Consider the following 144179-nt stretch of genomic DNA (forward strand, 5'->3'; position numbering starts at 1 on the left):
ATATGTAAAGACTGAGTCAGATGGAATGTTCTGAAATTGTAGTATGTGTGTTTTCTATATTCATTTGTACAAAGATCTTCTCAGAAACAGTCATTAAAGGTTTAATATTGTTGATAGATGATATTTTGGCCTTGTTAGTCAGTTTACTAGGATACAATGTTAAGTCCAGTTCTACAGCACTTTATTCACCAGTGTCTCCCAGCTGATGAACCTCTGTGTTATTTAAGTAACTTAATGGTTTGATTGTTGTTGAAGATATTGATCCTTGTGGGTGCAGCTGTACATGTGTCTGGTAGTCCCACTGAGTGGGACTACCAGACACATCTTGAGCTTCACCACAAATGTTTACATGAGCTCAGCGGTCACAAACATTTCTCAGTATCACGCTAAAAGAAAGCTAATGTCATCATGCAAGAACCACAAATAAAATACATCTTCAGTTACTTGATACATGAAATAGTTCCTCACCTTTCACTGACAGATTCCTTTTTTTGAGGAAAATGAAGTTACCTGCCTCTTCACAATAGACAAGCTCTTTCAACTTATGGTTCTAGGTGGAAGGTGCCAAAGGGAAATATGCAGTTTATTTCATAAGTGTCTGAATGGGTCTCTTGCTGCATTTCTGCACATGAAATGAAAAACGTCAGATGTATCATTTTCATAGGCTCATCTCTCTAACAGGCTAAGCTACCGTTGTCCATCTGCATGTATTAAACTACATTTCTGTCTTTTTTGGCCACTTTGCAGGAAGTGACAGCTGAGAGAATGTGTGTGGGTGGGTGCTGAATTGCTGGAGGCCTATATCCACTTACATGTTCACTTATGTCTTTTCAGTGGCTGAAGAATAGCAATATTATGCTCTACTTTTGTCTCCAGCAATACTACCAATCACATGACTACTTCTAGATGCCAAACACAGTGCATTTAAACTGTAAACCATAATTATTGTCTGTCTTAACACAGTCTTAGCTGCTGTCATCAGTGTGTAGCCCAGTAAAAGCCATTTTTAAGCTTTCAACTGCCAAACTCAGACTGATATTGCATCAGCAAAGCTAAGATCAAAAGCTAAGCAGAACCTGACAGCTTTTTCTTTCTCCTCAATGTCTTTGAAATGCTGTATTTGTGCACCCTCTGCTGGGTCATGTGTGTATGCCAACATAACGTTAAAATAAGTTTTACTCACAGAATTTATTTTTGTGGTAGAATAGGGGTTGGTATAGCAGATGAAAAAAAAAGCAAAAAACAAATCCAATATCAGCACATAAAACTGGGCTGACTAACAAATCCAAATTATTCCTTAATCTCTTATTTTTTGTTTTTGTTTTTTAAATTCATGTTTTAAAAAACTAGGCTAGTTTAGAAAGAGAGAAAGAAAGTGCTACACTGCTGTTCAAATGTTAACTGTATGATGACTCATGGATGAGCTAAATATGAAAACTCTGTTTACCATGAGGCAACTTCCGTCTGTCCCGGCTTTCATTGTTATGACGTAGGACGTAATATACGTACGGCGTAACGCACGTTTTGTCCAGGAGCGCCATTAGAACTTTGAGAAAGGTATATCTTTATGTGTTGATATGGAATCGAAAACTAATATTTCACCTACAGTCGTTGAGTAGCACATAATGTTTCTGCAGGGCGCACACACTCAACCAAATCACGGTTTACCCGCGCTTCGCTGACTCAGAATTGTTTTTGCTCTGTCTTAACTGTAGCAACAAAGCTAGCGTTACTAGCAGCGCTGCTAAGCTGAAGTTCCATTCATTTTCTGTTGCTGCTCACAACATCAGTATCATCACAGCGAACGCTGTGTGTTTGAAACTCATGTTGAAGCGGATAATAACTATGGCTACATCGACGTCTTGAGATACTTAGATAACGTTATAGCCGTTAACACACTTAGACGATTAATTGTTGACATAGTGTCTTTTGTTACAGCGGCTAAGTTGTCAGTATTGACGGTCCGGTTCTGGTCACATTGACCCAACATGTATCGTCCCAAACCAACTCTGAAGGACCGACAGCACCTGTACAAGCTCATCATAAGCCAGCTGCTCTACGATGGATACACCAACATCGCTAACAGTCTCATCAGTGAGGTCAAACCGCAGAGCGTAGTGTCCCCATCTGAGCAGCTGATGCAGCTGGCAAAGATAGGTAAGTGTTGTTTCCTCCACGGCTTCATGTTTGTGCTTGTGTGTCTGGCTTTAAGTGGTTCTGAGTGCAAATTTTCCAAACTCTTGCAGGGATGGAGAATGATGACAGTGCAGTTCAGTATGCCATCGGGCGCTCAGATACAGTGGCACCCGGAGTGGGTATTGATCTGGAGTTTGATGCTGATGTCCAGACCATGTCTCCAGAGGCATCAGAGTATGAGACTTGCTATGTTACGTCTCATAAGGGTCCGTGCCGTGTCGCCACATACAGTCGTGATGGCCAGCTGATTGCCACTGGCTCTGCTGATGCCTCCATCAAGATCTTAGATACAGAGCGCATGTTGGCCAAGAGTGCTATGCCCATTGAGGTGAGGCAGGTTGGAGAATACAGTTACACTGGATGTTTAAACGTGAGCAGGCTCATGTTTACTTCTCTTTTTGTTTCTGCATATATCAGGTGATGATGAATGAGACGGCACAGCAAAACATGGAGAACCACCCTGTGATCCGGACACTGTACGACCACGTTGATGAAGTCACCTGTCTTGCCTTCCATCCGACTGAACAGATTCTAGCTTCTGGCTCCAGAGATTACACCCTCAAACTGTTTGACTACTCAAAGCCCTCAGCAAAAAGAGCATTTAAATATATACAGGTCCGAATTTGGCGACTTTATCATTTGTCATATGTTTTGCCAAAGAGAAAATGTTATGATGAATGTAGAGATGCCCTCTTGCATAGACGTTGCTCAGCAAATGTAAACATGGCTGAAAATTAAAACTTCTTAACCAGCAATCTCCAACAATTCTGGCAAATTGATTTTGCTTGTTGCATTCAACACATTTCTTTGCTTTTATAGGAATCATGTCTCAGTCTATTCCTGTCTTCATTTCCCCGGTAGGAAGCAGAAATGTTGCGTTCAATCTCCTTCCACCCGTCGGGTGACTTCCTGCTGGTGGGAACACAGCACCCGACCCTCCGCCTCTATGATGTCAACACCTTCCAGTGCTTCGTGTCCTGCAACCCGCTGGACCAGCACACAGACACCATTAGCGGCGTCGGCTACAATCCCACTGCCAACAGCTATGTCACCTGCAGCAAGGACGGCAACATCAAGTTGTGGGATGGTGTCTCCAACCGCTGTGTAACCACCTTCGAGAAAGCCCACGATGGGGCAGAGGTCTGCTCTGCCGTCTTCTCCAAGAACTCCAAATACATTCTGTCCAGTGGCAAAGACTCCGTGGTGAAACTGTGGGAGATCTCTACAGGACGGACACTGGTCAAGTACACAGGTAAAGATGACTTTTGCTTTATAAGAACCATAGTGTGTTTTCAGACAGGGGGGTTAAAGAGTTGTTATTTTGTTAGAATTGACCTTTACTGATCATGAAGATCAAGTAGTTTATATTAAACTTGCACTATAGCCTGATTTTGAAAACTCAGTGTTTTTGGGACACAGCTCAAAGCACTGGTATCAGACCCAACATAAATCCCAAAATAATCATTTTAACATTTTTTTTCAATGAAAGTGAAATGCAGAAATATATATAATGTCTGTCAAAATAATCACAATATGATATTTTTTGCATGTCATCCAGCCCTAAATCTATCAGATGATTCTATTAGTTACGATTCAGGATGTGTTGGAACATTGTTCATGAGCCAGTACAATTACAATTACTCTGATCCAAAACCAGTTTTATACGATCCAGTCAGTCTTGTTCCATGCAACTTTGATTCACTTTGCACAGCAATTAAATACAATGACATATTATTTTAATATATTCATATTTCTTAATTTGTTTCAAGAACTGAATAGCAAGTAGCCAGAAACGTATTCTGGCTACTTGGGTAACTTCTTAAAGACACATTTTTCAGAACACAGAACAAGTTGGAGGTGTAAATTATAAATGACAAATCAATACATGAATGGAAGTTCGGGGCATCGATTACAATGTTATAGATTATGAGCAATTAAACAAAACTATTGAATGGTGTATCTAAAAAAAAGAGACTGTACAGGAGAAGGTAGGGCAGGGGTCAGCAAGTAAGTTTGGCTTCAGGCCAATTTTTTCCTAACCCCTTACATGTTGGCCAGAACATAATTAAAGGCTAATTTGAAGAAACTTACTGATAAAAATGCAACTTAAATTTACTTTATTGTGTGGCCACAGTCACATATATACATTTGACTGATTCACTGAACTGGTATTATTTTTTCTTATCACATCATATGTCATACGCTATTTCAGAGGTCTATCAAGCAAGCGACAGAACCTTTAGAACTTCCTGTCAGAACTTTTCATAATAAAAGCTAAAGGCTTGTTTGAACTATAGAATTGCAGAAAAACAAGCATTCTTGCGCTTTTATTTTGCAGACAAAATCACTAAAAAGGAAGTGACTCTGTGGGTAACTGTTACTGCTATGACAGATCTACTGTAGAACCAGGCCCTGTGTGCTACTCCTGATGTGACAGGTTGTGTCTGTCATTCACTCTCAACCTGGATAAAAGTATAATAAGCATCTTCATGTGGGAGGAGATTCTCTGTTTAGACATCAGCTAGGTCTTAATGTGAGACTGTCAGTTTGCTATTGTAAAATAAAAAAAATCTGAATATCAAAGTAATCTGGCGGGCCAGATTTGGCCTGCGGGCCGCCAGTTGCCAACCACTGAGGTAGGGTATGTTAGCTGCTAATGCTGTCATTATTTGTCTTGGTCAGACTGCTCCTGCCTTTAACAAGAAAAAACATTTGTTTTTGTGTAAAACTGATTAAAAATAAGAAACCTTATTCATGAAATGAACTGTACACTGAGTTTACAAACTGAGGCATGAACAACAGAAAAGGCACTAAAGGCTATATACACTAAACATAAATGGTAATTACACTGTGTTGATACAAGAATAACCATGTAAGTATGTAAAAGCCTATTAATAACAAGTTAGTAAGAATTGTACTCAACATAATGAAAAGCACAAGTTGACCTTTTGACTTCAAATCTTTTTTGTTCAACTTAATATTTTGACTAGTTTCCATTGTACTGACCAGTCCTCGCCAAACTGACGAGTTGACCAGGGGCATTTGAGGGTGGATGCTGAGGACGTTCAGTGTCCTGTAAAGACAGTGCTGGACAGCAGTGCCCCCCGGCCAGTTAGTGAGGAAGTGCATTTATCTTAACCCTTGTGAAGCAGTGAAGAGTTTGGTCAGAACTGATTTGTGTAGTAAGATGGGATTAAAATAGGGCTATTCTTTAGCTAGAAATTCTGCTTCGATATTATACGGTAAGTGAATATTGTACATTACAGGAATTGTTTTCAGTAACACTGCTGCATCACCAGCCAGTGTCACATATTTCGTGTTAAACACCAGCCTGAACAGGACTAAAATCTACAGCACAGTAAAAGTGTTAATTTTCAAATTGGTTTTAGTTTTCAGCTTTCTTGATAACAAGCCAGTCTTAATGCAGAAATGCGGTGCTTTCCCATTTGAAAAATACTGCTCATTTTACCCCGCATTACAAAGTAACAGGTCTGTAACACTGACCACATTAGTGTTGCAGCTTCAGTCTTGTGAGTGAGGTTTGTCGTCATCTCCTTCAGTGTCTGCAGTCGTTTCTTGCAGTGACAGAGAGACACTCCTTCAGTATGTAGGTACAAGACAATGACATCACGTTGAACTTGGTCTTATTTATTACTATAAGAATCATAAGAAAAGCAGCAGAAGCTGCAACACCCTTAATGCAACAGTGGTCAGAGTGATGTACCTGTTACGTTGTAACTTGGAGCAACTTTTCTTTGCTCGTAGAATTTCTCAAGAACTATTGGTCAGGCTTTGATCAGTTACTGTGGAAACTGCCATGTCATTTCATCATCTTGCATTGGACACTTTGGAGCTCACAGTTGCTTAGTTGCATCACACAGTAATAGTTGACAATAGCTAGCAGTGGAGGCTAGTGCCACATTTCTGTTGTGTTGGCTCCTCACTCCAGAATCTTGACTCTGTAATTTAACAGGTTACACACACATCAGATGAACAGCGATCAGAATCAGAAAATGGATAGGAAGTGATTATTAGAAGAATGTCTGTTTCATATTTGAAACTATATTAAAACAACAACATGTAGCTTAAAATGGTCGTGGGTGTCGGCTACTGGATGAAAAATCCTGATCACAATTATTTTTGATCAGTATTGAGATTGTCTGACACGATTATCCCTTTTTTTCTTCCTTCACTGGATCTTTCTGGAATAAAATTCAGTAGATCTGAGCTGACCACACAGACTCTGAGGACTTTCATTAGAATTTCTGATGAAACGAGCAGATACCAAAATAAACTCAGACTAGATTCCTGTTGTCTTCACACCTGCCTGCCTGCGCACGGTGTGAGAAGAGCATCATAGGAATAAATAAGATAACAGATTTGTGGTTATTTTTAACTTTGCTGTCATGGTCTGAAGAGCTCGCTGCTGCTCTGTCTGTCTGTCCGTGCGCTGTCGGTGTCTTATCACGCAACGACCGTAAACTTACCCCCGAGCAGAAAGATTTCACCGAGTGTCAAATGGTGCTTTTCCTGCTATTAGTAACTGTATAAACTGCTCATATACTATCAGGTTTTCCGTGAGATTTAAAAATTTTTAAAAAAAAGTGTGATATGATGATATGATATTAATAGAGACGGAGCTCAGCTCCAACAGGCTCCGGCCTAATTTAACTCTTGTGACCCACTGATGGAGTGAGGCAGGCAGACGAGACGTATGACTAATGTCAAGGTTAAGAAATGGTACGGTCCATTTTAGGAGAGTCTGAACCGTATTACAAGATCTTCCATCAATATGGGAAACTTTATTGGATTGTCCTGTACCTACCATTACACTTAGGTAGGATATATGTATGTTAATAGATTCAGACCCCTGGATATATTATGGATTATAGCCCCCCCAGTTTACAGTTTAATGTCTGGGCTGCTGAAACCTTCCACCCTGTCCACCTGACCCGCTTGAATGTGATTCAGAGTATCAGAATAGAAATGGGAGCCCTTTAAATACACATGGCCCAGGTTTGAGGCACCAGAAATAACTGGACGCAGTAACCTGATCTTATATTGTTTATATTTTCTTGTGAATATTCTCCTGCACTGGCTGAAGTCCCTTATTTACTGACATCAGCAGACACTTGGTCCCCTGGTCAGACATGGACAGCAGCTATTGTCTCGTACATTTAACTTCAGTATCGTCCAACCCATTGAAACACAGAGTCAAGACCAATCCCACGTTAAAGACAACTGAACAAAGTCTGACCCTTCTGTACTGAATGTGTTTTGTCCACCCCTGGCTCTACAGTGAAGAATTGTGTTCACATACCTGTGAAAATGAGTGCATGTAAATGTATTTGTGTGCGAGTGACCTTGCGTCCACTCATTCACATGACAGATCTGTGTGGGTACATGAGACCCTCAGACAGAGGGAGCATCACAGGGAGCCCCACCAGCTGGTCCTGGAGCGTTGTCTGGATGATGGTCAGTTCAGAGCTGATGTTAGGACGAGTCGGGTAGTTTGACAATCTCTTGTCAGTTGGTACAGTTTGTTCAGACATGACTTGCAGCTTGTAGTTTAACAGATGTTTGATTGGGTTTGTGTCACTCAAAAACATGTACAGAGTTGTCCTCTAAGCCTGTCCTGCATTGTCTTGGCTGTGTGTCTTAGGGGTGAATCTTCGACCCAGTCTGCGGTCCTGAGCGCTGCGGACCAGGTTTAGTTTTTTGTGTTGAGTTTTCTGCCAGTCACGAGAAGCCCTCTGTTTTGTTGCTCTGTTCACCATCCAACTGGGAGTAACATTTGAAAAGGGACTCTCTTAGCCTCTCCCCACATACATGGAGTGGAGCAGAGAGGAGAGACAGGTTGACAGCTTCTTACGTGAAGTGCAATAGAATTGTTATAAATAAATAAGCTGTTTGCTTTGGTCTGAACTGAAATCAGGGACCCGCTGAAGCATAGCAACAGTAACTAAGCAGGGATGGGGCTCAGCAAATGGTCAGTTAGTCGTCACTCTAGATGTCAGCAGTCGGCTCAGATTTGATTTCAGCTGTGTTGTTGTAGTAGTGACGTGTTCCGTCTGATGTTACAGGTGCAGGTTTGAGCGGCCGTCAGATGCACCGCACACAGGGTGTGTTCAACCACACGGAGGACTATGTGCTGCTGCCGGACGAGCGCACCATCAGTCTGTGCTGCTGGGACTCTCGCACGGCCGAGAGGAAGAACCTGCTGTCTCTGGGACACAACAACATCGTCCGCTGCATCGTCCACTCTCCCACCAATCCTGGCTTCATGACCTGCAGCGACGACTTCAGGGCTCGCTTCTGGTACCGCCGCACCACCACAGACTGAGCTGCATCTTGGTTCCATGTTCCCACTCAGCTGCCCCTAACCCCCCCCCCCCCCCCCCCCCCCCCCCCCCCCATGACAGAACCAAACAGGATGCTGGACTCTTCTGTAGGACTCAGTAACCTCACTGATCTCGTCACCTTCCTCTGACCTGTGGAATCTTTCAGTTTTATTTCATTTGAAACTGAGTTCGTGGGACAGTACTTCAGAAAACAGAGTTGCCATTGCACCATCTGATGGAGCAGGCTCACAGTTTTCCAAGTCTGTGTTAAAACAAGTCAGGTTCCTGCATGTACATGAACAGGTTTTTGCTTGAGGTAATTCTATATTTAAAAAGACTGTAACTTTAGAAAACAACCTGATATTAGCTTCAGATAGACTTGTGAATATACTTTTTGCACAGAATCAGGACTGAAGATGTTGTCCCCCCCCCCCCTTGACTTCCATTGAAATTATCTTTTGAAGGCCAACAGGAGCAAGGATGAATAATTACAGCAAGCAAAACCTGTTGGAGTGTTGCTGAGGAGACTGGACTATTGTTTTAAGTCAGACTCGGAAAAAATGAATTCTGAACTTTGAATCTCTTTTCACTGCTTGGAAACTAAATGTTTCAACATTTAGATCTAAAATTTCAGTTTTAGGTCATAATTGATCTAAGAGTTGGCTTGTCTTTTCCACTTTTGTACTTTGTCAGTGTCCTTTGTTGTAATTCTGATTTTTATTAAACAAATAAAAGAAAGAAGCCTGTGATCTATGACCAGAATTAGATGTTGAAAAGTCCCCCTAAGAAATGACACAGCTAAACCACAGCTATCACAAATATCCTGTAGATATTTTAAGACACCGCAAAAACCTGCTGTGCAAAAACTGAGCAACCTGCAGGGAGCACAAATACCACAACACGCATACTGCTGCATTGTATGCATCTACTTATTGTGTATTCTGTTTCTGTATGGGGGGGGGGGGGGGCTTCAGCTATCAGGCTCCTCTCCTGTGGAACCAGCCCCCCTTCTGGGTCCATGATCAGACCCCCTCTCTACATTTAGGATCAGGATTAAAACTGTCCTCTTTGATAAAGCTTATAGTTAGTGATGCTGCTATAGAGCTAGACTGCTGGGGGATTCCCATGATGCACTGGGCTCTCTCTCTCTCTCTCTCTCTCTCTCTCTCTCTCTCTCTCTCTCTCTCTCTCTCTCTCTCTCTCTCTCTCTCTCTCTCTCTGCATATTTCTGGAGCAGCAGGATCCAGATCTGTCACTACAATATTCATTATTTTTTAATATTATTGTTACTGTTATTTATTATTATTATTATTGATAACACAATTATTTGTAGTATATACAGATGTTCCTGGTCTCTCTCTCTCTCTCTCTCTCTCTTTTCCCCTCTCTCCTCCCACCACACCCTCTTTCTCCTCTTAAACCCAACCGGTCGAGGCAGACGGCCGCCCACCCTGAGCCTGGTTCTGTTGGAGGTTTCTTCCTGTTAAAAGGGAGTTTTTCCTTACCCCGTCTCCAAGTGCTGCTCTTTGTGGGAACTTGTGTTTTTAATAAAGTCAGGTCTGGACCTGACCTTGTAAAGTGCCTTGAGATAATTTTTATTATGATTTGGCACAAACGTCTCTTGAATTGAATTGAACTTGACGAAATTCATAATCCAGTTCCACTTAAGACTTGTACGTCAAAAAGTCCAAACCTGCGAGATTAGTTTTTTGTTGGTAACACTATTTTCTTTTTAGTGAGGACCTCAAAAACCTTATCAAAGCTTCTGATTTTCCTGCTCGATTTTTGCCCGCAACCTCCAACTGGAAGTTCACCCTGCCCCATCACCCCATCACCCCTTCTGCATTCCCCAACCCCCAACCTAACTCCCCCAGACGCTGCTGTCTGTGTTGTCCAGACAACATCGAGAAAACCCACAAGAGTCTGTGCTTCAAACATCCCCCTCTCCCTCCCTCCCAAAATGTCTTTATAAATGTGTCACTCATGTGGAGGAATGTACCAACTGTGTGAAAAGGGGAAGCAAAATAAAACATGGTGACAAAAATTCCCTCAGTTAGTTGGAAAAGTAAATAGTGATGTACTTCTGCTTTATCAGAAAGATGTAGGGAAAGAAAGCGTAGAGTGGTGTTTAATTCAGAGGAAAAAAAAGAAGCATCGGTGGGGTGGGGCAGCTGCAGAGAAGGGGGGTGTCTGGCCAATGGGGCTGCGGGAAAGTAGCTCCGTCAGTGACATGGAGTGTGGTTTCCCCGCCCAGGGTGTAAAACAGTCTCCCTGTCAGTGACAGCTCAGACAATATGCTCATGAAACACATGCGAGGAGTAAATCCCCCAGACACACTCATGGTGGAGATGATTCACTGAAAACAGACGCTCTGTGCACAGACTTCTCTCTCTGTGTGGGAACTAAACAAAACTGCTTCACAAACATGGTGAGTACTGCAGGTTGGACTTCAAATTGTTTTACCTCAAAATAGTGTTTTCACTACAGCTCAAAATTGTTTTTGAATGATTTATTCTATACCAATCATAACTTTAGAATTGATGCTGTGTTGTCTTTTGTTCACTCTGCTGTGAACTGTTGCTCATCCAGAGCAGTGTCCCTGTAGACCACCTGCTTGGATTTCACTTTAACTTGCAGTGTCAGATCCCACCTATTTCTACACACAGCCCCTCTGACCTGCTCTACAGTAGGCTGAAACCTGAGAGGGCTGATCCCGGCACCGAGCTGAGCCTGAAGCTTCATGAGCCTCATTAAGACACAAGCCTTGAGAATTGAGATTATCAACTCAGTCTGCTCAGAAACAGATGATTGAGATTAGGTTCCTTAATGTTGCACTTTGCACATGTGGATGTGTAACTTTAATATTTTGGTTTATTTTACTCAGAGTTACCGTGTCTCATTTACACATCTTTAAAGATCTTCACATTAGAATATGTTTGTTTTGAATCTTTAACACCTCGTGCACATCTGTTGCTTTGCTCTGTGTGTACTTTTTAATTTGAAGCTGAGGGAACCTTTTGTGACAGTGACAGTTCCCACAGTCTCTGTAAGTTGAGCTCACTAACTGGGCTGGGTGTTGCACTATTGTATCCAGAGTAATTGTTTGATTGGGCACCTCTAAATCTGCAGCACAACCAAGAAATGATCACACCGATGTCTTTGTGTCACTTCATCTCTACAAGTAGGTGTTTGTCATTAGAACCCCAGAGTAACTGAATAGGAAATGCACTGTGGCCAACAGCAGATGGGGAAAACATTAAAGTATGACAGTTTCTGTATACCTGTTATCCTCTGTGCCGTTTGTTACCTTTGTCTAGTTATCGCTCTCAGACTGGGGGCCTACCAGGCCGGTCAATATTTGGTTTGGGTCTGTGTGTGGAAAATTCGCAAATGGAACTGGTGTGATCAATGCAAGAGCAGAGCATAATCTTCCCAGAACCTAATTGCAGAGGGAAAAGATATGCGTCATCCTGACATTTTCTCATGCAATGCAATTATTAAGCTCATCTTTTGCTTCTTTCAAAAAAAAAAAAAAAAAAATGACTAACTGTTGGTTTAAGCAACCTCGCTTCCGTTCTATAAAAGGGATTTGGTATTGGAATTTATTTCTTGTTTCGTTCATAGAGGGCTATTTTGAGATGCCTCATGCGCAGTTGTGTCAGTTTTTTTTTATCATATGGGAGCAGGAGTCAGTAGACAGTCATGAGGGCTCACAGCAGGAGGCTGCATGGAGAAGTGGCAGCATCCTCTTCACATTCCACACAATATGTGTTTTTTTTTCACCATCTGTTCTTTTTGTTACCACTCCATCTGCTTAATTGTTGAGGAATATTAATCCTCAACATTTCATCCCAGAAGTGAGAGGCCCTGATTGTTCATCATGTCAGATACAAACTTTGAGGATTGGCCAACTGGGCAACAGGACCCTGAAAAGACTGACCTGAGCATGGAAACAAAATTGAGTCAATGGCAAGTAGAGCTAATAGAGAGAATAAATGATGATTATTATTTAATTAGTATTAGTACATAATATTAATATGTACATAAATAACTTGCAACAGTGGGCTTTTCACAACTGTTTCTGCGAATTCCAATTTACAAGATAGAGATGTTCAGTTTGATTGTTGAACAAGCTATAACAAGCTGACGAGCAGACATTAGGTTATTATCAGGCTGCCTTTTAAAGTTGCTCTGATCAATAATGTTATTGTAACAACAGATAAAAATATGGCTCCAAGCAGAGAAGTGGGCAGGTCAGAGTTGCCATAGAAACATGAGGCCAAGGTTGTAAGCACTGACAGTTTAACGTCAGTTGATTAAAGACTGAATGGGATATGACTTGATATCTTGTTTGGCACCGTTGTTCGATTGGCTCAGATGGATGAACGCTTATACAAATCAAAAAGCCAACAAATAAGTTTTGTCAAATTTGGTTTGAAGAACGTCTGTGTCAATCTTGGTAAAGACCAGACACAGGAATTTAGATTTTTAAGGCAAACACATCAACAGTTATAAGGCAAAATTCAAATTTTCTAATTGCAGCACCCCCTACAGGTCAAAGGACATCAGATTTCTTGACCTAACTCCTGAGTCTTTTTTCAAATATTAGTTTTCATGTCGTCCATTGGCTGTGATGGACTAAGACTTTAGAACATCAAAAAGCCATGTGATAAGTTTTGTGAGGCTTGGTCTAAAGATCCTCTTTGCCAAATTTAGTGAAGATTGGACAAAGTATGTTTTAAGTTGCAAAAACAGCAAAGACAACACATTGACCTTAAATCAAATATGGCAGAAAATCTATTGATCTCGATCCAAGGAATCCAATGCTGCCTTATTTGTGAAAATCAGACATACGGTTCTAAAAGTAAACGTGTGAACGCACTTCCACAATTCTCTTGAGGCAGTGGCCTTAAACTTGGCGAAAAGCATCAAGTGCGCCAAACCTAAAAGTAAAAATATAAAATATAAAAAACTTTTTATATATGGTTCTGGGAGGCTGCCATATGCCCACGGCAAATGAAGAAGTTTTAAGAAGAAGAAGGTAGAAACACAATTCCTATGTGTAATGTGGAAGGTGTCACTCATAGTTACAAAACCTCAGAGAATTATCACCAGACACCAGCAGTTCCCCTCAGCACTGAGGAACATTTTAATGTCTTTCAGCTCATTTGGTTTTTACGACCCACAACTTAAACATTGTTGCTCACTCTCACCGCTCTCATCAGCATTGTTTCCAGCAGCCGCAGGCAGTTGCTTTTAAGTGAATAAAAGCTTTGGTAAACCTGCTGTGCGTTACTTGCCCAGCACCAAACAGCAGAAAGACAAGGTTAGCAACTAGCTGGTGAATATAGTGAAGCATGTAGTGGCTATTTTTGTAGGGAGTTTTTTCAAGGTAAAAATATCTAAATGCTGCCTTCAACTGGCCTAAAAATATAAATTAATACTGGTGTAAACATGCACAATATTTTTGAAGGTACCCTGTCAAATAGCTTTCCTTCAACATCTCCTACCAAACTGTGTCCTCCAGGCTTAACAAACATGTCGATTGCTTTTCCTTCCTGGAAAAGCATTTGAAAAGTAAATCTTTGAATATTTTCAAACCCACAATTTTTACATCTATGTTTGCTACATACCAGTGAGTTCATTCTTGGTTGAAGGAAGAGTAGTAACAGCAAAAGGTCCACCTGCTAGCTTCTTCCAGAGCTTTCACCGTTAGCAGTTGCAGTCTGCTCAGTTGTTATGGAGATGGCTTTGTAGTTATCATGTGCCATTGCTGTCATATCGCCATACAGTATGTTACCACCACCAAATATTGCTCAGTGAAATAGTGTGAAACCACTGGCAGGAAACTGGGCCCGCATGTCCTTGCGCCCCCCTTTCAGAAGCACGTGTGAATAAAACAGGGATCTGTTCAGAGCATCAGAATGGAGATCAGTTGAAAAAGTCAAAATTTTCCACAGGATACCTTTGATTAACCCATCTGATTTCCTGCAAATCTGAAAATATATGTAGAAGATGCCAAATATCTCCCACCTGAGAAAGTAGTCTTCACATATTTGATGTAGCAGCTTTAAATTCACCCAGGTGAGTAAAGATGCCATTTGTGTTTGTGCAGAGAGAAAAAAAAAATCAAAATCACTTAAGATACAATCTCAACCTTCAAAGATACTCTTTAACACTGAACAGCTACAAGGAAGGGAATAAAGTGACCACACAGTGCATATACACCCTCTGACAAAAGGCAGAAGACGAGACTGAGGAAGTGCGAGTATAAATAAAACTGTGAGCAGTGAGATAAGTTCTTGCCGCCGAGCAGTGAGGCTGCAGTGCGCCTGTTATCTACTGCTTCTCACATTGTCTGTCATCTACTTTTACTATTGCACAGCTGGGAAACAACAAACTGTCCAGTCCATAACTAAAACTGCTCACTACAGGGAATTTTAAAGCATTTCTGCTCTGTTTGTTATTACATACAAGCAACCTGTAGCCTGTTAATCACAGGGAACAGTAATCATGCATTCAAATGAACCTCAATCATATATTTGTTTCAGCATATATCTTGAAATAGCTGCACCAGTTGTCTATCCTCCTGCACTGTTGGATCCAAATTTGTAGTAACAGTAACACAGGTAGAGAAGAGTCAGATTGAATTGGTGTAACTTGTTGCTTATAAATTCAACTAACATTTGCAAAGGGGAGATTTTGTAGTTTGTTCAAACAAGTTCCATAGACTTGTTATAAAGGCCAAACCCTGTCTTTCAGTCCTGCAGTAATGTTCCAGTTTATCCTCAAAACTCTCTCTATCCTTTGTACTTTAAAAAGTCTCCCACCTCATCTCCTGTGCCCCAACTATTCATATCTTTTCAAGTCAAACTGACTCATAAAAACTTCCAATTCAGTTATTTTAACACATGACTAAAACTGATCAGAGTATAACAAATCCTGAGATCTGCATCCAAACAAGGACAAAATCTTTCAATGGAGAGTACATTACTCGACCAATCTTTCATAGGCTTTTTCATTTAATTTTAAAATATATTAAGTTTGTGGACTTAGTGTTTTACTTTGGGCTTATAAGATTAGCTGTCTATGTGGAATGTTGACAGAAAGCTCCTAGCAAGTTTTCACCAGTTATGTGTGTTTGTGCATGAGATTTTGACATAGTTCTCACCAGTTCCAATACAGGAAATACCAGGGCAGCTGTAACGAGTTAATGTGACTGCCACAGAGCCTGAATTAGTCTCCGCAGCCTCTTCTTGAATTTATTTGGATTGGAGAGAAGGTTGATAAAGGTGATTTTCCATGGAGCACATCTGAGGATCATTTAAGATGATAAAACTGATCAGTCAGGAACAAATTCCTAACATACTGAAAGATAATTTACTTGAATACCAAATGTGCCTGTCAGTGTTTTTCCCTCTGTTTGTCTGCCTGTCCCTGTATCTCCTCTTTGTCTCCCTGTTGCCCCCGTCTCTGTATCTAAGATACTGTGGGAAAGTCTAATGTGTCATATTTACAGACTGACTTCCTGTCCAATTTCAAGAGAAGAGATTATCTCAACAACATGCTCTTCCTCAGCTTGAATAGCCTGCTCCTGCCACTCTGTCTGGGAAAATGAGCCATTTAATTTCTAAATGTTGTAAACTTTTAGCCATGTGTGACAGATTTGTTCACCACCACCATGGGTGTTGTGCTGGGCCTGGCATTTGTCTCAGTGTATAATGGATGAGGTGCTGACCTGACCCTGGGGTCGTGCCCTGGCTGTCAGGGGGCAAAAGGTCCAAGTGAACCAAGAGGGTGTTATTCCCACACTAGGAAGTGTTTCCTGAACTGGTTCCCATTCCAGTACCTCTGTGGACACTCTTATTGTGTTGACTTGATAATGCTTCTCTACAGGTCATCTCTGATTATATGGGAAGAAGACTGCAATTACCCAACCGCATCACTCTTTCAAAAATGGGGATTTCCTTTCCCTAGTACACAGTAGCATAATTAAATGGATTATACAATATATGAATAAACACCAGCAAAGATCAGTTTGAATATAAATACACTAAATCATCAGCCTTTCAGTGGGTCATTTAAAAAAAAAACCACTTTGAACTCCCCAGGAAGTTTGAAAATCCATCGATCATTTAAAGGAGCTATTTGTAAGTTTTGTTATTGCTACACAGCAAAATTTAGCATTAACTGCTGTTTACTTACCAGTGTACCAAGAGCTGTCTCCAGTGGTGGAAAGCAACACTGATGTTACGTCTTGTTTTGCTTCTATTCCTATCGCTTCTTTTCTTCTAATGAGGTTACCATGCTAACCAGCTGGCCTTGGTCCAGGCTGTGACACGTGACACGTCACTTTCTGATACCAAGTCATGTAGCGTCCAGTCTGCTTTGAAGAAGTAGTGCTGCTCAGATGGGGTATTATAACCTTTTGTCTTGTGAATGCAATGATGACTGAGGTGTTTAGCAACAGTGTCACATAGAGCTGTAAATGCTATGGCTGTGTAGCTATAGCAAAACGTACAAATAGCTCCTTTAAAGCTCAAGCATTAAAGCTACTTCTGAGGGTAGAAATTGAAAATAATATGGCGGCTAACGTAGGCAAACTTTAGGTAAATATTGCTGTAGAACAGTCATTACTGTCAGTCAGTAAAACTAAATCATTTGTCAAGAATGTTGGAACATTCTCTTGTTCCAGCTTCTCAAATGTGCAGATTTTCTGCTTTTGTCTTTTTACATTATTATAAATTGAATAGACTTGGGTTTTGGAGTGTTGGTTTATTGTATTGTATATTTCCCTATTGTAATGCCCTTCTCTTATACTGTTTCCTGTCACCCTTTAATGTTTTCCTACCCTCCCTCTTGTGTCCTGTATTCGCGGGACTGCAGATGGACATTAGCTACTAAGCTAAAATCTGGTGCAATACATCTTTTCTCAACTGAGTTTAATGTCTATTGTACATGGTCCCTGACAAATAAAATAATAATAATAATTTAAAAAAACACACAACAAGTAATCTGAAGATGTTTTTGGATTGAAAACAAAGATTGAAACAATAATCAACAGATTGGTATAATCACATATAATCAAGGTCAAAGGTTGAATTGATTGCTATATTGATATATATATATATATGTATATAAGTCTCAGACCACTTTCCCTCTTCGTGGCATGGATGGATTTTCATGAAATTCATGAAATGCAAGTAGCTTATTTTTGACTTGATGTGGCTTGTTGCCTGAACAGAAGCTTCTAGTTTTAAAAGTGTTTCCCGTGTTGTGTCTGGTGGACTGATGTTAATTTGTGAACAGGATGGAGCAGGGAGATGGGAGAGGTGAGAGAAAGGCAGAGACAGCTGTGCAGTTAAAGTGCTGAAGGCCAGCTGTCAGAGGAGCTGATCAGCACAAGCAGGCGTGTGCAGGAATCCAAAGAAGTCACAGCTGAATCCGACTCTGTTACTTTACTCGGTGAACAACACAGACACAGAACGAGGGGCACAAGTAAATACAGCACGAGGCGAGGCAGGGGGGTTCTTCACAGAGCAAGCAACCTGAATTGTGATAGTTTCAATGGTTGGACTGTGGTTTTCAAAAGAGGATACACGAAAAATGTTCACAAATTTAGGTGTCACACAAAAGTAGGTCGCACAATAGGCTGTGGTTTTAATGGCATTTGTGGCAATTACACATTCAAACTCTGTGGGCTTTTTACATGCACATCCAACTGTGATCTGGATGGACAAAACTAATTGCAAGCGTGTAACACAAGCAGAGTCTGAAGTGATGATCCTGAATCAGTTGCTCATGTCATCTTAGGACAGTGCACAGTGATGATTCCAAGGATAAAGCACAACTACATAAATCTGGGTGGTGTGGTCACAGCCTGTCATCTGACCCTACATATTTTGCCTGCATGTCTGTAGCATGACCCAGAGGATTAGGCAGGGAGTTTGCTGAGGCTTGGTGTGTGTGTGTGTGTGTGTGTTTGGGGGGGGGGGGGGGGGGGGGTCTGCAGTCAGTGTGCTCCACAGGCCTGCATCCCAACAGGTGCTGAACATGTTGGGCTCTGATGGTGAATGGACTCTTTGTTACTGAGCATTCACCATCAGAGAGAAGGCAGAGCCAGTAGAACCCCCCCGACACACACACCCACACACACACACACATACAGGCTTATCAGCTGTGGGTCGAGAGTGTGTGAGTGGGTGTGTGAGGGAGTGTGTAGTGTGTTTGTTTAGTCAGGGGTCTATCTGTCTGTCTGTGTGAAGCATTACTTCTACAGTTTCACTTCTTCTTTAATCACTGTAGTTCATCTCTTAGTATGGGTGTACAAAACTCTGGCAGACTTTCAGTTAAGAGCATTACTCAAACACTGATGGACAGGGCTGTCCACATACTTTTGACAGTATAGTGTAATCATCTCTGTAATACAAAACCTTCCAAGTAAAATTAAGTGCACTACATGTCAGTGATTTATATATCTCTGGTTTTGTATTCATAGTTTATGCAGCACTGAGAGCTGAGGCAAACTGTGAAGCTACGTAGACACCGAGTGTGTTTCTGCCTTTTATAATTCATCATCATCATCAGCATCTTCTTCTTTTAAATTCTGGGAGTCTGTTCATGGCCGCCCCTAATCAGGGATATGCTTGTCATGCTTTTAAACTACATGCTCAAATTTCAAAACATGAGGTCAGCTTCCTAGAAGATTCCTTGGCTCAAGCTGAGCTCACTTTCTGCCGTAGTGGATATTCCACCATACTGGATTCATTTTCCAATCTTCATTAAAATTGGCACAGATCATTTTCAGACCAAACCTCACAACAGTTACCATATATGTTTTTCATTTTTATTGTTCATTTGTCACAGCCAATGAGTGACATAGCCACAGAGTGTGGCAAAGCCATCAAACAGGAAGTCAGGTCATATTGTAGCAACACTCCAGCCGTATACACCTATAGTCATATAACTGTTTATGTGTTTGTCTTAGAATCCAAATTCTTGTGTCTGGTAACATCATAGAAGTACCCAAGTCTGAGATTAACCCTCACAAATGTTATCACATGGATTTTTGGTTTTCAAAAGTGTCAAACATCAAAAACAACAGCAAAGCATTTATCACAATTATCTCTAGCAGAGCTGGACCTAGAGTCAAACTTCTTTTATCATGTTAATCTCTAAACCTCTAAATCCACACCTCTGCATATTTTGTCCTTCCAAGTCTGTTGCTTTATATTTTTCAGCTGACTGTTATGATGCATTCTGTTTTCTGACTTGTCAGCAGATTGTGGAAAAGTTATAAATAGCCATAAGTCATAAGTAACATTATGACAACACAATTAGATTTGGTGCATTTGATCCTAACCCAGCTTGACTTGCATGTTTCGCGTTGGAAGTTAGAAAAGAGAACTTGATGAGCTAAGTACACACACGTATTTTTTTTTTCTCTGTGTGGCTGCAAAGTAAGTCAAACCACAACTCGCTGCCTGTCATTTCAGCTCGGTGTAGTGGTATTGGTTTAAAGTCTTGTTTCATTATTCAAAGCTTGTTTCCCATGATGACACCCCCGATGCAACGAGAGGAAATTTTCATGTCAGTGTCTGGTCATTACATGTTGCCCAATTTGATTTAGTTTTGCCACATACAGAAAAGAGCTGGGCAGTTCATGAGTTGCTTGGCTGGTGACACTGAAGACCACCTCAGCACACTGCAGAGGGTTTATACGGATACATTCATAAAAATCATCATCATTATCATTCTTCCACTGCAGAGTTAAAGCAGAATTCAAAATATTAAGCGTGACATGAGGTTTCATTTGCACAATTTATATTTGGAGTGATGAGATAGGATGCTCACAAGGTTGCAAGAGGAAGCTTTGAAGAAACTTGTTTTTCCGTCTATCTTTCAGTAGGAAGCACAAATAGGAAGTGAAAATGAAGACCAAAGAAAGATGTCATTCAAAACAAAAAAGTGCTTAACTTTTTGTTTGTTTCACAATAATTCTAAGAATGGGGGAAACAGTGACTTTGCGACAGCTAGTTGTGTTAATCCTGATTTATAAAATGGCTTTGTGCAATTTTTCCTCGTGAATCTCATGATGACTCGCACATGCAACTTGTAGCAACATTTTACAAGAGGAAATGTTGCCATTAGGCCTACGGCAGCAAAAAAAAAAAAAAAAAAGAGACGTGCCATATTCAGAAATGCAGTTGAGGATCTGCGGAATAGATTGCATCATATGTCAAAAAAGGTTTCAAGTAAAAACATCTTTCTAAATGTGGAGCAGTGCTGTGCAAATTACACTATACAAACTGAGCAGATAAATGTTGCTTTTGAAGATTCTTGGATCACACTGTGTATCTTACTTTTGTCATGTAAAAGTGACACACAGTACCAACCTGCAGGTATGTTTTACCTCCTAATCCTAATTTCCACTGTCTCTGATCTTTATTTTAGAGCACACTTGCCAAAGCTCTGTATGACAACACTGCAGAGTGTGCAGATGAACTGGCATTCAGAAAAGGTGACATTGTCCTGGTGGTGGATCAACACGTGGCCGGCACCAGTGGATGGTGGATGTGTTCGCTGTACGGACGACATGGCCTGGCTCCTGCAAACAGACTGGAGCTCCTGCCACAAACTGGAACCTCTGCGGGATACTTACACCATGTCATGGAAAAACACAAATTAATTGATGCTAAAACTGATGACAGTATGCAAAATATCTACCAGATCCCAAGTGTGCCTCGACCCTCCAGCAACCCAGCTTATGAATGCATGGACAAGATGTACAAGGTCCCATCCACTCCTTTATCAACTTCAAAAAGTGTGTCAACACTTAAACACAGCACAGAAGGACCCGAGGGAGACATGGTACAAAATGCTTTTCTTTCTACAAACATGTTCTGTGTTTATGTAGAGGAGAGAAAAAACCTGAATGTAGATGTTTAGTCAGTCTATTGCTCCAAGGTCAAAGGTGGTTCTCTTCTCTGGAAGTGTTAACTCTCATGATTAGAGAGGTAGACTGTTGCAGAAATGCAATGCTGTGAACCCCCTGCTGGCAAAAGAGCTTACAGATGGGGACCAGGGGCCTCTCCATGGGGACAGGCATGCAGCACCGGGGCCTTTATGGGCCTGTAAAAGACAAACAGACACAGACTTCAGACACTTTTAACTGCAAACAGCAGCCCAAGCCACCAGAGACCCCAGAAAGACAGAAGTGTCTGTATGGGTGCCTATGCGGCAGAAAGTGGGGAGAAATACACCCATATGTTCACCATTTCCTCTCCTGCTCCAGGGGAGTCCTGTTCCCTTCTGCAGTAGTCACCTAATATTCAATGAACAGCATGGGTTCTATTATAGAGCTGCGTTAATTGGCAAAGTGCATGCATAATGGGGTTCTCTGGCACTCTCAACAGGCTTCAGACCAAGCACTGCCCCCATTAATGCACTGATGCAGAGGTCAGTGAGGTAGACGCTGCTTTGATCAAAGCAGTGCAAGTGTTGCCAGTCAATCCTAATATTACTGTCTGTCTGTTTTGTCTACAGCCTGCATTCTCCAATATTGTGTCCAGTCCAAAATGGGAGGTTTATGATGTCCCGAGCCAAGCAAGACGAGCTTCTCTTTTCACTGTGAGCACCTGAAAATATACACAACAAAAATGATCAAAAGTATAGGCTATTTGTGGATATACTGCCACTTGATTTGTCTGATATCCTATTTGGTATTGTGCTCTTCTATTTTCAGGCATCAACAACTCCGAGACATATGTCTCGAAAACACTCACTGATGGCAATTTCGGAACTGGAGAAGAGATTTGATGATTTGAGGTGTAGCAGTCCTGGGGACGTTTATGTAAGTTTCAGACATTTAGAGGGATGAATGGAATAAGGGCGTGATGATGATGTGCTCACTTTCTTTCAATATCTTTTTTTGCATATTGTGTATTTTATTGTGTTATGGGTTCAGAATGCTTATGTTAGTAAACTAACATGTCTACACAGACTGTGTAGTGAAAGCAGCACAGTAGCAGAGCATTAGCAGCTTCAGTCCTCTGTCTGTGTCTACACAGGATGCATTCAGGTGCCAGTATTGGGTGTAAGTCGCAGTCGCTTAGTCACATGCATAAAACTGGAGAAGATAGAATGGTGCTTCAATTAAAAAAAAGTGCTTGAATAATACACATATTATAGCTTATCTTGTCCAAGATTTCTACATGTTGCAATCACAACATTTGTGCTGTAATTTTCTGCAATATTTCATCAGCATCGTTGGGCTGACTCAGTTCTGAGGATGCAAAAGCGGAAGAACAGGATCAGCACATACAAGTGTTAAAAATGTTTTTTATTTATATTAGCTAGCTGTTCATAACACAAACCAAACTAGTCAGCTAACACAAGCATAGGGCTGCCCAGAAACTAGTTGTGGGCTATAGAGTAGCCAAATTTAACATCACGTGAGCTAGCACCTAGCTACAACGCCCCTGCTCAGGTCTTTACTGGATGCTCAGAATATATTATTATATATATTATATATATTTTTATTATTTTGGAGCATTTCACCGCATTCTCCAGTATTTTCTTTTTTCTTTTTCATTCTAGCCTTCTTGGCACCATCTTTCTCCTCTTTTTGCTGCTGTCCATGCTCCCAAACCAGTGTGAACAGTGAGCACGTTCCCTAGATAAAACCAACAGGTCTCTGATAGCTGTGTGTTCCTATAGGCCTTTTATTTCTGTATAACTTTGATATTGACAGCCGTGCTCTTGTGCACAGGTGTATGCTGTTCCGCCGCCTTTGCCTCAGGACCCAAACTATGACATCCCTGTTCCCTCAGCCGCAGAAACCCACCCGAAAATGATCAGTGGATACAGCACCCTTCCCAACCCCAACAAGCCTGAGTGGATCTATGATGTGCCAGTGGGTCCTGAGAAATCCAGTCCATCCAAAGCTTCGTATGACACCATGGCCAATGAAGCTGCTTGTAGGCAGCTCTATGATACTCTTCCAGCACGTATTTGGCCCACACATAGAGGCAGTCCGACTCCTTCAGTTTATGATATACCAAAGCCCAATTCAATTGACATCCCGAGTCCTCCCAAAGTGGTCCCAATATATGACAAGCTCCCAACTCAGATGCCTACAGAGGAGTCAGTATATGATGTCCCACCCCAAGAAGAACCCTTCACCCGAGTTCTCAGTGATCCCCCCAGTGATCATATACCCCTAGAGTGCAGAGGTGATTCAGGCAATGTTCATGAACTCAATAGGGTGTGCCTGCAGAAGATGAGGAACTTTCTGGCCTCTGCATCTTTCCAAGACCTTCCAGGAAGTGGGGAGTCACTCATGCAGGAAGACAGTGAGAGAGGTAGAACCCTACATCTCTCGGCAGTAGACAGTCAAAGAATCAGCACTGCCTCCAGCTCCTCCACCAGCTCCTGTGACTCTCTGGCCCTGAGCTCGTCCTCTCCGGAGCCTTTACGAGAGGTCACACTCAGCCAGGATGAGGCCTGCCGCAGACTTCTGGAACTGCAGGAGTCTATTTGCAGGGCCGTGCCCCGGCTCATGGAGTTTGTCAGCAGTCACTGGAGGAGCAAAGAACATCTGCAGAAACACCTGAATGAGATCAAAGAAGCAGCAGAGGGCATTGCATGTTCTCTGACATGCTTCCTAAACTTTGCCTTGGATGTTAAGGGTAATGCCCGCCGTTTGACTGATGCCAACCTTCAGACGAGGCTCAATAAACAGCTGTCCATCATAGAAGACTCAGGTGTGATCCTACAACAAACGGTGAGTGCTCTGAACATGGCCGGCTGGCCCCTCAACACACTGTGCCAGGACCCGGGGCAGGTCCAGACACCTGACCAACTGGAGCGCTTTGTCATGGTGGCACGAACCATCCCAGAGGATGTCAAGCGCCTGGTGTCCATCATCATTGCCAATGGCAAGCTTCTATTTAAAGCTTCTCAGAAAGATCCACAGCCTCTCAGCACCACAGGTCAGCCAGAGACAAAGAAAAGCCCTAACACAGGTGAACAAGGAGGGGACTTAGTGGAGGACGACAATGACTATGTAGAGCTACAGGTAAACGCTTGTGATCGTTTTCAATAGGTTACTATGGAACTGGAAGAGCTTTCAACTAATAAAAACCAAAGCACACTTAGTAATGTTTTGTTTTTGCTTTTGACTGTTCCTCAGACTAGGATTGATTTTGAAAAACAGCAAAAGAAAATGCAGAGAGAACCAAAAGAGAATGTCACACCTGTCTGTAAAAAGGCACAGGTGAGTATCAACACATTATTGTATAAACACAATATAAACACATGACAAAAAACAAAATACCTTTGCCTCTCAGAAATTTGGATTTTTATGTTTCCATCTACAAGGTAGCTCCCACATATTTAAGACTTTCCTTGTAGTCAGTACAGTCAGCATGAACATGATATGTTGCTATCTTCACCTTCTCTGCTCCATCTCTTTACTTCTCAGGCTGATAACAAACGTCATTCCTCCGAGTCCAGCAGCGGCACGGAAGAAAATCAATCAAACTCCCTGTCGGAGCACTGTCGGCTTTACTTTGGCGCTCTCCAGAAGGCTATTGGGGGATTTGTGGGCAGCCTTCAGGACGGCCAGCCACCTGAGAAATTCATCTCGCAGAGTAAGCTGGTGATCATGGTGGGCCAGAGACTGGTGGACACCCTGTGCAGGGAGGCCCAGCGTGGAGGGTCTGGCCAGAGCCTCCTGTGTAAGAGCAACCACCTGTGTGCTCTCCTGAAGCAGCTGGCTGTGGCCACCAAGAAGGCAGCGCTTCACTTCCCCGATAAGCAGGCTCTGCACGAGGCTCAAGAGTTTGCAAAGGAATTGGCCCAAAGAGCGCAGCACTTTCGGATATCGCTTGACTTCTGAGAGCACACATATCAAGCATATTGATTTGTTTATACAGCAATAGACATTGGTGTATTCATCAGTCATTTCGCTATCTATTTCTCTGTTCATTCATTTCATGAAGCTTCATAGCCAAGAAGGGCATTGCTTTTAGCTGAATATTATCATCATAATGAATGCAGATGCAGGAGGACAATTTATACTAAAATAAAAGACTTAGACAGTGGATTTCCAATTTGCACATTTAGGATACTGTATTCAAGCATATTTTAAAATACAAGTTAAATATTAAGTATGAATTAATTTGTTTTATATAATTAACAACAATTTTATAATCTTTGAATATTGTTTGTTATGTGGATGTTTAATGTATTTTATGAGTTTATTGTGTAAGAGGTATACTCTCCAGGGTAGTAGTTTGGTACAGTCTACTTTCTGTGAATATCTGTGTAAATATTCTAAAAATAATGTGTTATGCATTCCAAAACTTTTCTGGACAAAAGAATAAGAACAACACCTGTAGGATTTTAATTGATATTAAAATCAAAAACTGAAAACTATATGTTGTTTTCTCTACATGTCTTTCTGGAGCACAATATAGCAACAGTACTACCAGCATATAAAACAGTTGTATTTCTTTTTACATAGACCTACATATAAACAGATTTATTTACAACAATAACTTCTACAGATTCTAACTATAAATTAAAATATACATGCCTAAATAAAAGTAAAAATGGAAACTAAAATAATATCCATTCAAGCATGATAATATGTAGGCTAATTCATGAGATGATTCCCGAAAAACACTGCAACCTTAAATACAAACTGAATGGTTTCAGATTTCTTCACAAACCAACCAGTCCTCCAACCCAAAGAAACACACAGGTCATTTTTTTCAACCCTCTGATACAACCCATAGGAGTGTCTCCTGAAATAACACCCTTAGAGCGGCAGGCATACTAGACCTTGGTTGTCATGTTTACAATAATAAACATGTAGACTGTACCAAGAGCAGCGAACCTACCTTCATTGCCACAGTTATAATAATAACGGTCATGGCTTGGTTAGGTTTTGGAAAAGATCATGATTTGGGTTCAGATAAGCACATCCTGAACATTACACAATCTTTGTTATCATGGTTACAATAATAACTACATGGTTGTCTTTGTTGAACTGTCATGGACAATACAAACAACATCAACTGCTACTTTCACATGGGAATCGAACACTGCTCTCCTGTGACATACTCCTTTTTTGTTGACCCATCCACTCACCCCAAACCCCTCCTGACGTGGACTATGTCGCTCTATGTCACTGCACTTTTCCCTTTGCTGCTGTCATAATTATTACAGCCACTAGATGTCGCCTAGCAGCAAAACCTAACTAGCTGGCCAATCAGTGAAACAAGATTAGAGGTGTGAGTTAGAGCTGCTTTAACTTAGCCAATAAAAACACTTCTCTCACTATGACTCACAAAGAAGAGGCATCAGAGGACTGAGATATAATCAGCTACAGTTTGCATGATGAACAAGGAACTTGCGGACAGTGTCCCAATGCCCCCCTTAGATCATCTAACAGGTGTAATATATGCTCCGCTCAGAATCTTTCATTGTACAATCCTGAATCCCACACATTTAGAGGAGCTCAAAGCTGACCTCCACAATGTGCTCCACCAAGCAGTCAAGGATATATTGAGGTCATGCTCCCAGAAGAATTCATCAGGGGCAGCCCTAAACATTAAACTATAAATATTTGACACCACACCTCTTGCCAGGGATTATTTCTTGAAAAGCTGCTCCCACTCCAGACATGGGGCAGACACAGCTAACTTGAACACAGCAGAAGAATCCAGGTTAAACAGATTTTTCAGTTGTTGAAAGGCTAAGCTCTTATCAATAAAAATCTGTTCCACTGTTGTGAAACCTCTGCCATGTTTTTATTATTTCATGTGAATTCTCCAGCTGAGAGGATGCTCCAGATAGGACAGGATGGGGGAGAGAGCCCCCAAATCTCCTGTGCAGCTGTTGAATAATAGAGCATGACAACCTGATAGTAACATTATTCAGTAGCAGCTGCGGTTTTGGACAGGATCTGTGTATGATTAATCTCTTGTAAGTGATTCTTGGATTTTTGTTATTGCTTGTTATGTGCTTTCCTACAGCTGAAAGGTGGTGCAGCAGAAAGGTGGTGTAGCACTGGCCTCCTTGACACACCTGCAAGTCCTCTCGCAATCAAGCTCAGTAGAAGAGCTTCCCTCGCCACTCACCTGTGGATTCCCTCCTTTAACTGCTGGAGCCCGAGTCCCTCATTTAACCCCTAAAAGGAACTCTCGTTGACTCAGTCACATGCAGTTTTGTAATAATAAACTCTTTGATTAACACCAGTGCTGCTTGTATTGTGTCTAAATCTGCCCAGGGGTCCAAACAAACTATTGCCAATACTACATAATGTAACACACGTAACATATTCATTTTCAGTATTTCTGCTGTAGCCCAGAGAGGCAGGGGTGAGGTAATCCATCTGTTGATGTCATCATTGACAGACTCAAGAATGCCATGACTATTAAGGCTGAGGAGTTGATATGGATTCCCAGATATTTCATGCCATTTGTTTTCCAGATAAAATGGATGTAATATGCATATTATATCAGATTTCAATGTGTGAGAGTTAAGAGGAATTGTCTCACTTGTTCCTTGATGATCCAGTCTTGACATTTCTCTCAGCTTAAAAAGCCTGCGTCACAATTTGAGAGTGTGGACTGTGCAGTTGGTAAAATGTGGACACTGAACATGGAGGTCTTTTTGGAGCTTGATCTGTACCAGGGACTAAAAATCTAAATTTCTCAGCCTTCCATTTTTCACCATTCTTTTCAAAATGTTGTGAGGTCATTGTGTGGTCTCTACAGAGAGGTCAGAGGTCGGTGTCATTACAGAACAGGAACTCTAGAGTTGGAGCCTTGCTTAACCCTGAAACTCTTCTGCACACAGCTTCATTTACACTTAACCTTTTCCCACCCATGGCTCTGCCCACGGATGCCAACTCTATGTACAACTTCCACTTTCAGACTGCTAGTACAGCTAAACGTTACATGAATGTGAAAATGTCATGTACACTACATATAGATTAAACTCTTCATAAGTGTAGTCTAGAAAATATTTCAGGTAAAATGACAGCAGAGTGTACAACTGATATGTTATTTATATGGTTACTCCCCATGTTCCCTATGTGGCAGTCTAACTGTAGTAAATCCTTCAAAGCTTTAATTCCAAATTTATTGCATTTTAGGTAAGATTTGTGACTGTCCGGTGATGTTCCAGTCATTCATTTTCTATTGTGACCCTTTGATTAAGATTCAGTTTTGGATGCCTTTGAGCCATATTGTGAAATCAGAAAAATCATGTTTATTGATAATGTATCAAATACATTGTATTGTAAACAAGCACTTTTTTAACTTTGGCAATAGAAAAAGTATATATATCCTCCAAACCAAAGATAATTTCTAATTACTAATATTTACAAAAAGTTAACATAAGGACTTTTTGCCTGGATGCACAGATGCATTTTTCTGATGCTGCTGAATATCAGCTGGCATGGTGGGTCCTGTTTTATTGCCTGGTCTTAAGGCCATGCCTTGAAGAGGACCTTGTTTCAAAAACTAGTTTTAGCTGATACTGTGCACATTTATTTATATTTTGTCTCTGAGTGAACCTAGGGCTTTCAGGGGCTCCTTTTGCCCTGTTAGTTATCCAGCCTTGACTGTTCATTTTGAGGAGCAGGGACAGAAAAGTCATGTTATGAATCTGTGAGTCAGAAATGTTTTCTGTTGTTTAATAGCAAATGATGGTACATTATACACACTGGAAGGCTGGACCTTCGTCTTCAGGATTTGAGACTGATTCCTTGGTTCACACACTTCCTAATTGTATGCTGCTCTCTAGGGGTATGGAACTGACATTACTTCATTCACATGTTTTGGCTGCTTTGATTATCTACCTAGGACATTTGGAACACTGTTGATGACTGGCCATTTAATGAAGTGTATTTGTGTTTATTTTGTCACAGTATTTAACAGTATACGATTACAGTGTCTGCTTCTCTTAACTTTAAATTTGATAAGACTAGATATAAATCCAAAATCTAAGCAGTAACCACACTGCAGTGCTATTGCCCCGAGGTTTAGTGAAAGTTTGAATACGTAAAATGTCATTTCCAGGTCTGTCGTTAGGTGACACTGAGTTTACTCTAAACTCTTTTGCTATATCAGATGAGTAAACTACAAACTCGCTCATTGGTCAGACGTGAAGCCTGAGGACGCAACCCCCTACTTCCGCTAAACGTAACAGCATCTCAAATCTACACCTTAAAGAGTTAAAGTCACCGATTCGCTCAGGTAACAAAAAACGAACATTGTTCTTTTTTGTCTGTTTTGTGTTTGTTTTATGCGTTGCACTAGTCTATTGTACGGTTGTTGTCCTTGCTAACGTGTACAGGGCTATACAGTCTATGGTACAGAGTCATAGCAAGCTAAAGTTGTGTGCGAAAGTCGGTTGTATAGATCATAGAAAAAATTACACAGTTACTCCTTTGACAAGTACATCCACTGGCACTAAGTGCATGGTTTATTTAGTCTAGATAACTACACTGTTGTCTCTTGCGGTCAAAGTTTTGGCTTCAACTGCGTGAAATGAAGCAAATACGGAAGGAAGCTGCAGTGAACTATCTTGCTTCCCTTCGCCAGCCTCTGTATGTGCCTGTGCGTCATTACGTCACACACTCTCCTCTCGCTCCGGACAGATTTACAACCTCAGACATGGCTCCGTGAGGCGACACATGGCAGCTAACAGCCATGAATCAAAAACAACTCACCCGAAACTGACGATGCTTAAATAGCCGCCGAACTTCGTTTCTTTCGAAATTACTCCAACTCTTGCAAAATCCACAGATACACCAACCGGTTGTTAGTGACTGTCAGGGGCACAGGCGCACTGCAACCACCAGAGGTTTAATTTCCACTGATATTTCGCGTTTTTACAGTTAACTTTAAGTTAAGTTTGCGTCTTTTCTAACAGAAGCTCAGCATGGGCGTTCAAGGTTTCCAAGAATACATTGAAAAACATTGCCCCAGCGCTGTGGTGCCGGTGGAGCTCCAGAAGCTGGCTCGGGGGAGTATGGTTGGAGGTGGCCGGCAGAGACCCCCTCAGGGTCCGCTGAGACTGCTGGTAGACGCCGAGAACTGCCTCCACCGGCTCTACGGAGGCTTCTACACCGACTGGGTCAGCGGCGGCCAGTGGAACCACATGCTGGGCTACCTGGCTGCTCTCTCTAAGGCCTGCTTCACCGGCAACATTGAGCTCCTGGTATGCTTCAATGGCGCCCTGGAGAAAGGCCGTCTTCACGAGTGGGTCAAACGGCAGGTGAATGAGAGGCAGACCGCCCAGCAGATCATCAGCCACGTCCAGAACAAGGGCACCCCTCCGCCCAAAGTCTGGTTCCTCCCTCCCGTGTGCATGGCCCACTGCATCCGACTAGCACTCCTCAGGTTCCGCGTCGAAGTGAGTGAAAACTCGGCCTGGCAATGCCTGTTGAGCAGAGCCACTGTGGACTGCCAGCGGCAGACATTAGCAGGCTCTGTGGTTAGCCTGCTAGCCTGCCCACCATGTCACCAATGCTAACTTCACCCATGACCAAAACAGTTGCCACACTCCGCCAAGTTGATCGGTGTGCCTCTTAGTGTTAGCAGTGGTGTCCGTGGCCTGCTTTCTTAATACTCACCTCATTCTGATTTTTGTGACCTTACCTGAGTGTATGAACGAATGTGATCAGCACTGTGATTTGATTTGATCAGTTAATAAAAGGCCAAATCTTTGCAATGTCCTCGCAGTGCAAAAGCAACTGAGTGAACTGAGGGACCTACAGGGCCAGAAAGAGAAGCTGAAAGCTGAAACCAGTCACTCTGAAACATACACACAATATTACTAGAATGGATTTGATTTGCTGATTAACAGAAAATTCATTAGCAACTATCTTGACAATTGATTCGCACATATATACAAAAATACCAGAATAAATGAATGCTTACAGTCTGTCAAATGTGATATTGACTCTTCAGGTTGTGGACTGTCGGTCAGACAAAATAAGACATCATCTTTAGCTTTAGAAATTGTGATTTTATAGACCAAAGCCATTAATCAAGAACATTGAGAAATTCATGACAAATATTGTAAGATGCAGCCCTCAAATATGACTTACACAGTGACCCTGCAAATGCAGAAATTAATGCATATTTCATCTAAATATATGTAGATATAGTACTCAATGATGCAAAAACTGTAAAGATGCATCTCATTCAGCATGTAGTGTTTTCTCTCTAGCACACAGCATCGCAGAGCTGTTATCACACATTTGAACTGGTTTGCAGAGCAATGATTTGTTTACATTTTTTCACCATTTGCATGCAAAAAAAAAAATCAGGGATGCTCTGACCTGCTGTATTGGTACTGGAGTAAATGCTGACCTCATTAAGTGGATTGACTGTTGGGCAGTTACCTGATCCACACTAAGTACAGTTCATGTGTCAGTTTTATTTAAGACTCCAAAGTCAGGGCAGGTTGTTGACTTGTCATGTTACAGTTTAATTATTGATTTAAGTTGAATTAAGATAGGTTCTTATTCTAAGATAGGTTCTGATTCTGATAAGATTCTCTGAACTGAGGCATCAGGAGAAATAAACTTGGACTGGTCGATCCCTATTACAAATATGCATCGGATATCATCATGACAATGCAGTGAGCTGTGTAAACATGGAAAATTCCTCTTACTGGTGTCAGTGTTGATATGATGATGCTGTTTGTAGAGTGTTTCTTTTCACACATTCTTTGGATCACAATTTAAATACGTAACCTTATTATCTGTGTTTTTTGTTTTGAGTAATGAATCAGCTTTGCAGGGCTTACACACAGAGCAGCTCCTTTAAACCTGCACCTGGGTTATAATTGTGTTTCTTCACACTATAGTCGAGTGCCTGACACACCATGCCTGTGTAAGAGGTCTGTTTTGAGGCTGTCCCATCTAAATCCTAATTCTTGTCTTGGCCACTCCTCAGGTTGTCCAGAGCATCGAGGACCACCACCTGGAAGTGATAGCCTTATGCAGGGAGAATGGCTTCCATGGCTTGGTGGCCTATGACTCTGACTACGCTCTGTGCAACATCCCTTACTACTTCAGTGCCCATGCCCTGAAACTGAGCCGCAACGGCAAAAGCCTCACCACCAGCCAGTACCTGATGCACGAAGTGGCACGGCAGCTTGATCTCAACCCAAATCGTTTTGTCATTTTCGCATCACTTTTAGGTTGGCATGACCTACTGGGCACAAATGGAACTGATAGTTCAGATGAGGCTGACTAACGCGACTATGCTTTAATGTGTTTTACAGGAAATCACATACTGCCTGATGAAGACTTGGCTGCCTTTCACTGGAGCTTACTTGGTCCAGAGCATCCATTAGCATCTTTGAAGGTAAACACTTTTTTATTTTCTGAAAATCACTGGACTGCTACTCTAATGTGATACCAGGGAGTTTGTGAATCTTGTTACTGAATGACTGAAGGATCAGACCAGTGAATATTGTAATGGGGCAGTGCATTGTAGTGCAGTAGAGTACCTGAACCTGCTGTGTGAGGTCGTTTCTCAGAAAATCACCACTGTCACTTTCAAACATTGTTTTTCACGAATAATTTATGGCTTTGTAGGAGCTTTGAAAACTCTGAGAACTCAACCCCCCCAAGTTGCTACTGAGTTGCATTATAAGAAATGTATTTTTAATCCATCTCTTGTGAGTTCCCCAACTTTGCAATGTGCAATGCAAGGATAGTATTGCCGTACTAGGACAGGATTGCACATTAGGATACTAAGGATAACCCTATCCCTATCCCGTCTGTGGTCTCAACCCCAAGGAGAATTTGTTTGTACTGAAGATATAATTTTTTAAAAACAGATGACAAATTGCGGGTCAGTGCAGTCTTTAACAAACAGGAGGGGACTGTATTCAGTTTCTAATTGATATGCATTTGGTGCTCACTGAGTGTTTGTGGTAGCAGGACGTTGATGTGGGATTTTGTCAAAAACCACTGTGTGTGTTCATGGTAATGATAGAACATGTGGCTCACTGAGGTTTAGTTCTTTAACAACAGCAGCGGTCTATGGCACAGAGGCATAAGATATACAGGCTCTGAATACACACACAGTACTTTTTATGGGATCAATGAATTTCTGGTTTTGTCTTTTGTCATCGCATTTTGATTCAGGAATTACTGAATCCTGATTGGTGCATGGATGAACATGGACATTTCTAACTGAAACGCTGCTATATATCTGAGATGCTGTCATCCTCCATCTCTGCTTTCAAGCTTAATTCATTGAACTTTCATACAAATTTATTTACTTTTTATTTTTTTGCAAATTCTCACTGAGCTTTGGACACGATGACTAGAGGTTGACCAGCTTGTATATGGCTATTGTAGTGAAAGGAAAGTTCATGGTCATGAACTTTCAACGCTCCATAGAAATCCTTTAAAAAAGTCCTTTTTGGACGACAAATTGATATGAATGGTTGAGTTGCAGTACAACAGTGCCAGACAGTTTTAGGGCACATTATTTGAATGTTTCAGCTGTTTCGAAATGACTAGCTGTGATTTCATTTAGAATTCCTTGATTGGTAAATGACATGGTGCTTAGTAACCAAAGGACTATGAAAATGTAACGTTGACAATACAACTGAAGTAAGTGCACAGTACACACGTCACATGTCTACCCTGGAACATCTCATCAACAAGGACATTTTACCACAGGGACACTACAAACATTGTTAACTGAACCTGCACTATACTTAATGTTAATACTTAAAAATGTTATGAAATTATGTTGAAACTAGTGCAAGTGTTAAAGCTATAAAAGCTTGTATTTAAAGGTTCTCTGCTCTGTAGAACCTATGTGGTTCTGCAGCTGCTGTCACTCAGACAGTTGTTCACCTAGAGCTCAGGCAGTTCATTTATTGTTTATCCCGTCATTTAGCCAACCACAAAGCAAGTGTGGCTTTGATTGGGAGACATAAATATTTCTGGAATGTAACAACAGAGAAAAAGAAACGTCGTTCATTTGAAGGTGTGGCTCACTGGTGGAAATGTGGCCAGAACACTAAAAGACACATTGAAATGAAAAATACTGATACTGTTCAGTTCTTTCTTCTTATTCACCAAACATGTATCAAAGCAATCACTTTGGCTTTTACAAAGCAAAATCCCTATTTTTTCCTGCCTGTAAAGCATGTAAATATCTCAGTGGACTCATTTCTAAAAGTGTGGTTATGCTCTGTTTTGCTGTCTCCCTCTGTCCTCTTGCTGCTGGATTAAAACAACACAAGTGAGGCTCTGCATCAGCCTGGACTCGCTAAGCCACGCCCAGTTTTAGCGACCCCATCAAATTTTAAGTATTTGATTTAAACCCCTCTCACAAATACGTCACATAACAAAAAACATAACGTAAGTTGACTTTCACTGTGATTTTAAAGGCGACCTGTGGAGAGTCTTGTAAAAGGAAAAAAAAAAGCAAAACAAAAAAAAAAACGTATGTTTGCATTCAGCTAAGTGTCTGCAGCTCAGGAGGTAGAGCAGGTTGTCAGCTGATCACAGGGTTGGTGTTTCACGCTCCTGCTCCTCCTGCCCACGTGCTGAAGTGTCCTTGGGCAAGACACTGAACCCCAAGTTGCTCCTGATGGTTAGACTAGTACCTTGCTTTTTAGCTCGCTGTCTTCTTGTGTTTGTGTGAGTGGTTGGTTGAGAGGCAGAATTATAAAATGCTTTGGATTAAAGTATATAAATGCAGCCCATTATCATTTCTCACCAAAGCACACAGAGCTGCAGTTGGGAGGGGTCATTTCAGGTGCTCCTGGTCTTGAAAGTAACACTCCCAGTAAAATTTCAGGACAAGATGCATCTCTGCAGTTTCTGTTGCTGGTGGATCAGTTTAGGGACTCAGTGTCCATTCAGCATCCATTCTAATGTGTTTTCTTCTGAACCGCGTTTTGAAATTCACTACCACTCTGATTCACGCCTCAGACTGGCTTCTTCTCCATGGCAACGATGGCTGAGGCTCATGGGTATCGCAGTATTCACACCCATCAACCCAAAGCTCTGCTTTACCTCCTGTAAGGATGATTTCGTGAGGAGATGAGAAGAACTTACTGGAGGCCAAAGAATTTGACAGCTCTGGAATAATATAGCAGATACTGGAAGGTCGCAGCTCAGTTGAACATTTTATTATCATTGATCAACGGGTCTGTAATCAGCAAACATGCATTCAGGAGATATTGACAAAGAGCAACTCTTGAACATAGTAACATAGTAACTCCTGACTACTGTAAATCAGTATCTTCTTGCATATCTGCCAGATCCCCTGGTGCCATGTAAGAAAACAAACATCTTCACCTGTCAAGGGCCAGTTATATAAGTGCAGGTTAGTCATAGGCCCAAAACAAAATTCCACTATCTCCTCCTTATTGAGAGGCCGGGTGATGTGTGATGAAGGTTGGCAGGTAGATGAAATGGTTCAATAAGTTTCTTGAGAGCAACAATTTCATTAAGTGACTTTCATGGGATAATTTGTGGAGATTTACTGCTTTTACTCTGTTTACACATATATGTGGTGTGTGTGTGTGTGTGTGTGTGTGTGTGTGTGTGTGTGTGTGTGTGTGTGTGTGTGTGTGTGTGTTATGTCAAACTCCAGGCAAAAATTCACCATGTTACAAAGCAGCAGGACCTTCTGGTTTACACAGCTGTAAAATTCTGGCTGATTGTGGGTGAAATCATTCTGATCACTGTTAAAGCAGCGCTGCTGCCAATCGTTGGTTAGTTAAATTAGTAGCATCTGTTGATGATCAACTTGACAAAAACATCCCAGAAAGCAGGTAAAAGGAGGATGAAGAGGAGCAGACTGGAGAAGAGACTGAGGATGAGTTTGTAAAGAAGGTGGGAAAACTTGCTGCAGCTTCGAGCACAAATATGAAGGAGACCTGATATCTCAGGGTCCAGCCTATAATGCTTAGATGTGTAAGCAGAAAGGGAAAAGTGGAGCTGAAGGGAGGGGTAAAATAATCTTGAGAAATTCAAATGGCTTATTGATTGCCATTCAAGAGTCGTGTAAGCAGGCCTGAGGTGCTTTGTTCGCTCTCATCAATAAATGTAGAAAAGGTGATTTACCTGAAGTTACCGACTTAGATCTTTTTTTACAGGTTAGTTGCACCAGTTCTGTTAAGCATATGAAGTCTGAGGATTTGAAAAAGTAGACAAATTGGAAAAAACTACACATAAAATTCCTTAAGAGCGTCATACAACCACCTGTCATAATATAGTTCATGGAGAGAGGAGAAGAAACTGAACTCAGCAGGTTAATGTACTTTTTGTGTACCTTTGGTTAATGTATGTCACCGTGGGTCTTACAGATGAAGCAGTTACTAGATCACTCTGACTTGTCTCACCTGTGTAACACCAGTGGTTGGAACTGGTGAAGTTTAGCAGAGGTTGAAAATCAGTTTCTACTAAAGTGACGTAGTGAGCTCCACGCGGCGTCAGCCTGTGTGCAGAGTGTTAAACAGGAGTTTCAGTTGGAATCCCTGAGCTGACTGGAAGATATAAAGGCTGGACAGAAAGCAGCACCCCATCTGTGACTGAAATATTCCCTGCAATATGATTGGCTGACCTGCTGTGACCTTGGTGAATTGCCGTTCCTCAGGTGCGTGCCCATCAGCTTGTGCTCCCACCCTGTGATGTTGTAATCAAGGCTGCAGCCGACTACGTCCGCAATATCCCAGACATCACTGACCTGGAGGCCATCGCCAAGGACATCTTCAAGCATTCACAGGTAGGAAAAGTCGTTGACGTATAAAGAAGAGCATTGGCTCGTGTGGAGAACTGGCCAGTCACAGCTGTCTGCAGCAGCCATGATGGAAATGATGCAGATTGTTTTGATCACATCCTTAGAATGAATCCAGAGCTGGAAGCATCACCATGTTCATACAGCATTACACCAGCTGCACCTGAAACACTTTCAGTTTCTCCACTTGCTGTTTATTTGTAACTGCTGTGTAGTTCTGCTCCGTCACTTATTTTGGTGGCAACATCATTTTATATAGTCACAATTACACAAATGCATTGTGGAAAGTGAAAAATGTTTTGCCACAGACTGAAACATAAGAAATCATAAATGAGTTACTCTGAGGGGCGGCCCGGTAGTCGAGCGGTTAGGGCGCATACCATTTGAGCGCAAGACGCTCTTAGCAGGCAGTCACCGGTTCAACTCCTGATCGGTCCGACTCTTTCCTGCATGTCATTCCCCTCTCTCTACCCCCTTTCCTGTCAGTCTCCACTGATCTCTAATAAAGGCATAAAAAGCCCAAAAAAATAACTTAAAAAAAAAAAAAAAAAAAAAAAAAGAGTTACTCTGAGATGAGGGACGAACTGATCATGTGACCTAATAACACTGTTGGGGTTGATCACATATTGTACCAGTCATCATTTCCTCTTCTCATTTGAATTTTATAACCAGCTAAAAAAAAATCTCACAAATAACAACACATCAAGTAGTGCAGAATGGAATATTCAGAATACAAGTGAATTACCATCAGACGTCGGCTGAACAGAAGAGGTTCTATATTTGTACGAGTCAGACTTTGCTTGGGCTTGGAAATCACTGTTTGAAAGAAAATGAATGATCTAGTCACAATTCTGTCTGTAGAAAAAAGTAAGAACTATGGCTACATGTTTTGCATTAAACAATGTGAGGCAAAGACAAACTAACTATCACTCAATGTTTTTCTTACAGTCGTGCACTGATGACAAAGTCCTACGCTTCAAGAAGGCAGTGGAGTACTACTCGTTGGCCAGCAAACCCTCTTACTTCCCTCCACAGTTAGGTTGGTTTCTGTCTGTCTGATCGCAGTGTAGCGACGACTGTTGGACGTTTATCAGCAGCCGGTCATGTGTAGGTTCACTGGGCAGTCTCAGGTTTGACCTCCACCGATCATCCTGGTACATGTGGTAGATGAATGTTGGAGTTAGAGCTGATGGCTGGTGAGTATCAGACGCTCTAGTTTTTTTCAGGAAATGTTCAGCGTTTCTCTAGAAACTGCTCAGAAGCTGCGAAACACTCCTTACTACAGCGTGTGGAGGAGGAGTCTTGTCATAAAAGATATTTTGACAAACACAGGTGAAATAATGAGATTAACTGTGGCTGCACTGCATTTAGTGCCAGGGCCCAGGGCTGGGTGTCCTTCACAGTTTTTTGATAGCAGTACCAGTACTGATACCAGTTCCTGAACGATACTTTATTTAATACTAATGTTTTTAAATCAATTTCAACAGCAACAGAAATACATTACAGAGGCAGAGGCTAATTGAAGCTTGTTGTGTCTTTCATAGTCAGACCAAAACACATGGGAGTGCCTGCTGCAGTGCCATCCCCACAAATGCTCAACATTCCACTGCCTGTGAAACCCGGGGTAAGACTGTCTGAGTCTCTGAACGTGTCGGCAGCTCGGCTCCATGAGAATCGCACGTTAATGTTTTCCCTCTCTGTTGTCAGGTCCAGCACTCATACGCAGACCCTCTGGTGGAGCACAGCCTGGCTCTGGACTCGGTGGACAAAGGCCTCCCAGAGCAGAACAGCTTCAGCAACATTCCTCATGAAGGGAAGCACACACCGCTGTATGAGAGGTCCTCTCCCATCAACCTTGGCCAGGCTGGTAGCCCCAACCACACAGAGGCTGCTTTCTTCAACGCCTCCTCCACTTCCTCCTCCTCGGAGAACGAAGAGAGCTCTGGCTCAACTGCCAAGTGAGTTTGATAAAACCAGTTCTGTCTGTTGCTGTCTTGATTCGTGGAGAAGGAGATTTCTGGTAGAAATACTGTAGCACACAGTTGTAAACAACTGACATCATCATGTCCTGTTCTCTCCTCCTCTCTGTGCTCATTTCAGTTCTTCTGTTTCTGCTGTCAGACAACAGCACAAGTGTGAAACAGTGACTGAAACGCTGCCCATTGAGACAATATGTTAACCAGCAGTCACTTTCAAGCTGCTGCTGAAATCCTGATTTTACAACCACAAAGTTGTCTGACAAAATCACCACACACACACAATGAAAGATGAAGACTGTGCTGTGATTCCAGCTGGATTTACTTATAAAACCATCGCTCAGAGAGAGAGTTAGAAGGGACAGAATATCTGTCCTTCAGTTTATCCGGTGTGTTGGTTTATAACACCTGCACTGATGACAGCCTGTAGTTTCTTTTTTAACTTCACATTAGCAAATGTTAGCATGCTAACACAATAAACCACAATGGTGATCATCCTAAACATTATCTGCTAAACACTGCTCTGACCCGTTAATGAGATCGCTGGATTGAAAACCAAGACGTTCCACACACGCCTCGCAGCCACTGTGTTCCTGGCCTTATGGGATGTACAATGAACATCTTTGGGTTTTGGCCCATTATTCAGGCAACACGTGATTTGATGACATCATCTTTGTCTCTGGAAGAGACAAAGATGATGGCGCTGTATACCACCCTCTGAGATTCTGTCAACCAAGCAATCAATCAAGAAAATAATTGGCAGATTCATCAATAATGAAAGATCCTCATCATAGCTGTAATTAGTTTGGTGTTCTCTCCTCTTCATTTCCCTGATTGGTCCCAAGTCTTCAAACACAAACAGTAAGAAACCTGCCAGGTGCAGAGAGCACAGCTGCTCCAGATTAGCAGCACAGTAAACAGTGGATCAAATGAAACAGCATCTCCAGGACTGTTAAAGGGCTGCTGCATGTTTCTGCAAACAGACGACACTGATGATCCTTTCTCTCACTTCGTCTTCATTTTCAGTTGTGTTACACTGCCAGCCAGAATATTTCCTCTGCTACATGATTCATACGTGTGTGTTTTCAGTCATGTTAGTGACCATAAAGGAGGATGGGAGAAAAACGGACACACTCACTCTGAAAACACACCAGAGGCACAACTGGGAGAGCAGACAAAAGTGAGTTCAACATCAGGAAAACCACACATGGGACCTGGCGATAAATCTCACCAACTCATATTTCGTCTGTCCTCAGGCTGACCTCTGTGTGACCTCTGCCGCGAGCCCACAGGCTGCAGGTCTCCACAGCCTGAACGCCGAGATTCCCTCTCTGCTTTCCATGCCCACTAGGAACCACATGGACATAACCATCCCACCCCTCCCTGCCGTAGCCCCCGAGGTCCTGCGGGTGGCCGAGCACAGACACAAGAAGGGCCTTATGTACCCTTACATCTACCATGTTCTCACCAAGGTCAGGGGATCTGGGTTAACTCTGATGTTTGGGTTTAAGCTGCTCATAGCTTAGATTTGATTTTTTACAATATGTGAAAATATAGCAAAAGAAAATATACATCCAAAGAAAACTGAGGAATTTAAATCACTAGTCACAACTGATGCCAGGCATACACACACACACACACACACACACACACACACACACACACACACACACACACACACACACACACACTTACTTGTACTTCTATCTTTGTGAGGACACTCATTGACATAATGCATTCCCTAGCCCCTTACCCTAACCTTAACCATCACAACTGAGTGCCTAACCCTAACCTTAACCTAAACCTAATTCTAACCATAACTCTAAAACCAAGTCTTAACCCTCAAAATGTGATTTTAAGGTGTCTCAAAAAGTGAGGACCGGCCAAAATGTCCTCACTTTCCCAAAATGTCCTCACTCTGTTAGTAAAATACTTTTTTTTGGTCCTTACTATGTAGCAAGTACAAGTGTGTGTGTGTATATATATATATATATATATATATATATATATATATGTACACACACACACACACACACACACACACACACCATATTTGTGGGTGGAATCTGAAGTACCTGTTATGTTTGTGCCATTGTGTAGCGTTTAGGTAACACTGTGTCTTTGCAGGGAGAGATTAAACTATCTGTCACCATTGAAGATGAAGGTAACAAAGACCTACCTACAGCAGTGCAGCTGTTCCGGCCTATCCGTCAGTATATTTACGGAGTGCTCTTCAGCCTGGCAGAGGCCAGGAAGAAGGCCGAGAGACTCGCCATGAGGAAGAACTGCCAGCCTGAATGTGAGTCCTGACAGGGACTTCAGAGAGTGTTGAAAATTTTACTGCTAATTGATAAAATAGCCCTTTTTTCCCATTAATGTGAACTCAATAATCTGTGATGACAGTAAAAACATATTTTTGGAAAATTGATTAAAAATCAAAAATCGAAATCTCTCATTTTCAGAAGCATTACTGTAATACTTAGATGAAGCCGCTTCTTTGGTAAGTCTCTACAAGCACACATTGATTTGAGCAGTTGGTGCTTCTGGCAGGCTCTCCCTCATACATGCTTTATTTGTGGTGACATTGACCATCATCAACACATCAGTCTGTTGAAGTTGGGCTGGTTATTGGGAGAAATCCCACCTTAGGTGTGTGCCTTTCACCTCAGTTGGTCACAAGAGGACTTCAGTCAAGTTCTAGTCACAATCAAGGACAATCAGAACAAGCAGATTGCACCTGGTCCTCATTTAGAGCCACAGGAAAGGCTCTGAATACTTCTGTCAATGACAGATTTCAGTTTTTAATAAAGTTGGAAGATTGTTTAAAAACATGTTTTCACTTTGTCATTCTGTGTTACTGAGTGATGGCAGTTTGATCAATTGAAACTTACAGCTACAATAAAGGTTGCAACAAGTGAAGGAATACTTCCTGAATACTTGCTGAGGTCACTGTGCACTGACACAGGTTTATCTGCAGTGAGATGATATCTGCCCATATATCAGCCAGTTTATCAGTCCAGCTCTGCTTCTGCTTCTCCTGCCCTGCAGGAGAGTCACTGATGAAATGACTGAATGACTGAATCCTACTCTGATTGTTTTTAGTCCTTGGTAAATTTTAAGAGAGATACCCAGGAGTGATTCTCAGACACTTGATGAATACCATCTCTGATACCTTAAAATCCCTTTTCTCTCCCCCAGACACACATGTCATGGTGAAGGAGTGGGCCGCCTACAAAGGCAAGTCTCCCCACACCCCTGAGCTGGTGGAGGCTCTGCCCTTTAGGGAGTGGACCTGTCCCAACCTGAAGAAGCTGTGGCTGGGGAAGGCGGTGGAGGACAAGAACCGCAGGATGAGGGCGTTCCTGGCCTGCTTGCGCTCCGACACTCCGGCTATGCTGAACCCTGCCAACATCCCCACGCCCCTCTTGGTGCTCTGTTGTGTGCTACGGTGAGTAGACTGCTCCAATCCAGAACAGTCGGTGGCCTTACACACAGATACAGTATGTAGATTTGACTGTGTAGGTTACAGGAGAGTCCAGTGTGACGTGAATTGAAAGGGAGTGAGGATTTGTTAAGACAGTGCTGAGCACTTCCAGGTTTTTGTAACGTTGTTAACCCTCCCCTCTGTGTTTTGCTTCAGGTTTATGTTACATTGGCCAGGAGTAAGAATTTTGCGTCGTAACGAACTTGACGCTTTCCTAGCCCAAGCACTTTCACCCAAACTGTATGAGCCTGACCAGCTGCAGGAACTGAAGGTGATTTTGTAGTGTTTGATATGTGAGGAGAGTCTGAGAAACACACACAACTCATGAATGACTGGCTATCAATCACTCATGTGCTTTGCATGTGCTTAACCGCTCTGAAAGCCACAGATTGACAAAGAACTGGCACCTGTCAGACTCCGTGTTGTTGTGTTTCTCCGGGTACTCCTCATATTCTGCAGAAAAAGGAACACGCTCGTGTGAAACCCTGTTTTGTACAAGCATGTTCCTGAAGCCACAGCTTTGCACTGAAAGATGTATTTGTAGAGCTTTGAGGCGTCCTCATATCATGTGTGGATGGTTTATCATCTCTCACACAAGCTGTAAAGAAGCTGGAGCTCTGTTCTCATTCGGCCCCTGTTCATGTGAACCATCCACACCAGCTGCGCTCTTTGGTCCTTGTGGTGTGTCTGTGTGTAGCTCTGTCAGCTCTCTGCTGTGTCAGAATGTGTAGGTTGTGTCTGCTGGCTCTTTGTTGTGGCTGGATTAGGTTGTCCACTGCTGGATTCTGGCAGATGGGAGTGAACGGGGCCGCTTATGCTTGCTCTGTGCTTTGCTTCGCACTTCATTCATCTGAATGCTTGTGGGGGCCATTAGAGGAACGTGCTGTCACTTCTTTTCGTTCGGACATGTATAAAAGTGTGGATGTTGTTTTTCTTCCACAGATCGACAACCTTGACCCTCGGGGAGTGCAGCTGGCCGCTCTGTTCATGAGCGGAGTGGACATGGCTCTGTTTGCCAACGACGCATGTGGACAGCCTATTCCCTGGGAGCACTGCTGTCCATGGATGTACTTTGATGGCAAACTGCTTCAGAGTAAACTCATCAGGGCCAACAGGGAGAAAGCCCAGCTCATTGACCTCTGTGATGGTCAGGTAGCTTAATCCACACCACCCACAGGTCCAACATGCTCGAACTAAAGGACACAGTTAGAGAAGAAACAGTTACAAGGTTCATCCTAAAACAAGTAGTATTACAGTTGAAATTATCACTGGTCGATTACCGTGGTACATTACTGTGGTTAGTTTAACTCAGGTTAGGTACTCTAATGCATCATCCAGCAACATTTTCCCAGACGTTTTGTGTCACCGCCTTGCACCAAAACATGGCCAGTGGCAGTGACAGCTCTTCTGTGGAAAACTTTCAGTCTTCTTTTCCCTTTTTATGTCAAAGTTTGCAGGTATCAGCTGGTTTTTAAACATGGGTCACACTTTTTGGATGGAAAGGTCCAGCACTACATGAGTGAGTGAGTGAATCTGAAGTCTGGTCGGCCGGGCTGAGTGTTGGAGTTTCCTCAGTGGCCATCGCTCTTTCAAAATAAACTGGCTGAAACAATTCCTGTAATGGCATCAGGAGGCATTTACAGGCAATGTTGCCAACTTAACACCTTTGTTGCTACACTAAACCACTTTTCAGAGCCCTATAGCAACTTTTAAAAGCATCTAGTTACAAATGTACAAACCTTAGCTGCTCTCCATGGAAGAGTCTCCAGTGCTGCCCTGCGAGCGTTGGGCCAGGCTGTCCTCCATAGACACACCTCTCTCTGCTGACCTCAGCAGCTGATGTGAATGAGAAACTCTCTGAGTGATCGTTTTACATGTGAATCAGCTGAAATCACAGCACAGTCTTTGTCTTTAAGTGATGTGTTTGGTGATATTTGTCAGACGATGTCATGGTTGTAAAATCGGGACATTAGCAGCAGCTTGGAAGTGACAGCTGTGTCAATGTCACTACTTCATACTTGTTCTGTTGAAACAGAAGAACGTGTGAATGAGAACAGCTGATGTGAAAGGTGTGATGAAGTGTAATGAAGAAAAGACATCAGTAAGGATGAATGGTTATAAAAATTCAAAATTGATTTAAAAAAAATTGATAAAAAAAACTATTGAACCAATAATATAGGGAGGACGGCCCAAGAGTCGATGCATTGTTAAGCACTGGCTTTAAGTCGACGTCCTGACCGTGGAACACTGTGCTCTGCAGCCGGAACTCATTAGTCCTAACTTTAATAATGGAGGTTTTCTGTATGGACACTGTGATGATGCTGATGTTCACTGATGGTTAACGAGTGTTGGTTTTACAGTGGTTTCGCTGAATGTTTCTGTCTTCAGTCTGAACTGGTTGCCAAGGTGGAGAAGATGCGTCAGAGTATCTTAGAAGGTCTCAGCTTCAGTCGTCCGCCTCATCCTCCTCCATTCCCCCCACCACCGCCTCCACCTCCTCATGGGATGCCTTTCTACGCCCCCGCCAGTTCCTTCTACCCCCCACCCCCCATGATGCCTCCTCAGGGGAGAGGTAGGGGAATGCCTGGTGAGTACAACCACAAATGCTAACAGGCGGTTTATTTTTGAATTTTATTCTCAAAGTAGTTCATCTTAAAGTCATTTCATTGTTACAGAGTCTGTATTTGTGCTTTATCCTAGATTTAGATGAAAATGGGGAGGGAATGAGGCAACAATGCCTTTAAATGATTTTAGCTGAAGGCTGCAATATAACAATATATTAAAGAAGAGTTAAAGGTCTGAAAGCCTTTTCTGAATGCACTGCAGATGCACTTGCACAAATTAACATCATTTACTTTCCCTCTTCTAATGAGGACTTCAAGGAATCTCGTCGCAGGGTGGGAAGCTGGAGATTGCAGGCACCGTGGTGGGTCAGTGGGCTGGAACTCGACGCAGGAGAGGAAGAGGAGGCTTCGCTGTCCAGGTGGTGTCTGTTGGTGGACCAAACAGAGGGTAAGAACAGAGAGAGGTCAGGGCCCTGTTCACACCTGGTATTAATGTGTGTCTTCAGTGATCCTTTCACAAGTGGTCAGCTCTTAGTTCATCTGTTCACAACTGGCTTTAAAATGTGATCGGATCTCACTTCCCCCTTTACATGGAAATGTACAGGCATGTGTTGTTATTTTTAGCCAGTCAGACAGACAGGCGTGTGTGCGTGTGTGTGAGAGAGAGAGACATAGAGAGAGAGGTACAGAAGGGTTGAGCAAATCAATTTGCTCTACAGTAAAATGAGGTTTTATCCATTTGAAATGGTAAAATATTTTCAGTTCATTATGAAACGGTGTTGGGACTGATCAGACTGTGTCAGAGGATTTCAGGACGTTAGAAAAGGCTCACACTACTTAAAGAATGTGGCCACATGTGGTCCAGACCACCTCTGAATGTGGCCTGAGGCCCTTTTTAGACCTAGTATTAATGTCCGTCCTGAGTGATCCGATCACAAGTGGACAGCTCAGGTGTGAACCCACCCAGGACACATTCAGGACACATTTGAGATCCGATCCCAGACCACATTCAGAGGTCTGGACCACATTCTTTAAGTAGTGTTTACACAAATGTATCCTGGCCACACTGAAGGACAGCCTCCTCTACTGACGTCCTCCGCCACAGTCTGATGAGTCCATCACAGTTTCATAATGACCTGAATATATTTTACTATTTCTAATGGATAAAACCTCATTTCACTGTAGAGCTGTGTGCAACACATTGATTTGCTCAACCTTTCATTACTGCTCACTCTCTCGCTCTCTCTCACTCACAGACACACACATACACAGATGTACATTGACAACGGACCCGGTCCTCGGATTGGCTAAAAATAACACTGCATACCTGTTAATTTGCATATGAAGCAGGAAGTGAGATCTGATCACAACTGGTCACTGGACACGCATTTTAAAGCCAGATGTGAACAGACGAAGTTAGAGCTGCCCACTTGTGATGGGATCTCTCAGGACACATGTTAATACCAGGTCTGAACTTGTGTATTTTATCATCAGTTGTATCTATTAGTATTTATTTGTAAACCACAGGGATTTTATTCTTCTGTAGTCGGGTGAGAGGAGTGATTTCCACACCTGTCATCAGGACGTTTGGTCGAGGAGGCAGGTACCACCCTCGAGCTTTCCAGAGTCAGGGAGCATTCCTGGTAAGTCAGCGATAAATCAAGTTTACATTTATAATTATCAATACCTACAGTTACAGTGAATTACACACAGACTGGGAGTGTAGTTTTTCCCTGTGGAAAAAAAAAAGGAAAACTGGGGCTGGAAGCTCATTTACTCTTATTTCCTCATTGAGAAATCTGGATTGGGCCTTGTCCCCCACCCAGCACCGCTTCTTGTTGACTGGGTGGAGAGCATCAAGATGGTTAGTAGAGGAAACGTCAGAGAGACTCAGCCACGTTTGAGCCTCAGTCAGCAACTACCAGACGTAACAGAACAGTTAGTGTAGTTAGAGTCTTTAAAAAATGACATCTCTAAAATGACAGATCAGGTCTGTGGACCTTGCCCCCCAGTACTCATAGTGTAAGTCTTTCTAACTTCAATAATGATATGAGACTAAATGTCATTATCATGGCATTCAGTCTGAGTGTAAAATTAATTTTACACTCAAAAAGTGTGAAATTGAGGCCAGATATGTTGTCCGTTGACCTTTGTTTCTGTGTCACTGTTAAAAATAGCACTTTGTGTGGCAGCTTGTCATTAAATGCATTTGTTTTGGTTGAAAAATGTCCCTTTTCTTAGTGGCACGTCATCTTAATAAGTAGAAGTGCAAAGCACAAGGTAAAAAAGGTCAACACAGTCTTGTTACATTTCCAGTGCTCTTAAGAAGGCGTATCTTTCAGTTATTATGCTTTATACACAAAGAAAATATGATCTGCTTAATAAACCAGGAAACACCATGACTGTGATTTTTAAAATGTTCTTCTCATGTCATGATCAGACTGTAGAGGTAATTTTAAAGGGGTTTAAAACCACAATAATCATCAGAACAGCACAGTTTGAATATGAATATCCTGCAAAATGCTTTACATTTAGAATGAAAGTCCCTACTTAACACCATGTCATTCTATACTTTAAAAGACAAGGAGAAAAATGTCTAGTAAATGATAAAACTGATAATTAAGTGTATGAGGGAACATACACATAATTAAGGACTAAATAGCAAAATAAAAGTAAAAATCCAGCATCGATGCCGCCTATTAGACCTTGAAACGTGTCTTTTCCTTGATATCTCTACTTTTGAACTTGGTGCTGTTGGTCAGCAGTACCACGACTCAGACGACCACTCTTTTTCTATAGCAGTCCTGTCATGTCTGAATGAAGCATAACAAACATTAATGTACAACCACCAGTGTCTGAATGACATGAAAACCATCACTTTAATAACAGACTGCAGCGTGTCATCCACTCTGCGGAGAAGGTGATTGGCTGCAATCTTCCATCCCTCCAGGACCTGTACGCCTCAAGGACTCTGAGGCGTGCAGGGAAGATTGTAGCTGACTCCTCCCACCCTGGACACAAACTTTTTGTGACACTCCCCTCTGGCAGGAGGCTGCGGCCCTTCAGGACCAAAACCTCTTGCCACAAAAATAGCTTCTTCCCATCTGCTATCAGCCTTATCAATGAGGCTAGAGAGCCCCACTGTTGCTGATCCCCCTGATCCCCAATTGCACCAATCACCAGAAAAAGTTCCTTGTATGTGAAAACATACTTGGCAATAAAACTGATTCTGATTCTTTAACCAGGGTGTCAAAAAAAAAACAAAACATTAGGCTTTAGCGCTACAGACCAGAAATATCCACACCAAGTTTCATGGGAGTCTGGGGAATAGGATTTGTGGAGGAAATGTCAGGGAGTCTGTGAAATCATTGGGAATTATCTTCTGCAAATTGTCGATGTCCATCAAATTTCATGGCAGTCTCACCAATAGTAGTTAGAGCCTGCTGCTCTACAACGGTAGAATACTCCCATTACTTTTACACTGAATGCATCTACTCAATGGACATATTTATGTTACTCTCAATTAACTTCTAAATTACCCTACAGACTTTTTGTTTTTTAGCAGGACTTTTAGCCCACAAGTACTTTTTTCCCCTCTATTACATGATCCTCACAGTCTCTGTTAGTGTAACAGTCTTTGGCCCTAATCTAACCTCTGTTAAATCTTTGTCTGTCCTCTCTGCCAGAGTAAGCCTGCTCACACACCTGCACATGATGCAGTGAAGAAGCCCAAGCCAGAGGAGAAGAGATCCTCCCCTGTACCTTGTGACGGTCCGGCCACAGAGAACGGTGTGGAGGACAAAGAGCAAGATCAGCTGAATGGCGATAAAGAGGAATGCAGGGCTCTCATCCAACCTGAAAGTGCCTTTAGCAGTGACTCCGAGACGTGCAATACTAATCCTCACTTAAATGCACTAAACGAAGACAGCGGCTACCATAAAGATGAAGGTCTGGAGGCCGCTGTCTTACAAAAAGAAGTGTAAAACTATTTTTCTAGAGAGGGTGAGGGATGAAAGATGGAGCAAGGTTAGGAATATCTGGAAATTTGGAAAGCAGTCAGTGTACATTGTTCCTCTCAAAGAGCAGAGATGAAATTCAGATCCCTCTCAGCAAACACAAAATATAAGACACATTGCTAGTTAAGGGAGTCCCTGGTGACACTCCCTCATCACCAAGGTTTCTACATGTTTATGAGAATGACACTTTTCCTTTTCTCTAGAATATTAAAGCTTTAACAAGCTTTGTTTTGGGGATATTTTAGTTGTCATAGGTTGATACTCTTCCAGCACTTGGCACCATGTACTTGCCATAGTATGGTTATCAGTTGTGTGTTGTCATGGTGATTGCTTGACGAAAAACCAAACGTATAAACGGAAAAGCAAAATGCAACATGTCTGCCTTCGGTCATCACTTTCGGTTTGGTTCATATTTAAGCGACTCAGTCCATCAGTTCAGATGAGCTCCATGCAGTTTCAGTCACATCGCTGTAACGTTTCAAGGAACAGCTCTAAAAACCAGACGCCAAAGATCTTGTCAAATTCTGATACCCGGCTTGATTCCTTCAAACATGGAGCTGTAGTCTTACCGCTTAGACAAAAACCTTCTGCATGGTTTACAGTTTAACAGGTGTGTAGTTATTATGCATGTTGTCCTTTTACTCCATCTTTACAAGTACTGTGCCCATTTGCAAATGAAAGACATGGCTGATATCAGTGATAGCCCATATGATGTTAACTGTTAGTAACAGATTTGTTCTGACCTTGAATTCTTTTGTGATATTGACCTCTGTTGCATTTAATTAAAAAAAAAAAGCAAGAAGTTATCTAATTACTTTAAAATAGTGTATTCATACTATATTGTTCTCTGTTGCTGTTTTCTGCATTAGTCAAATGTCTGAAGGAAAAAAAAATCATATAAAGAGCTTTGGTCAAAATCACCCCTTTTGTAGCTAAAAGCAACATGCTTTACCTTCTAATGAGGACTAGCCATCAGCCAATAATCGATTCTGAGATTTACTTCAGTGTTGTTTTTACACTCACACTACTTCTTACACCAGAATCATCATTTAACATTTCCACTGAACTCTCCTGAAGCTTTTCATCTTCTGTTAGTGATCAGAGAAATGGTGTACTGTATGCCCCCCCCCCCCTGCAAGAGCTAAATAGGTTACCTTGTTTGTAAGTTGATCAGAGTTTCCTCCTAACTCATGGATTGTAAGAGAATGAACTGCTGTTGGGTTGGATTGTATGTTGATGGATTGTGGAATGGTTTATTTGAAGGCAATTTAGCTACAATGCTTAATAAAACTATATTCTTTTAGTACAAGTTGATGTCTATTTCTTTGTCCCTCATCATGCTGTAACGGTACATAGACACTAATATTTGACCTGTTTCCTGCTCAGTGACTTCCTCTCTGTGTATTTAAATCCCTGCATTCACAACAAATCTGCTCAAAATTCAAACATTAAGACAGAAAAGAAAAAAAATAAATAATACTCTTGGGTCAATATCCATTACTCATGATTTACAATCTATAATTTAGGATAGTACATTTTTTGATGATTTTCTGATAAAATCATAAATACTAAATGTTTCTTCAGGAGAAGGGATAATATCATAGATCGCTTATCAACAGCTCCATCTCCATGACAACTGAGTAAAACCTATCTGCTGATGAAGACCATGTAATACAACTGATAGGTCTGGAAAATTTTCTTGTGCCTCTGCAGTCTTTCTGAAAAATGTTTCATCTATACATTTAAAAAGCATTATAGTCCTTATTGAAGACCAAAGCATATTTGTAAGTATTTATTTTAAACCACCAAAATGTTAGATTATATTCATTAATTTAACTATATGTAACTATAACGATGTGTTATATTTTCAGTATGATTTGTTTCCCCTCATCCCACTGATGAAACTGTCAGGTGTGTTATTTAAGTGGAGAATACTAATTGCAGATTATGAAATCTTAAACTGTCCCAATATTACTGACCCTTTACCTGAATCAATAGCAGTATTAAGACCCTGGCCCTGTAAGAGGGGTTAAAAAAAACTTTCAAATATTTACCATCATAATATTTAATTTTTACATAAAATTAAACACTTTTATTTTTTAAATATAATTTAAATTGGTTTCACGTCAAAGAATTATGTAATAGATAAAGAATAACAAAGCAATTTTTTTTTTCATTTCAGATTTTATTCATCAAGTAACAATAAGCAGCTTAGGACCGATAATAAAAAGCTTTTATTGTGTCCGTGCTAGATGAAGGCCGCTGCATTCAAATGTGCTGTGAGAAAATGATCCTGATTGCTGCAATGTTGATTGATCCGGACGTTCATTCATCTGATTTGAGCTCTGCTGATTAACCTGCTCCCTGACGTAACTTTCACATTTATTTATTTATTTATTTATTTATTTATTTATTTATCTCGCAGTGACATCGAGGCAACATTTTCTTCTGGCTCCTTACATGACCGCCTCGGTGCCGTACAGTCACCAGGGGGCATGCACATAGTAATAATAATAATAATGCATTTCAGGAAAGCTTGCTACGACGAGGCTCCATCGTTTCCACCTCCCCGTATGAACGCAAACACGGCCGTGGTGTGATGGAGATGTGCGTTTAGGTTCATGTGTCCGGCGGGACTGCCCCTGGCTTTTTTTCTGGGGAAGATCATATTGGATCATATTGTTTGCAGGACGTTGTTCCTCCTGCAGCCCCCCTAGTCTATCCCGACGTAGTTGTGAATTGAACATGGCGACTGTACCAGTATATTGCATCTGCAGATTACCTTACGACGTGACCCAGTTTATGATCGAGTGCGATGCTTGCAAGGACTGGTTCCACGGCAGGTAAGGCCAGATTGTTCACCGTGGTGTTTTTGAGGCGGTTTGCATTTGTGGAAAACAAACAAAAATGGCGAGGTCTCGGTGCGTTTGACAGCTTTGTGGCTCTTAGTCGCCCGTCTACATCTGAAGAGAGGCCGCTTGAAGAAGAAGAAGGCGGAGTTAAATATAGCCGACCAGCGTTGTGACATTTTTTCGCGAATAACACAAAGCAGATTCCCCTTATATAAATACAGTGGTATGCAGAATGATTTCGGTGTGGGCTTCTTATATCGATTACAATTAATGGGCATTTAACATCCCCGCTGAGCCGCGAGCTGAACCGTTCCCGTTGTAATGAGCGGACGGCAGCGGGGGAAGCTTCGGCGGACTCGCTGTGCATTTGTCTCCGATTTGCCATCTATCTCTCCGGCCGCTTTAGGGCCGACAGTCCGCTCTTAGTGTCTGTTAATGTTGACATATTCTAACCGTGCTCCTCTGCTTTATCGGGGTGTTTTTACACAGCACGGATGAAAATCACGACCCGAGACTGAGCTCAGCCCCGTACGGCATTCCTGCCAGGCAGCAGCTATGGCTGACAATAGCCCGGGCTGGATGTACTTAAGCTTTAACAGAGAAAACAGAAAAAATACCAAGACACGGTGAGCTGGTGTGTCAGTGCTTTGAGTTACAGGTCACTGCTGTTTTGATTCACTGTGATTAAACTGAGACGTATCGCTTGCAGCGGCTCATCACTTTCTCCCCGCCGTACATAAGCTGCAACGATCTCGGCCAAATCCCTGTTATCATCTTGTCATATTTTCCTCCTGTTGTTGTACTAGTGGCTGCACAAGTCTGTCCCTGCACTCGTCTTTCTTTTAGCATGTTTCAAGCTGTTCGGCTGCACTCCGGGTGTCCTTTTGGGATAGATCATTTGTTAACCGCGTTTCGTTGGGCGAACAAGCCTTTCAGAGCAATGAACAGTATTTACGCGCCTGAACGTTAACCCTTTAATGCTCCCCCTGGCTGCCTGGGCTGTCTGTAGCTTTATTACATTATGTAGCAGTGAATTAAATGCTGAGGACAAGCCGTGACCTCCAGCCATTTATCACCATAAACCAAACAATCACCAGTGAATGCAAAACATACATATTGTAGAAAAATTATATTTAATTATATGTTCTAATACTGCTATTCATACTGCTTACCATATCATAATCAAATCAAATCTCAAAAACTCAGAAAACTCTTTTAGTAATTATAGGATCAAGTTATAAGTGATAAATGTTAAAATAAGCTATATATCAAATGTAATTCTAGACTGGAGAAAAAGCAATAATGTAATAAAGTTGAATGTGCATACTTTATATTGTGTCAGAGGAAGTCGATCTGTGGTATCATTTCTGTAATGAAGGTTCCATAGAGTATTTTATCACATTATATGTCCTATAGGTTATCACCATGATTATAATCCGTGGCGTCCCTGGATGATGGTGCGTAGTTGCAGCATGAACAAAATGAAAAGCAGTGAAACAATAATTGAACCCTGAGGCATCCCATGTGTAGTATGGTGCTCCTCTGATTGACTGTCCTGAGCCATCTAAATGATCTGTTTATCATGAGCTCAAGATATAGTATATTTACCTTTTGTTTTATTGTATACCATTATCTGAGATGTAGTACACGTTTCATCTGGCAAGAGGAAATAATTACTGGTCATTACATTGTCAAGCTATAAAACCAAAACGGCTGATAGGTGGTGAGGTAGGTGGCAGCCTGATTAAACTAGTTGTAACCAGACGTAATACAAATAATAACAGCACAGCGTGTAATATTGAGAATGTCGTATTCAATTCAGCACAAAGGTACTAAGTAAACATCACATATTTTGGGACACATGCTCATTTGTTGTCACAGAGTCAGATAAGAAGACTGGGATCAGTTTCTCTGTGCATTCAGTACAAAGACAGGTCTGAGCCCAGCTTCACAAAGTCCCACAGCAGGGAGAATGTGCAGGCCCAGCTCCACCAAAACGGAAAAACTACACATTTCTACAACTCACAAGCTTCATATCCACATCCAGAGTCACCTTGGTTTTGCCATGTCTGAGTCACAGGAGAGAGCTTTTAAGATGCTGCCTGCAGTTATTGTGCCCAGCTGTTGTTGATCAGGTTCAAACTCTAACTTCTCCTAAAACCACAGTTTCTTGTTTTTACTGTACATTTCTGTTTGATCCCTTGTTGAATAATCAAGGCCCAATATGCACATCAGCCAGTTTTGAAATTGTTGGATTTCTAAAACTGCAATATTTTTAATGTGTGTATTGTGAGGGGTCACTTGTAAAGACAAACCCAGACAGTTATTGCCAAACTCTGCAGGTTCACTGGGTTTCTTATCCTCTTTTTTTTTATTTTTTTTTATTTCATGCCCCCAGTTTACGGCAGGGTTCAGCCTCACCACTGTCAATGATCCTTTTTAGAAAAGCAGCAGGCGGCTGTTTTTGGAAAGTGCTCTGATAACCCTCCCTGTGCAGTTAGTGTCAAACACTTTTAGAACCAGGTATTTTTCTCAGGAGTTGGAGGAGACCAAACCAAGGCTAAAGGAGAGGGAACACTGGACTTAGCAACTTGATGTGATGATAGTTTGTCAAAACTGTTTGTCAGCTTGTTTTTCTGGTTCTTTTGCCTCCACCGAACAAAACATGATTAATGCATGTAAGAACACATTTCTCAGAACTTTGCACTTTTCCTTTGTTGTCTGTAGCAATGTTGTAATAACTATTAAACACAACATTGATACATTATAGTTTGGCGTTAACAACACATTCTAGTAACATTGGAAACAGTGGAAATAACCATTGCAAATTCACATTGCTGCAGTATTTCTTCTCTTGAGGCCTCAGAACATTTTGTAGTTGATGTCAAACTACAATGTGTTACTGCTTGATATTACAGCTGTCTTTCTTAATGTCACTGCTATTTGTTTATGCCAGTATAAATTCAGAACTGTTCTTAGTGGGTTCCTTTTTTGTTCCTACTACAAAGTCAGCAAGGAGCTGCCGCTTGGTCAGTTACTGCACAGTCTGTCTGTGAATGTTATCGTTTACAATTATTACTCCATAAATAACACAAATATTAAACCAGTGAACACTGTGATGATTGAGTACATATTGCAGCTTTGTGTCATAATATAAAATTATCAAATAGCTCTTTAGATTCGACAAGTCAACTGCATGCAACTACTTGGTAATTACTGGACATAATTATAGCAAATAATTACTGTATGTAATCATTTCACTTGTACACACCTGACATTTCACTGACCACCAATTACATTTCAAATCCTTCTTTCTGTAAATGGCTTTTTCCAGAGAGATAACCAGTCCGAAGAGTGAAACAGGTCTTAGACCTGACCAGATTCGTCTTACTTACTTACTGAAATGTCTCACCTGCCCTACAGCAATCTGCTCTGTAACACAGCATTCACTGTGGCTAGCTGCAAGATCTCAGGGAGTTGTTTGTCGTCATTGAAGTACTGCTTACAAGTTCTACATGCAATGTGTTTTTCAGTAATAGAATAATATAACAGTAACATCTGCATAATGGATATTTTTACTTTTGATACTTGAAGTACATTTTGCTGATAATTGTTCTGTACTTTGGTTGAGTAAATTTTAAATGTAGGACTATTTACAGTGTGGAACTAGTACTTGACTTTAGATTATGTGAGCACTTCTTCCACCACTGGAAACAACTGTCAAAAAGTGTTTAGCTGCCAAGCATGAAATAAGCCGAACATATCCTGCAGCTGCTTCACAATAAAAGCCTTCTGGTGGTTCACAGAGAAAGGAACTGAGTGTGCAGTGGCTGGGCCAAACTGTGCAACTTTATAAAGATGGGAGAGAGTACAAAGCATCAGTAGCTACTGAACATAATCTGGAGCAAATGCATGAAGTCAAACTCTATGGATGGGACCAAAAAGAAAAAATTAAACTTTTACCAAAGAATCAAATGGGGTCCAGCATGTTTGGTGTGGACATGGCCAGGACCACCACAGTGCCAATCATGAAATATGGATATTAGGCTGTAAGAGTGCAGAGCATGAAATGGACACAACATTTATAGATGGCACAAAGAAATTTACCTAAATACTGAAAAAAAGATGACTTCCAGTCTCAAGATAGTTGTTAGAAGAGACATTTTTAAATTGACAATTATCCCAAACACACTACAATTTTTTTTTTAATTATTATTTTTTTTAAAGAAAAAAAAGTAAAACAATGACCTGCTCAAGTCTGAAACTGAAACAGAAAATGATGAGACCAATGCTATTATATCAAATAAAGATCTGCATTGTAAAAAGTTCTTTTAAGTAATTTTTCATGCAATTTTAAACAACTTTGTGTTGAAATAAGATCAAAATATAAGACAAGAAATACTTGATTTATAGGGAAATTCAAAATTGTCCAGTAGCTTATTCATGTATTCAGTTAAGTCTCTGTATTGAACAAATCAATAATATGAGTTTGTAAGATTTAGAAATTACCAAAAGTAAGATTTAGTACACATGTTGTGGGTTATTTTATCATTTACTGTAGTTCACATGAAATCCAAAGCCTAACAATAATAAATCAGTTTCCTTTCAGTTGTGATTTAGATGCAATATATATATTCAGTGCAGTAAGACCTTGAAAACCTACTGTCACCGTATTTGTCAGACCGTGTCATTTTCCACTTCACTACCCCAATGGACTATCCTGCATCTGCTACATGATATAGATAAAATATACATGCTTGCATGCATGCACACAGCACATGCAGTATAAGGCAAAAATATATAAATTAATTGCACCACTATGCAGTAAGGAAGTAATTCATATCTATATTGCAAATAATGACACAATAGTATAATAAATCATATACAGTATGTCACTTTCCAATCTGTCACTCCTGTATGTCAAAAGCATTTATGAATCTGTCTTGACTGGGTCCAATCATAGCCAGACCGACTGTATCTCCACAGCATTGTATCAGTGCTGGAGAATGGCTGCACCCATTATCATTCTTTTACGGGGGGAAAATGCTGTGGCTTGTTTGCATTTTTTTAAACCAATCACAATTGTCTTGTGCAGCACTGAGCCCAGGATGCAGTGATGGTGCTCCTGTAAAATAGTGTTGGAGGGGAACTTTTTGAAGGAACATTTGTTGCAGTGGAAGTGGCAGATTCCCCGGAAAGATGAAAAAATGGAAAAGACGTATGTTGACAGTGTTGTTGCATGATCCATTTCTTGCCAAAACTTGCCATTTTCAGCATGTAGGCTGCAAAACTGGAGGTTGTTGTTGTTTCTCGTAGCAAAGGGAATTTAAAAAATGGTAACAGTCAGGGGAAGCGGAGAGGGATGAGAATGCCCCCTGAAATAGGCACCAATGCCAGGCCTTATACCCACAGCCTACATCTGGTTAGTCAGACTAGTCTTGACCTGACTTGAAGTCCACAAAGTCTGACTGTCAGTGGATTAGCTCTACTCTTTCTCTACGTGACATCCCAGTCTTTGGTTCTGGCTGTTTGTCAGTTACTGTATTTCCAAAAGTGTTAAAAGTCACAGCCTTATAGCATCTTGCTGTGTAGTTTTGTTTATTTATTAATTTTATTTATTCTGGGGAGATTTCTCTTGCTGCCTCAATACAATGGATGTAAATGGAATTTCATTGGTTACATTCACAGCATTTGAGATAAACATTAAAAGAAAAGCATAAGCAAGTGTTTGTTTCCAGAGACAAAGTGGAAAAACTGTAAATATATTACAGTCTATCACTGCCTCATACCACCCATATCACAGTCATCCTCTTCAAGTTTTTGTAACAAGATTTAGTAGAAATGTTTCAGGTGATGTAACATGTCCACCCTCGGCTATATTGGACATTGCAGGACCTGGCAGTAATGACTTTGAACATCTGGTTATACATCAGCTGTCTAAAGTATTGCTCCTAACCTTGTATTGACCATAGACACATCTCATGTATGTGTTGTTTTGATAAGTGGCGAGTCATTTCCCCGACGTGCCTAAGTCATTTTATGTTCAGACTGTTGTTAGTCAGCCATGCCAGCCATAGTATTTGTGTGTACAGTACCTGGCATTATCTGGGGTGTCTCAAATAGTTAACTAGCTAGTTGCTAGCACCACTAGCCGACTCCACTTTAAGCTGATTTTGAACAGCAACTGCTTCATTGGATCATTCACTTTGAAATATGGGAGAATATGACTCCATGGATTCACAGACATATCTTTCTTCTAAATTTCTTCTGTGTTATAGCACAGTTAGCTAACACTAGCGATCAATCTCCAAAATGGCCCTGGGAGAATCTCCAGGGACTGTAAGGTGCAAGATGAGGGTTATGTGACCAACAGTGCAGTGGGGTGTGGGTTCAATTCACTAGTGGCGCCGGCAGCCAAAATCCTATATGCACTGTGCGTACATTTAAAAAAAATGATTTTGTTTGTTTCTTTAGCTAAATGAGGGAATCTGTGGCCTGCTTAATGCCGACACACACTCTTTCATGTTCCTATAACCCACAAACATGAAGGGTAACAAAAATGCAGTGACTACTGCTTTACAGTTAGTGTTAGAGAGGGAAGCAGATGACATGCTGCAAACGGCCTGGACTGACATTAGCCTTTAAGACCTACACTCTACCAGATGAGCCATCAGTGCACCACACTGTTTGGTTACTTTTATGTATAAAAGGCATCATACATATGTTTTCTCACTGCACATAGAGGTTGTCAGTCTATTGCTTATTGATAAACTTCTCCAGTCCACTGTTACTTCAAATGTGGGACGATCCCGTATTATACAGGAAATCTAGAGGTAGCCTACTGCCACTGCAGTTCACAAATTGAAAATGTAAAACCACTAAAGGAAACATTACATGTCCTTGTCAAAAACTAATATAATATATGTTTGCATGAATGAAGAGTTTAAAGAGTATTTTCACCAGAGCCACCTGCTGGCCTCCATTGAGCTCAAATCATTTTTACATTTGAAAAGTTTGTGATGGTGATTACATTTGAGCCACAGAAACAGTATTTCTGTTAATGTGCAACCTAAACAGAGCTAAAAGAACTATGCAGGTTGTTGACATACATTAGCCTTGTTTTTAAATTACACATGTCAAGCATAGGTGTTTCGTAGCTTCTCTACTGGTTTACATTTGTATTGTACAAGAAGCCTAGCATTGCTACCAAAAACTAGCCAACCAGTTTTCGGCCGCATCTATCAGTCACGTCCTAAATAATATTGTCCACAGAAGGTCTCGTAGATGGATATATGCCTATTAGTATCATTAGTAGACAGTAACAGTCATTGCAGTTAGTAGTAGTAAATCCTGCAAGTTGTATTGTTGTTGTTGCCTAGTCTGATTGCTTTTTCAGAGGCTTTTTCATCCTGTCCTAACTAAACCAATGAGGGAAGTAGCATTGAATACTTGTCATTATTTTGGTTTTTATTATTCTATTTTGCCTTAACATATATTTAGAGCTCAGATGTTCTGCTAAGCGGTCCAGAAATTCCAACACTTTCTTATAATCTGGAGTTTAGTCTGGACTCTTAAAAATAAAATGGGTTCCAGCCACAAGGAGTTAACAGGGTTTTCTTCGTGTTTGCCATGTTGCTACCCTGTAACATTTAAGAAGTTGCAGGTTGTATATCATGATAGTAAAAAATCTGTGATGATATTACTTTGTATGTGTGCACAAAACAAAATAACCACAAAAACTGCACCAGTTTGACCAAAATCTGCTTTGCTAACTTTTATCTCATATATTATTTGAACAGGTGAAAGTACCTGAGAGGAAGATAGACATACCTGTTCATCATATTTGCTGTTATTGCACTGCTTTATTAATTTATTGCTCTTATATAATGTTAGAGGAATTGTGAGGGACAGATTTTTTTTAATGTTCAAAATCAAAACAGCAAAGACATGGAGCCTCTGTCTATGTCAATGCTGGCAACTGATGTAGTCACTGATGGGCCAGCGATGGTCAGCGAGAGGCTGCCAGTGTCTCTTACCTATCACTCTCTAAGGCGAGCAACGCACTCTCCAAGCAAGCTATTCATTCAACGGGCCTGATATCTCATTCCCACTGCAGTGACCTAGTGGATACGTAACTGACTATGCTAGTCATAAGCAATTCTAGGCTAGCCACTAGCATACCAAGGCTAGCTAACGTGGCACGTGATTTTCTCAGTTAAAGCTCTCAATAAACAAGAACAAATGACATAAGTTTGACTTGATTTACAGCTTCATTGCTTTTATTGCATTTGCTTTTATGCTGTCAGAACAGATAGTTAATCCTTTCATACAGAATATTTACTATGGCACCTTTTATATTTCAAAAAACCCACTAAAACCCTTTACCATCAAAGTAAAAAGGCACAAAGGTCACTCCCAGGTCAAATGACTCTGCAGTGGTTGCGGGTGTTTATCAGCGTCGATCATCAGTGATGTAAACACGACAACTGTGTGAACAAGCTAATTTTTGTGTTCTGTGGCATGTTGCAGAGCACACAAACACTGTAAACAGACCTGCCACCCACCCAGAAACACTGCGGCTACACCTTCTGCTGAGAGTGAGCTGAGCTCGGGGCTCACTTCAATAAGTTTTACAAATACACAATCACAGACCAAAGTGTCCTGCACTTTACAGGAGCACCAACGAGGCTATGAGCCATGATCAGATCTATTTTACCAGTCTGCACAGCAACTAGCAGCTCACTGAATTTGCATCTGTGTGTGTGTGTGTGTGTGTGTGTGTGTGTTTGTGTGTGTGTGTTCTCTGTAACTGCATGTAATGATGTTGCTCCCTGCAGTTGTATGTGTCCTCTGGAACAGAAAGACAAACTCATCTGGCAGCTTAAAAGGAGTCAAAAAACCTGGTTATACTGTCCGTGCAAATGTTGGTGTAAAAAGGGTTTAAGACACAATTTGAACTGATCACTGTACAGAACAGTGGCATATGTCCTGAGGACAGGTCATTAGCAACCTGGCACTCAGATAAACCTGATTGAGCTGTACAGAATATTAAATCCATGTTGCTTGTAACCTTTTCAGAGCATCTTATGAAAAATAAACGAAATATTTTTGTCATTCACGACATTTTTACAAATTTTTATAGATGTCATAATAATATGTCATTATTATTTGTCAGTGTAGGACGAAGAAATGTCATCTTTTATATTCAATATTGAATATGTCTTGAAGTGGTTCTTTTTAAGGACAAACTGAAGTCTTTTAGTTGTGGCATTGCTTCCTTTTCTCCAGCTGTGGCCACAGCAGCTGTTTGCTAGGAGTGTACGCCATTTTTAGTCCCTCTGGTTGGATATTAGGTTTAGGAAGCTACTTGCTTGTTTATGGCAGCAGGGTCAAGGCAGTTGCAATTACTATAGGATATTGCCTCTAATATGTTATGTTCTCTGAATAAACACATTTCTCATCATCAGGTCCATCAGGTTACCTTTCATTTGCAGAGCTAATGTCACTGTGCTGTCATGTTTCTGTGACAATAAGTTATTAAGATTTGGCTTCTCCTGTTCACCTCCTTAGTATGAACACAAACAGGGATAGGTGGATTTTTTTTTCTATGTAATTTGAAACATTACTATCTGTAACTGTCTTAGTTTAAATGATGCCAGGTGCATATTACTTTGTAATAGTTGCTGCAATAACAGTGGACAAGGACTGTCAAAGAAATTAACATGACTGCTTAAACCTAAAAAAAAATTAAATACTTGATTTGTAGTCGTCTGTTAAAAAGCAAAATTTTCATATATTCAATATTCAACAGGCCAGTGAGGGACAAATAAGCAGAACATCCATTCCAGAGCATCTGCTAAAACACACAGGCTACAGGAGGGCACTTCAAATTCATTTAAACAAACTGTGTTGATTTGAATTGATTCAAACTTGATTTTTGGAAAAAGAAAATGGCAGCCTTAAGGTGAACTGCATGACAAACCCTTGAAAAGCAGATCTTTGAAAACATAGAGTAAATGACATGAGCAGTGATGGACATGTCATTTAATATTTTTATCAGTCTTTCTTGAGGAGTAGTCGTTTCTCGTGCACCTCCCACAGGAAGGTAACAGGTTGAAGTCAGTTTCAGAGCTGTTCAAGGAAGCTGCTGCACTGCAGCTCATAAAGTGATGAAAGATGTAGTTTAGGCATAGCCCAGGTTCAAAACTACATCCTGTACTCTTAAAATCAATTGTGAAACCAACATGGCAGTGATATAGACAAGGCGAGGTAATCTGATGAGGTGCATTAGACAGAAACCTGTCAGCAGAATTAGTCTGGAGATGTGTCACAGCTTCACTGTTGTCAAGGTGACAAATATATGTAATTATCAAAGTCCAGTGACTACACTGCCATGCTGATTGAGTTCTTAAATTCTTTGATGCAACAAAAAGCTGCCAGGAAGAGTCTTAACAACTGTGTTTGCTTGCACATGTCATATTTAGCACAAAGTTGAGGAGTTGTCCTCCAAGCCTCCAAGTTAAGGACGTCATTAACAGGCATTGCCACTACGTCCACACACCCACCCACTCCTGTGTTTTCCTCCAGTGCAAGCGGGTAGACTGTGTAGTAAAGCCGTGGAGCTCTCAGGGGGAAAAAAAGAAAACATTAAGGGAAACTCCCAGTTCACTGAGTTTGGGAGCAGCGGCTCCAAATGGGAGGAATTTGCTTGTGCACGAGAGCATGACAGCTGCGGCTGTAAATAGAGGGAAGACATGAGTGTTCACTGTCCTCACGTCCAACAAGACAAACACATTGTTTTCAGATCAGTCAACTGGACCTTTTTTTCCTTGTTCTTATCACTTACTATAACGTTGGTATCAATTCTGCATCACTGCTGAAGCCTATGGATGTTTTTACAACTTTACCACACTGGTGTTAAATTACAATCATAAACTTTCTCTTCACTCTAGGGCCTCTAGTGGCTCTTCTGTCTCTCCTGCAGTTGTCATTTTCACATGAGAGACCCATTGCATTGATAATTTCATATGAGTCACAAAAAGTTTCATGACACATAAACAGTAGTAAAACTTTTATTTTTTATTTTTTAATGTTTCTTATTTCACATGTAAACTGTCAGATGTAGAGGTGGTTATTACACGAATCATCAAACTGAGGCAGACTGGCTCAATGCTAATTCAACCGTCACTTCCTTTTTCACAGCAGCCATGCTGTGAAACCGCAGTGCTAAAATATAGAATGTTTCTGCAGACGTCATGGATATTTATAGTCTACTATCTGATGTATGTATTGTATTGTCTTCCATTGTCCTTACTCTTTGTCCTGCACTATATGATACTGTAGTGAATATGAGAGTCTTTCACTGTGGACCAGGAATCACTCTGAAGGGCTATTCCAGTGTTTTTTCATGGTTTATGTTTCTGTCCTAATTTTCAACACTTATAGTTGCTGGAGGCATTTTTGTGTTTTAGATTTTAAATGTGTTAGTCAATTAATCGGTTTGTTGATTGACAGAATATTAATCAACCACTATTTTGATAATCAATTCATTTATGTAGTTTTTTTTAAGCAAAAGATTCCTTTATTACAGTTTCTCAAATATGAGGATTTGCTGTTTTTCTGTGTTTTGTATAATTGTGTTATTGTAAACCTGAATTATTGATCAGACAAAACCAGCAGTTTGAAGACATCATCTTGGGCCTTGGGAAATTGGATTCTTACCATTTTCTGACATTTCACTGACCAAACACTTAACTGATTAATCAAGAACAGAATTGATGGTTAAAAAAGTCATTAGTTGCAGCAGTGTTGTCAAAGGAAATGGAAAATAAAGGGAGACATGATGTCACTGGCTCTGAAACTTTGACTGTCATATTGCTGTGATATACAGGGAAAAACACATGGAAACCTAACAAACTGCTACATGCTCTGTAGAGTGGGTCCTTTAATGTCACATTAACTAAACAGGAAGTGTCTCTCTTGTTTCAGCTGTGTTGGGGTGGATGAAGATGACGCTCCAGACATTGACATATATCACTGTCCCAACTGCGAAAAGACCCATGGCAAATCCACATGTGAGTAGCAGCCCTGAGGGGAGAGCTGTATTCACTGTTGTTGACTGATCATTTATTTCTCTTAGCAAAAGGAAAAAAAAGAAACAGCTTCATTTTCTCAGCTTCATATTGAATTATTCGCCCAAGTAATTTCTTGCATTGTTGTACTCCAATTGAAACATTGATTTTTTGTTTTTATTTTTTGTATTTTTTTATATTCTCTTCAGTGAAAAAGAAAAAGAACTGGAGCAAGCATGACACGGGACAAAGCACCGATATCAAAGCTGTTCAGAATGGCAGTCAGGTTTTCATAAAGGAGCTTCGCAGTAGGACATTTCCAAGGTAAAGACATTTTAGACACAGAGACGCATTTTAGATATTTTTTTTTCAACTCATAATCAGACTGTCAACACCACAAAAAGGGTAACGACGTGAGATAATGTGGTGACAATTAAACCTTCTATATAATTGTAATAGTCAGACTTAACACTCTGAAATTGGGATCATATTAAATATATTCTCCTGACATTTCATTAGGTCCAATATTCTCCTGACAACGTTGTTCCTCACTTTGTTAATAATCCCAGTAGGGGGCACTGTCTTCTAACTTTTCAACGTAGATAGTTTCACAGGTTGTTTGTATTGTGATCAGATCTCTAGTTTAATATTCAAAGACATTTCTCACATTGCTGTTGTGTCATTTGGCTTGTGAATGGTTTACAGTGCTGATGATGTCGTGGTGAAGCTGAGTGGCAGTCAGCTGACCATGGATCACCTGGAAGAGAACGGCTTCAATGAACCAATCCTTGTTCAGAAGAAAGATGGTCTGGGCATGTCCATGCCTGCTCCCACCTTCTACATCAGTGATGTGGAGAACTACGTTGGTAAGGAGCTGTAGCATCACTGCTGCTGACAACACGTCCCATTCTGTTACTACGACTGTTCTTACTACTGCTGCCGCTGCAGCTCCTACAGCTGCTGCTCCAGCTTCTCAACTAGTGCACCTGTTACTTGTACAACTGCTCCTTCTGCTACATGACTACATTATCAGGCTGTGACATCACTGCTGCTACTACTACTGTTTCCTCTACTGCTAATACCGCTGCAGCTGAAAGGAAGGGCTCTTATATGGACTGCACTCATCATGTTTTTCTAATCTTACTCGTACATTCATAAATCCACCCATTCATACACACTCTGTACACACAACTGTCACTGCTACTAGTGCTGTTACTGTTACTATGATAAAGGTTACTTTGCTAGTACACCACTGCTTTCTACAACTACTACTACTATTACCAATCATTACAGTATTGTAACTGCCACTATGTTACTAGTATTTCATCAGACCGACTGTAGTATTCCTCTGTCTAAAGCTGTCAGTACCAACAATTCCACTGCTGCTGGACTAATGGACTGAATACAATGATGCTACTGCTTCATTACTAACAATATTACTATTACTGCTGCTTTTACAATAGCTAATGCCACTGCAACTCTTTCTTGTACAACTACCACCAGAAGTATTACAGCAATTATTATTACTAACATTAGTGCACAGCTAGTATTACTGCTGACACTACTACTTCTACTGCACCTACTATTAAAATGACTGGTTTGAATAAAATTGTCACTACTCCTGGTGATGCCACTTATACCACTAGTAACAATAATATTATTGTTGTTTCTATATCTATAACTTCTGTAGCAACAGTATTAGGTACAGTAACAATACCAACAGACCCTGTAATACAATAACGTGTGCTACTTTTACCACGACTCCAGCAGTGATGAAATATGACCATGTACATTTTAAGTACTGTACTGAAGTACAAAGTTCAGGTACTTTATTTATTTCCATTTATATATATGTGTACTTTTTACCACACATACGTTTAACACTTACATTTCAACAAAGATTTCAAATACAGAACATATGATACACTGTTACAGGTATGAACCTCTTCAGTGTACAAAGTAGTTAAAATTAGATCCACCTTGACCAGCCACAACAATACTAATAATCTAATAATATATAATCTTACCATGAATAAAAGTATAAAACTTAAAAAGACAATTTTTTGCATTGATACTTTTATTGATAATATTTGCTTCAGCTTCATCTTTCAAAGCCTTTTTTTACTTACTTTTTTTGCACATCCTGAGTGTCTTTATTAAAAGTGATGACTGTCAAAAGACATAATACTTTACTGTAGTGTTTTAGCTTGTAATTTCATTTCCACCCTCACAAGAATCACAGGACACAAAATGTACTGTCTGCTATTCAACAGGGGGCGCCTCTGTTCTTTACTACCCCTGTCTTCTGCTGCTCAGTGATGAGATCACTTGTTACATCAACAGTGTTGCAAACACATATTTGTTAAACATTTTCCTGTCTAAAGAAAATGTTTAGCCTGTAGGAGGATAGTTTTTTCCTCAGCTCGTTCTATCATATCTTCTGTGTCCCCTGTGATCGTCTCAGGTCCTGATGTTGGCGTGGATGTCGTCGATGTCACCAAACAGACCGACAGCAAGATGAAGCTGAAAGAGTTTGTGGATTATTACTACAGCACAAACAGAAAGAAAGTGTTGAACGTCATCAACCTGGAATTCTCTGACACAAGGTGCACACTACGTATATATGTCTGTCTGATGGTGAAGTCTGAAGTGAAGCTTCTAAAATGAGATGTGGTTTATAAATATGCCAAACTCATGGCCCTGATTTCTCTCTCTGTTTGTCTGGGACAGGATGAACAGTATAGTGGAGAGCCCGCAGATTGTGCGGTGGCTGTCTTGGGTAGAAAACTACTGGCCTGACGATGCTCTGCTTGGGAAGCCAAAAGTCACCAAATATTGTCTCATCTGTGTGAAAGACAGTTACACAGACTTCCACATTGAATGCGGTGGTGCCTCCGTCTGGTACCACATCCTAAAGGTCTGTCACGCTTCGGGTTAGACCAGTATTTTTGGGCCAAGAAATGGCCATGTATTAAAAATATGTATCAGTCAGTCAGTTTCATCTGCCTCTAATATGATGCGAAAACGGTTTATACTGCACTGATTTTCCTGTAGGAGGTTTTGAGGAGGAAATTTGGAATACATTACATCTCTCACATGATGACGATGCCAGAAAATCTGATTGCGTTTGTGATTGCAGGGAGAGAAGATCTTCTTCCTCATCAAGCCCACGTCTGCCAACCTGTCTCTGTACGAGCGCTGGAGGTCATCGTCCAATCACAGCGAAATGTTCTTCGCTGACCAAGTGGACAAGTGTTACAAATGCACTCTGAAGCAGGGCCAGACTCTGTTCATCCCGTCAGGTCAGGACTACAGTCGGGTCATAAGTGTAGCAGGATGTGTGTGTGGTTGGCGGTGTGTTAACGGAGCTGATATATAGGTTTTGGTAATTAATTAATTTTGTCGTTTCTTTTCCAAACAAAGAGACGAAGCGTTCTCTGGTTCCAGCGTCTCTAATGTGAAGTTTTTGCTTCTTGTCTGTTTTTCATATCAATGTAAATGAAACATCTTTGGCTTTTCTGCTGTTGTTTGGACAAAATAATTAATTGGAAGATGTCACTGTGGACTGGATTAATTCAACAAATTATTGATTGCTTTTAATTTTGGTAGCCTGATAGTGTATTTTTCTTATTCCTAATGATGATTAACAAAATGGAAATGAATTTGGATTAATTAAATTTAGATAGTTATCATATCTAAATGAGATTTATATACGGATAAATCCTCTGTCACAGTAAATATAATACATTTTCCTGAAGATCAGTTGAGACATGGATAAAATAGCCAATAACAGAAGGTCTGTAGTAATTCATTACATTGATGCAAAGTCATGTAAAAATACTGGCTTGCTGTTAATAAGCACTGCTTATTGATTTACATTAATGCCCACATGGCCTAATACATGTAGAGATTGAATTGATGAATTACATTTTGATCAAAAATAGTATAAAATAATTGCAACTAAAAAAGTAATTTGCAACAAGTAATGATATTTTTCCTTTTTATGTTTCATTATGAATATTAAATGAATTTATTAATTCTTCAATTATTTATAATCACCATCTTTTCTTCCTCGGTTGACATCTGATGTCTCCGCAGGTTGGATCAATGCAATACTGACCCCGGTCGACTGCCTGGGGTTCTCTGGACACTTCGTCCACAACTTGAGTGTGGAGATGCAAATGAGGTTCGGACCACGCTGCTCTGTTGTCACTGTGTTTTGTAATTGGCTGTTTTTCTTTCATGCCCCCTGCCTAATGTGGGGGGATTTAGTGTGACTTGAAGGCCTTGGCTGATCTTGCTCCGTAGTTTCCACTGGGTCCACTTTTAGGACTTGTTTTTATCTCCAAATTCCACCAATCTTTTTATGAATTCTCCACATTTGCAAATACCTTGTCAGTTGCATAGTTTGTTGCAACAAACCTGTTGGTAATAACGTGACAATGTTTAGCTGAAAGGTCTTGGTTTACTCTCCTCAGAGCGTATGAAATTGAGAAGCGGCTCAAGGTCAAAACTCTCAACCCCTTCCCCAACTTTGAGACAGCGTGCTGGTATGTGGGACGACATCTCCTTGAGCGATTCAAAGGTGAGCTCTCAAATGACTTTCATGTATTTATAGATTTCACTTTTGCTCTAATGTGTGGTATTTTAATGTAAACCTACATCATCATTTAACTCACCATTTCTCCAGAAGAATGTATGAAAGCAGAGGAAAGCACAAACACTGTCAGAAATGTCTCTTTCCAAGCCACACCAGTGCATGGCTGCATGTCTGCTGCACAGATGAGGAGCTGGATGCTCTAATATTATTTCAGTCATTAAATCGCTGAGTTCACAGATGATTAGCTTCAAAAGATTTGGCCCAGCTAGAATCATTTGCTCCATTACAAGCCTGTGTTTAAACTCCCCTCAGCTGGCTTGGGCTAGTTGTTTATGTTTCCACCATTTTCTATGAATGTGTGTGTGTGTGTGTGTGTGTGTGTGTGTGTGTTAAAGTCATGTTGCTATTGTGTGTGGTGCGCACTACTTCTTACGCAGAAGGCCGTGCCATTAATATACCATTATTCTTTTTTAACTTCAAGGTCAGATTTTTCAGCGCAGGAAAGAGACTCACTTCACTGCTTCTGCTATTTTGTCTTGATCTTATTAATAATTTCCTGTTTTGGTTGCAGAGCCACTTCATTTCAAAGGGCTACACAGATATTTTGACAGTTGTTTTCTGCCGTTAAAATCAAATTAAAGAGGAAATCCACATTAAAACTGTGCTTGCACAATTTTGCATTAATCAAGTCTTTAGTTGACAAAGGTTGGAACTAATTGAACAAAGGAAGTTATTGAGAGATGCAGTCTGGAGAAGTAACCTCAAGTATCACTAAATCAATGACTTAATGTACTGTATGAGTGTGTTTGCTAATACGGCAATGACAGCCAATTCTAGCTCATTGCAGATGTATTGGTATCTGCATACATTCTTACAATTCAGTGCAGAAAGATTTGTTTGAGGTCAATTAGAAATGTTGGAGCCATTACTTTGTTTGTCCAACAGAGAACGGATAGTTTGTTCAGTTAGAAATTAATTTTGGCCGAAACATTTTTATCAGATTTTAGTTTTACATCTTCTCTCTCAGGCTTCTCTCTGAAGCTCTAGTTACAGCAGGTCAGTCAGCCAATCAGAAGAGAGGCTCTGAGCTCTGATTGGCTGATTGTTTTCTGAGTGACTGAATAAAAATGTAGCAGATGCCGGGTAAACACTCTTAAAAAAGCAAATCCTGCAAAGGCTGGATGGTGGGTCCAGGTGGGCAGTTCTTGGGGCATGGCTGAGAGTGACATGGCTGAGAGTTCCAGAAATCCTGACAGCTGGTTTTAAGGCTCAGTTTCTGAATACAGGCTGTGTGCATTTCTCTGTGGACTGAGGCTTTGATACGTTCACAGTATTAATATAGAACCTTGACCTGCTTTATAATCAAAAACACATGGACATCTACCTTTATACAGTATGGGACCTTTAAACTGTCAAATATTGGTAGCGGACCCAAAAATCCAGTATCCTCCAAGGTTTTAACTACATGGTGGCTGAATGTATGCTGTGCAAGTTTTGATTATTTTTCCTTGACAAGATCACAGCACACATGAGACTGACCTAAGCTGAGTTGCTTTTATTGTCATTACAACAAAGTGATGAGCTTATAATACAACAGGACAAACACAAGAGACTAATAATAAAACTGTCACAACAATACACAAAATACCATGAATATAAGCTAAACGTGGTGTATCTTTACATAACAGAGGTCTTCAAGTCAGCAGTCAAATATATACTGAAAATACACACAAAACCACAAATAAACACAAAACCAACCATAAACTAAAAAACACAAGTGAAATATGCCATATAACAGACAAACACTGAAATAGAGAAGGGCTCTGCACAGACGAAACTCATCAGGGCAAATAATCATGTTCATACACTCATCTGAGTCATCTTCATTTTATTTATCCTTTTATAAGCTAGATAAGCCAAGGATTTGGATTTTTTCTTCATTTAATCTGCAGTATATTTTTCTATGTTCATATTCTCTTAAAAAGGCATCTTAGAGCTCTGAAACCAAACCCATGTCTTTGGAAGTACACATGGGAAATGCAGTTAATTTTTGCAGCAGCACCACATATACGACATGTAAAAAAAAAGACTGAGAACAAATCAACACAGGGGCAATCAGGCAGACAAAGTGTATCTGTTCCTGCTGCGGTTTCAGGCTTCCCTCGGTTTCCATTCATTTTTCCTGTAGCAGACTCCTGAAACCTGCTCGAGTGGTGCTTAACATCACACCCAACATGACCAAAGTTTCATTATCATTGTGTGGTGAGGTCATGTATTGACCTAAAATGTCTGTGCTGCTTTGCTTCATATAGATATTGTAAAAAAACTAATTGAAACCAGTAGATGGCAGGAACAGCAGAAAAAAATAAATAAAATTTGTAAAACACATTTGCATTTTTGCAAAATGGTTTGCTGTGATGTAGAGTACATGTTCTTTGTAGGAAATACAAAGCTGCATACAGTATATAGTTGTATATAGTACATACTGTGTAGTCAGTTAAATACAGTATGCTTTATTTCATTATACTGCTAAGAGCTGAAAAAAGAAAATGGAGCTTTTCGTTAATCAGCACAGGTGAAACCGTGGTTGCACAGTGAACCAGGGTGAGTGAGCAGGATCATGTTGGTTGAGTTCCTCATCACTTGGCTGTTTTGGGACTCAGCTCTGGTAAATGTAGGTAACAGGACAGTTTGTCTAAACACACAGTCACACTGTTGACAGAGTCTCTCTCCTGTTCACTTATGAGTGCAACAACTACACTTGGTGTCTATAACAAAAGAGGCTGAAGTGTCACCTTATCTGTTGTGTTTGAGAGAGGCTGATGCAGTTGTACTGAACAGTTAATGGACTTAACTTCTCATGGATTAAATGTAACCACTGGTTTAATGATAACATTTGCATTCCTTCCTCTCTAGGTTTACATAAAGCAAATAAGCAACCAGCTCCATATCTGATACATGGTGCCAAAATCATCAATGGAGCCTTCAGAGCTTGGACTAAAAAACAGGTGTGAACTATGAGGATTTACTGTATGTATGTACTGTGTGTCTAGTGTCACTATTCTGTGTCTAGTGTTCTAAAAGTAAAGAAGGTTTGGTCTGTTTTCCTCCTGACAGGCCCTCTTGGAACATGAAGATGAGCTTCCAGAGAACATGAAACCATCACAGCTCATTAAAGATCTTGCCAAAGAGATCAGACTGTCAGAGGTATTTTGAATTTATTTACCTTTAAACATAATATGATCAATCACCCAGTCTCACAGTTCCACCAGGTAGTTATACACACAGAGTGGTGTGCCATCTGAGAGACTCTGTCCAAAGATACTAGTGATCAGATTCCTGTGAAATCTGGTATGAAATCCACAGGATTATTCGTAATGATTTGGTGATCTCCCTCTTAATTTTGGATATTCGTGGTTTTCAGTGGACAAACCCTTTTGTTCCTTCAAGTGTCAGATTTGCACACAAAATATCATCTAACCTCATGGAACATCAATGTGAAATTTACAAGAACATTCATAATGTCCAGAGGATGAAGCCTTTTTGTTTTGATGACCCCTCTGGTTTCCCTTCTGTCACCAACACAACACACACTCTGAGCTTTGGCTTATGTATTTAAAAGTGAAGTTAAGGTCTTTGCTGTGTTCAGTGGGAAGAGATCAGGGTGTACACTACTGCCTTTGCTGCTGATGAAGTATAAAATATGAGTTTTCTGTCCAGTGTTTTTAACTTTTTTTGCTCAGGTGAAAAAGTAGCAGTATCATAACATTAATTTAAAATATGCAATAAGTTGAGTAAAAAACTGTTCCATAGGAAGCCACACAGAAAATGTTCAAGTCCTACTGGGAAAATGTAACTCCGTCTTTTATAAAGATGCTTGAAGTTAGCACTTGAGCAGAAGCAAGGTGTAAAAGAAATGTAATTATAGGATTTTCATGCTAACATTAAATGCTGTGTAAACTAGACAGTAGAGCACATACCTCCATCGAGGCCAAACAATGCAAACATGTTAATAAATGCCCCATATCACAATGTCAAGCAATATGATTAAAAAAAAAATCAGTGGATCCACCTCACTAACTGGTTCCTCCCCAGCCCTGCACCAAGTTTGGTGCAAATCAGTTCCGTACTTTCTGCGTAATCCATCTGACAAACAAACAAAGACATGAATGAAAACCTCCTTAATCTTAAGGTGGACTTTTTCCCAAAAGCAGCATTATATTTCCCACCGAGGTTACAATGTGCTGAGCAGATAGATAGAATGTATGCATTTTATGTATTAGTTTGGATCATTTAGATGAAGAAATTAAAAAAAAACAAACAACAACAGTGACAACTTGAGGATATATTACAGGAACATCACCTACACTTTAACTAAGGACAACCAGGTTAGTCTTGTATTTATAAAACAGAATTTCTGTTACACTGAAAACAAATAGTAGTTTGTGGTTCTGACAAAAACAATTTATCAAGGCTACTTAAAGTCCTAAGCGGAAAAACAATTGTCTGTTCTAAGGAGTTTGAAGAAGAAAGAAATGTTAGTGATGGATATGAGGCACCTTACGTCTGCAAGGCCCTGTCTCCTTTCATGGGCTGTGTCTCCTTTCACGGATGTGATGTCCACAGTTGAAGTTCTTGATCAATTCTGATGCATGGTGCAGTCACTCACTGCTTTTTCTGAGAATAGTTTTTAACATTATCATTAACATCACAATTTAATTGTGAAAATAAGGAAAACTGACATGTTAAACACTGCTACAGGCAGATAGATGTTCCAGCATGAAAGGATGCAACTAATAATTTTCACACTTAATTTATCTGTCTTTTGTTTAACCTGCAAAATCTCAATGAGTGATGTCAAAAGACAATGACAAGGTAAAAGAGCTAAAATGATGACTTCAAACGGTTTTAAAATGGCAAACAACAAGCAACAAGCAATACTTAAAGCTCCCATATTTTACACTTTTGTGTTTTTTTTTAAGTATTGATATCTATAAGAAAATTTATTTGTGGTTTTAAGAACCAAAAATCGTAGTTTTACATCTGCTCTCTCAGGCTACTTTTGATTTGAGTGATCCAATAAAAAATATAGCAGATTTCAGGTAAACACTCAGAGAAACCAAATCCTGCAAGGTTTGACGATGGGTCCAGGTGGGCGGGGCTTGGGGCGTGGCAGAAAGCAGCGACTGCTTTTTTGTGACATCACAAAGTTAGAAGGCTTTGATACTTTCACAGTATTAATATAGAACCTAGACCTGCTTTATAATAGTAATAATAATAATTATTACTTGATGGTCAAGATTGTCAATGATTTTTTAAATTTTCAGTCTTTTCAGTTCATGGTCTGTACAGCTTACATCTCTTGGTGACATTTAACTGCTGATTACAAAATAAAATTTCCCTGCCTTCACTTCTAGAACGCAACAAAAGCCATTAAGAGTGAGCCCAGCATTAAGGTCCCAGTGGAAGAGCCGCCATCCACCCACTCTGAGCCGGAAGAGCCCGTTTCCCCAGCCCATGTCCCCTCACCTAGCAGAGAGAAAGCTAGAAAGAAAGCTTCCAAACCTCCCAAACCTCCAAAACCTCCCAAACCCCCAAAGATGCCCAAGGCCCCAAAGCCCCCGAAGGTGCCGAAGGTCAAGGAAGGAGGAAAGAAGAAAGCTAAGAAGGCGAAAGAGTCATCACCGCCTCCTAAACCCTCCAGCTTTGCTGCTCTGGAGTCCCATGCAAAGGACATCTTGAGTAAAATGGATCAACCAAAAAAGATGAAGGTGACCAGATGGTGATGTTGGCATGAAGTGAATATTGTTGTTATGTTGTGGGATGATTATGAAAGCTTGTGAAATTTAACTGTATATGCAGGAAGGCAAAAGTAAACCTTAATATTGCAAAAGAATTTTTCTGTTATTAATTGTGTGTTTCTGCAAATATTTCAATTTTCCAGGCTGTTAAGAATGTCCTGAGCATGTCGGACAAGGAGATTTCAAAGCAGAACAACATGGAGAAGTTTGAAATCAGAGAGCAGAACAAAAACAAGACTGAAGCAAAATGGAAGTATAAGGTAAGATCGTTTCAGCTGACAAGTTATTATTTAAAACTAATGGCTGCTTGTTACAGGCCAAAGTAAATAGTATCACAAATCTTTTGAAAGTTAAAGCAAACTGAAGGCTGCTTTTAAAGGTTTTGAAGCCTACAAGCTGAGCAACTGAACAGACAAATATGCAGAATCGTCCAGAAGTGATTTGCACACTTCACTTCAAAGCAATCAGCTGAAATAATGATGTGGCCCAAGTTGCACATTTTGGGTCTGCAGCTCATCAAAGCTGCTCCAGAAACATCCACCGTCCCAGAGTTTACCTAATGGAATTACACCATTTCCATATCCACCGTGTGGAGTATTTACATATGCCTTCATCTTTAGGGACAAGTTCTTTGTATCGTTATTGCTGAACAACATGGGAAATCTTTTCAGAGCTAAAGTGTCATTTAGTTGAACGGAAGACATTAAAGGGCTTTAGTTTCATGGAAAATTCAATGTCAAACTCATGTTGAATGTTTGCAGTCCTTCCATACAGCTGCTCCGTCACATTAGGCCAAATATTTGCAGATGGACTAGAGACCCTGTTAGTTGTTAACCAAGGTCACTGTAGACCTCATCTTCACTCATGATCTCAGGTGCAAAAGTTCACAGTTCCACTGTGCAGAGCATGCAGGGTGATCAGGCCTTTACTTTGTATTAATGCTTAATTTAAAGTTTAATAAAAAAAAAAAAATAGTCAGTGTGAAATTTAAGCTTTAGGTTACACTGTATTATCACATGCCTTTAATTTAGGAGGCAAAATTGTTGAGGAGTGAATATTTGAAAATGTGTATTCTTGGATTTCAGTTAATTACAACATCTGCTCTGTGGTGATTTTCATGGCTGTCTTTTGCCTCAGTAGATTTTATTTTAGTTTACAGGGAGCCGCAAAATGTCTCAAGTGAATATCATCTATGGGGATTAACCTCATGATGATTTCAGTCTTTTTAGCAGTAATGTTTTCATTGTCATCAAATTATTCCCTTGTAGTTTTTTTTTACATGTCAGTTAGACAGAAGATTCATTTCATTTAACTCACTTATGATACTGAAATCCACACAGTTACCTTCATGTGCTTAGATTCATTTTAATCATTATAGTCATTTGAGATTTGAGATCCTTAATTTGTTTTATCCGTAGTAAAGAATTTTTAGTGTTTATTAATTCAGGGCTGTTACAATTGTATACGTGGGAAGGATTGATAATGTTTGAGAGATGAGACTCTGGTTATTTGAGTTTATTTAAAGAAACAACAACAAACTCAAACAAGTGGGAAATTTGCTGAATTTGATCATTTTTATTTATTTATTAATATGTATCAGATCTAGAGCTACTATTGGTGAAATTTACATGATTTGAAAAAGTCAAAAATATTGACATACAGAGACTACAGGAAATAGATTTATATGTATATATATAATTAGAGCTAAAAATGGGTTTAAGTGAAGGAGACATGTACACCACTGAGAGAAAGCCGATACAAAGTTTGGACATATACAAGTGCACAAATGAAAAGGTTGAAGCCACATTATAAAAATATTTTTCTTACTGCGTTCTGAAAGATTTTAGATAAGATTTTAGATTTTAGATACAAACAAATAAAATACAAATAAACAAACAGCAAATATTAAACAGTGGATTTTAAGAGTTAACTTAATTTGAAATGAAATTAGTACTTATAAAAACTCTATAAGACAACAAATACAACAAAATATATTAATGCCAGATACATTGAAACTCAACTAATGACTATGAAAACCTTACTATGAAATAAACGTAACCAGGTCATAATAAACATCAATGAATGAATGTGTTGTATAGACAAGCCTGTGTTATTGTTATATTGATTTTGTATTGTTATTTCATTTATTTATTGGCCACCTTAGGGGAGAGGCAGAGGTACTGGGTTTCTGTTTGCTGTTGGTGGAAACAAGGTTTATGAAGTTTGCTGGCCAGAAAGACAAGCTCAAAGAAAACGAGATGCCTTGTAGATCCGAAGGGAACTGCACAGTTGGATGATAATTCGCTGTGGTTCATCACTACATTCGCTTCATCTGAGCCATTTTCATCAAAACTGATTAGTGCAGCTGTGAAATTGAGCTTTAAATGTGTATCTTTTGTGGTGACATAAAATGCCGACACTAACATATCAGTGATAAGCTACGACATCGTCCTGGTGCTTGTGTCTGTCATTTAACATCATGGCGATTTCATTTACCATTGTTCTTATTTCCTTTTTCCCTTTACAGAATAGTAAACCAGATTCCCTGCTAAAAATGGAGGAGGAGTGCAAATTTGACAGAACACCACTGTCAAGCAATAAAGACAAATTCAGCTTCACTGTGTCTCACAAGAAAATGCTTGGGTATGTATGGAATGGCTGTAATTGCCATATAAACGCTTTCATCAAAGGTCTTTCGAGAGGAGAGCATGTGAACCTCCTCATGTGGTGTATTACAGTGATTATAGAGCTATGTGGCCATCAGCACCGTGTCCATTAGAGCTAATTCAAGGTCTTCTCACTGTGAGTGCCTGGCTGAGCCTCGTATCATTCCCCCGTTGTCCTTTGGTTTCCTCTTCAGCTCCAAGACGCTGAAACCTCAGACCAACTCAAGTATTTTTGGTTCATTACAAAACCTAAAGGAGGACAAAACCAAGCCAGTGAGGGACGAGTATGAGTATGTCTCAGATGAGGGGGAGCTGAAAATTGATGAATTCCCCATTAGACGGAAAAAGAACACCGTTAAGAGAGATCTGTCCTGTGAGTATGTTAGACTTATTGCCTGTAGTGTTTATTTGAAATATCAGCTAGGGCTGGGTATCAAATCTCAATATTTCCAGAGTATCGATTATTTAGCTTTAGGGCATTTTTATTTTCGTACTGATGCATTAAGCAGTTTGGTTTATTTTGGTACATAAAAAGGGTTTAAAGGAAGCCCTGTTCCAGACCTTGGAATCACATCTTCGCTTTCTTCAGTGATTGATACTCAGCCCTACTATCAACAATCGTAAAGTTTTAACAACCTGCATTTGCACTGTTGCTCAGTGATGAATTCACTTTTCTCCAGTTTTGTCAGACATCAGAGAACCCATCCAACCAGCCAAAAAACCAAAGTTCCAACCCTTGGTGACCAAGGTACGTATCGATCTTTACTAATGTCCTAGACCAGTAGTTCCCAACCTTTTCCAACTTATGTCCCACTTTCAAATCTCTAAAATGTTGGTGGTCCACATCTGACCCCATAACAATGTGGTGGTCAAATAATGTTTTCAGAACACTTTTTATTTTAATGATAACAATCAAACATTAAAAAAACAGGAAGGTCAAAAAATTGTATTCTTTTTGTTTGAGGGGCAGAGATCACCCGTCCATTCTCCATCTGTCTCTCCTCTCCTCCTGACTCTCCTTCCTTTAGTTCTGCTGCTAACCAGCTATCCCTTTTGATACTCCACTTTTTGCCATGGATGTAATATTTTAGTGTGCACAAACAAATATACGATGTGGTCAGGCAGTAAAGTGGTCTGACCGGCAACGACATAAAAGTTCCTCCATCCATCCGTCGGGTCACAGTGGCAGCAGGCTGAGCAGGGTATTCCAGATGTCCCTCTCTCTAGCAATGCTTTCTGGCTCCTCCTGAGGGATCCTGAGGTGTTCCCAGACCAGATTGGATATGCAACTCCTACCGCTGGGTCTTCTCGCAGTTGGACATGCCCGAAAAACCTCCAAAGTAAGGCGCTCAGGAGGCATCCTAATCAGATTCCCAAACCACCTCAACTGGCTCTATGTCTAAGGCTGAGCCCTCCGGAGGAAACCCATTCCGGAGGAAACCCATTTCAGCCACTGAAATGGGCTGAAATGCTCCCTCTTCACTGCCACAAACGTCTAGTACAACATACGCATTACTGCTGAAGCCGCACCAGTTCGTCTTCAAGCCCTCTTGTCATTGGCTTATCACAGTGGTAGGCCTTAATGCGAGGGGGAAAAAAACAATCTTATTAGTTTTTAAAATATTTTTAAAAATCATTTCATTTAAAAACTTTACTTTTTTTAATATTGATGTTTTTTCACCAAAATTTTACTATTTAGCAAATGATTTTTCATGGTCTACCAGTGGGTCACAACACACAGGTTGGGAACCACTGTTCTAGAAAACATTTATCAAATGTACTTAGTATTAGTTGTACTGGTTTGTAATTTCACTGTTGTACACTGTGCACATTAAGAGAGTTCAGGTTGATGAGATGTTGTACTCATGCAAACAGATATATTCTCTTAGGATCTCCAACACTACGACTCCTGTACTCTGTACACTAAAAATTCATGAGTTAGAGGCTCCATAAGCTGTAGACCACCACACATTGATGAGGGAAATAGCTGCGGTGTGAACAGAGGAAGAGGAAGAAACAGACTAACACCAGATGCTCTGCTGTTTACTAATGAGAGGTCACTGGAAACAATATCATACCCTTGATCTGCTTTTTCACTGGCTGGTCTCACTCAGCTTTAACTCCAGCTTTAGCTCTAGCTGGAGACGTATAGTTAACTTCAGCCACATTTAAGGCTTTTTATGGGTAAAGCAGGCAACTGCCCCACGGATCCAAATTCTCAGGGGCCACAGAGGCCACAGATGTATGTATTATTATTGAATGTAAATTGCTTGAGGAATAAGATCCAAAGCTCTAAGGCTCTAAGTTGGGTTCCCTATTATTACCTGTTGTGTCTACATGTGTGAAAATGTATGTTTTGAATTTGTGTTAAGCTAAATAACCACAGAAAGCGTCGGCATGAGCCCAGAGCTTTTTTTTTTTTTTTTTTACAGCACCCTCTAGTGGCTTAATCTGGTCAAAGTCACATAATAAACAGTGAAACTGCCATGAAACAGTAATGAGAAAGAACAAGTTAATACACAGGAAACAAAATAGCTCCAATCTGTATATATCATGTTCAAAACAAGAAGACAGAGGGGAAAATGTCTGAATTTTGAAGCAGCCCCATATTCCTCTGTGGCTGTGTCATTCATGACTTCTACTCTGTCCACTTTCTCCAAAACCAGAGCGTTGACTCTTCGGACGAGGAGACTCTGCACATAGACACAGAGGCCAAGCCTGAGGTCAAAAGCCGCAACTCTAAGGTCAAGAAAAAGGGCGGCAGCGCTGCAGGGATTCTCGACCTGCTGCAGGCCAGCAAGCAAGTGGGTGGGATTGACTACAGCACCAACAGGTAGACTGCCTTCCCCTGACATCATTCCTTTCTCCATTTCCATCAACACCAATGGACACATCCAAACACACTCGGGTTGCAGTACATGCACAGCGTTACTCTGTAAATGAATCCCACTGGACCAATTTGCCTCTCAGTAAATTAAATTTAGGTCTTACGCTCCTTAATGGGCTGACGCACTGACAAACAAACGGTCCGCTCAGCGACCAAATGACGGGATGAAGAAGCTGAATTTTATAACTTTGCTTGGCGCTTTTAAAAGTCAACCAGTGACCGAAGCAACAATTTATGCAGATTCTGTCAGCAGTCTGTGTTAAGTCAATGTTTGTTTCATTCTGCGTTAATCTATCAAATGCTGTATGGCCCCAGGCTCTTCCCTTTGCCTTTTTGCTGTTTGCTGTTTTGTTCAGCTCTTGATGGTCTATTTCCACCACACTGAAAGCTACAAATGAGAAAAAAAACATTGGCTGAAATATGTTAATTTCTCAAATTGTTTTGGTGCTTTGAAGCAGGAACTTTGTGAAAGCAGGGAATGAAGTGACCACAGTCCATTAGCAGTTTGATAGTCACTTTTGCTCTGTGTTGCAGTGCAGCAGTTAAAACCTTAATAGGTGTGTGAAATTATTTTCCTTAACTGCTCCACAAAGCAATTACAGGGCAAGATTTAGATTTGACAGCTCTTCCAGATTCGGTACAATTTTTAGCATTTTGCAGCTGTCAAATGATAAAGATGCCAAATGGCACAAGTGGTGACATTTGGCATCCACTTGAAAACCTTTTTCAGTTCATGTTCTCAGACGCTCTTCTCCTCTGCCGGCATGTTGACCGCTGTGTAATGGCTGCGTCGTTGTGTATTTCTTATTGACGTACTTACAGTCAGCCACCTGCATCTCCCAGCACACAGGAGGCCATTCAGGGCATGCTGTCCATGGCCAACCTGTCATCTTCAGACAGCTTGCAGCAGCCGTGGAGCAACAGCCAGTCGAAAAACAATAGCCAGCTGAAGAGCAACTCGCACGGCATGCAGGGCGGTAAGAAGGCCGGTGGAGGAGCTGGCACCGGCGGAGGCGGCAACAACAGCAAGCGGCCCACCAAACGGCTCCCGAAGAAACCCAGGAAAAGCAGCAGTATTGAAAGTCTGGATTATGACGATGACCAGGATCACATGGACGCATGTTTCAAGGACTCGGATTACGGTAAGCGCCGAGAGCCGACTCATTCCCTTTGTTCCTGTTTGATTTGAAAATGCCAGATGACTGGGCCTGACCGAGATCAGGCCGGTGTCACCGGGCTATTTTTTGAGCAAACGAATGAGAAAATAATTATCCGCCATGATTCTCACTGCTGCTAACAGTTGCTGTTAAAAGCAGATTGACCCCAATGGATCAACATGTGGGTCTTTAATTCTAAATTTGGGCCTGCAACTTTTCATTAGGAGTGGGTGATAGGGCTCGTGTTTATTTTTCATGCATTCTTTCCAAATCCGCCCTTTTGTCTTGCTCCAATTTGTGATCTTTTTTCCTCTGAAACATTTTCTTTGTGAATCCTATCCAAACACAGCTGTTTGGACCCTCCCAGCTTGTTAATAAGCCATTAACACGAGTTCCGAATTGTTGTTTTACATCCTTTTTGAACTTCTAATTAGGGTCTAATTAGTTGCTCCTAGCACGAACATTCTCGCTCTGAAATCCTTAGGCCAGTTTGAAGCTTTTCTCACATGCTGGCTCTCGTTTTCTCTTTTGTAAACAGGCCATTTTTTATCTTGATCATCCAATTATCAGATATTAGAACGTCTAGATTGCAATGGCTGCGCTGGGAGCAGGGAGAGAGAAGGGGGCACTCAACAGCTGTCTCACAGCTGTCCTGCACACTGTCACTGGAAACTTCCATCATTTTAGATGCACAGAAAGCCGAAATACCTGCACTTAAGTCTCCTTCTATCCTTCATAAATGTAATCTCCATCCTCTTTGAAAACCTTACATGCATGACATGGCGTGTTAGTAATCTGTTAACATCTTTTCCAGTTTACCCCTCGTTGGAGTCTGAAGAGGATAATCCTGTTTTCAAATCTAGATCGAAAAAAAGGAAAAGCAGTGACGACACTCCATACAGCCCGACAGGTAAATACTTGTATCACTGAAGAACGTTGTACCCTTCACAGTTTTGTGAATTACATTTTTTCTAAACACATATATCGATCTCATCACAGCCCGTGTAGGTCCTTCAGTTCCTCGACAAGAGCGACCAGCAAGAGACGGAGCCCGAGTAGCCTCCATAGAAACAGGACTGGCCGCAGCTGCAGCAAAGCTTTCTCATCAGGTATGTAAATGAGCGATCTTTCTACATATTACTGGTCAGGATTTCCTGTAAGTATTGCTGATCAAAAAATATGTGTCAACAGGAGGAGCAACAGAAAACCAAGAAAAAGAAGAAAAGCACCAAAAAGAAGGCAATAGTAATTGAGGAGCCCCCAAAAATCACTCAGGACAGTAGCTCGCCAGAGCACAATCTTGACTCCCAAGATGGCAGCCTGACAGACCACGAGTTCAACACTGGAACAGTCAAGTCGCCGGGAGGGCCACAGCCTATGGCACCGGGGGTCTTCCTCAGCCAGAGGCGACCATCCATGTCCTCTCCCAACAACAGCACCAACTCCACGAGCACCAACAGCAGCAGCATGGCAAAGGGGGATCGCGTGGGGTCAGCGGACGCCAAAGGTCAGTTGCTATGAAAGCACTGTAGGGCCAATTAGACTGCTCATTCTCAACGCAGTTGAAAAATTAGATCCATCACAGCATCACATGTGAAGTGTGATTTTGTATGTTGTGTGTAGATGACAGTGTCAGTCAGGCAAATAAAGACAAATGAAATTCCCTTCATCCTGAGCTGCTCAGTGCTAATGAGAACAAAGTGAACATGGTAAATATTAAAGCTGATGTGCACGGCTGTGTACCAGTCCAGCCTCACAGAGCCACTAGCATTGCTATACACTGCTAGTCAGGGTTTAAACCCTGAAGATACAGAACCCCCTCTAAAAGTCCGCCATGATGGATTTTCCACCATACAACTATTTGTTCATTAAATTATTTCAAAACCTCAAAGGCTTTAAAGACTTGATCATCTATGAAATTTGGGTGACACTTAACAGGTGACTTAATTTGGTACTAATTATAGGGAAAATTGACAATTGACAGTTAGTGCCAGATCAGCTGAACAGTTTGTATTCAGGTAAAACAGGTTGAATGTTTCCCCCTGTAGTTACCCTCTATGTTTGTCCAGTGTCTTTTGATTTAACAACCACATTAATTTACATTATATGCCCCCCCCCAAATGCTCTATAAAAGACTATTAAGTAATCAGTGAAAATTGTGGACCTCTACTGGCAACAGAGAGGAGTTCTAACATAAATTACTATTATTAGGTTTTAACTTAAAGTTGAGTTTTGACCACGGGTGATGCTATGGAACCATGTTTTGATGAGCACACAGGAGACGCAGTACACATTCCTGCTTATAAGAAGAAACTGTAAGGCGGGGAAGAAGAAGACTCGCAGACATGCATGTAAACGAAGTGTGTTTCGGTCATATTATTTTGGGGACAAGTTATATGTTTTTACTGCAGCAGAAGCACTAACACTCTAGCTGTACTTCCTGTCTTATCTCCTGTCTTCTCTTGTTCTCTGTTACAGCTAAGCGGCTAAAGAAAGGCATGGCGACAGCCAAACAAAGACTTGGAAAGATTTTAAAGATCCATCGAAATGGAAAGCTCCTCCTGTAGTATGCAGCGGACTGTTATAGGACTGGGAATTCATGAGCTGGGTCCTTTCCCAACCTCAACCCCCGTTCACTGATTAAAGCCAACAATGGAAAAAAAAAAAAAAAAAAACAAACTCAAAAGAGATGGGAGAAGAAGAAAATCATGCATTTTTTCAATTTCTAAGAAGAACATCACTCAAATAGGTTTTTGCCTCTACTTATACTTTATAACTTTCAGATATTAAAGTGTACAGAACCTACTATAAATATTTTTTAAGAGAACACGTCTCATTTTACTACAGCTGTCAGTTTATCAGGGGTTGCTAAAACATGAAGTAGAAGTACATTGCAGTCATTCCAAGATTTTTGAAAGTATCCCTTGCATGTATTCAGTTGCATGTGCGCTTTGGTCAGGGTTGGGGGATTTTACACATTAATTCCTACTATATGGATGCAGCTTATCATTGCGACACTGATGATCAGCGAGCTTGAAATGGAAAAAAAACAGTTACGTCCTTCCTGCCTTCCCCTGCCAGGATCCTGTGGGGCATCGGTTCTGAGTGGAGTCAACTTGAGCATTTATCCCTTTATGTTAACACTTAGATTTGCAGAGCACTATCCACGCTGATATTTATTTATTTGTCTCGAGTCATAGAAAGAAAAATGAGTGACTGTAAAGCACAAGGTGAATCATGAGTAACGCCGTGTATCAGACAGCTGCAGCGTCCCAATGTTTCCTGCAGTTAAACATAGGATAAGTTAAGACTAAGTGTCTCTGGTGGCCAGGACTTGGTGTGTTTGGACATGAAAAGCATAGGATTTCTTACACTACGTGGGACCTGTTAGCTAATGATAAGCCTCATCCATGTCAGGTCTGCAGTTGCATGGGGATACTTTCTCTCTTCTTTTGCTTTCGCAGGCAGCACCGTCAACTTAGGCTCATCTCTGCATTTTTACAGCTTCACACAGTACAGTATATAGAATGTAGCTTGTACATAGCCTTTTAAATTACTACTTTTTGTATCTTTTCTCCTTAAGGCTTAATTCTACATTTTTACCGGTTTTGCTAATTATGAATAAATGAATAAAAATATATATATATGGATATACAATATAGTCCTAATATTTGAATTTTTGTTTTGTTTTTCTGTTTTTTTTTTTTTTTTTGTAATAGCAGAGATTCATTTTTACCCCCCCATAGATTTAAAGGTGTTGCCTGGAAAACAACTGAAGAAATAATACATTTATTGTCATATGGCCTTACATACACAAAGCTAATTGTATTGTGATTCTGTTTGAACAAGAGACGAAGCTTTGAGGAAAAATTATATAAAAGGAAAAAAAAAAAAAACTTAAAGTTTCTATGACCAGCCTCTTGTTTGAGTTCTAGTATCCTGAAGGGTTTCGGAATTATTTTACTAGCACCTTGTGAAGTGTTTATGTGTCAGTGATGTAATTTATTAATGTTTGTAGCTTTTTTATACTTGTACAATTCTTAAGAGTTTTTGTTTTGAATATTTCATCAACTTGTGAAATCTCCCTTAGCAGAAAATCTTTTTTTTTTCTTTTTCTTTTTTTTTTTTGGATGTGTGTGTGTGTGTGTGTGTGTGTGTGTGTGTGTGTGTTTGGGAGGCATCACAAACATTTTACACACTAGATTCTATGTTAGCAAGCATTTTTTTTTAATCTCCATCCTGTCTTCACTCAGTGTCAATGTTATCATGACGTCATGGTCATTTCCAATGTGACATGTTATTATTGTTAATATTATAGTTCTGAGCAGATGCGTCCATGCCTCCCTCCTTCACGCCGTTTTATTTTTGGTCAGGACATTTTGAACATGGTTTAATGTGCTATAACCTATAGCAGCAGTGTTTTACAGATGTAAACCATGCGTCCACTTCTCAGTAACGAGACGCGCTCTGATCAAACTCTGCCAGTGGGACATATTGTCAGGTTTTTATTTGTACAATATGTGTGTTGCTTTGTTGTGGTTTATTTTTGTATGTCCAACCTATTAAATGCATCCACTGTGCCAGGGCAGTGAATGATACCTGTTGTAGCTGTCTTCCCTTACTGTTATTTACAGTACTAGTAAGTATTTACAATCCTTTTTGACCTGAATCTATATTTTTCTGTATTTAGACAATTCTGTTTGAGATCATGGCTCACTTTTTTAAGACACAGAGAAATGGCAAATTCTGAGGAGCAAACATATTGTTGTTGAATGATATGATTGTCCGCCTTGTTTACTTTTGCAATACAGTTACTGTGGAAAACCTACTTTGTAATGTGTTCCTCTCCCACTTGCGATGTGACGGCTTCTGTGGTGACAACTAAAGCTGTTTTTCCTTGCTTCACATTGTCATACTTGAAAGTTGCATCATATCTAGCACCACACTTTAGCCCGAGCTGATCTGGCTCTGGCTTTCTAACATGAGAATCGGCCTGAGCTCAGTCCTCTGGATTCAGTTCGGGATCTCGTCTCCCAGATCTTTAGCAGCTCCTTTGGCCAAGTCATTAATTAAAACCAAGCCAAAGTCAACACCATTAAACCTGTATTAACATAAAAGTGCTCTCAAGTAGTCAGATCCTTTTATTCAAGGATGCCCTTTCACTATCCTGAGCAGCTGTTTTAAAGTTTAAATGTAATATTCACAGAAATTTATACAGGATCCACTCAGTTCAACAAAAATGTTTCCCCATGTTTACATTTATTCCCTCACAAGATTTGACTGTGTTCCTCAATCTGTGGTCAGACATTACTGTCAAACTCCGGAGCAACAGCCAGTCTGTGCCACTAGATGGAGTCAAAAAATATGTGAATATCACATGATGCATGTTTTGAAATCATCTTAATGCAGTAATTTTCAAGGAGACCACAAATGTAGGATTGGGTGTAGCGGCATCCTGTTCTCGTCTGCATTACTGGCCTCTTTTCCTCAAACATTTCACAATTCAGTTCAGCTTTTAATATACATCTTGATGCTGCCTGCCCTTTTTATTTCTATTCCATCCAGATTTTATAAGCATAATCACAGAAAAGAAATGAGAACTAGTTTAGGAATATGAACATCAGTGAGGAGATGATAATAAAAAAAAATAATTACAGGGCATTTCAAATCAGAACCAACAAAACCAACAAACAAACAAACAAAAAATCTTACTTTGTGCAATTAAAGACTGAATACATAAACTAAGAAATTATGTGATTATAGATTATGCTGTTTGATTCCCATTGTTTTAATCCTGGTCTAACACATCTGGACACAATTGATCTCACAAAAATAAAACATGGGCAGTGATCTTTATGGGAATCTACGTTTTCCTGCACAGATGTTTTATTTAATTTCTCAGTCAATCTGTGTGTGTGTGTGTGTGAATGAGTGAGATCCTGGGGGGGAGAGGGGGCACTGAACCTGTGTGGCTGTTAAGGGTTGTGACCCTGTTTCCACCCTGGTGAGCATCAAAGTGAGTTGTTATTGTTAGCTAATTGTTAACACAAGAACGTGAAGTGTGCCGACATCAACGAATGAAACAATCACATAATTTGTCCTCTTAAGATCATTTTCACACACCGACATGAAAGCAAGTTCACACTGGGATCAATGTGTGGAGGAAAAGTTAGATGGATTTTACTATGAGACTGTTTTCAAGTTTAAAAAGTTAAAAGTTGGCTGGAAAAACTAAACTACACACAAAAATACTTATTTAAAAAAAAAAAAAAATTAAATGTAAATGTTTCACTGATATTTAAAATTATGGTTTTTAACCTCGGGTGCTTTTTGTATATTTTCCATCCTGATATAAGCAGTTGCTAAGATTATTTGGACAAAATGTGAGTGTGACATACAAAAGTAAACTCAAAGTCAGTTTAGTGCAAACAATCTCCAACTCATCTATTAATGTGTGTCTATGTCAGTGGCCTAAAAATATCATTTGTGAACCACCATGGCCAGTGTAGGAAGATTGTTTCAATCTTGTACAAAATACTTAGTCCAAAGATTTTTCTAGAAATTAAGAAAAGTTGCGTTTATTTCAGGAATTACCTAAAACAAGATGTTTTGGAATTGGATAGCACAGGAAACAGATTAAAATATTCTTACTGCACATTTTATTTTATTAGATTTTTGTTTTGTAGATGCCCTAAAATAGAAAATAAATATAGCTAATGTGGAAAAACACTCTGCATAGTATTATTTCCTTATCAGTTTTACCCTGAACACTTTCTCTCCTCATCCCTCATTTCTTTGTCAGCTTCACTGGTGCAGTTGGTCCCGAGAAAAAGGGCAAGTGGGATCACAATTTAAATGTCAGTGTATAAAAAACAATGCCTGCAGAGTGTTACAGTCTAACTGCATTCATGGCCATGCTGCACATGCTTAGTGATCACAGATGTGAATGGGCTGCCCTCAGTTGCTTTGAAAACCCTTCAGTTCTGTATGGAGTCCCAAGTGGTCAAGAGAAACGTGCCATGTGAGAGATGTCTTAATTACACAGGAATGTCAGGTTAAGCTTTGCCTTTGTGTGGCTGCGCAATGATGCAAGTTGCTAAAAGATTTTTTTTTTCTCCCCCCACTCTGCCTTTTATTCTTCCCATTCCTCTGAGTTCAGGGCTGTCATTAGTAATCATACGCAGTGATTCCTCTGCCAACAGACTGGTAAAGCTGTAGAGAGCTGCAACTCTGTACCAGCTCTGAAGCGATCTGTTCACAAAGAGTCTTAGGTTGCCTGTTTTTGTAGCAGTGATGAAAAGTGGCAGACTTGAAGCTTGTGTTTGGAGTTGCTCCCCGCTGCGTGGATTAACTGCTCTGTCAGCCGACAGGAACTCCTCTGCTGGTCTTTCACGGAAACTCAGAAGTGCAGAGAGACATTTGGCCTCTGCTGACACACAAACAGACACACATAGACACACAGGCTTTTTCCTATATGTCAGTTTGCTTCCCAAAAAGCATCATTGTAATTACCCTTAAAGTTGTAATAAGTAACTTTTCCACATTCAAATGTCTACAAATGACTAGACCTATGTTATATATATCCCAATGTTTCTAGCAATTACCACACCAAATAGTGATTATAATCATGGTAAATCATGGTCACCCCTACGTTTCCCTCACATATTCCAAGATGTGTCTGCTGAGAAGCGCTTGCGAATCACAGATTTTTAGGGTCCATCCACACTCCTACGTTGTCGCTGTAAAATGAAAATAATCTCTGTCTAGACGACCGTTTTAGCTCTGTACCAGAAACGATCAGTGTCCTGGTGTAAACAGGAAGCAGATTGTCTACTCTCAGTTGTACTCAGCTGTTTAGTTGCAGAAACGAGGAACAGCAAAGGCAGTTGTGGTATTAACATGCAGAATTTAACTAAACAACAGCTGCTAGCCAAGACAACAAGGTCAGTAACACATGTAATTCATTACTTGTGCTGGTTTCACCACTGGTTGTTGAGGCTGATAGACCCAATCAGGGAGTGACCTGGTGCATCTATGTCATTGTTTCCAAAAGGTATAACATAGCCCTGGAGTTTTCCAACTGATGCGGGGCCAGCAGTGGTTCCAAAACGCTCCGTTTTCAGGCCTCGAAAACTTCAGAGTAGTGTGGACGGGAGGTGAAAACGGAGCAAAAGAGATGTGTTTAAAAATGAAAGCGTAGTAGTGTGGACGTGGCCTTAGAGTGACACTGCTTGATTCAGTGTTTTTACTGGTTTTAATCCCCTGGTCCATTTGATAAGGAAGGGAGGACACCTCTGTGGATAATTCAGCTGCCAGTAAAAACCTCCTGAACGTCTGGTTCATAAATTAGCAGTTAGTTAGATTAGCTGTCTAAGCTCCCAACCCTTCCCCGATATCCTGTGTTCACTGTAAAATGTCGGTGAAACACTGACTTTAAATGTGAAACTGCTTTCCGGGCTTTTAACGGTTATAAGCACTGGGTCTGTTCAATCTGGAGGAGGAGACCTGTGCACTTAAAGGGTTTCTTTTTAAAGGTCCCATATTGTTTAAATTAAGATTTCCATGTCTTTTTTTGATTATAAAGCAGGTCTAGGTTCAATATTAATGCTGTGAAAGTATTGTAGTGTCCCTCAATAATGAAGCTACAGGTCATGAGCATTTTTTCCCGGCATTTTATTCGTTCACTTACACAGGCTACTGTGGGCCGTAGCCAACGCCAAACCAACAAACCTAACTGGTTTCACAGCGTTAGCACACCGCTAACAACTCCCGCCGTAGACTAACTCCCGCTCCCTGGGGAGCAGAAAAAACAACGACCTGTCCTCCTCTCACTCTCTGCCAATCACAGGTACGTTATCTCGCACAAATCACTGTTATAGGCTGCTGCAATGACTGACAGGCTTCACAGCCTTTAAGAATAACACACATTCACTGACAACCCAGAAAACTCAGAACTGCAATAATCAGTCATTTCTACCTTAACTAAAATTAGCGTTTTAACACAGTAACACTATAACATAAATTGCCATGACACGTCACCCAGTCCTTTACAGTATCACAGCCTGTATTCAGAAACTGAGCCTTAAAATGAGCCATCGTTGTGATGTCACAACATCAGCTCTGAGCCTGACCCACCTGACCCCATCTGCTGTATTTTTATTCAATCACTCAGAAAACAGTCAACCAATCAGAAGGGAGGCTCTGAGCCTCTTGTTACCAGAGCTCAAGAGAGAAGCCTGAGTGGAGATGTAAAACTACACTGAGATGGTTCCTGGTTCTTACAACAACAAATATCTTCTTATGTATGTCCACATTTCAAATAAAACACCAGAAAAGTGTAAAATATGGGATCTTTAATTATTAGTTTTACTGTTATTATTATTGCACATATTGTATATTAGCATTTGAGTCAGCAGGTAGCATTTCAGTGTCACCTCTGCCTGGAAAGTTGATTCGTACTGGGATCCAAAATGAGTTTGTTTAACTTCCAGGCCATACTGCTGCTCCAACAAGGATATAAAGGGTTAATATTCTGAACGTTTCTATTTGAGGGCTTAAAGATCCTTCAGCAACGAGGTGAGAAGAAGCTTAAAATATAAAAACCCTTGTCAGACAAAACAGTGTTACCTCAGCATAAAAATGAGAGTTCAAGTGCAAGCTTGTACGCTGCCCGGTTTCAAGACAAACACAGAGGCTCTGTTTTATAGTGGCGTGTTTCCTTAACCTTTGGCAGGCTTAAAATTTTGGAACTGGAAAACAACACTTCATCGTTAATTTTTGACACCCATCAAGGAAACAGCTGTCGCAAGTGAAGTGAGAGCCCACCCAAATGAGAGTAATATTAATGTGAGCGTGATCAGGGCCTCAGTGGAAAAGTTGTTTTATTCACTACCTGCTCGCAGGGACACCTGCAGCATCAGGGGCAGTCACAGGAGGGTAGACATGCAAGTGCTCATTTTGGTCTCACTAGATTTTTGGCTTCATTTATCAATAGTATAGGCTATGCCAAAGCTATGTATTATGTATGTATTAAATGTTTAAAGGTTCGCCGTGATAAAGAAAACACAACACAACTGTGTCCTACACTGTTAAATACTCATATATACATATTTGTTCATATTCAAGCTGAGTATAGACAGTGATGACCAAGGATAGTTAGTTTAAATAAAAAACAATTTACCATTGAAAAGCCAACTGGAAATTTTTATAAATTTGAATGCGTCAACTACTGAAAAAATTATTTTGTTTTTCATCAATCAGTTTTTTGTTTTTTTTAAAGTTTTTTTTATTATTATGTACAGGTTACTAAAGGGATTCAAATACAGTCACTTTACTTTTACAAGTGTCCCAGTGTACAAGGACAGTTGTAACATGTCCAAAATACATATAATTAAATGTTAAAAAGAAAAAGATTTCTAATTTATTTATCCTTCACTCTAGCTTAATATGTACCTTACCTCCTCTGGGCTCAAAACCACAGTACAGATCAGCTGCCTGCATCATGTAGTTTCTCTGCAGGTTTTCTTTTTCTGTGGAGAAAACCCTCTCAGGGGTCAAGCACCTTACTCTGAGAAGTGAAAAATGAAAAATCTTACTTAAGTAAAAGTGCAAAAGTGTTAGTGTGGTCCCTCTGACTGATCCATTATTATATATGACATCATTAGATGATTAATACTGAAGCATCAGTAATGTCAGCAGCATGTAGCTGTTGCAGCTGCTGGAGGTGGAGCCAGTTTGAACCTCTTTATGTCTCATAGAGAGAGACACCAGCTAAATCTGAGGGGACGTGAGATCATTAATGAGAGAGGTCTGTTTTCATTTTTTGGAAATTTTCTCTAATCTTTGATTTTTGATGAGATATTGGATCATTTGAATGTTTATTGAAATGAGAGAAGTTTAGAGGGAAAAATCTGATTTTGGCTGCTAACTCATAGACTCTGAAATGAACTGAAATGTGACCCTGACTACACACTACCAAGCCAAAAAGTTTAGAAACCATCAGTTCAATCTTTAACAATTTGTTGTGTTTTGTTATGTTATCCATTGTGTAAAATCTTCATCTTAAAATTAACCTTAGTTGTCAAATGTAGTGGAGGTGAAAGTAGAATATTTTCCTCTGAAATGGAGTGGAAGTGTACAGTACCATAAAATGGAAATACTACAGTAAAAATAAAGTACACATGGCTCTGATTGGAGTAACTGTTACAACCATCTCATGTTACATCAGACCCTGGACTCCCCAAATGTGACTTTTTGACATTTGTTTTACTGTATGAGAAATGTTATCATAACTTAGAAGTATATGATTTCCATAAAAAAAACAACATAAAGTACTGCATTCTGGCTTTGTAATGGAGTATCCATGAAATGTCAGCAGAATGGAAAAACCTCCCGCTATTTCCCAACACACTCAAGTGTTATTCCATGATGGTCACACACACTGCTGGCCTTAAACTCACACCTAAATTAGTTGTATTATTCTGTTATATACTCATAGAAACAAGTTATATTATATACAAATATATATATTTATGTTTAAAATGAAAATGATCTCCATCCAGTTTTAGCTCCATATCAGAAATAATTTCTGTCCACAATAACACACCTGAAAATATCACATTCACACGTGTGCTGGTGTAAACAAGGAGATTATCTACCCTGCAGCTGGTTAGTTGCAGAAAATACTATGAATGAGAAACAACAAAGGCTGTTGTACAACAAAGCACACAACACACAACACACAACAGCTGCGAGCAAACACAACTAGGTCAGCAGCACTTTGTTATCCATGTTGCAATCACCAGTGGCAGTAATGACCAATCAGAGCCAATCAGGCAGGAGCCACATTGTTTTAGCGTCCACCTCTGACCACTGATTCGACCTCTGGACACATGGTGAACGGTAAATAAATGCAAACGTTTCAGGTCAACAAGTTTTTGAGGAGCACATGTATCACTCAGGGGAAGAGAAAATACATGAGTGAAGTATTTAGCACTGTCGTTGCACCAAGGACTTCTGACATAAACATCTACGATCTGTACTTTGTGATAGGTCTTTGTAAACAGAGAAACCACAACAGATGCAACATATTTAGACCTGCCACACACAAATGCAAACATCTGTTAGCATAGCTGCACAGTTAATTTTAGAGGATTTTGTTTATGAGAACCCTGCAAAATACACTGGACTCGTAACAGAACACGTTTTGGCACTGACATTATTATTATCCTTATATTGACTTGTAGCAATAGCAGAAATAACAGGTGGATATTGATGAATAGTATAGGTTTCATTTTCCATATATAAGATGAATAATAGAAAACAGAAATTTTCTATTCTATTTTCTAAAAAGGAATTTTAATTCGTCCAGTTCAGATTTTGGAACCAATTTTAAAATCTTCTCTCAATCAACTTTTCAAGGATTACATCCAGTCTGCAGCCATGACCACAAATGTGGCTGAATTACACCAGTTTTACCAGTTTCACTGTTTTACTAAAGACACCAGGGGCATAGTCGCCAACTCAAGGGAAAGACTGTGAGCTGACTTAGTAAATACACCGACGTATAGCACATGTGCAGGTTCAGCTGCTGACACCAGAATAAAATAGAGACAAGCCCCAGTCCACATATTTGAAATGATCGTATTACTATAAAATTGATTATCCTTCATAAAAACCTCTCTCTCCTCTTACAAACAACTGTGAGGGTAATAACAAATGTGAGGGTCTGGTAGACTGTCAGGTTTATTTATGTGATTTTTATATTCAGAAAATATGATTATATCATTTTTGAAGACTTTCAGATATTCTTATCAGCTCAGTCTTCCAGTATCAGTTGGGCTGTAATAAGAATAGTATTAGCAGTGATGATCATTTAGAAATGTTCTTTCATTCCTTTCAGATTACACTTAACACTGTGGCTCTGATTTCATTGTAGATGACGTGGAAATAAATTACACTCAGCTGGCACTGGGAGTCTCCCAAGTACAATTACTCTGTTTACATGCAGAACTAGGGGAGGAAAATTGCTTTTGAAAGCGCTCTTTAAGGTCATGGTTTTGCTGCTGTGCATAAGCCCAATGTTTACCAGGGTATTTTAAGGAAACTCAGAGCCACGCCACGCATCAACAAGCGTCTTAAATGCCTGCACAAAGGGCCTGTTTTTAGCCCAACTAAAGCAAATGCTCACCTAATCCTCTGAGGAGGCCTCTGTGACGGGCCCTATGCGAGGCCTCTTTAACAAGGTGCTGAAGTCACTTGAGCACAGAGCAAACAAACAAACAATTCAAGTCATTCGCTGCGTTTCCTGGACTCGGTTTTTCTAAACAACTACATGCGCAGCGCATCTATGGGCATCTATAATTACTCATCATTCTAGATGGGAATTCCAGGGTAGCGCTGTGCTGGTGAGGCTGCATTGCCCCCCGCTCTTAAACAAGTGGGGTTTATTTTCGAAACCTCTGCTTTTTCTCCACGGCCAGATTGCCCAGGGAGATTGGCTTTCTCCGGGCTGTGTAACAGATACCATCTAAATCATTAGGGCTCATTCATTGCCATGTGCCACTCTGCGGCTCAGGTTCCTGCGACCCCGAGGTCAAGCGACTCAGAGCTCCCTGACCTCCAGCACTTCCTCCAAATATTAACAGGGTAGTTATGTAGTCAAAAGCCCTGATATAGAACATTGGTTCATTTAGATAATAGCCAATCAGGCGGAGCGGCGAGGAGTGCAGTGATCTCCACAGGATGGCTGGGCCTTTATGTGGCTTACTGAGGGTATAATGACAGCTAACAGAGGAAGCGTAGGCCTCTCTGGCTGAAATTATGTGGTCACATGCCTGCTGGCTGTAATGCTTTCCTTTAACCCAGCTAAGTTGGGCTCCTTATGGTGGACAAATCCAACCAGGCTCTATTATGAAGATGAATGTTGTGCAGTTATCTCGCAGAGACTGGGGTTTAATACGAGACAGAGGGGAGTTTAGGGGCCGTGGTGAAAGAAGCATTTACCATGCAGCCTCTGCACATGGTGGTGATGCAAATCATCAATGATAAAATATTCAAATTATTTTTTTAATGAAAGTTTGAAACTTGTGATGAGAGACTTTTTCTCAAATTTATGACTCTTTGTATTTTATTGCCCCCTTTTTTTTTTTAACAGTTGTGTGTTGGTCCCATGTGAGCAGAACTGATCCAAACTGGGGTATCACTCATGATAATTCACAACTGGCTGCTGCTGAATCTTTTTGCCTTTTTAAAAGAAAACCGTGGCTTTGAAATGACAATAAAGTGGAATCAGTGTAGTGTCTTAATATTTTTGATTGCAGCAATCACTGTGGAAATTATCCAGCTGAAGCAGCCTCAGCTCACCTCATGACTCGGACAGTATCAGTGACCCACTACAAAGCCCCAGATTCATGCTACAAATCTTAATTGTATTCTGCCAGTGCATTAAGGTAATACCGAGTGGTTAGAGTTTCTCCTGTTTTAGATGTTGCCTTGAAATGAGTGCCAGTACCTTGGAAGATGTAAAAAGAAGGAAGTAGCAAAAAACATTACAAATCTTGAAGCTTGTAAACTTGAACATCTGTGGTTACCATCAGGGCTCATGACTGACATGCAACAAAGAAACAAAATTCTGCCACAGGAAATGTATGTTTATTTTGACTCTAATTTCTTATTTTTTGGATTTTGCTGTATATTATATGGTAATTTAAAAGACTTCTAAGTTTACGCAAACGATCGAATATTCAAAATCAGAAATGTTGAGATGCAGTCATGTCAACATGGAGGAAAATCTCAGAGGAGTGTTTCCAACATCTGGTGTAATCAATGCCATGAAAAACTCAGGCTGTTTTGAAAGCAAAGGGAGGAACAACCCAGTATTAGTATGGTGTTCCTGATAAAGTGCTCAGTGAGTATAATCATTTATAAATACACTGGGCAGCTTTGAGGGTCAGCTGTAAAGCTGCAGCTTTAAGGTCCCATATTTTACACTTTTCCCGTGTTTTATCTGAAGTGTTGATAAGAAGATATATTTGTGGTTTAAGAACCAAAAACCATCTCAGTGTAGTTTTACATCTCCTCTCTCAGGCTCAGTCTGGAGCTCTGACAACAGGTTGGTGAGCCAATCAGAAGAGATTCTCTGAGCCTCTTTTCTGATTGGCTGACTGTGTTCTGTTCTGTTTTCTGTTTTCAGGGAAACACTCAGAGAAACCAAATCCTGCAAAAGTTGGATGGTGGGTCCAGGTGGGTCCAGGAGGGTGGGGCTTGGGGCGTGACTGAGGGCGGTGACTGCTTTGTTGTGACATCACAAAGTTCTGGATTTCCTGACACCTTGTTTTAAGGCTCAGTTTCTGAATACAGGCTGTGTGCATTTCTCTGTGGACTGAGGCTTTGATACTTTCACAGTATTAATATAGAACCTAGACCTGCTTTATAATCAAAAAAGACATGAGAATCTCACTTTATACAATAAGGGACCTTTAACTGAACTGTCCAGTCACCTCACAGATATGCAGCCTGTGTTAAATGGTCTCAAGTACTGAAGACATTTGCATGAGAAAAAGGACAGAAACAAATTGACTAAATAAGCCTAAATGGGACAGATGTTTCTGCACAAAGTGTTATTTCAGTCTTTACATTAAGCTTCAACTTGATGGTGTTCTGACACCTACTCTGCCTGAAATACTGGTGTAAGTTCATGCACCAGCCCCCAGATATCTTTGGACATAACTGCAACAGAAAATGATGGAAAGCGCTTACTCTGCAGAGAGCACCAGTTTCTGTGATAATGAGCCGTCCTTGCTGCTGTCTCATGCTCCCATGCAGAGCCCAAGGAGTGGTATCCTAAGATTGAATGCATGTCAATTACAGCCACATTCTCCTTGACCTCAGTGAGTAAATAAACACCCTGAAACCAGTCGATAATCATCACAGGCACTTTTGTCTTATTGTAGAATCTAGATGACACATGGACCCTGCATGCAGGCCGCCCTCCACTATAAATAGTCGGCGGCAATCAAACAAAATAAATGAACTGTCAGAGCACAAGTATTTACAAGCACAACAAAATTCTAAGTAATTATAAGTAAATTTGTTGCATTTCTGAGTAAGTGGTAGCAGATAGGCCTCTGACAGGGAGGCAGTGGTGTGTGACGGGCTGATTTAGAACGGTAAGGCTGCCTAGCTCTGTGTAAACCCTCAATCCGAGCAACAAAACAACCCTCTCCACATCCCACACTGACCACATCTCAATGAGGAAGAACGCTAAAGACATCTGCAGGGCCATTACACACACTTAGCTGCACATCAAGGAGCGCTCGGCCACCGTGCCACCTCCTGTTAAACGTCTTCCAAATGTCTATTTGTTTGTCTACTAATTATCGTCATCCTCCTCTCTGCTGACCCTCTGAATCCATCTAAAAAGTTGAAAGTTGTTCTGAAAGTTGTTTACAGAAACAAGCAATTTCTGGCTGAGGAGAAAAAAAATGCGTAATGGAAAATTGATAAGCATAACCTTACGCCATGCTTTTTTTAAATTTTTATTTTTTATTCGAGAGGCCTGAAGAAAATTCATTATTTGGGTGACTCAAGATGTTCACCACATTACCGTATTTGTGCACCATATGACATGATTTATAGACAATCATGTGATAATTTACATCTTGATGGCCTCATTCATGTGGCTTACAGAGGAGGACTTGCAGATCCCGCCTCGCTGATTACAGAGTGAGCTATGCTGCTCAAACAATGTGTGCTGCAGTTAGTGTGAGTGGACAGAAACTCTTTATAATCAGTGGCTATTTTAAGGCATTTTGCATCTTTCATTTAGAATAACCATGGCATTTATTCAAAGTCTCTCTTCGCTGGAAACGTCAAACAAGAGAGATAAACAAAAGGCAAGAGTGAGTGGAGCAGGGGCTGCATCATGCAGGCACTTGGATGGATGTGTTACCTGCACAAAGCTGTACTGTTTAACTAAAGAGTGTAAAAGTGGGACTTTCCAGGGGCCTTGTGGCGGTGACCTCCGCCCACAGCCTCTTTTTGAAGCTACTCAATGAGACAATAAGCAAATGACAGATAAGGAATGATTTGCTAAAAGCAAAACCTCAAAAATAAACAAGCCATTACGCCTTGCCACGGGAGAGCTGGGTTAGCGCTTCTAATTCAGGTGAATTGCAGACAAATTTCCCCTGGCTGGCACACTTACAGCTGTAATAATACAGAGAAGGCTGCAGAGTGGCTGGGCTGCAGACCGGCCTGCACAGTGTCCACACATGGCCAGAGCCTCACAACAAGCCCTCACATAGCAGAAAATAGTGCACAGATTACATGTTTCACAAGATTTAACAAATGTAAAGAAGTGTTTTTTTTTTTTTTTTTTACAAATTTTTCCATTTCATGTAACCTATTCTACATAAGTTCATTTTGGAAAACACATGTAGATAATATACACAGCAGGCTATTTTCTCCTATATCTGACCTGTGTGTGTGTGTGTGTGTGTGTTATTGCAGCGGGAAAACGTGGGACAAACCCAGACAGAAAGACAAAACGGGGTAAATTCGTCCGTGTTTTCTTTACCAGGAGTGCTGTGTTTATTTTCTGTTTCTTGGGTTTCAAAGCGTGGGCACCAAACTGCAAGGGAAACAAGAATGATTAAAATTGCTTAAAAGTGCTTTGATTGAATGCTGTTTTTCCAGCCTGTAACATAAGCGTTTACAGTTTTATCCTTTTATAGAGATTTTAATGACGTGTCGGGAACACTTGGTCCTAAATGATGTGCTACAGGAAATAAACTTCAGAGAGATGTGCTACCCTGCTGCCCTGAGTCCCACTATGTGAAGCAGACATAATGGGTTTGATGTTTACCACTGTTGGCATTTGAGGCTTTGAACCCTCAAAAGAAGCAATATTCAGCAGCTCTCAGTTATGAGTAAGCCCAATGTGACCAGAATGCAAAGTGGGAGTTCTGCAAAGACGCCAGGAGGCATTCAGGAGCAGATAAAGGACATTTTCACTGTGAATCTCGATCAGTGCGGCCACGTGCTCTCTCATGTATTTTCGTCATGCCACGGGTGGACTCTGAGGGAACCTCGCTGGTCTGCTGGCTCCAACCAGTGTGTGTGCAGGCACGAGGGGCAGAGCAATGACACGGTCCTGAGCGCCTGATTGCAGGCATCTTGAAAAGATCTGGCTCGCTCGGGCTCACCACAGGTCTCCTTTCAGTGGGCTGTCATTACCGCCAAGGTGAGCTCTCACACGCTGACCCACACACACACACACACACACACATGCTTGGGGGCCCACGGGATGAATGAGTGCACTGAGGCCTGGGCCTGATCAAGCGAGCGGTGGCCGGGAGTTGGTGTAAGGAAATCCTCTGGTGGGACTATCAGAGCACATTAGACTGAGCAGGCCCCGGCTCTGGCACACACAGCTGCAGGGAGACACACTGAGGCAGTATTTCAGCAGCCGCTAAATGCTGCCGCTTAAATCCTAATATAAATATGTTAGCCAAATTGGAAAAAGAGGCCTCATTTACCCTCTTTCACAAATATTTCACCTAAAGAGAATTAATTAATCCTCGACATGCAATACACTTACGCAGACGCTAATCATCAAATAGCAATATGAGGCAGGAGAAAATAAGATGCAGAAAGGACGCGGCGCCTTCACATTGGGAGCTGACAGAGCAGATGAAGTCGCCTTTTTATGAGCTTCTACATTTCCTGGAAATTCTCCTTAGCAGCTTTTGATTCCCTGTCACAGAGAGTTCCTGTCATTCAGATGAAAATAATTTATATTTGTCTGTGTGTGTGTGTGTGTGTGTGTGTGTGAGCTTCCTGACAGGTGTGCCGCTGCCCCCCCACAGACTAACACATGCAATCAGAGACTATTTGTAAACATTCTGTCCTTTCTCAAAAGTGCCTCGGAGATTTCCTCGAGGAAGTGAAATTGCTGCGAAACGACCTCATTTGGCGCTGGACTTCAGCTTGTATGCTTCAGTGAGCACAATTGGTGGAGAGTTTTTTGGGGGGGTGGGGTTGCTATCTCTTGGCATACCTTCCCCTAATAACAAGCGCGAGTGAAATCAAACCCGGTCTGTGTTTTCTCCGCGAGGTGATTAGCCAGAGAAGTTAAGATTTCAAATAGCTCTAATTGGGCTGCACTATTTACGTTAGCTTGAGATTTATCATTGAATTTGTGATTCATTTTAAATGGATTAGCCCCACGCATTCGGTTTCAGAGTAATTGTGCTTAAGTGGAGCATGCACAGCAACAGATTGGCTTGGAAAATTGGTTTCATTATTGGAATTATTTGCCATTTGCACAACAAGCGAGAATGTAATCTCCCTCTTCTTGTTGTCAGTGGAGAAAATGAGGATGTTACCATTGGTCTGATGTCAAGTATGATGTATGTGCTGCAGCTAATAGCAACCACAGGCTGAGCCTTTGTGTTGGTACTGAGTCTGTGAAGAGGCGAGCTGTCAGTGGAGCGGTTTGATCTATGAGGTGTGTCTGTGTGTGTCTCTGCGTATGTCTCTGTGTGAGTGTGTGTGTGTGTGTGTGAGTGTGTGCTAGCAGACATGACCCGGCCAGGCGCAGAGCTTCACTTCTTCAGCTGTCAACAGCGATGCTTTATGGGGGCATTTCCTCCACTGCTCTGACATGTGCTGTCACCTCAGTGTGGTAGACACTTCCATCTGCAGTCGGACAGCCACTGCTGTTAGCACACACACACACACACACACACACAGGCATACACATGTTTGCTTTACTCTCTTGCAAGGACACACACATTCACACAGAAGGGAACACCCACTATCATATATCCCCAACACATACACACACACACACACACACACACACACACTCTCCTGTTTCCTACGAAAACGATCAGGATGGATTGGATTAGAAATATTTCAGTCGCTGACAGCTTTTCATCAGAATAACTTAATGACTTGGCTCTGAAGTCTGAAACACTTTTCATCACATATCACTGTTAAGTGTGTGTTGTCTTTACTGCCACGCACACACAATGCAGTACACGTGGCTCTCACTGAAACAGGCTATTTGAAGGCCACTGTTCTTCACCAGGTAAGAAAGAATCAAACACCCTCAGATCAGCAGCAGACCCAGCAGCCTGGATGGCTCCATGACAGGTTTAGCAGTGTAGCTATAGTTTAGGCAACTTTCTGTCTGACCCACTTTCTTCCAACATATCCAAACATTAATGCCCACATCTGAATGGATTGTCATAGTAGTTTGTACAGAGATGTGTGGTCTTTACTGAAAAATATGGCTGAATTCCTATATATATATATATATATATATATATATATGTAATAATATATATGATATAATACATAAAGGGGTAGACGATTAGAAACTCCATTTATATATATTATTTATTGTCATTCTACCGGGGCCTCAGAACATAGTTTTATTTTCGACTCATGTTAAACATGTTTTTTGGAATGACAATAAGGTTTCCTTGAATCCTTGAATCCTTGAATCATTATTTATTTATTTATTATTTTGTGTGGGATGAGGTGATTGGTTACTATTTTACAGCCCCTCCTACTGAAGATGGCTCCACATTATTAAAAAACCATTTGCCTGATGAAGGCCTAGAACTCAAACATTGCAAATCAGTTGCTTACTGCAGACAGTCAGACAGTGTGCAGGATTTTTATTAATTGCTGTTTCGGATCCGTTCACTCTGCTGTTATGCACCTGCCTCATTAAACAGAAGTGTGAAGTTCTATTCTGTTAGCATATTAGCATACAGTACATATTCCCTTTGCCAGCTGCTAGCGAGGCCATAGGTGTTCTTGTTTATGGATAACAGTTCTTTTAACATTTTAACCCCACACAATTTTATTTTACAATTTCAATAAAATCTTCAATATGGCTGAATCCTAGAAGTGTATGTATAATATCATGCACAAGACATCTCATATTTTAATTTGATATCAATGAATGAATGAATATTTTTATTCAAGTGTCCCATGCCCATAAAGGCACAGCCCAGATGGGATTAAAGGACACTACTTGATGGTGCAGCCATAAAAAAAAAAAAAAACAAAAACATGGCACGAATAATCCATTCTGTATAAACTGTGTAAGCTTTATGCTACATATCAGCAAAGTGATACATCAGTCTAACTGAATGTATATACTTTATGTTATGGTATATGCTACGTGCTGTGAAGAAAAATGTCAGTGCTCTAAATGTGTTGAGTAGCCACAGTCAACAAACATGTGAATAACAGACTTAACAACTGACTGGTAAGAGGGCCACCTCCATCTTTGGAGAGATCAGGGCAGAAAAGAGGGAGTGGATGATTCATGCAGGCAGAGCAGGGCTCGGCGAGGGCGTCCGATGGAGGTTGTGAGCAGGCAGCGGGACCACCCCTCTGGGAGTGACAGAACCCGCTGCTGGTGCATGATGAATTGGCTGCATGCTTGAACCCAAAGGTTGGCAAATTAACAGTTAATTAGTGGCTGATAAATGTCAGATCAACACAGGCCCTCCGCCGCCGCAGCCCCTCTATCTCACCAAGGCAAGTGTTTATGTGCTGGTAACAAGTGTCAGAGCAGACTGTTATGTCTGCATTTTGTCACACGGAGCAATTGCTCTCAGATGAACCCCCCACCCCCCCCAACCCCCCAACCCCACCCCCACCCCCTGCTCCCCCCCCCCCCCCCCCCCCCCCCCACCCCTCCACAACCAACCACCCACTAACCTACTACAAGCTTTTTCACTCCAGTCAATTCCCAGTGGTGTGGGCCCTCCTTTGTCTCTCTGCACTCCTGTTCACACTCTTAATCTGTCTTCACACACACACACCTTTGCAGTCAGAAATTTTAAGTTCTCCTGGCTCCAGAAAAAAATTTACAATTTGGAGTTGTTAAAAAAAAATCCCATCAGTTGTCACTAAAAAGACATCAACAGCTTAACACTCTCCCCGCTTGGACTCACTCCGGCCATGATAATTGCATTTATGCTGCTAGATTGTGTTCTCGCCATGACTGAAGGAAACAATAATTTCAGGCCTACGATGCAAATTGGAGGCAGATCCTGTGAGCCTGACATGTATGTAATGAGTGCACAGGAAGACATATTTAACCTCACAACACTGCCTGTCGCTGGCAATGGGCTGGAAATGGGCTCATATTTAGAGGAGTCCTGGCAGAAGTGAATAAGTAGAAAGACCTATTACTGGCAAAATGGTCGTGGTCCAAGAATTCATTTCACTTTAAACTTCTCTTTGTGTATTTTTACTTTCACAAAGAATTTATATGAACAAGGAGGCTTTTCTTACTTGACCTTCTAAAAAAACAGAAAAAGACATAATAGATATTTTGTTATTAGGTGCAAATTAATGTCAATCCTGCCGTAAAAAATCTGTTTCCTCCCCTGACATGTTCTTTACTGGAGGGCGAGAGAGTAATTTCCAAATAAAAGTGAGCAAAATTACACAATAATACTGCATTTACCTGACCATGTGTTGCCCTTCTCCGTGAATGGCATTTGATTGAGTGGTTCTGAGGGGAGAAGGCAGTTTTGTGAAATATGTGCTGAGCTGCTTTTGAGTCATTCATGTTTCAACAGCAGCGGGGGAGGCAGAGGAAACAGCAGCATGTATGTACATTCATTACTGCGGACTTGGCATGGGAGGAGAAATAATGTGTTTCAGCTCAGCGAGTGACGGCCAGAACAAAGTACATACAGTGCTGCAGCTCCATGGCTACGCTGCTGGTTGTGGAGGCCCTCGGCTATTTGCATTTTCTGTGACAAAACCATCAGAGGATATGAATTCATGTGTCTTTGATGGCTTGTTTTTAAAAGACTGAGTAAACAGTCAGTGGGAAATTGAAGCAACCACACCACACGTCCGGCAAATTTAATTCATTTCACCGTCTCTTCATTTCCTCCTCGGATCATTTCTTTTGAAAAGGCTTATCAGGGACACAGCATTCATCACCTCAGAATTAGCACCAGCGAGAAAGCGGAAAAACTAGCTTTCCAGTGAGTGGAGACCCGCAGACCTGGAAGGTGATCATTATTATTATCCAGAGTCCCTGACTGATATCACTCAACCTCTCTGGCACAGGATCTGCTCGGTTCCCGGGTGGAAAATGCAGCCCTGTGAGGACCACTGCTGTATTTATTCCAGCTGCTCTGGCTACAGGCAGCTGATTGTGCTGCAGCTCGTCGTGGACGTCTCATCGCTCTTGGGGAGCGCATGAGAACACAAAGCCTGTCATTAACACACTGAGAGCCGAGTGGTCACTGCCAGGCTCCCAAGCCAAGCATCCAAATGTTTGTATCCTCTTTCCCATCTGAAACGGAAACAATTTGGTTTAGTCCTAACAGTACAGTCCAGGAGCCTCGCTTGTGTGTTCTGGTTTCTGGGTGCCATTTTGGTTGCTGAGTGCTCCAAGCCAGCATGAGTCACGCGGCTAATGTCAGGAGCATTACACTCATTATTTCATGGTTAGTTTGACACACGGCTAATATTCAGATGGCAGGAGTTGAAATGAGCAGACCAGAGAATATGAAGTGAAAATATGCAAGTGGGAGGTCTGCTAGTAGCATGTGTGTCCTTGTCTGTGTGTGTCTGTGTGTGTGAATGAGAGAGAGAGAGGGAGAGAGAGAGAGAGTAGGGGAGGGGCATCTGGAGTCTGCCAAACAGTTCCTGACAGAACAGTGCCTCTCTTGGCCATTTCCTTCAAACAGCAATCAGGCCGAATCAAAGCAGCTGCTCTGTTCTTGAATACTCCAATTGCACTAATCAACTCCGTTTAGCAGCTCCCAGGCCAGGACAGGGCTGTGCCACACAGCCTGCACACACACACACACACACACACACACACACAAGCTGGGTGCAGTGGGCCTCCCACCATTCAACATCCATTCAGAAATAATACTTATTTTATTAGGCTCTGCTGGAGTGGTGCCAAGAACATTTACCAGCCTTAAACATGTTGAATAAATGCACAAATCATCTGCTAATTTCTGGCTGTCGAGCAAAAAGAGAAAAGATGAAATGGAGCAAAATGCAATAATGCAGCGGGAGAGGGAGACGCCACATTATTCTCCTAGATCTGTTATTGTGCAGCAGCTGTTGTGTCTATTGTATATGACAATTCCAGTCTAAACAACACGGCACTAATCCGCCAATTTCCATTCACTCAGATGACAACAATTCAGGTTAATCTCGCATGTTGAAAGCTCCGCAGCAGTGATCCAAACAAACGTCTGGGGAGAGCTTTGCCTTGCCTCCCCCTGGATGCTCCGATAAAGAAAACAATGCTAATTGTTCCGACTTGCCTGGTGATTTCAGCTCTCAGTCAGCCTGCAAATTCATTTTGTGACTTCAGCCCTCTTGCTGCTCACTGTGATCACTGTTACATAAATCCTAAACGTTTAACTACACAAAGCGGAGGAAGTAAAAGCACACAGAAAGTGTTTCAATGTGGTCTGGCTGCATAGCCTTGGCCCTGGGAGAGACTTCCTCTGTGAAGTATTTAATGTTGGACGCTCTCTCTCTCCAAACACAGAGCACCTGGGACAACAACGGCCGTTCCAGAGCCGGTGTTAATCAGCAGCAACGCAGACTGGCAATCAGCAGTACCCACAAGAATACAATTAATACGGTATGCTGGCCCTCTATACGGCCATGCGGGCTCACTTATGAAAACAAAAAAAATTACAGCGTTAAAGCGCTCTAAACATTTGGGAGAGGCTGTGTGGTACATCCAGAGGAAAAACGTCTTGATTGCTAAAAGGATTTCAAAGACTTTGCACAGAAATGAAAATGAAAGAGGGGAAAAAACCCCAAGCAGCTTTAAAAGCATTCTTTGCTCCACTGCAGTCAATTATTTTCTGCTCTTTCAGTCAGACAAAACATGTCCTATGGAATTTGTTCAGTGTCAGCCGACATCGCTCGAGAGACCTTCAAGTAGGAGGTATCCCTGAACCTGATCCCTGAACCCCTCTCCCTGAGGCGCTCAAACATGAGAGGAATAGACTGGTTGAGGACAATTCAGGTTTATTAGCTTGTAACTTATTTTTCATAGTTTTGCATCATTTGTATCAGTCTCAATCTTGCTGCAAAAAAAGGCCCATTAAGGCAAATTTGTGATTTTTGGCTATAAATGAATTGACTTGAAAGTGGGGATGGGCCTCGTTTAATGATTTAACTGCTGATTGATCTGGTACTTTAATGGTACTCTCATCAGTTGTTTTTGTTAATTTTATGAGACAAAAAAAAGAACAGAATTAACTTCACACACACACACACACACACACACACACACACACACACACACACACACACACACACACACATATATATATATATATATATATGAATATATGTACTATATGTACTATATGTAAATTAATATGAAACATTCCCGAGAGGCAAACTTTAACAGCATTGTTTTGAAGAGATCACAAATGGTTACTTTTAATCAATAACCCATATTGGTATAATATAGTTACCTTTAGTGTGTGGGCTCCAGGCTGCTAACATACATAATGTACCTGGGCCAGCGACAGATGCACTGCTGTACCATGCATCTTCCACTTGTCTGTTATGAACTTTCACTGGATGTTTCAACAGATTGCTCGTGTTTCTGCCTTTACATGTTAGCATCGATATAATAATAATATAATAAATAGGAACTCTATTTTCTTAATTTGTCCATTTCTCAGAGCAGAACTGATAATCTCAGAGCTTATTGATATGATGATCTTTAATAATTTAGCACCAGGGCCTGTTTAATACCAGATGCAGTAGCCTACCAGTCCCTACTCTAAAGTAGTCTAACAATGCAAGTAACATTTATTTTACTTGAATATTTCATTTGAAGGTAAAAAACCAAAAGTGAATGCAACTAAAATGTGCAAACAAATCCTCCACATAATGCGACAAAAGCCATTGTTTGTCCACACAAGAAGCGTCTTCTGGACATACCAGCACAATGTGATGTGTCTGTGTCACCCAAAACTGTGGCAAGGCACCATAGGAAATTTCATGAAGTTGATGATGACAATGCTCTTGTTAAGGTTGGGTGAAGTTTACACTTTGTCCTTACAGGAGGTGTATAAGCAGCAGTATTCAGTGTTTTGTCTGTGTCTCCACAGGATGTGTTCAGGCACGGTCCTGAGTGTAGGTTATATGTAGGTTACATGTTTTGGCATCACTCAGAGTCCAGCACAGTCACTGTACTTGGTTAGGTTTAGGGAAATATGGTTTGGGTTAAAATGAATACTTTACTAAAATTAGGGCAACTTCATCACCATGGTTACAGTGATAGACATAGTTATGGTTATGGTGGTGTCACAGTCTCAAATGCCAGTAATAATCTTTCATTGCAAAATTGTAAATTAGCTGCTCTGTGTTTAAACTGTGATGGACGCTGAAGTGATGACATTTTTTCTGAGACCTGAATTATCCTTTAAAGTAGTACAAAGCAACATTGGCTGTCATTTAGGTTCATGTTTGTGTCTATCTGATGAATGTAAGTCCCCATACTCTCTCTTCTTGTAGCTCTGCTTTGGTCTCAACCAACTACTGAAAAAAGAAAAACATTAGCTGGTAAATGCTCCAGTAGTTAGCTAGTTGGTAACTTTGTCTATCTGCTGTTTGGTGCTTTGCAGGCAGTGTACAGTGGCTTTAGGAGAGCTTTTTTGCAAAGAAAGAAAGAAAGAAAGAAAGAAAGAAAGAAAGAAAGAAAGAAAGAAAGCTGAACTAAGACTAAACCAAAACATTGAAGTTGTGGGTGGAGAGTGAAAACCCTGAGCTGGGTGATAATTCTCTATGTGTTCATTGCTACAAGTGACACATCTGACATTACATATATCGATTTGACCCATTGTTGATATAGAAAGTAATGACTGGAGCAGAGGTCTGACGTAGCAGAGTAACAGTTCTCATGTGTCCATCACTTAAATAGGACGCTGCCATGACATGAACTTTTCCCACCGTTTACACGAACATCATTCGAAACTAATTTAAATGACGGTTACATTGTGGAGAGAAATGAAGCGTAACATGACCTCATAACCAGCTGAAGTGCAGGTGATACTGCTGAGAGAGCACTTCACAACACTGCTTACACCCAAAAGGCTGTAGACTGCAATAGCCTTCTTAAAAAAAAAAAAAAAGTGCACACTGGCAATGTGTGAGAGTGGTCAGTCTTGTCATTAAGTTAATGCTCGTCCACAGTTTGGTCTAAACACAGAGCCTTTTATGGAATTATCCTAATTAGTGTGACCATTAACCTTAATGGGGAGTAATGGGCAGTTAGATGTTATTTGGTAAAACAACACGCCAGAGGCAGGAGGTGTTTTATTACAGCTCTATATTAAGGTCATTTCTGGAAGGTAAAGAATGTTTCCAGATCGTAGGCAAAATTGGTCAGGCGCTAATTCAGTTTCCACATCTAGCAGAGCGGGGACCACCCACCACGAAAATAACATGCAGCAAGATGCTCGCTGTGTGTATGCTAATAAGTGGCCTGCAATGACAGCTTCACTCAGCTGTTTGACAGACTTGATTTGTCATTGCAGGAGAGCGCCACAGAAATATTCATTATAAATCGCTGCAGGTTTTTATGTAGTTATTCACAGCTACATATGAAAAGATACTTTTAAAAAAAGGCTCAGTTCAAAGCTTCCGTTTCCAGCTGTGGTTATACGATTTGATGATTTAGGGAAATTACACAAGAGGGTCTGTTTGTAACCATAGAGCACCCTCTGGGAAAAGCCAGATCTACATTGTTTTTACATTACACCACTCAGCTTTGCAGGAGTTATTGTAATGAGAAAAAAAAAACACACAGCAGACAAATTTATATTTCTAAAAGTCACAGTAGGTTCTTTGTAAGTTTAAATTTTAGTGACAAAATGTTGTAAAACCTGGGTCAGCAGTGATTTGGATAGTTAAGCCTGGGAACATAATAACCTCTGGCACTGTGGGGGACAACAGTCTGCCCTTTTTTGTAGTGTTGACTCTCCCTGCACTGCTCTCTGTGTGGGACAATATGAGGCCTGAAGCTTCACATGAAATGTTTCTTTTTTTCATAGGCCACACTCACAAACAGGTGACTTAGGCAAGAAAAATCACATTATGAGACAACCTATATGTGATTGAATCATTGGTTCCCCGCTCAAATGATTTCCAGATCATGCAGTAATTACCATTTCCAGGGGAATTCCTTTACACCAGAGCTTCTGTAAAAACAGCCAACAACGACTTAAATGCTTTACAGGATGAATGGTAACCAGCTATTTAGCAGCGGTTGGACTCCTAAGTGTGAAATGTGGATACAGTGTCACCAAGTGCGGTGTCTGCGAGATTTATGACATTACAAACTAGTTTCATTCCAGCGCCAGTGTTTGAACTTCGCCATGGGCCATTTCCTTTACATAAGCACCATCATTCCTGAGCTGACAGCACCTTATCTGTCTTCAAATCAAATCCAGTCAATGGGGCTTTTTCAAAAATATCTCCCCAGTTAAACCTTTCATATTAGTGATGAATGATGATATAATCACATTTCAATTACAAATCTGTGACAAAAATGCGTCATTGTTTTTGTCATGGTGAGTTGGTGAATGATTCGTTTATCGAGCTGCGAGACAACAGCGTCTATTGTACCATTTAATCTCTTAATAAATAGATAAATTCCTCTTTTCTGCAGCACTCAGAGTTGTACACATGAATTTATACCGGGCATTTAGTTAACTCCAATTCTGTAAAACCATTCTTGGCTTTGTTATTTTGTGGGAAATGGAGCAATGTCATGTTTCAGAGATGTGTGTTTGGATATCAGTTCGCAAAAACGTTACATTTACAATTTCAAAAGAATATGGTTGGGGCCGAATTTATTTATTTCTCTTGTTCACTGCTTTGGCAATACCACTGATTTCCTCTCCAACCAATATGATTCTGACACTTTGTACAAAACACACTAAGAGGAATCAACAGGTTACATGGGCTTGCTGTTTCATATTGAAAATACAGTGTTAGTCAAATTGAAATAAATAAAAAAATGCCAGTGAAATACATAATAAATGAGTCAATCTGTCAGCTGCCAGTCAAAACAAATGAGACTGGGTCAGTGATCTTGGCTGTTCATGGGCTTACATCTAATAGAGTAAGTTTGGTTGCCTGAAGAGTAACTCATTTAAAAATAGATATGTAAGTGTCCTTAAAATATACACAGCTTTGGCAATAAAACAGTAATTTCAGCCTCCTGGGCTTTGAAAAATAATCTTACAACTGAAAAATACTTTATTGAATTTCACTCCAAGCTGAATTGAAAAGTTGCTGAACTGATCTTTATTCCAGCTTTTTATTCTAGCATTTATTTACTTTGTTACTCACTTCACAACCACATTTAATGTGTATTTAATGTGAATGTTTGAACATCAACACACAAACTGAAGCCTGGGCAGACGTGAATTACTTTCCTGCAGTCAGTGACCGTGAGGAAACAGCAGGCAGCAGCGACACACCCTCTCTCTGTGCCTGGATAATACTGAAACTGCCAAAGGACTCAGTGAGTGAAGCCTGTCCCTCCCTGGCAGCACCTCTCCTCCCTCCCTGTGTTATGGAGGAGGACTGACTTTGCTGTCTACATCCACATTATGCAGCCACATGTGAGGATGAGATATCCCTCCATGCTGCAGGTGGTTTCACTGAGGAGGAGGCTGAAGTCGGTGCTCATGAAGACAGAAAACAGCCGCTGCAGGTTCTCAACCACCCTGACCTTAGAGGAACTGTGCCGGCGAGCTGAGAAGCATTTGGAGGTGCCGTGGCCCACTCCCCCTACCTAACATCAAACCGGATTTGTCTGAAATTATTTTCTCCCTAAACAACAAGCTATGGTGAGACACAAATTGCCTGTCTTTCCTGGTTTTCTTACACAGCTTACCCTGGGTTACCCCCAAAGCCCTGCTCTCCCTGCCATTCACTCAAATTTTAGACCTGGATAATATGGAGCCAGCCACACTACGGATGAAATACTGGCATTGCACCAAGCACCTAAACAGAATGTGTCCACCAGCAAACCCACTCTCCTGGGCTCACCTGCTGACAGCACATACCATTTAGACTTGGTCCTCACTGCAGCTCTTTTACACACAGCTGAGAGCCCCTGCTGACCAGGTGGACTCACTCACGCAGAGCACTTCGCCAAAGAGGCCCTCTACAGAGGCCAGCTCTCCACAGACACTGGTATCCACTGTGGATCAGCTGTCCCAGTCTCAGTCGAAGTGTTCTGTGCGGGCCAAACATTGCTTTGTCCCTAAGCATGGGGTTGATCTTTAATCATTTCCTGCGATGAGAGGGAGGAAGCAGCCGTCTGCCTAGATTCACAGTGGCTTGGTGGGGAAGGTGGAAGGCAACACATGTAACCAGCAGATCTGAAGGATGCAGTGTAGGGATGGGCATGGTCGGCATGTAGCTGTGTTTGAGAGGTGTGGGGATGGCAGACTCTTCTTTAGATGTAGCAGTGTGCTGGACCACGGGGGATGTGTTTCCCTGCAATGGTTTTGGAGGCTCTATGCAACATGCCCTTTGAACCAGTAGAGTTTATTTGCATCAGTGTGATCTCTCACAAGACAGCTCTTCTATTGGTTCTGTCCTCGGCAGAGCACATTGGGGACATCCATGCATGGATGGCTTGATGGTGACTCTGCGCCCAAACCCAGTATATGTAGGTTCCAGACTTACCTTTTAAGCCTTTGTCCTTTGTGTTCACACCATTCTCGCCTTCCCCCCTGTGTCTGTGGCACAAAGGTGCTTGAACAGTCTCTCCAGAGGAAGAAGTGTATAACCGACCTGTTATTTGACTGCTTTGCTAATCCAGTGATGAGGAAGGCCCTCTCAAAACAACGTCTTTTGCACTGGAGTGTGGAGCCTATCTCTCTGTGTATGCAAACACTGGGTACCTGGGAGGTGGGGCTGCTTGCTGGGTACTTTTTCACCGTGACTCAGTGGAGGAGCTACGCTTTCCAGCTAGTTGGGCTTGTCTGCATACATTCATGAGATTTTACTACCCAGATGTGACAACCCAGGACATAAACCAGGCAGGCCTTTCAGCAGGGAGGGGACACAGAGACTATCACTGTCCCCATCTCCAGCCCTCATCATCAGCACCCATCTCAGTCTGTCTTCATGGGTGTCTCGGGGCGTGATGCCAGGTCCCCACATTGATGTGTTGTACCGAGAGTATGGACTGAAATGTTTCAAGTGACGGGTCAGTCCCTCACAGCCTAAGGGCTCGGTGAAGTGCAGGGTAGACTGAGGAGATGAGACTGTGCAGTATCTTTTTGCCCCTCTGTGCCTGCAACAGTCTCATTGGCCTTGACAGGCATGTTGAATGAAATTCTTTGGTTTGGTCTCGCAAGGATGCACTCCCCATACTGATGTGTTGTACCTCATTTCCCTCCCCCAGGGAACATCGGCTGTGTAAATAACCTCCAGGTTTGTGGTGTTGCCACAGTACCTCACAGTCCTCCCACACACATCACATAGTGTTTTGAGAAAAGTTCCATACAGGACTACATTTACAGTCAGCCATCACTGTCAACACTGGGTTCAGTGGCTTATGCTTTTATAGAGCCATATTTTGCATATGACTGACAGGCAGATGGAGAAGTAGTTAGATTTAGATTAGATCCTGGTGATAACATAGTTAGTTTTCACTGAGTCCCTGTTGTTTATATGATGACACACGAGCAATGAGTTTAGATATCTATCTTTGAATATGAGAATCGATCCTAGAACAGGCATGGTTTGGATCACAGATATAGATATTTCAAGATCGATCCATACATCACTATTTGAAAACAGAGTGAAACAAATGTCTCATCAGGCCTTGGCAATGTGTAATGCTCAGGCTCAAACTCCACCCAGCCTTACTCACCGAACCCTCACATACAATGAATTCAGGTGTTGGACATACAGTTTCAGACAAGCTGCTACCACCTGACATGCTGGCTTATCACGATCAATCTTTCTGCCTTTGTAACTCAATGTCTATTGGAAATCATGTGGATGCTGTAAGTCAGACATGAAGCGATGTGATTGTCAGGCCGGTTAATTTAGCGTGACTGGAGTTTCTGTAGCCGCTGCAGTGTTTGCTCTCCACGCTCTGATTCAAGACGCACAGTTTAGCCGAAGAGCCCATAAAAGCTTATGGGCTCTTCGGCTTTTTCCTGTAGGAAAATCCTCATCATCATTAGGAAGCAGATTAAAGCTTTTTGTCCAAAAGCTTAACAAGTACACAGACTTTGACAAGTTTACTTTGACATGGTTACATATGTAAATATGTATTTATATACATGTTAAATGTTGCAACGCCTGCATAACATACAACCAGATCAGGCAGGATCACATCACTATATTAACACAACAGAACCTAATAGATGTCTCAGAGGAGCAACTGTGGCAGCTGTGAAAACATTCAGTTTTATAACTGTTATCTTGAGACATGTGTAATGTTCTTAATGAAACCTCTCTATGAGAACAATGTTCACCTGTGTCAGACTGATCATTATCTCTTCTGACTTCTGATCAGTTCCATCTGACTCAGCTCAGCCTTCAAGCTCCATTTTCAGGCTTGTTACACTTGCCTTACAAACGCACAACAGTACTAGGATTAAAGCCGCGGTGTAGTCAAATGCATAACATTTTCATATCAAGATAACAAGATAATTAATTTGTGATTGTGAGATGACAGCCAGGAAAGTCATGCAAGCAAAACTTGGCAAGTCAAGTTTGGACATGAACAACTTTAGTAATTTCTGCAGCTTTCTGTTTTGTACTTGACTGTAGTGGTGTGTTTACTAAGGTACTGTACTTGTACTGCATGTTACACTTTATTTGAATATCTCCACTCCACTTTATTCCAGGAAAATGTTGTATTTTGTACTTTTCTATATTCACTTGACTTTAATTAATAATAATAATAATAATAATAATAATATAATCAAAAAATAAAGTAAGGGGTGGCAGAGTCTCTGCTTTCTGAAAAACTATTGTTCTAAACCCTGTTGATTAATTATGTGCTATGCTTTACAGTACGTTTCTCCAGTAATGATCAATTAGAAAGCACCACTTCCACTGTGGATTGTTGTTATTATCAATTAGCGCCTTACAAGACTGATTTTGCATTTGTGAATCTGAAAAGAGGGTGTTCATATCCATCAGTGCACGTTCAGGTTGTTTGAGCATGAGCTGCGTCTGCATCCTGACACTGACTCCTTTAATGTCAGCTCATGTTATAGCACACTGTAGATGTGGTTTGTGAGTTTACATCCACATCACAGGAGCCCAGTGTGGAGCCCTCATCTATCAGAGTGCAGTTGGCATGAGGACATTTGTTTTCACTTTTGAGGGCAAGTGGGGGAGAATTAATGGCTTCACAGTGCAAGTCATTCTTGTAAGTAAATGCTCAGTGTTTTACACACACTGAAATCATTTGAGACACAGTGTTATAAAACATGTCATAAATCTGTATGCCATGGTGACTGGAAGCGACAGTGAATTGATTTTGATCTAATGTATCTCCAGATAACAGCCAAGAGTTACAGTGTAATGAGTAAGTGAGAAAATGTGTGTACGTGCTATTTATTTTTATTAAGTCTTACAAAACTGGGCATAAAATTACCACGAGGTGAAATGGAAATGTAATTGAGTGACTGTTAGTACATGTCCTGCAATGATCTTTGAAGTAAGTATCCTTCATTTTCTTCTTCAGTCTGGAAGAGTATATGTACAGTTACACATAGGTCCAACAATCAATGCAACCCAATGGAGATATACACTCACCAAGCACTTTATTAGGGACATCTTTATACCTAATACACACTTATTTATACTTATTAATTTAGTTAATGTTCACATCAAACATCACAATGGCGTGAAAATGTGACCTCATTGGCTGGTTCGAGTTTTTCTGAAACAGCTGATTTTACCCACGCGACAAACACAAAAACGTCCAGTGAGCAGCAGCTCTGTGGACGGAAAAGCCTTGTTGATGACAGATCTGAGAGGAGAAAGGCCAGACTAAGTCGAGCAGACGGTTCTCTATGGTATTTCAGATAACCACTCTTTACCACTGTGGTGAGCAGGATGAACATCATATCAAACAACAGCAGAAGACCATTTCAGCTTACACTCCTGTCACCAAGAACTAAAGCCTGAGGCTGCAGTGGGCACAGGCTCTGATTAATCTGGATCTCTGCTGAGCCACACAGATGGTCTGGGTGAGGATCTGGCATCGACAACATGAAGCCATGGACCCAACCTACCTTGTGTCAACAGTCCAGGCTGGAGGCGGTAGTGTAATGGTGGGGGGATTGTTCTTTCGCGGCACATTTTTGGCCCCTTAATACCAGTTAATCATCATTTGAATGTCACTGTCTATCTGAGAGTTGTTTCTGACCATGTGTATCTCTTTATAGCCACAGTTTATCCTCTTCCAATGACTTCCAACATGGTAACACATCATGTCACAGAGCAAAGGTTGTCTTAAGCTGGTTTCGTGAACATGACAATGAGTTCAGTGGCCTCTACTTACCTGACGCACCAGAGGATTTGTTTTCCAGAGCCATCTGAACAGGCTTTGGTGGAAACAGTTTGAAAAAAGGCAGAGTGAAAGAGTGAAATTATCTTTTTCATCAAGAAAAGCCTTCAGTACCGTTCTCTGCTCTCCTTTCAATGAAGACACACTCCAGTTCTGATTTAAGTGGTAGTATTGCAGCATCCACGTTGACCTCTGTAGGAGTCACCATTGTTGTTAACAAACAGTAACTTCTGTCATCAAAACATGCCTATAGCTGCCAGTAGCTCCTTCCTCAGAGGACACTGATTGGTCTGTACCGCTCCAAGCTATTCACACGTTGCCGAATAACTTTGAGCCTGGCAAGATGGATTATCATGTGCAAGAAATCCAGCTTCTTTGCAAGATTAGACCTCCTCAGTCACCAGATGTGAATCAAATAGAACACCTTCAGGATGTGATACAACCGGAGACTTGTAGCATGAATGTGATAAATCTGCAGAAATTATGTGATGTGATCTGAACCATGTCAAGATGGATCAGAATCTCAAAGGAAAGTTTCCAACATCTTGGATGAACTGAGGCTGTTTCAAGAGCAAAAGGAGGAACTACCCACTGTTAGTATGGTTAGTAGTAAGTTTTTGCTGAATGTATACAGTGTATGTAGGAAACAGTACAAATGGTCAGAAAAATACTGGATATGTTAACGTGTATTAATATGGTGGATAGTATTAAAAGTTCCAAATTATTAGTTACGTGAATTTTTCACAGTTTTGTAAAAGGATCAGAATTATAAGGTTCAACCCTTTAATGCTTAGTGTTTGCCCCTGTGGATACTAATGTACTTACTCACTTCTATGATCCTTTATACCTTTAGTCCAGCATATATCAGAAGCATATGTTGTACTTTTTTACTCCAGGTTCTGTCAGAAAGATCTTTATTTACACTGTAAATAAAGATTTTGCATTCAAACTACTACACAATACAATATGAATCAATAGAATAAATACAACTATTGATTTTTGAAATTAATAATTAATCAGTTATCAATCTTTTTTTAATTGATAAAGAAATGTATAAAATCTCAAAAATAGACTCTAATTCTAAAAGTGACTTTAATTTCCCACTTTCCCAGAGTCCATGTTGATTTGTTGAAATGTATTTTTGTTGAACCAACAGTCCCAAACCCAAAGATAATCCATCTACAAAAACATGAAGAAGCAGGAAATTATCACACAATTAACTGATTATCAAAACTGCTGTAAATTAATTTGGTCTTAATCAAACAGCCAATAAATCCAATACATTAAAATGCAGCTTAAATTACATACATACAATAATAAGTTCAGTATCAGTTCAATTTAATCAAAACTTCAAATGCAAGACTTGTAATTCAGTGTTTATGCTTCTACATTTACTTCAATAAAATATCTGAATACTTCTTTCACTTAGAGTGACAGTATTATTTGAAGTCAATCAGTGATTAAAGTCAGTCATTAAAGTTTTTAATGTTTCCAGGCGCTTTTTTGAAATTATTTGCATGTGCAAAAAATCCCATCAGTAAAAAAATGCTAGCTTATTTTCTGTGGTTAACTTGCTGTTAAAATAAAAACTTATTTGGAACCAGAATTTAGATGAATCTTGAATGAAGCCCGTGAGGAAAAGGGATTGCTGCAGTGGGAAAAGTTGAACATTGAAACATGAACATATTATTAGCATTGTGCAACAGGCAGCAGGATGTACAGCATAAAACTGAAAATATGAAATAAACATATTATGAAATTTTTTTTTTCCAATATTCATTATTGAAAATTAAATCAATAACAATAAATAAAAGCATGATACTCACTTGTATATAAAACCTCTTCTTTCTCCTGAGGTCAGGCAGGAAATTTTTGTGAACCATGTTTCTCCAGTTTGCTGTTGAAGGATGTTGAGGTGCAGAGTGTTGAAGTTTGTTTGTTAATGCTGCCGTTCTTCTGTTTTTTGCATTTTGGCTGCGAGTGGTTGAGGTAATGCCTGACATCCACGTGCCACAGTGACGGCGAGTACAGGCCCATCTGGGATTGGTAAGTGTCTCTCCCCTGTTCCCCTGGAGACTTTCTGATCTTCCCTGATTACATGTGGCAGCCTCTGACCTGCACTGAAGACCCTGCCCTGACACGGGAGATTGACAATTATTGATGCAGAAACCTTTTTTTAATTTGGCGTACAAGGTTATGCGCTCTCTACCCACAGCTGGGTAACTGCTTTAACCTCGTCTGTGAGCTCAGGCTTATCAAATCAACTTTATTTTAGCAATAGAAATAAATAATGATCATGGTTAAGAGGTATGATTTTTGTGCTCCAAAAAAAAAAAAAAAAAAAAAAGCAGTGTTGGGCATGTATCTTTCTGATGCTGCATGTAATTCCAGATTTAGTCCAGGGTCTATGGAAACTGGAGCTCCCACTTTGATTGAGTGAATCACCTGCTGTGGAAATTATAAACACTGGGCAGGAATTTACATTAGGAACCCAGTGGAAAAGTGCACTGTGCTGATGGCTTTGTCTGAACGATGAAGTAATAAAATCTCTTTTGTATACAAGACATATTTCATCAAGGTATCTGCACTTCTTCACTCTGACTCTTTAAAAGCCATTTCATCCATCTTCAAATAGAACCAGAGCAGCCAAGTGTGATGATTTCAAAACACTGCAACTGCAAGGATGCTGCACTTTCGTGGGTAACTGTTCTCAAGTGAAAATGTTTGTCCTCATCGCATCTCAATCTTAATGGACAACTGTCATGTTGTGTAGGAAACGGACATGTTGCCTTCAATTAAACTAGTAATTATTGCAGTCAAAATTCAAATAAGGTGAGACACCGCAGCGCATTATGGTCGTGGGATAGGGGAGTAGATTTACCTCTTAGTGTTTGTGTGTTAAACAGCAAAAAGAGCAGAATCATGAGTTCAGCATGAGACAAAAGTGTGACAAATAACCCTAAAGCTAAACTTTCAAAACATTAAAAAGACACAAAATAACATTAATATTTTGTCGATTATTAGTGTAACCACTGTCCTGGGTCAATAAAGATGAGAGATGAGATTGGAGTGAGTAGCTCCGTGACCGCTGCATGTTTTCGCCTTGACCATGTGTACCAGCCAGAGGCCTCTACCCTCCTACCCCTGTGTCTCGACTCACTGCAGCTCAGTTTACCAGGGGGAATTCCTCCGAGTTTATTTTGCTGGTTGAGTTAGCCAAAAGCAACTGTGCAACAGCTAAAGAAACCCTGGGAGTGCATGGAGCAAAAGTGTTGCAAGGTCTATGTTAAAAATGAATTTTTATCAGATGTTTATATGCTGATTATGTGGGATGTCTACAAAAACAAAAGTAAGGACTGTTTGAAAAAGGCTTTTGTGCATCTCTGATTAATTGCATTCAGCACAGCCATCTATGCGTACCAGGATTTTAGAAACACTGAGCTCATGAGTCAAATGCAAACCCACCCTGTACAAGTGTCGTTATTTATTCATTTAACTGTTTCGTAACATTTTTCAAAAATGCTCACGTAGCTCTAGATGCTGATTCAAGGAATTCCAGATACTGCCAGGAATGTAATGATCCTTGTAATCTTTGTATTTTATTTTATATGTGGCACTGCTGTGGCCTGTTAAGGCACCGTGAATTGTCACATGTCTGTACTCCAGCTGTTGACCCTCTGATAAAGGCTGGTTTGGACGAGTTGGTTTTTAACTGACTGCCAGAGGTCCCTTCCTTAACTTGTGTTCACCCATCCTGCAACACTGAACAAACCCACTAGGCTCCTGAACGTAGCTCACCGGTGATTAGCTGACCAGCTAAGGAGCTGGAATACAAGCAGCGTTCCCTCTAAATACACTTTGCTGCAGCAGCTCGACCGACAGGGGCAGCCAAGCTAGCATGACCATTAGCAAACTAACTACTTACGGCTGTGTGAGCTATGTGTGAGTTATTACAGTGGTATTCAAAATGCAACACTGACTGTGGGTTTCACAATGTTTTTCCATTTGTAAAAATATGATACAATGGACAAATTTCAGCAGGAACTGATTACTGTTTATTGTCTCATAATTACAATGGCATGTTGAAGGTTTTACCCATTTTCAGAGGACAGTTTTGTCATGCACTTCTTCGCTGTTTCAATTTCTCTATGCTACAAGTAGACAAGCAAGGAGGGCTACCAAAAAAAAAAAAAGCTTCCTGTTTCACAGTAATCACGTGAAACTCACCTTCCAGGTTTGTAAAGAGTCTCCTGTGCTCTGCACATCCAGACAGAATACACAGTCGAGACATGGTATCACATTTCCCCTTCCTGCTGTGGAGCTGATGTTCAGTGGCACTGGGAAATAAGACAGTGTTATATCTTGACACTCACATGATAATAACATTACTATAAAATACTGGGATCACCCAAACCCTCTATCACGTGTCCTCTTCAGCTTTACCCTGACAGCATATTTACCACACCAGCTTTTCAGCAACGTTTGAATTACAGACTCACTTGCTGATACTGGTCCATATCAAGGGTTTAGCTGCACCATTAATGCTCAGTCTGAGCATAAGCTGCGGGTGGTGGGCGTAGTTCCTCAGCAGCCACCTCCGCTCAAAGCAGCACAGACATTTAAATCCACTCTTGCTGTCACTTTAAGTGCACTTGAGGCCTCATTTATTGCTAAGCACTTGTAAACTTTCCCATTTCCAAAAGAAGAAGAAGAAAAAAAAAGAGTGTCCGTCTATTAAGGATGTTAAGTGTAGTTTTTCATTTATCAATGGCTGGGGAGCAGCCAGGCAGATGTGCGCAGGGCCAGCCCTGCCAGACCAGTCTTTCTCTGCAGACATTAGCATGCCACAGCAGGAGTGCACACCCAGTCTTAAACACTGCAATGATGCGATTAATTGCTAATCTGCTCACTATTTTCAACAATTCTGCCTTGGGATGATCAGGCTGACAAATCTGGAGTTTGTGAGCGTCTTATGTGGACCACCAAAAAGAAATGGAGCAAGCAGGAGGAGGCTAAACTAGTGACAACATAGATGGGCATAAAAATGCTCTAAATATTATGTGTGTAAAATCTTTCACTTTGAGGGATAATTACCAAAGATGTGCAATTTGTAAAAGTAGTAGTACATGCAACCCACAAAATAAATACTGCAGGGTGAGTTTAATTTGAATACCTGTGCCTGGCCTTAATTAATTGGCAACAGATAGATGAGACGGACAGACACAGAAAGGAGGGGTGTAGGGGTTGGGAGCATTTAGTAACTCCCTTAAGTGAGAGAACACATGGATTTGGGTCTGTTAAATGTCAACATGAGTAAGTCGTGTATCACTTTATTTCCATGATTTCTACACAATTAAATCATTAAGTGTCATTAAGGGACTTGTGTAATAGCCCCACTGGTGCTGGTGGAGGACTGGAGAGGAATCCAGCTCAGTGCCTGCTGGAGTCTGCACTGCACTGGAAATATCAAACTATACTTTGCTTTACTTGTTAATCTGCAGGTTGTTACAACATAATATCTCTGTATGAAGCTGCATTACAGCTACACACTCACTCCTATTGTGTAAAATCTGAACTTTTTACAATCACTGTGGAAGTATGAAGTTTTACTGTAAATGTTGTGACGGCGGGGGAGTTTAATGTTCTGCATCCACTTTGGCAACAGACTTGAGTGCTGCTGGGCCAGGTCAACGTTCTGGAAAATGAAAGAGTCATTATGAGTGGAAACACTTGCATTATGATCATTACTTCACACAGTAATTATTACATACAGAGCGTAATGAGTCATTGCAAGAAGATTAGCTTGTTAATCTCCAGGAAACGAAAGGGCCTGGAGGACACAGAGCGTGCAGAAAAACATCCAGAATTATCAAATAATGTTTCTTGCTTGCTATTGTAAACACAGAGTAACTGATACCTGTTTTTTTTATAGAAAACAAAGCACTGACGAGGCGGAGGCCTTCGCTTTGACTGTGCCAAAGCTCTGGAGCGCATTCGCTTAAGAGCTATGATCCGTCCTAGCTCATTTTGACATTAAAGACACTAACTGGAACCATTACAAGCTGAGCAACACACTGGAGTGTTATGCCTCATACCTCTCTAATGAATAGATGTGTAATAACTCCAACAGGCAGTTTTCAATTACATCCGATTGGAAACAAATGGCTTTTATTTCTTGGAATACCAACGCAGTACATGTCCATGCAAATACCTTGTGTACTCACTGCGTGGGTAACAAATTGCCATATCATGTGTTACAATTACCTCCTCAGTTTGACCAGCCAATACGTCTTCCCAGTGAAATGGGTTGAAAGCTATGAATTATGGCCATATTTCAGTCTAAAAGAAACAAACCACTAATTGCGACGTGGCCTCTCAGTAATTTCAACAGAGAGCCCAGAAAGGCACTCCAGCATTGGGGAAATCATTTACTGCTGCTCCTGCTTTATTTTGGTTTCAAATAACAGACACTACTAATTTGGTGTGGGCCTGACCCCTGCCCCCACTCCTCCCCTCCAACCCCCTCCTCCCCTCATGCCCCGTAGGGAAAACTCCAATCAGCCCAGATCTCCACACCCCCCCCCCCCCCCCCTTCTTCTTTTTCAAGCCCTGTCCGCTACCAATGAACTGGAGACCGCCTTTCTGAAATGTTTCTGCTAATTCCCATTTCCTTTATAATCACAAGCTTTCATGTGAGTTGCTGGCCGGGTCTGGCTGGGGAGGGGAGTGGTAATTACTCTGGGGTCCCAGGCATTAACCCGACCAGGTGTCACTGGATGGCCTGTTTACCTCAGTGATTAATGAATGGACTGCTAGTCTCTCACTACCCCCACCCACGGCTCTTTTATTTGGAGCGGAGCGTGCCACTGAATCAATTTGCTGAACAGTGACAGGTCTGAGCCACATCAGGCCTCAGAGGCCAGCCAGTCCACCCAGGCCCTTCTTACTGGGACAACTCATCTGTTAGCGCTGCTAAGCTAATTAGGCCAGAGTTTCATAAATGGTAATGCAGCAGCTTGTTGCAATATTAAAAATGTACTCTGTTGATTTGTGTCTAAAGTGTATTTGTCTCATTAATAACTAAACTGAATAACGTGCAAATACTTTATGTTTGGTGCCTGATAGAAGAAAAGGAAAAGACAAACGTACAGACAGGTGACAAATTACAGGAAAAAACCAACATGAAGTGTCTGAGGAAGGTGTTGGGCCCCCACATGCCACCAGATCAGTTTCAGTGCTCACTGACATTGAGTCTCTGAGTCTGTGAACTATTCCAAAAGATATTCCCTCATTCAGTGTTTTGATGACTGTGTTGGAAAGTGCTGTCTGGCATATCAGTCCAAAATCTCCCACAGTTGTTCAAATGGGTTGAAATCTGGTGACTGTGAAGGCCACAGCACATGGTCCACATTCAGTGACCCCTTGTCATTGTGTTGCTCCACTCAGTTTGCAGGTTTTCACCCATCTATATTTTTTTAGAAACTATAATTACATACTTTTTTATAATCCTGTCTAACAGCAAAGTAAAAGCTCAAAAGCCACTTCAGGTTTAGGAGCCAAAGCTAAACCGGTAATAAGCCTCTACCTGACTGGCATTAAAAGATTAACTTTTCATCGTTTCCTTTTTTTCCTGATCATACAATAGGCCGGGCCAGACCTCACCTGGTGACTCTCTGTTGAAACAGTAAATATATTTTACCATCTCGCAGGTTGCAGCAGAGCTGTTATCCGCACTGTGATGAAAAGGGGTGTGAAAGCAGAACCGTGTCGTCCCCTCATGTCTTTCAAAGAAGATGTGGAAGGAGAGGAGTGTGTGGGCTTTGTGTACACAGGTGATTACCTAATCAGCATGTCCTCTCAAAGAGGGGCCAGCGAGGGTTCAAGTCACTCAGCCGTCACAACTGCACCTCCCAAAGCCAAATACAGCTTCATTGCTATGATACTGACACAATAACACGTGAAAGGCAGGAGGGCTGACACAAGGTGAGGTTTACTCTCAGAAAGCGTGCATCTTTCATTTCAGTGGTGGAAACAAAGAAACTAGGCTATGTTCACTCTCAGTGCTGTCACTGGGTGTTTTTTTTATGCAAAAGATTCACATGAAATCCAGTTTTATTAATCTCAGCCGTTAAATACGCTTTGTTGTACACTAATCACTAATTTTCATATGACATATTATGAAAAGTCTATAGCTATACTAAATGTAACTATGAAGTTATTTTCATATTTAATAAGAGGAATATTGCCAGTGGTGGAAGTAGGCAACTGAGATCCAGTAGCCTATACTGAGACAGGAGTAGCCTATTATTAGAAAAATTGTATTATAGTACTTGACAGCTATTACTGATGCATGAACATGTTAACAACATTTTAATATAGTAACTGAACAGGAACATAAAGCTGATTTAGAACAGCTTGATAATTTGATCTAAAACAGGTTCACATGTTTTAGTCACACATTTTTATTTCTCAACTTTATTTATTTATTTATTTTTTGCTGAGTTAAAATACTGTTACTCTAGATTGTTAAAGCCTAAATTTTTTTTATGGTCCCATTCACTGCAAGTCCTAGATGAGTTCACACAGGAACAGTTTTGTACAGACACTGTATTAGAAATTATTATTATTATTATTATTATTATTATTTGTATTATTTATGTGAAAAATACAATATTTTGTACAAATTTTGTCATGAGGGGGAATGCTATCTTAGATTACACCCAGTGCTACTGGGACCCTTGTAGCATAAGAGCAAAACTTCAGTTGAGGTTTGTAGACATTTTCAGGCACTATTTCATTTCAGAGCAATATTTTAGGACATATCCCACGTTTTTCAGGTTTAGCTTCTTCTTCTATCAGAAAAACACTGGGCTCCCAGCCAACACTTAGAAGTGTCAAACTATTCATCCAAGCTGTCACATCTCACTGCAAACCTTATGAGGCACATTCAAGTGAACCATTGAGACGTGATAACAAAATGATCCTGTTTGCTGTAATCGCTGCGTGTCATGACAGAACACATTCTTGCTTATGTATTCAGGCTCAACTGGCGTGCCATGACATCAGCTAACAGTGAACATTAAGACAGGCCATTAACAAAGCTGATGAGTTACAAACTGCTGCTGCTATCATCCCAGAGCTCTTAATGGATTATATTTTGATTGTGTCAGCCAACACTCGAACAACCTTTTACACGACGGTTGAAGCTTTGCCGTAAACTCCCAGCAGCTGTTTTTTCCACAGTGTCTGTCAAAACAACATGGCTGAGTCAGTGAATGTTAGGATGGAGAAGTAGGGGGGATAAACTGTTGTGACTACCACAGGTGGGGACCTGGAGAGGGAGAGCTGTCACTGAGGAATGCTGCATTATAGAGGAACATATTCATGTTCACAGTACAGGTGTATTGGACGCTTCAATGGATTAATACACTGTTAATGAAACAAAAACATGTCAAAATTACCCTGCCCTCAATAGAGTGTTTAAACACCTGTGGTTTTTCTCTGCTGTTTGCACTTGTGTGACAGTTTATGCTGAATTTCACAGGCCGAGGGCAGACAGGGGAGTCAGGCTATCACAACATCACTGTGAAATATTACATTTGGTTCCTGATGACTGCAAAGCACAGAATTACAGTTTCAAAGGGATCACAGTGGTGATTACTATGGAAGACAAAACATATTGTTTCAGTCGCTGAGTATGCAGCATATCTGTGTGTGGTCTTGTGTTATTTTCTTTTATAAACCATAAGTCTGTTATTGGTGCCATTATTAAATAGTAATAAACAAAGTGACGTGCTGCAGAAAAAGCTAAAGCATGATCGCTGTGTTGATTAAATTGATTTTAAAATGAGATTCTTAACACAAATGGAAACATTTTCTTTCCCAGTGCAGTTATTTTCAGTTTAAAGGTCCCATATTGTATAAAGGTAGATGTCCATGTGTTTTTGATTATAAAGCAGGTCTAGGTTCTATATTAATACTGTGAAAGTATCAAAGCCTCAGTCCACAGAGAAATGCACACAGCCTGTATTCAGAAACTGAGCCTTAAAACTTCTGTAACTTTGTGATGTCACAACAAAGCAGTCACCACTCTCAGCCATATCCCAAGCCCAACCAATCAGAAGAGAGGCTCAGATCCTCTCGCTGATGTGTTGTCACTAGAGCCTGAGAGAGAAGCCTGAGAGAGGAGATGTAAAACTACATTGAGATGGTTTTTGGTTCTTAAAAAATATAAAAATCAAGTGTAAAATATGGGACCTTTAAAACTGCAGTTTCACAATTCTAAATAAAATCACTGCCTAAACAACAGCCTTTACCACAAGTAAAATTAATTATGTAAAAGTTCTTAATTTAAAGTACATAACTATTTTTGGCAAAATATATTTAAAATATTAAAGGTAAAAATTATAGTATTGCATTAACTTGAATACTGTAAATATTTAAACTAGTATTTGAATATTGTAGCGATCAAGGAGGAGCTGATTTCATATGTGTTATATTCTGTAAACTGATTCAAATTATATTTTCTATGTGAAATCTTAATATGCAAAGTAACTAGTAAATACTGTTTTCATATAAACATAGTGCCTTACAAAGTAAGCAATAGTCTCTTCTAAAATGCAGTAAAAAGCAATATAAAATGTTATTAAAGTGCTTCCAAATTAAACTCAAGGACAACACATAATTTTTATAAAATACCCTTTTTTATTTTAGTGCACGAACTGTGATGTTAATCCCTCTGGTGTTCAGGCTGAAGATGTGGAAAATGTCTCAGCTCATGACTTTGACAGATGGTGACAAACGCCTTATTGAAAGGTATGAATTTCTGATGAATTACGCCACGATCCATTCAGTGAAACTCAATGATGCAGAGCCAAACCTTACTGGATTCATTATATGGAAATGCCTTTTCGGCATCTTGAATGAACATTAACAACTTTCAACAATGTAGTACAAGAAAGGTCTTGTCTCTGTGGTGGAAATATCAGAGGCTTAATGAAAAAAAAAAAAAAGTGTTTTGCTCATTCATGTTTTCCCCTTCAGTGGGATACAATCTTTGAACTTTTTCAACTCGCTGTTATGTTTGACGGCAAACCTGAATCGCTCTGTGTGCAGTGGCATCTGAAATGACTGAACCGATGTCACTGCATCATCATTGTCACTGACAACTGAAGCTTTAAATATCCATGACAAAATATATGTGTGGACCAGGAACCATGTCACACTGTCACTTTTAGCAGTGGAGCTTTTCACTGGTGACTGAGCAGTGTTGTGAGCTCAGTACATTACTGCTCATCAGAAGAGTGTAAAAGCTGCAGAATATGATGATGATGATAATGATAATGATGATGATGATGTACGTAATCATAACTCTGCTGCAAATAGGTGGCAGCTGAGCCATTAACCCTGTTCATTAAGCTCATTAAGTTTGGTTTTTAACTGAATGCAACAGTCTGAGAGCAGCATATGGAATAGCCATATGATAGTCATGTAACACGCTCCCTCATTGATGATACATGCTGAAGTGCATTTAAATGGTGATGCCATCACCAAAAATCCAACATACTAGATGATCAGAATCTGCAGATCTCTGAGTTGAGCTGAGTAAAATGATTCGAATCAAGGGATTTTTTTATTTCCACCTCTATGTGCTGTGAAGCAATGTCTGCAGGCATTTTCCATAAATGGCAAAATAGTGGATAATGGCAAACTGACACTGTAAATACTAATGTTCATTGACATTAGCTTATCACAACATTAAAGGTCCCACATTGTGTAAAGTGAGATTTCCGTGTCTGTTTTCATTATAAAGCAGGTCTAGGTTCTATGTTTACTATTGGAACACAACACACAACAGTTTTCACTCAGAATGGAGCCAGAAACAAAAACCGTCCAGAGAGCAGCAGCTCTGTAGGCAGATGAGAGAGGTCAGAGGAGAATGGACAGACTGGTTCAAGCTGATAGAAAAGCTACAGTAACTCAGATAACCACTCTTTACAACTGTGGAGAGCAAAAGAGCATCTTAGATTGAACCACACATTAAACCTTGAAGTGGATGAGCTACAACCACAGAAGACCAGGTCAGGTTCCACTGCTGTCAGCCAAGAACAGAAACCTGAGGCTGCAGTGAGTGCAGGCTGATTAAAACTGCACAGTTAAAGACTGGATAAATGTAGCCTGACCTGATGAATCAATATATGGGTTCATATTAATTTAAAAAAATGTTCTTTTGAATTTGTTCAAACTTTATTTTTTCTTTAAACTGACAACCTTAAAACCCTGAGAGGGAAGTTGCAGTATACTGAGAAGACTAGAAGTGCTAGGAAGTGACAATTCTTATATACAAACTCGCAACAAGAGCAATCTTCAGCTGCCATCCATCAGAGGCTTCCTTTGTAGGTGCAGGTAGTTTGGCAAGTGGGTCATTGGTCAGTGTCTGGTTTACACCTCTCTCTCCCTGTCCCAGGCCAAAGTGGGCTGACTGGAGGGGGGCATGGTATTGATCGGGGCCCTTGGATGGGAGCCCTTGACCTATGTCTCCATTTAAAAGCTATAAAGGAAGCCCTGCTCCAATCTAATGTTTTCCACTGAGGTGCCAGAGGAGGTGGTGGACACCTGCACTATGTCAATCTGTTTAGATTGGGAGCCGGGGCTGATAGGGCCAGCTGGGCCTTTCTATCATTAGATCCAACAACGCTTACAATAACAGAGAAGAAGGCAACACAGAAACACATTAGATTTCACCTTATTTATGGCATTTGATGACAAGAGTACAGCTCACAATCCAACTTGGACATTAGCTGGCTAAATTGATGCAAAGCACTTACGGAGCTCATCCACCGGTCTAGTGTCTAGTGCAATGATGCTTGTCTGCTGTAAATATTAGGTTTGAGGAATATTTCAGCTTGTCAAAACAAAGCTCTGCAATTGCTTTTAACGTCCTTAATCTTTGGATGATTGTTTGAGACAGATTCTTGACTCACTCGCCTGACATCTGTTCAAACAGCTCCCTTCACAGTTTTCTAAATCTGCGCGGCTCTAGACAACAACAAAAAGGAAACTTCCATTAAACTTTAGAAGAAATAACGAGTATATTCTACCTTGGGAAAATTAGAGAAATGATTGGATTACCTATACATTGCATTTTTTGTGAAAGTCTTATGAATATTTTTTTGTTGTTTTGAAAGTAAAAATATTGTTTACAAAGTTATTTCCTAAAATGTTTGACATGTTGATATGTTTCATTCATTTCATTAAAAAACTGTCTGTTGGCTGTTCCTAATGATGAATGTAACCACAGAGTTTTATGTTACGGTCAAGCTTTGAATATATTATGGAGATGGGAATTTGCAGGATGTCTAAAATCGTCCACCATTTTGGATCCAACATTTACTAAAAATAATGTTTCAGCGATGACGGGTCCAGACAATGTTGTGGCCTTTATTGGGCTGTAGATCACAGGTCAGGTTATAGTTCCATTTAAAAAAATTACAATAATAATAAAAAAATAAAAATCCTCTGTAAATTCCCTTAACAATTCCGCACTCTATTATTATTTTTTATTATTATTATTATTTTTTTTTTTTTAAGTAAACACCACTTGAACAGAAGGAAATAATTGATCACATCAATTGGTCATGATAAAAAGAATATCATCAGACTTTTCCTCATAATATTGTATTGTAGACACTTTGGTAAAAAAAATAAATAAAAAAAATAAATAAAACTGATTGAATTTCTATTAAATGGGTTAAAAAAAAGAAAGAAAACCACTGGTATGGCCCTTTAAGTAAAAGGCCAACCTTGTATTTTTATTTATATTTTGTCATCATGGATAAAATCTTTTCCTTTTCAGTGAAACCTATGAGATGAATGAGAAAAGTTCCTCCCATCCTGGCAAGGTGAGGAGTGCACACAGAGACTAAGCCTCTCTGGTTCAATCAGTGTGACAGTGTGTGTGTGTGCGTGTGTGTGTGTGGTGGGTCCCATTGCTAAAGCTAAATTGCAGCTAATTACTGGGTTGTTTTCTGTCAAAGCTTTCGCTGGTTGATTCCATAAACATTAACACCTACCTAACTAGGTTTATAATAGGATGTCTGTGCCTGACAATTCTGCTGCCCGTAACCACAGAACTTTTATGGCGTTATGTTGTCAGCCTGTCTGCAGTTATCATGGGTAACATGAACTTTTTATTCACAGCCAGCATACGCTTTCATTTAAAAAGAAATTAGAGTCAGCATCGGCAGATTTGTCAAAGAGAGAGCTCTCCATATTGGGTACGCAGGAGGAAAATGGAAAGAGAGGTAACAACAGAGAAGAAATGAAGGGGAAAGACAGGGGGAGAGAAATGCTGTGTGGCCGAGCAGCCTTGGGCAAGGTTAGCAGAAAAGGCACCCATCTGGCAGTGTGAGTTCTGACTGGCACATAGTTAAACAGTGATGCAGTTTGACAAATTTCAAACAGAGCTTATGAAAAGATAACATAAACACAATAGTCACTCCGGGCTCAGAGTCCACCTGTGTGTGTCACCCCAGAGTGTGAGTTAAAGGCCACGGCTAATGAGCAGAGCTGCTCCACGTTCTTGGATTAAAGTTTTTGTAAAGTAAATCACTGTCAGATAAAGGCACAATGTTTATAAAGTACCATTAATATTTTGATCGGTATGTTTAAGAGAGCCTGCTCCTTAATGCACACTGTCCTGGGCTTTAATGGGATGCACTGGCATATCTTCCTCTGCCCCCCAGTGTGTTAACAGGTCATGAATCTTTTTGCCAATTTAGGCACCACACTGTTAGAAAGGATTTTTTTTTTCCTTTGTAAGGACGTGTCCGTGTAAGGCTTGGTGAGATATTCTTGGCAGCTGCAGTGTTATTTGGTTAATATTGTGGGTGGAGGTGGGAGGGCTGTAGGGTGGGGGTGTGTGGGTGGGGGGTGGGGGTGGGGGTGTGGGGTGGGGGGGGGGGGGGGGGGGGTGTTGTGAAGGGTTTTTAAAATTTGAAGCGTAATTTTAAAACTCCTGCAATGTGGTTTGGCAGAATACACTTCAGCTTCATTCATTCATTCATTCATTCATTCATTCATTCCTGCGGCAAAAACATTAGGAGTCACTCAAGAAGGACAAAATTAAAGAGCAGTTAGCATTATGCTACATTGGACCATTAAAGCTAAACTCACTCACCAAATGTAAATTAAAGGCCCCATGATGTATTAAGATGATGAGATTTCCATGTCTTTGATTATAAAGCAGGTCTAGGTTCTATATTAATACTGTGGAAGTATGATGAACAAGAACAGCTTCCTCCAGAGCTTTAAGGTAGGCTACAGATCCTGACTAGCGCTGTGGCTTTCCACCAATGGAGATAGCTCTTGGCGAGTAAAGAAATGTGGTTTGATCCAGACCTCGCAACTTTTTTCATAAACACCCCTTTTCCACCAAAATTAGTGGGTATAAACAGGTTTTTTGATTTGACCCCCAGTCGAGTCTGCCTGTCTGTTGGGACTGAGGACACACATGCAGTTACAGAGCACACACACAGAGACAGAGGAGAGAGAGTGAGCTGCTATAGCTGCTGTGCAAACTGATAAAACAGATCTGTCACATCTCTCAACCCTGGGCTGTTGAGTCCGAGCCTCCATGTGTGATGCTTCAATCGGTGATTGTGTCTTTTTAAAACTTAAAAACTTACATCGTAACTTTAGGTTTATCTTATAACTGAAGAGATTATATGGATCTAGTGGACCAAGTGAAAACACATCAGTCAGTTCACCATATTGTAACCCTTTACTATTACCAGACTAGGCTTGATTGAGCGGAGGAGGAGGGGGGCAGAGAGGTGAAATGATGCCACCTGTGGCTGTGGAGCAAGTCGCATGATCTTTGCTTACACCATTAAGGCCTGGACACACCAGCACTTTAGATATCAAAAAAACTCATTGTGCTACTTTATGGTGTAACTGTACCTATAGACCAGTGTGATATATTGATATAAATATTTTAAACCCACTGATACTATAATGGACATTGTCATTGCTCCAGACCACTCACAGAAAGAGGGAGGCATTCTTTCCAAGCTTTACTAAACAGATAAGTCATTTCTCCTTTAGCATCATGATTGACCCCAGTCACTACCATTACCATATACTGAAAGCTTTAGGTCTGCGTATACCTTGCAAAAACAGTCCCCTCTCTGTTTTGTGCTGTTGTCCATTTACAGTTCGTAAAGCGAAAGAGATCCTCACACAGACAGAGGGCTTTGTCACTTGAACATAAACATATGTCGTTTTGGGGTATTTGCAGAAACAACTGATGCCGTTGTTTTTCTTGGGAGGAGGGTTTCACTAAATTAGCTGCATGACGAATAGATCCTGAATCCTGAACAGATCCTGGAGAGGAGGTTAGGTCCTCCAGTTTAGTCCAAGTCATGTTCAACATGTTTTCTGTGAACCTCTTCTACATCCATGTTGAGGAATCTCTTCCACATATCTTGCCACTAGTTATAGCTATACAACGGCGATTATAACTGTCACCTCTTGTTACTGTCTCCAAGGCTGTCATAGAATTACATACAGTTCCTGTGCCAGGCGTTTCTGATTGTTTTTACTGAAATCCACATAAGGCCTGGAAGGAAACTTCTCCAGTGATTCCAGAGCCATGTGAGGCACATCTGGGAGATTACTACCGCTGTGTCTTCCCATCCACAAGCACTGAAGGCCCTCCGCTATTTTAATCCGCACTGAATATTCCAGCAGCCTGCAATCAAACCAAATGAGAGAAGACTGGACATACAACAGAAGGTTGTAAAATTAAAAACATTTGCCGGAAATTGGAGAGTATGATTGTGTTGTCCATGTCTTGTTCAAATAAGTATCCAGACATGCATCCTGAAACTGCAGTGATACACATTCTTGAAAGACTTGTAGGAGCCCATAATCCAGACATCTGACATATTCTAATGCTACAGCTAAAATAAAACCCTGAAAAAAAATAATTGTGGCTTTTCAGATAGTACCGCAAATTTTGTGCTTTTGTCTTTATGCTATTTCTTTGATATTGGGTTAATCGATTCAGAATTACTCATAATTGCAATGATATGACGCAGCTGCAGTCAAGCTGTCATAATATCATAAATGGTGAAAAACATTCCCTGTACTTGTTTTTAATAGGTGTAATGGGAATAATTTGTCCATTCACAGTCTTATTTCAACAATGTGTTAATCATCACTGTCTTCCATTGTCAGAAAGATAAAAAAAAAAAAAAGGGAAAAACTAAATGTTCACATTTCCATCATGTGAACATTCAGAAAATAGAAAAGTTCTGAAGAACAGAAAAAGACATGATGAAATAATTTATGAAATATTCTGTAGGTTACATGTTACATGTTGCCATCATATTTACAGTCAGAAGATCCATTGTTTTTATACATGCTGATTTGCAAATTACCCATTTATGCCTTTATTTATTATTTCATTGTATATTTATATTTTGCACTGTGGTGGGAAAAGTAATGACTTCAGCGCAAAGTGCTGTGTTCTATCTTTAGTGCTGAGTGATCTTCACTGTGGTGTTTTTATGGCAATCTTCCCTGAGCCTACCTGTCAATCAAACTTTGTGGGCGGAGTGTATTTTTCTTGCATCCTCTGTTCATGAAATGGAGCTCTCTGTTGAGCCATGAGGTTATCACTGCTGATGTGACACAAAGACAAACATAAAACACTGCCTGTCCAGTATCATCACAATCCCATACCCTGCAACTCAATAGTTGTCATCTTCATTTTTTTGTTCACATTTCGTCAGAGAAGAAGAAAATGATATGATTTTTGTCGTGCTTAGTGACACTGAAATCTTTTGTGTTTAAATCATTTCAGCCGCTGCTGTTACTACTGGAGGAAAGTAAGCCCACTAACACTCAGTGGTACAACCAGTCAGTTGCTTTAAAACATTTCACATTAAGATTAAGATAAATGTGTATGGATTGACTTTAACAGGTGAAACATATACATTCTATAATTAGGAAAATAAATCCCTAAATGTTGTTTGTTCTCTTCACTCTGAAGTTTAAAGGGAAAACTTCTTTATTACAACTTGGCTTTTATTTTTGTATCTCTGGCCAACACTGTACTCACCAATAACCTGATGCTCCAGATGGTTTGTTACACAGAACCATCTGGGAAGGCTTTGCTGGAAGCTCTTTGGAAAAGGGCAGTAACTTTAAATAATAAAAAAAAACTTGGTGATTACAGGTGATTGGCTGAACCATCTGTCTATCATATGAGCACAGAAGAGGAAACCCAACACAACAACAAGCCACAGTCTGAGGAGATTTGAAAGCTAGTTAGCATGTTTGTAGACAATGCTTGCCGTGTTTGTGAGGAAAATTTGTGCATAAGAGGAACAAATACGAACGTCAGGACAGTCTCGCCTCTGTAGCTGCCAGTAGTTCATCCCTCATAGGATGCTGATTGGTCAAGTGAATAGCTTGACAAGATGGTTTCTCGCTTGTGAGAAAGCTGAGTACTGGAAAGGCTGTCACGTCACTAAATTGTGCCCAACAGCAAGAAAGACATACTGTAGACTACTGTGTGTGCATCCAAGGTGTTAAAACAGCACGGCACTTTGGGAGCCCAGACTCCTGCTCCCAGTCTGTTAATCAGTTCGATCAAGCAGTCAAATGAAGTGACATTTGCTGCGTGGCTCCAGTTTATATCTCTGTAAATTAAATATCTCAGTCAATACAAGCTGTCTGAAGATGACAACTTAGCATCTGTAAACTTGTCATAGACAGTTTTTGCCATTTTCTTATGCTCTAATTATTTAATTGGATATTAAAGAAAAGATTTAGCCCTAACCCAAACTGAAACTGCATTAATATTCATAATGTCAGAGCACACTAGAACCATGACAGATTCCTTAACTAGAAAACAATGCTTAAGAGGATCAAGTGGTGCTTTAAAGCTGCTTCTTTAAGATCCTCTGCAGAGCCACCTGTTTGTACAGAGTGCACCAGTCTCAACGACTAATACTTCAGATGATAACATAACTTCAGATAATAACTTCTGACTAAACATGTTCTGTTTAGCTCTGTGAATCGCCAGAAGAGTAATGCTGAACGATAAGAATCAGGAGTTAAAAGTGCAGTAGCTCTAAAGACTCTAATGTTTTCTTATGGTGTTTCTTTGCTGTTCAAACTAAGTTTCCACTTCTTGGGTTTCATCTGTTTTCATAATCTGCGTCACTTAAGACACAAAGTACTTTTGCACAGCCACTGCTGGGCTGCTTTAGCCACTACAGAAATCTTAAAAACTATCAGCTACATCTAAATAAGAGGCACAGCACATATTCATAATGATTTATACAGGGCGGTAATGAGAAACGAAGATGTTTCCACACAGTTGTGCTGTGATAAGATGCCTGCAGTGCAGGATCTGTCCAAACAGCTCTTGGAAAGCAACGTGGAGGGGGCATGACAAACTGTCATGATGTTTGCATTTTGTTTAAAGTGTTGGGGGAAAAGGCCTCAGAATAAAAAGGTGGAAAAACTCTTCAACAATTAAGCATTTTCAGTGCAGCTTTTCATAGAGGTAATATTGTATGTGTAAGATTTGGTTATGTTCTGAAGAATAAACTACAGAGTTTGTTTCACAAAGACAAATGGATAAATCCTTTGCAGTGCATCATGGGTAGTGTAAATCTTGAACTTGTTACTATAGATGGATTGCTGCCTTGTCATATCTTACATCTGAAAAGCCCTAGAAAGTGGGATTGACTTTCAAGCTGGATTTTGAAAGGGAAGGGTTTTGTGCTGTAATTGCTATAAAATGAGGGTTTCACTGACCTCCTGCCACATCATGGCCATGTTTTTTTTATTTACTCATATAGCAAAAGGCAACGACGCAGTTAAACAGATGGAAAAAATATGTCTCTCCAGCTCCTGCAGGAATTTGAGTTCCCCCAACAGCTGTCTTGCTTTATACAAGCATGAAGTCAAGGAATCGCCCATCTCAAATCAATCACGCCGGCTGACGTTTCCTGCAAACTGTGCTCGCAGGGCGGACTGGAGGGGCAGTGGACGGAGAGGGGAGCATCATCATGGAAGAGGAGCTGATGGGCTGATGTACTCTTGTTTATGTCCTCTAATGCCTTCTCCCATTAGCTCCATGACTGAGAGCTGAGATCTGAGCCACAGGAAATCACATGACGCACACAGGGGAAAACTTTAACACAACTCCATTTGGTCTGGAAAGGACTGAGGGGATGTGCAGTGATGAGGGACCAGTTTGCTACTATTACAGTTTACATTTTATTTATACTGACTGTTAAAGGTAGCAGTACCAATAATAATATTTTCATATAAATAAATTTCTCTTTTGCTACTTGCTACTAACCAACCAGGGGAAAAAATGTTAGATTGCTCATAAACACATTGAAAAAAATAAAAAAAACAACAACAACAACAACAATCTTTACAAGTCTTTTAAAAACATTTTGGCAGTGTTGTCTCTTGAAATGAGACAATGAAAGACTGAGATTGTTGAAGTCACTGATTTGAATTGTTTAGAAGTGAAAGTGATTTTATGACTCAATAAACTTTAAACTCTATAAAACCCTAAAATGAAATTATTTGGCAGTACATTCAATGCCTATTGGTCTTTTCTGGGATACACTAAGGTGTGTTGCATTTAGAATGAGATATCAATCTCATTGAAAAGTTGAGCTAAAAAATGTATTTAAGAGCAGTGAAATCCTGTTATTCTGGATAATCCACAGAACAGTGGTGCAGTTTTCATTAGAAATAATCTCTCCTATATAAATAGTTTGCATAAAATAAGTGATAAAATGTGTTTTCTGTCACTGCACAGAAAAGTGCAGCACCTACAGAATCGCCCAGATTCTAAGAATAAGCACAGTGCTTAAAGGCCCCATACTTTACAATTTCCTGGTGTTTTACTTAATGTTTTGATCTCCATAAGAAGATGCATTTGTTTTAGTACCAAAAACCACCTCAAGGTAGTTTTACATCTTCTCCTCCAGGCTTTTCCCTGGAGCTCTGGCAATAAGAGGTCAGCCAATCAGAAGAGAGGCTCTGAGCCTCTCCTCCGATTGGCTGAATGTTTTCTGAGCGATTGAATACAAATATAGCAGATATCAGGTATACACTTGGAGAAATCAAATCCTGCAAGTTTGGGTCTAGATGAGCTGTGCTGGGGGCATAACTGAGGGCGGTGACTGTTTCGCTGTGACATTGTGTTGAATGCATTTCCTTCCTCATAAAACATTTTCAAAGCTGATTTTTGAAAAGAAAAAATAAATTCTGCATTGTTTTCTTTATGTGTTTACTTACCAGCGGTCTTCTTCTCTTCCTGTGTTGGTGTATTGCTGTATTTCTCAGCTGATTAGCACCACTTTTGGATCAGAGGAATAGTCAGAAACAGATCCGAAACAGCTGCATGGGTCTCCTAGAGGTCAAAAACTCAACAGAGTACCTTTAATTCTTAAAATGGTATTTGTCAACACAGAGCAGCACTAGTGACTGTGAACTCCACTCGGCTCCACTGTGTTGAGGTAGCAGCAGAAATCTCAGACCTCAGAGGAACCTACATCATCTTTTGGCAAAATTGCCTTTCCCACTTAGAAATGTTCAGAGTTTTCCACCAGCACTTAAACACAACATGCATTTGTGGGTCAAAGAGTCCCAAAACTCCACACACAAGGGTAACCCTGTCCACATGTGCCAGACAATATGTATGCACTCATTTAACAATCATTATGTGAATAAATGCAAAAGGATTTCACAAATATTGTGAGGTATTTATCTGCATAGGACACAAATGGTATTAGATCTATGGCCATGAAGTGGTAAATATAAATTAATAAATCCATAAATACATGATATCCTGAGAAATATCCTTTTTCCTTGAATGGATATGGCAGCCAGGATATTCATTCCGGTTCTCCTGAATTATAAAAGGTGACTCTGAAGTCTGGGTGCACAAAACTTTGAACAGCAGCCCTTGGTGAGTGCTCACTCAGAGACACAAGTTGTTGTAGAGAGCGAAACAGTTAGGACTTTATTCCCCATCACTTCAAACTGCAAATGTTGCTCTGTGGTTCACTTCATGTCTCCCCGTACCGCTGAGACTCCAGCCTCATAATGAATGGGAGTCACACTGGGCTATTTATAAAGCTGGGAGTCTGTGAATGCACCACATGTTAATGCAGTTGCAGGTGATTACCAGGATAATTGATCATCATGCAAAATTGAAAAATACATAAGAAACGAATCATCAAATTTTTTTATTAACAGAACGTATTTACACCATGACTGTTGCATTGCTGAAGGTAAACAAAAGTTAGCCATGGCATCAGGAAAAATCTGTCTGGCTTTTGTTGACTTCCTATTTAAAAGGTAAGTTCACCCCAAAAAAAATTTCTGCCTCTGACCCAAAATACCTATTGATAGAGTTACTCTGTATCAAAAATCAAAATTTTACTGAGCTTTTTTTTTTTTTTTTTTTTTTTTTTTGCATATGGTGCTTTATTTTTTTTCTTTTCTGCTGTATTTTGCTTTTTTGTAAAGCACTAACTGTGTTTTAAGAAGTCCTCGATGAATAAAATTTAAGTAAGTTATATATATATCAGAGGTCAGTAATAGGCGGACCACAGTCCAGACCCAGGCCCTGTCCTGTCTGGATCCGGACCTATAACCTATACATCATTGAGAATTTGACAATTTTTAAGAAGTTTTTCTAGCCTGTACTGGTCACGTGATGCTGCTCAGCCATTCACAGTGACTCCAGTCAGTGAGTGAGATACACACACAGGGGAGAGACAGGATGAAAAACAATGTCAGAGAGACAAGTGGGGAAAGTGGGCGTTCAGATACGAAACGAAGAAAAAGGCAAAGTGAAGCTACACTGTTTCATTTTTGTAAAATGTTCTTATTGCAGCCCCCAGCAACAGACACTGTATCTATGACACTGACACACTAATTGAAAAGTTGTCTAAGTCTTTTGAATGGACTCTGTCATGCTGGCTGTACCTTCTGGAAAGTTTGGCGAGGAGAGTCTCTCTTCAGTTGTTACACATCTAAGCCTCATTATTGCATTTCCATCAGAAGCATTTTGAACAATGATAACACACCTACCCTCAACATCAACATCGCCCAGTTAGAATTATCTGTGCAAATAGCATCTACAACCGTCTGATAGAAAAGGCATGTTGTCAGGGAAGGTCCAGGGAAAACAAAGCGAAGAATGGCAGAGCTAATGTGGAGCTGGGCCTGCACAGAGTTGGGTTTCAGTCTAATTGGGATCATACGCCGCATGTGCAGTTTTGGCACATACGTTAGATTAATCAGGGGCTCTTTAATCGTGGAGAAATTCTCCTGTGCGTGGCTGTGCGGACGCTGCCCCCCCCCCAAACCCTCCAGACCCCCAGCCTGGGCTCTGTCTAAGCACAGACCTTTTGACTCCATAAACACCCGCTCTCAAAAATTGGGGTCAGCCTCATCGCTCGCACCAGAGCACTATCATGCCACCACAGAGGGTCCCCTTAATGATTAAATTGCGTCAAGCATGGACGTTCCGAATCTGCAGATTCCTGGCGGCTGACTCTTCCTCCTGATTGTAATTTATGTCGGAAGTCATTGCTGTCCAACACTCAGCCCGTTCAAAGCCCAGGAGAGGGACTGTGCACGTGGATGAAGGCTGCATCATCCAGCCTCCTACAGCTGTGAACAAAGGCCACCGCACACACTCACCTCATGCACAGTACAACCTGACAACAGTAATAAATGCATTTCTGAAATGTGCTCATGTTTTTTTTTTTTTTTCATATTGCTGTGACTCTCTTGCCAACCTCAGCTCTGCTGTTTAGGTTAACCTGTCATTAATCTGCATATGATTAAGCTTTGACATCAATTTGACGTTCTGAGCAGGGACTGATTAGCCATTTGCTTGGATGATGATGGTGGGGAGTGAGTGAGTGTGTGTGTGTGTGTGTGTGTGTGTGGGTGGCTAGGTGGGTGGGGTGACTTGCAGATGTCCATGTGGATCTTTGGGTGAAACTGAAAACTGTTATACAAGACCACCAAGTAAAAGAAAGGTGCAGGTTGAGAGGAAAAAAAAAAGATAATTAGCAGGTATTTTAAGAATCTGGATTCTATAATTTGTAAAGTGAAAGTGAATATTGAGAGTTTATAAAGCCTCAGAGACATCGCTGTACTTCAGCTGAGTGCAACTAATTTAAATAATATGAACCAATTTCATAGTTTAGGTGATGATTATTTCATCTGTGCAATAATTCACTATATGTAATTTAATACTAATGTTTTTTTTAATCATAATTAAGATTCCTTACTTTGCATCCATTGTGATAATTAGGCCTACACTCAAATTACTGCTGTTAATGCTGAACCTTGCTGATGAAAGCAGGCTAGTCATTTTACAGTGATTACAGGAAAAGTACAGAGAATGTATCTTTATAAACAATTTGAGAAAAAATAAGCCCAGTAAAAAAACACGAAAAAATCTAAGTATAATGTGTGTTGATGCAGATTAAAACCTGAGCAAATTTCAAACACCAAATTGTGTGTTTTGAGCCTGAACTGGGGGACGGAGACCTTTAATTTTCAAGTTTAAGACATGTATAAGATGCGTTTCCTCTGAAGTAAATGATCTCTTGGCTCTCTTGCTTTGTTCTTTTGTTTATAGCGCTTTATTCATGCAGACAGGAGCGCTGATGTTGGCCACATTACAGCTGAGCTGCTTACTGATCCCACACACTTCAGGCATCAAGGACAACACCTTCACCTCAAGGTCATCAGGCCCAGAGTAAAACTGTGGGAAAGAAACCTCAGTGCAGAAGCAAATAGAAGAAGAAGCAAATCATTTCAGCCATGGCTTTCCCTTAACAAACTTCTGGTACAACAACAAAAAAAATAGTGATGGTAAATTATTTAGAACATTTACAGGCTGAAACATTTGAAATGTGCAGAACGGTGGGAAAATATTAATCATTCATTTTTTTCAATCGTGTTTTTTTTATTTTTCATTTTTTTATTTTTATTGTGCATCTTTATCCTGCAGCTTCAGCGCTGGTGTGATGGGAGGTACTTATTATCTGATCTGTCGGATCTTTGACATATGTCTTGAAACGCACGGTGTGTGTGTGTGTGTGTGTGTGAGAGAGAGAGAGAGAGAGACAACATGCGTCCAACACATTTTAGATTTAATCAATGTATCGGCTGATGTCAGAATATTAACAGAAACTGTTTTTAAGGTCAACAAACAGCAAAACCAAAAGCTGTTTTTTGGGTTTTTTTTGTTTTGTTTTTTCATTTATATATTTTTATGGGCCTATAAAACTGAACCTGATCGGGTCTATGTAACACTTATTCTGATGTGCCCGCTGAGGCCTGTTTCTTTTTAATAATTGTTTTGGTTGCAGAATTAGAATAGTAAGCTATCATAGGTCGAATATTTATATTTTAACCACCATTTCTATCAGCAGAGCGTCGGACGTAAACGCTGCCTTGCATTATATTTGCATGAAGGGGAAAGTTAACGAAGTTTTTTAATAGGGTCTGTTTGCGTTGCGCTTTCAGGACCTGTGATAATCCTGCTGCGTCACAGTGGGTTTGTAGTGACCTTATTTTAATGGTCCGCTACACTGACTCACACTGTCTACTGTTTGTTTCTTAGAAAGAGGGTCAGGGGCCGCGGTGGGACATCCGAGGAAATGCTATTAAAAGATAATCAGAAAATAAAAAAATCAAGTAGAAATGTCATCGTGACTTGGGTAAAAAATACATTGGAGCAGGGAACAATTATGTCTCTATGTGACGGACGCATTTTGAGTCCTTATACTTACAAACCAAATCCTCCAATGATGTAGAACTGGCCCAATAATAAGAAACAACCCGTAAGAGTTCACAGAGCCTGGAGAGTTTTTGAGAGGGAAAACCCCACGATTAAAGCTCACTGTCTGTTTAACCTGCAGCTTAAATCCAGACTCACACAGATATGTGGTGTAATGACAGGTTAGAAGAGAGAAGACCTGGACCGGGTCCCTCAACATGACGCGTTCATTTGAAAGTTGTAGGCTGAGTTTGTGTTCATGTCATCGGCTGTTTTCTGAGGCCAGAGGCTGAGTGACAAAACACGCACACACATCTCACTAGTGGCGGTAAAAAAGTAAAATAAAATAAAATAAAAAGGCCGATGAATAAAATACTTAGTGGCTGCAGCCACTTCAATTACTTTCAATTTCCACTTCAATGAAAACCTGCTGAAAATAAAACAGGTCTTCTCTCTCTCTGTGAGTCAAACACTTGAGTGAGATTAGAGGGAACAACAGCACAAACTGATACACAAAGACTCTTTATCACACACAGCTCAGACTACAGAGACTGAATGCGTGTATTAATGCATAATGACAATAATAAATAACGGTTATTAACAATAAATCGATGCTCGCTGTTTTTCTAGTTTTTGTTCCTGAACGCATCATTTCCCTCCCGTTTAAATTCAGTGAGGCCAATTTAAAAGTCATAAAGAAAACATATATAAAAATAGAATCTTTGCCCATGAAAAGCCGATGGACCTTCTCACTCCAGCATTACAGTGAAACACAGCGTGTAGGCTCGAACCTGCAGCTAAGCTACTTGTGAAAAAATAAAACATGAAAATCCTGTAAAAATACGATGGATTTATCCGGAACAAATTCTGGATAAATCCCTAAAATAAAAGAGAGGCGTCAGATCCCCGCTGCAGCACAAACTCACGACCACTGGGAGTAAACTGTGACACAGCTTATATAACAATATAACATGTGACGGGCTGGTGACATGAATAAAAATCTGTTTGGGTTAGATTGAAGTAAGGATGTTATGGATATTATAGGCCTTGCCATAATAACACTACACTCATCAATCAGAATTAACTTGGTTATTGGCCCGTCTGCAAATAAGCCTAATGTCACTTCAACTCCTGTTAATATTCATATTTACACTTAATATTTCTTCATCTGCAGCAGAAAATTTAAATGAAAAGAGACAGAAACAGAAATATAAAAACTGAGATTTTTTTTTTTACTCTGTCTTTCATTAGCTCCTTCACCAGCAGAAAAACCAGAGCCTGTGTGAATCCACATCTGAACAAGAAGCGCATGGCTCATGGTAAATCAAATAATAATGACATAAAAACCAGGAAACCACTTGCAAACTTTTGTCATATGGCCTGTCTGGTTTTCCTGGTATACACGCTGAGGAGCAACATGTCATGAGCTTGGATGCAAGCGTTTCTCTCTTTATATGACTTCATTACCCAGCAAAAATATTTCAGGAACCAACAGAACATTTGCTTATTGTGAAGGTATGTAACCATATTAGGCCCTGGGCCATGTCAACAGGTCTGTGTTTGACTGATGAGCCTGTATGCTGTCACCATCATATCCACCTGCACTGTACACACTCCAGATTAAAGTATATCATAAGTCTGTATGCTTTATAATAAACAGAGAACAGTATTAGTGAAAATATATTTAATAATTAAACATAGCACAGTTACACAAAAGGAATGCAAAACAGATGAGTGAGAGTGGATCCTTAGAATATAAATGGTGGACCTACTGCAAAGGTTTTGAGTTCCCTCCTCAGCAGCAGCAAGTTCATCATGAGGGAATGCATGGTAGGGTTATAACAGAAACACAATGTCTGTTGGAAGATGCTGCCTTGTACAGTTTCGGCAGCGCCTACGAGTTTTTTGGTTTGCAATTAGGGGCATCAGCAAACATCTTCCACACCACCATGGAGCCGGGTCTCATCCAAAAGATGCACACAGTGAGCGTGGTAGAGGTTCTGCATGTGGAGTGAGAGTCTCTGCAGGCTGAGGCCGGGTCATTCCTCCTGAGTGTTTTCTAAGTGGGTGCTCGAGCCTTCGGACTGACGGTCGGCATCAGGCACAGATCTCTCCTGTTCAGAGAGCTGCTCACTGCTGGGGATGGAGTTCTTCTTTGGACGGCCCTTTGGTTTAGTTGGCGACTCCAGGCCTCCTCCCTGCAACACCTAACATGAGCAGGAAAGTCGGGCTTAGGTTCAGCAGCATACTGTGATTAATTATATCATACAACCTCGAATCAGTGGCCATC

The 144179-nt window shown here is 40.6% G+C and overlaps 5 protein-coding genes and 1 long non-coding RNA gene across 10 annotated transcripts in view; 4 read left to right on the forward strand and 2 right to left on the reverse strand.

Annotated features, from left to right (window-relative positions):
* The first annotated feature begins 1463 nt into the window (after positions 1 to 1463).
* Positions 1464 to 9286, forward strand: cstf1 (cleavage stimulation factor, 3' pre-RNA, subunit 1). Its single transcript, XM_071493284.1, has 6 exons — positions 1464 to 1557; positions 1939 to 2157; positions 2247 to 2524; positions 2614 to 2811; positions 3058 to 3448; positions 8280 to 9286. Exons 2-6 carry the CDS (start codon positions 1989 to 1991, stop codon positions 8537 to 8539), a joined length of 1296 nt encoding a protein of 431 aa, XP_071349385.1. The 5' UTR covers positions 1464 to 1557; positions 1939 to 1988; the 3' UTR covers positions 8540 to 9286.
* Positions 9287 to 10806: 1520 nt separating this feature from the next.
* On the forward strand, positions 10807 to 25976 carry cass4 (Cas scaffold protein family member 4). Its single transcript, XM_071493283.1, has 7 exons — positions 10807 to 10965; positions 20991 to 21407; positions 22083 to 22166; positions 22282 to 22389; positions 23308 to 24615; positions 24730 to 24813; positions 25021 to 25976. The coding sequence occupies exons 1-7, from the start codon at positions 10963 to 10965 to the stop codon at positions 25435 to 25437; spliced, it is 2421 nt and encodes an 806-aa protein (XP_071349384.1). The 5' UTR covers positions 10807 to 10962; the 3' UTR covers positions 25438 to 25976.
* LOC139630142 (uncharacterized) lies at positions 21061 to 30425 on the reverse strand. Its single transcript, XR_011693125.1, has 3 exons — positions 30286 to 30425; positions 21468 to 21668; positions 21061 to 21193 (listed from the first exon to the last, which is right to left on the reverse strand). It is a non-coding gene; the product is annotated as an uncharacterized lncRNA (long non-coding RNA).
* Positions 29731 to 50694, forward strand: LOC139630138 (constitutive coactivator of PPAR-gamma-like protein 1 homolog). 4 transcript variants are annotated; one of them, XM_071493282.1, is made up of 17 exons: positions 29731 to 29809; positions 32522 to 32768; positions 32853 to 32935; positions 37205 to 37333; positions 38294 to 38384; positions 38890 to 38969; positions 39053 to 39303; positions 40348 to 40501; positions 40578 to 40793; positions 41449 to 41620; positions 42520 to 42769; positions 42962 to 43076; positions 43748 to 43957; positions 45194 to 45392; positions 45679 to 45817; positions 46916 to 47012; positions 49056 to 50694. In XM_071493282.1, the coding sequence occupies exons 2-17, from the start codon at positions 32702 to 32704 to the stop codon at positions 49350 to 49352; spliced, it is 2550 nt and encodes an 849-aa protein (XP_071349383.1). In that variant the 5' UTR covers positions 29731 to 29809; positions 32522 to 32701; the 3' UTR covers positions 49353 to 50694. The 4 variants fall into 4 exon arrangements, with proteins under 4 accessions (XP_071349383.1, XP_071349381.1, XP_071349380.1 ...); XM_071493280.1 differs by lacking the exon at positions 29731 to 29809 and adding an exon at positions 30168 to 30971 and having other exon boundaries at positions 45688 to 45817; XM_071493279.1 differs by lacking the exon at positions 29731 to 29809 and adding an exon at positions 30173 to 30971.
* A 1175-nt stretch (positions 50695 to 51869) lies between these two features.
* On the forward strand, positions 51870 to 84098 carry phf2 (PHD finger protein 2). Of its 2 annotated transcripts, none has more exons than XM_071494034.1 (22): positions 51870 to 52228; positions 64226 to 64311; positions 64518 to 64632; positions 65014 to 65174; positions 66773 to 66914; positions 67039 to 67225; positions 67448 to 67610; positions 68407 to 68494; positions 68787 to 68893; positions 71825 to 71916; positions 72026 to 72115; positions 74326 to 74679; positions 74853 to 74969; positions 77237 to 77352; positions 77570 to 77748; positions 78056 to 78123; positions 80042 to 80208; positions 81085 to 81404; positions 82234 to 82329; positions 82419 to 82528; positions 82611 to 82926; positions 83898 to 84098. In XM_071494034.1, the coding sequence occupies exons 1-22, from the start codon at positions 52131 to 52133 to the stop codon at positions 83984 to 83986; spliced, it is 3261 nt and encodes a 1086-aa protein (XP_071350135.1). In that variant the 5' UTR covers positions 51870 to 52130; the 3' UTR covers positions 83987 to 84098. The 2 variants fall into 2 exon arrangements, with proteins under 2 accessions (XP_071350135.1, XP_071350136.1); XM_071494035.1 differs by having other exon boundaries at positions 51973 to 52228; positions 81106 to 81404.
* A 59447-nt stretch (positions 84099 to 143545) lies between these two features.
* Positions 143546 to 144179, reverse strand: part of barx1 (BARX homeobox 1) — a 4214-nt gene continuing 3580 nt past the window's right edge. Inside the window, exon 4 of the mRNA XM_071495268.1 lies at positions 143546 to 144096. Coding sequence (XP_071351369.1) covers positions 143929 to 144096 — 168 coding nt within the window. The 3' untranslated portion in view covers positions 143546 to 143928. The remainder of the gene's footprint in view (positions 144097 to 144179) is intronic.

This window comes from Trachinotus anak, unplaced genomic scaffold (genome assembly GCF_046630095.1).
Source record: "Trachinotus anak isolate AG129_WGS33_773 ecotype Australia unplaced genomic scaffold, CSIRO_AGI_Tana_v1 ptg000013l, whole genome shotgun sequence".
Taxonomy (NCBI): Eukaryota; Metazoa; Chordata; class Actinopteri; order Carangiformes; family Carangidae; genus Trachinotus; species Trachinotus anak.

Coding starts and splice junctions, on each gene's coding strand:
- LOC139630138 (XM_071493279.1), top strand. CDS start 30,498: ATGGGCGTTCAAGGTTTCCAAGAATACATTGAAAAACATTGCCCCAGC. Junction 32,769..32,852: donor CATTTTCGCATCACTTTTAG/GTTGGCATGACC, acceptor TGTGTTTTACAG/GAAATCACATACTGCCTGAT. Junction 43,958..45,193: donor TTGACCTCTGTGATGGTCAG/GTAGCTTAATCC, acceptor TTCTGTCTTCAG/TCTGAACTGGTTGCCAAGGT.
- cass4 (XM_071493283.1), top strand. Junction 22,167..22,281: donor GACGAGCTTCTCTTTTCACT/GTGAGCACCTGA, acceptor TTCTATTTTCAG/GCATCAACAACTCCGAGACA. Junction 24,814..25,020: donor CTGTCTGTAAAAAGGCACAG/GTGAGTATCAAC, acceptor TTTACTTCTCAG/GCTGATAACAAACGTCATTC.
- cstf1 (XM_071493284.1), top strand. CDS start 1,989: ATGTATCGTCCCAAACCAACTCTGAAGGACCGACAGCACCTGTACAAG. Junction 2,158..2,246: donor GATGCAGCTGGCAAAGATAG/GTAAGTGTTGTT, acceptor AAACTCTTGCAG/GGATGGAGAATGATGACAGT. Junction 2,525..2,613: donor AGAGTGCTATGCCCATTGAG/GTGAGGCAGGTT, acceptor TGCATATATCAG/GTGATGATGAATGAGACGGC.
- phf2 (XM_071494034.1), top strand. CDS start 52,131: ATGGCGACTGTACCAGTATATTGCATCTGCAGATTACCTTACGACGTG. Junction 68,894..71,824: donor TCTCCTTGAGCGATTCAAAG/GTGAGCTCTCAA, acceptor CTTCCTCTCTAG/GTTTACATAAAGCAAATAAG. Junction 82,330..82,418: donor CACTCCATACAGCCCGACAG/GTAAATACTTGT, acceptor ATCTCATCACAG/CCCGTGTAGGTCCTTCAGTT.